General features: G+C 41.7%; 1 protein-coding gene across 5 annotated transcripts; it reads right to left on the bottom strand.

Annotated features, from left to right (window-relative positions):
- Positions 1 to 56,603: 56,603 nt before the first annotated feature.
- On the bottom strand, positions 56,604 to 121,483 carry LOC133040584 (Fc receptor-like protein 5). Of its 5 annotated transcripts, none has more exons than XM_061120453.1 (20): positions 121,330 to 121,483; positions 106,381 to 106,401; positions 104,102 to 104,356; positions 102,760 to 103,011; positions 102,190 to 102,474; positions 99,519 to 99,788; positions 94,750 to 95,013; positions 91,810 to 92,088; positions 90,263 to 90,541; positions 88,715 to 88,993; positions 87,162 to 87,440; positions 79,999 to 80,277; positions 75,191 to 75,469; positions 67,023 to 67,301; positions 66,464 to 66,580; positions 65,752 to 65,779; positions 64,316 to 64,398; positions 64,044 to 64,112; positions 58,123 to 58,154; positions 56,604 to 58,044 (listed from the first exon to the last, which is right to left on the bottom strand). In XM_061120453.1, the coding sequence occupies exons 1-20, from the start codon at positions 121,358 to 121,360 to the stop codon at positions 57,955 to 57,957; spliced, it is 3,750 nt and encodes a 1,249-aa protein (XP_060976436.1). In that variant the 5' UTR covers positions 121,361 to 121,483; the 3' UTR covers positions 56,604 to 57,954. The 5 variants fall into 5 exon arrangements, with proteins under 5 accessions (XP_060976436.1, XP_060976437.1, XP_060976438.1 ...); XM_061120454.1 differs by having other exon boundaries at positions 102,832 to 103,011; XM_061120455.1 differs by lacking the exon at positions 66,464 to 66,580.
- Positions 121,484 to 144,179: the final 22,696 nt, after the last annotated feature.

Raw genomic sequence — 144,179 nt, 5'->3', positions numbered from 1 at the left:
GGACACGACTTAGCGACTTCCCTTCACTTAGAGAAGGGAAGGGCTGGTAAGGGTCAGGGGAGGATCAAGACCGTGGTTTCCGAGAGGGCACCTGGTATCATGAAAAGGATGTGGGGCACCAGCAGGTTCAGGTAATAGTTCTGCCAGATATTAGCTGTTTGACCTTCAGTAAGTTATTTAAGTTCTTCAGCCTCAGATTCCTCGTCTGAAAATGGCCATGATTTCTGTATCAATAGATACACACTCAATAAGTGTTTGTTGCTCTCCTCATTGCTCTTGACCCCTATTCCTGCTCTCCTTTCTCAGATCCTAATACATATCATCTCACTGCCTCTTATAACTCCTCAGTGATTCCACCAAGTACATTTTATCAGCTCTGTTTTCAGGGGTGTTGGCTAATTTCTCTAAAGACACTCACTCCTCAATAAGAAAATCGCAAAGTCCACAGGCTTATCTTCAGCACTTCATGCCCCCAAACTCTAAATTTTTAGAACATTTCATTTGCATTTGTAAATGTATATATTATATATATATATAATTTTCATTGAAGTAGAAGAGGAACTAAAGAGCCTCTTGATAAAGGTGAAAGAGGAGAGTGAAAAAGCTGACTTAAAATTCAATATTCAAAAATCTAAGATCAAGGCATCTGGTCCCATCACTTCATGGCATATAGATGGGGAAACAATGGAAACAGTGAAAGATTTTTTATTTTCTTGAGCTCAAAAATCACTGCAGATGGTGATCACAGCCATGAAATTAAAGGATGCTTGCTTCTTGGAAGAAAAGATATGACCAACCTAGAAAGCATATTAAAAGCAAAGACATTACTTTGCCGACAAAGGTCCATCTTGTCAAAGCTATGGTTTTTCCAGTGGTCATCTGTGAGTGTGAGAGTTGGACCATAAAGAAAGCTGAGCACCAAAGAATTGATGCTTTTGAACTGTGGTGTTGGAGAAGACTCTTGAGAGTCCCTTGGACTGCAAAGAGATCCAACCAGTCCATCCTAAAGGAAATCAGTCCTGAATATTCATTGGAAGGACTGATGCTGAAATTCCAATACTTTGGCCACCTGATGTGAAGAGCCAACTTATTAGAAAAGAACATGATTCTGGGAAAGATAGAAGGCAAGAGAAGAAGGGGATGACAGAGGACAAGATGGTTGGATGATATCACCAACTCAATGGACTTGAGTTTGAGCAAACTCCTGGAGATGGTGAAGGACAAGGAAGCCTGGTGTGCTGCAGTCCATGGCATTGCAAAGAGTCAGACATGACTGAGCGACCTAACAACAACAGTAGTTGATTTATAATTTTGTGTTAGTTTCAAGTGTACAGAAAATAAATCAGTATATATACATATATACACACACACACACACACACACACACACACACATATATATATATAGGCTTCATGGGTGGCTCAGCTGGTAAAGAATCTGCTTGCAATGCAGGAGACCCCCGTTTGATCCCTGGGTTGGGAAGTTCCCCTGGAGAAGGGATAGGCTACCCACTCCAATATTCTTGGGCTTCCCTGGTGGCTCAGATTAAAGAATCCACCTGCAATGTGGGAGACCTGGGTTTGATCCCTGGGTTGGGAAGATGCCCTGGAGTGTGGCAACCCACTCCAGTATTCTTGCCTGGAGAATCCTTATGGACTGAGGAGCCTGACAGGCTATTGTCCATGAGGTTGCAAAGAGTCAGACATGACTGAGCGACTAAGCACAGTGCACCCGCACGCGTGCGCGCGTGCACACACACACACACACACACACACACACACACACACACTAAATGTATATATACATATACTGTAGTTCCCTGTGCTATACAGTAAGTTCTTATTATTGCTGAAACTCGGCCTCTGTTCATTGGTGCCAAATAGAAAAATGAAGACAGAGTTTTGGGTGAAGTGGAAAAGAATAGCTTTAATTACTTTTGCACGCCACAAGAGCTAATACCCCCAAAGACCATGTGACCCACCTTGGAAGGGGTAGTGAGGAGTTTTATAGTGTTCGAGGAGCAGGGAGTGATCAGCTCTGGAAAGTTCTTGGATTGGTTGGCATTAAGGCGAAGTTTCAAGCATCATCAACCTTCTGGTTTCAACTCTAAGGTCTATGTTCTTGGGGTCAGCAGTTTTCATCTGGAGGGAGTGTGCTCCCTGTGAAAAACAACTTAGAAATATGTGTCATGCCTTTACTTATATCTTTTGGGGAACTGGGATTTCGGTGATTCTGTTATGTGGAAGTTCAGTTCAGTTCAGTCGCTCAGTGTTGTCCAACTCTTTGCGACACCATGGACTGCAGCACGCTAGGCCTCCTTGTCCATCACCAACTCCTGGGCTTATTCAAACTCATGTCCATTGAGTGGGTGATGCCATCCAACCATCTCATCCTCTGTCATCCCCTTCTCCTTACGCCTTCAATCTTTCCCAGCATCAGGGTCTTTTCAAATGAATCACTTCTCTGCACCAGGTGGCCAAAGTATTGGAGTTTCAGCATCAGCATCAATCCTTCCAATGAATATTCAGGACTGATTTCCTTTAGGATGGACTTATTTGATCTGCTTGCAGTCCAAGGGACTCTCAAGAGTCTTCTCCAATACAACAGTTCAAAAGCATCAATTCTTCAGCGCTCAGCTTTCTTTATAGTCCAACTCTCACATCCATACATGACCACTGGAAAAACCATAGCTTTGATAAGATGGACCTTTGTTGGCAAAGTAATGTCTCTGGTTTTTAATATGCTTTCTAGGTTGGTCATAACTTTTCTTCCAAGGAGCAAGTGTCTTTTAATTTTATGGCTGCAGCCACCATCTGCAGTGATTTTGGAGTCCCCCAAAATAAATTCTCTCACTGTTTCCACTGTTTCCCTATCTATTTCCCATGAAGTGATGGGACCAGATGCCATGATCTTAGTTTTTTGAATGTTGAGTTTTAAGCAAGCTTTTTTGCTCACCTCTTTCACTTTCATCAAGAGGCTTTTTAGTTCTTCTTCACTTTCTGCCATATGGGTGGTGTCATCTGCATATATATTGTTGATATTTCTCTCAGCAATCTTGATTCTAGCTTGTGCTTCATCCAGCCCAATGTTTCTCATGATGTACTCTGCATATAAGTTAAATAAGCAGAAGAGTTGTAATCTAAATTGTCACCAGTTCATTAGCCCAACTATTCTTTGTTTTTGTGACTGGATGCCACGTCTTCACATTTCCCAATCATTAACTCTTGAGTCAACATTTTATTTTAAAGACAGGAACACAATGGCCTGTACACAGTTTCATTATTAATTATCTATTTCATATATAGTATTCTGTATATCTGGTGATGTCCATGTGTAGAGTCTTCTCTTGTGTTGTTGGAAGAGGGTGTTTGCTATGACCAGTGCATTCTCTTGGCAAAACTCTATTAGCCTTTGCCCTGCTTCATTCCATACTCCAAGGCCAAATTTGCCTGTTACTCCAGGTGTTTCTTGACTTCCTACTTTTGCATTCCAGTCCCCTATAATGAAAAGGACATTTTTTGGGGTGTTAGTTCTAAAAGGTCTTGTAGGTCTTCATAGAACCGTTCAACTTCAGCTTCTTCAGCATTACTGGTTGGGGCATAGGCTTGGATTACCATGATATTGAATGGTTTGCCTTGGAAACGAACAGAGATCATTCTGTCATTTTTGAGATTGCATTCAAGTACTGCATTTCGGACTCCTTTGTTGACTATGAGGGCTACTCCATTTCTTCTAAGGGATTCCTGCTCACAGTAATAGATATAATGGTCATCTGAGTTAAATTCACCCAGTCCAGTCCATTTTAGTTCGCTGATTCCTAGAACATCGACATTCACTTTTGCCATCTCGTGTTTGACCACTTCCAATGTGCCTTGATCATGGACCTAACATTCCAGGTTCCTATGCAATATTGCTCTTTACAGCATCGGACCTTGCTTCTATCACCAGTCCCATCCACAACTGAGTATTGTTTTTGCTTTAGCTCCATTCCTTCATTCTTTCTGGAGTTATTTCTCCAATGATCTCCAGTAGCATATTGGGCACCTACCGACCTGGGGAGCTCCTCTTTCAGTAGCCTATCATTTTGCCTTCTCATACTGTTCATGGCGTTCTCAAGGCAGGAATACTGCAGTGGTTTGCCATTCCCTTCTCCCGTGGACTACATTCTGTCAGAGCTCTCCACCATGACCTGACCATCTTGGGTGGCCCCACATGGCATGGCTTAGTTGCACTGAGTTAGACAAGACTGTGGTCCTGTGATCAGATTGGCTAGTTTTCTATGATTATGGTTTTAGTGTGTCTGCCCTCTGATGCCTTCTCGCAACACCTACCATCTTACTTGGGTTTCTCTTACCTCGGATGTGAGGTATCTCTTCACGGCTGCTCCAGCAAAGCACAGCCACTGCTCCTTACCTTGGACGAGGGGTATCTTCTCATGGCAGACTCTCCTGGCCTTGAACATGGAGTACCTCCTCTCAGCCCTCCTGCGTCCGGCAGCAGCTACTCCTTGGAGGTGGAGCCAAAGATGGAGAAGCTCTATACAGTCAACAAAAACAAGACCAGGAGCTGACTGTGGCTCAGATCATGAACTCCTTATTGCCAAATTCAGACTAAAACTGAAGAGAGTAGGGATAACCACTAGACCATTCAGGTATGACCTAAATCAAATCCCTTATGACTATACAGTGGAAGTGAGAAATAGATTTAAGGCACTAGATCTGATAGACAGAGAGCCTGATGAACTATGGACGGAGGTTTGTGACATTGTACAGGAGACAGGGATCAAGACCATCCCCATGGAAAAGAAATGCAAAAAGGCAAAATGGTTGTCTGAGGAGGCCTTACAAATAGCTGTGAAAAGAAGAGAAGCAAAAAGCAAAGGAGAAAAGGAAAGATATACCCATTTGAATGCAGAGTTCCAAAGAATAGCCAGGAGAGATAAGAAAGCCTTCCTCAGCGATCAATGCAAAGAAATAGAGGAAAACAACAGAATTGGAAAGACTAGAGATCTCTTCAGGAAAATTAGAGATATCAAGGCAACATTTCAGGCAAAGATGGGTTCGATAAAGGACAGAAATGGTATGGACTTAACAGAAGCAGAAGATATTAAGAAGAGGTGGCAAGAATACACAGAAGGACTGTACAAAAAAAATCTTCACAAGACAGATAATCACAATGGTGTGATCACTCACCTAGAGCCAGAAATCCTGGAATGTGAAGTCAAGTGGGCCTTAGAAAGCATCACTATGAACAAAGCTATTGAAAGTGATGGAATTCCAGTTGAGCTATTTCAAATCATGAAAGATGATTCTGTGAAAGTGCTGCACTCAATATGCCAGCATATTTGGAAAACTCAGCAGTGGCCACAGGACTGGAAAAGGTCAGTTTTCATTCCAATCCCTAAGAAAGGCAATCCCAAAGAATGCTCAAACTACTGCACAATTGCACTTATCTCACATGCTAGTAAAGTAATGCTCAAAATTCTCCAAGCCAGGCTTCAGCAATACGTAAACCGTGAACTTCCAGATAGTCAAGCTGGTTTTAGAAAAGGAAGAGGAACTAGAGATCAAATTGCCAATATCTGCTGGATCATCGAAAAAGCAAGAGAATTCCAGAAAAACATCTATTTCTTCTTTATTGACTATGCCAAAGCCTTTGACTGTGTGGATCACAATAAACTCTGGAAAATTCTGAAAGAGATGGGAATACCAGACCACCTGATCTGCCTCTTGAGAAACCTGTATGCAGGTCAGGAAGCAACAGTTATAACTGGACATGGACCAAAAGACTGATTCCAAAGGAAAAGGAGTACGTCAAGGCTGTATATTGTCACCCTGCTTATTTAACTTGTATACAGAGTACATCATGAGAAATGCTGGGCTGGAAGAAGCAAAAGCTGGAATCAAGATTGCTGGGAGAAATATCAATAACCTCAGATATGCAGATGACACCACCCTTATGGCAGAAAGTGAAGAGGAACTGACAAGCCTCTTGATGAAAGTGAAAGAGGAGAGTGAAAAAGTTGGCTTAAAGCTTAACATTCAGAAAAGTAAGATCATGGCATCTGGTCCCATCACCTCATGGGAAATAGATGGGGAGACAGTGGACACAGTGTCAGACTTTATATTTTGGGCTCCAAAATCACTGCAGATGGTGACTGCAACCATGAAATTAAAAGATGCTTACTCCTTGGAGGGAAAGTTATGACCAACCTAGATAGCATATTAAAAAGCAGAGACAATAAATAAATAAATAAATAAAAAGCAGAGACATTACTTTGCCAACAAAGGTCCGTCTGGTCAAGGCTATGGTTTTTCCAGTGGTCATGTATGGATGTGAGAGTTGGACTGTGAAGAAAGCTGAGCACCGAAAAATTGATGCTTTTGAACTGTGGTGTTGGAGAAGACTCTTGAGAGTCCTTTGGACTGCAAGGAGATCCAACCAGTCCATCCTGAAGGAGATCAGTCCTGGGTGTTCATCGGAAGGACTGATGCTGAAGCTGAAATTCCAATACTTTGGTCACTTCATGCGAAGAGTTGACTCATTGGAAAAGACCCTGATGCTGGGAGGGACTGGGGGCAGGAGGAGAAGGGGACGACAGAGGATGAGATGGCTGGATGGCATCACCGACTCAATGGGCATGAGTTTGAGTAAACTCCGGGAGTTTGTGATGGACAGGAAGGTCTGGCATGCTGCGATTCATGGGGTCGCAAAGAGTCGGACACGACTGAGCAACTGAACTGAACTGAATTGAACTGAATATGTATATATTAATCCCAACCTCCTGATTTATCCCCTCTGTTTCCCCTTTGGTAATCATAGTTGTTTTTTATATTTCTGTTTTGTAAATAGTACGTTCGTATTTTATTTTTTAGATTCCACTTACAAACAATATCATATAATATTTGTCTTTGGCTTACTTCACTTTGTATGATAATCTGTAAGTCCACTCATGTTGCTGCAAATGGCATCATTTCATACTTTTTTATGACTGAGTAGAATTCCATTGTATATACATATACCACACCTTCTTTATCCATTCCTCTGTTGATTGACATTTAGGTTGCTTTCTTGTCTTGATTGTTGCTACAGTGAAGATTGGAATGAATGTATTTTTTCAAATTATACTTTTTGCCAGATATATACTCAGGAGTGGGATTGCATATGATAGCTCTATTTTTAGTTTTTTAAGGACCCTCCATCCATACTGTTCTCTATAGTGGTAGTAGCAATTCACAATTCCCACCAACAAAGTAGGAGGGTTCCCTCTTCTCCACACCTTCTCCAGCATTTATTGTTTGTAGACTTTTAAATGATGGCCATTCTGACTGACCTGAGGTGATGCCTCATTGTAGTTTTGATTTGCATTTCTCTAATAATTAGCAATGTTGAGCACCTTTTCATGAGTATCTTGGCCATCTGTATGTCTTCTTTGGAGAAATATCTGTTTACATCTTCTGACCCTTTTTTGTTGCTGTTGCATAGTTTGTGTTTTTGATATTAGGCTGTATACACTGTTTGTATGTTTTGGAGATTAATCCTTTGTCAGTTGTGTCATTTGCAGCAATATTTCAATAATACTTGGATTTTTTTTGTGATACACTCATGCTGACAAAATTATGTGAAAGATGATATACAGAATAAAGTGAGAAGTTTTTTATTTGTTATAAAAGACTCCTCAGTCTGGGGGCAGATGTCAGACCAGGGACCTTAGACATCCCTGTCTCATTAACAAGGTCTTTCCCCAACAACAAGGAGGCTTGCTGGTCACTGACCCTGTGATGGTCGGTGTGGGGACTCTTTCTCCCACATTCAGAATCTTCCTGAAACTTCCTGACCCAACTAGAAGCATGTTGCTGGCGGGCAGATTGTTGTGATTATGAGGACACACAGCGACCAGCATTTTTTAAGTGCTGACCGGTGTCCTTGAGGTTATAAATCCTCCCTAAGTGCCTCCTCCCAGTGCCACATCTTATTTACTTATTATGTCTGAAAATCATCTTATTTACTTATTACCTGAGTGCTCTGGACAAATATCTGAACTTATATGAGCCTGTGAGCTGTCACAGAACTGGGGATGTGTTCCTGCTTCAGGAGTCTCTGGGTTTACTAAGTGAAACCCTTTGGATGTGTCCAGTGAGGCCACAAATTCTCAACAAACACACCTGTTCTTCAGAACCCATTCTCCAGGAGATGCTTCTCTTATGAATACTTGGCTCTACCACTGGACCAGGTTTCCAGGAGTGCCTCTTCATGGCACCACATTTTCCTAATTTTCTTTTTTAAAAGTAAGACTGTTCTTGGAGATAGAAAATAACTGAGGATAGATACTAAGTTTTTCACAAGCTAATTTCTACATTTTAAATTTGAGCCACAGAAACTTGTTTAAAATTAAAAAATAAAAATGCATCAGTAGATACACATCAGTAACTCACTTGCTCTCACAAACACTGGATTTTTCATTCACCCGAAAGAAAAGCCATTAAATCAAAGCAAATGGATAAGCAAAATAAATTATACAGACATACCTTGGAGATATTGTGGGCTGGGTACCAGACCACTGCAACAAAGCAAACATCACTATAAAGCAAGTCACACAGTATTTTTTTGTTTCCCAGTGCATATAAAAGTTATACTTACACTATACTATAGCTATTAAAGGTTCAATAGCATTATATCTTTAAAGACCATGTACATACATTAATTTAAAAATAATGCTATTGGGAAAACAACTCTGATAGGTTTTCTTAATGCAGGATTGCCACGAATCTTCAATTTGTAAAAAACACAGTATTTGTAAAATGCAATGAAGTGAAATGCAATAAATAAAAGGAGATGCATCTATATATTTGTGGTCATAAGACTGGAATAAGCAGGTAACAAAACAAGAAATGCAATTATTTCACACATGCATTAGAAAAAATGAGGTAACTGAATAAATGATCACCTCTAGTGTTGCAGTCTCTGGTATGGAGTTTTAAATGCATGCATACTTCCTGCTGGCCTCACCATCTGAAAGAACAATCAGAGAAAAAAGAGACTAATAATGAGGCAGAGGACCCTACATCCCACTCAGGGATTTGTTTAGAGAGAAAGGTCTTGTTCTTACCGCCACCATTATTTGAGATGTCAACCCCATTAAAAAGTGAATGCTTTCTTCCCCACTGGCCTTCAGAGTGCATGGGACCCCACAAATGATGTTGACATACACTGCCAGACTCCTCAAAGTCTGTCCACATGGATGAAGGAAGAGCCTTTCTTGCCAGGATGACTCTCCCATGGGCTAACTCCACCCATCTGCTTTTATCTTCCTCTGATTCTCATCAAGACCTGTATGGACAGCTAGCTTCTGCATATTTCATTAATGTAAAAATTCTGCTGTCCTATCCACTCTTTCATTCCCATGAGCCTTCTGCTTAGCAACATGTCGGGGAGAGGGGCAGCTCACTTACCTTCCTGCTCTACAGGGCTGGCAGATCTAAGAGGATCCTTTATCAGAATCTCAGCAATAGAGCAGCCGCTACCTGCTGCCTACCTGGGGAAAAATATTTACCTCTAATTTCTCTGCCTGAGTATCACTACATTTTGGGCCTTGAAATATTTTTGACTCATTTGCTATTGCTGTCCACACATAAAGGCTAAAATCTGCTGTTCTAACAAAGCTTCTTTTCAGGTGTCTAAAAAGGCTTTGATGCCTCAGATATTTGCTCTATGTGTTTTCCTTCCTAGGTACCCAGCTCTGAGCCTAAGCTCTTGATAGGCAATATTTTATTAATTCTCAAAGTCTGTGAGGAAAGTATGACCATTATATCCACTTTCCAGATGAAAAGTGAGGCTGAGAGGAGTAGAATGACAAACCAGATCAGCCTCTTTCCAAAGCACTTGTTCTTATTCTGCACTTCAAATACAATCACGTCTTGAAATCTGAGATGTACATTTTACACTTAAAAAGCACAATTCAATGACTTTTGAGTATATTTTTAGATAAATACAGCCATTGAGAGTCAATTATAGAATACTTTCATCACCTCAAAAAGAAACTTCATACTCTTTAGCTATCATTTGTTTTCCCTTCTTTTTCCCTGCACTCTCCAGACCCTAAGAAACTGCTCATCTACCTTCTGTCTCTGTAGAGTTCCCCACTCTGGACTTTCATATGACAGGAATCCTACAGTATATGGTCTTTTGTGATCTGGTTTCTTTCACGTAATGTAATGTTTCAAGTTCATCCATGTCATGTCACGTGTCAGTATTTCATTCTATTTATGACTTGATATTCCATTGTATGGATATACAACATTTTGGATTTGTTTCATTTTGTCTGAGCAAAAACTAAACTTTTATTATCTGTAAGCCACAATCATTGAGGTATTTCTGTTATACACAGCCAAAATAATTTTTAACAAATACATTCATACTATCTGCTGTTTCATTTGAGACCATGGTTAAGAACATAACAAGGCAATTAAAATTGGAAGATGTTTTATGGAACTCTATTGGTTGACAGCAGTAGATTAAACAAGACAGTGTGAAGGAAGATTGTTGTGGGTCTGAGAACCATGTTCAGTCACAAGGCTGCCCCAGGGCCCTTGGCAGAGGGCTGGGTAAGGTGGATCAGAGGTCGTGGCACTCAATCTTCAAGGCACCTTCTCTATGTTTCCTGTCTTCACAAAGGCACATAGGTGACCATAGGCAACTGGTCACCACCAAGAAGTAAGGGACACAGATTCTGGGGCCATGGGAAAGGGGGATAGAGGGCCAAGAAAAGCCCTTTCTTCCTGAGCACAAGCCTAAGGAGGATTTAAGGGAAAGTATAGCAAAAACCCCTTGTGGTGTCAAACCCACTTTCTGCACCTAAAGGAGGAGACTCTTACCTGCTATAGAAAGTGCAAACAATTCCTCTTTTAATAGAAGATGCACTAGTTGGATTGAACTTCCTTCACGTCCAATGCTGAAACCCATAATTTCTGAAATTGAATTTGCTGCTAGAATTTAAACCTGGTTTGTGTTGAATACTCAGTAGAAGTGAAGCAGATTTTTTTCTGTATATGTTTGTAACCTATAAAGCAAATTTAAAATGTACATTATAAATCATAACTTTCTTGAGACTTCACTTCACTTTCACTTCAAGATCCATCTTAAAATTTGTCATATCACTGCATTCTTCTTCAGTTTAGATTTTCTTTCCTTCATTTATGCTAATGTGAATCCCTGTCTTTTCTGCTTACCACTGTACCTCCAGCAACAATTAAGATAATATTTTACTGGGAAAGGGCTGGAAATGTCCTCTTGTAGTCAGTGTGACATCAGCAAAAGGAGTCCACATGCTTCCTCAAGAAATAAATTTTTTGAAGTCTTTTGATAAGACTAATGCTGCTGCTGCTAAGTCGCTTTAGTCGTGTCCAACTGTGTGCGACCACATAGATGTCAGCCCACCAGGCTCCCCCGTCCCTGGAATCCTTCAGGCAAGAACACTGGAGTGGGTTACCATTTCCTTCTCCAATGCATGAAAGTGAAAAGTGAAAGTGAAGTTTCTCAGTCGTGTCCGACTCTTCAAGACCCCATGGACTGCAGCCTACCAGGCTCCTGGGTCCATGGGATTTTCCAGGCAAGAGTACTTGAGTGAGTTGCCATTGCCTTCTCCAGATAAGACTAATGGCTACATGAAAATTATTTGGAAGAGATTATTTGAAGTGTATACTGGCAGGAATTACACATTCAAGAGTAGTAAGCTTAATTGATTAAGAAATTTCTTTTTCAGATGATGTGGTAACTTTAAGAAAATGTATTCAGTGAGAATGTACTTTTAAAAATATATTTGAATGATTGATTTCCTCTATAACTCCTCCATAAGGAAGCTGCTTTGTTCCAGCTGAAATGAAGCCATCACTCAAGGACTATGAAAGACATCATGGAAGTGTCTGTAAAGAACTCAGCCAGAGAGACCTGTCCTTATCCAAGCAGGATGCACCTCCCCTCCTGGATTATGTAGAGTCACAAACAGAGGGGTCCACCTTTCTCATTCTTCATTTGTTGTTGTTTAGTCGCTCAGTCATGTCTGACTCTTTGCAACCCTATGGATTGTAGCCCACCAGGCTCCTCTGTTCATGGTATTTCCCAGGCAAGAGTATTGGAGTGTCACTTCCTTCTCCAGGTGATTTTCCTGGTCTGAGGACTGAACTCATGTCTCCTGCTAGGCAGGCAGATTCTTTATTTCCGAGCCACCTGGGAAGCCCCATTCTTCACTTAGGGTGGTTATATTCGCTGTGTTGAATTGTTTAGGTTGCCTTGCCCTCCCCCACAAGTCCAGAGTTTCTAGGACTTAGAGATGGTGAGTAGCAGTGACAAGGTGTGTGTGTATGTGTCTGTGTGTGTGAGAGAGACAGAGTGTGTGTGTGTGTGTAACATTTTGTTTATCCATTTATCCACTGTTTGACATTTGAGTTGATTCTACCTTTTAGTTATTATGAATAATGTTGCTATAAACATTCCTATGGGCTTCTCTGGTGGCTCAGTCAGTAAAGAATCTGCCTGCAATGCAGGAGACCTGGGTTTGATCCCTGGATTGGGACGATCCCCTGGAGGAGGGCATGGCAACCCACTCCAGTATTCTTGCCTGGAGAATCCCCATGGGCAGAGGAGCCTGGCGGGCTGCAGTCCATGGGGTTGCAAAGAATAGGACACGACTGTGACTAAGCACAAACATTCGTGTACAAGTTTCTGAGAATATACCTTTTCAGTTCCCTTAGGCACATACCCAGAAGTAGAATCGCTGGGTTATAAGATAATTCTATTTTAATCATAGAAATCATTTAAGGATCAGCTAGACTGCATTTTGGTTTTCCCTTATAGCTCAGCAGGTAAAGAATCTGTCTGCAGTGCTGGAGACACAGGAGATGTGGGTTTGAAAAGATCCCCTGGAGTTAGAAAATGGCAACCCATTCCAGTATTCTTGCCTGAAAAATCCCATGGACAGAGGAGCCTGATGGGCTATTGCCCAAAGGGTTTCAAAGAGTCGGACAAGACTGAGCAACTAAGCACAGCTTGGTGTGAGGTAAGGGTCTAACATCATTCTTTTGCACAAAACTATCCAAGTTTTTGAGCACTATTTGTTGAAAAGGTTTTTCATTTTTCATTGAGCAGTTGTGGCACCCTTGTTAAAATTAGTTCATTGTATTGGTTTTATTCCTGGACTCTCAATTTATTCCATTGATCTATGTCTGTCCTTGTGCCAGTACCAGGTTATCTTTGTTATTGTTGTTTTTTAATAACTTTTGAAATCTGGAAGTGTGAGTTCTCCTACTCCTATTTTTCAGGATTATTTTGGCTATATTATGTTCCTTAGAAAAGTGTATTAAACTTGCATGCTCTGACCTTGCTGAACTCCATTTATTAGTTATAATAGCTTTTAAGTGAATTCTTTAAGATTTTCTATGTAGAAAATCATGTTATCAGCAGACTGTAATAGTTTTGCTTCTTTACTTATGATGGTTTATATTCCCATTTCTTGCTTAATTATCCTAACTAGAACCTCTAGGACAAGGTTGAATAGAAGTGGTGAGAGTAGATATCCTTGTCTTGTTTTTGACCTTAGGGGGAAATCATCCAGTCTTTCATCATTAAGTATGATGTTAGATGTAGATTTTTCATTGATGTGCTTCATCAGATCAAGGAATTTCTAACTATTCTTTGTTTTTTGGCTGTATTTACTATAAAAAGCTATTGGATTTTATAAAATGCTTTTCCTGAATTTATCGAAATAACTACTCTAGAGTCCAGTGATTTTTGTACTTCAGACTAATACTAGTTTCAGTCTGTTGTATTCATGTGTTCTATGGTATTATGATTTATAAGAAGAAGTACAAAAAAAAAAAAAAAAGAAGAAGTACATATTTAATCTTCATCTCCATTCCAGGCACAAAGCTCCTAAAACCCTTGGAATTTCCAAAGTTTGGAGAGCTTAGAAGGTGTCTTATGTTGACGGGATGACTTTTAGAAAGAACCTAAGTATGGGACTGGCTTCCAGGGGAACAAACCATGTGACTACAGCATTGAGACTTTTTCAGTCACACTTCCCAGCATTAGGGACTGGAGGTTGAATCAGTTGCCTACTACCAATTATTTAACCAATTATGACTATGTGATGAAGCTTCCAGTAAAAACAAAATGAAATAAAATGTGTTCAGAGAGTTTCTGGGTTGATGAACACAGAAATCAGGGTAAGTGACATGCCCAGCAAGATCATGGAAACTCCATGCATCTTTCCCACGTACTTTGTCCTATGCCTCTCTTCCATCTGGCTGATCCTGAATTATGGCTTTTTGTAGTGAACTGGTAACCTACTAAGTAAAATGTTCCTCTGCATTTTGTGAGATACTCTAGCAAATTAATTGAACCTAAGGAGGGGATCATGGGATCTTTTGATTTAAGCCAGTTGGTCAGAATCACAGTGACAACCTGAACTTGCAACTGGAGAGTCTGCATCCACAGTCAATGTCCCATGAGGTCCTGAGCTCTATCCATGGGACAGAGGGCTTACAAATGTCCCACGTCCCCCAAGACACTGGTGCTAGGCTGCTTGCAACCCCAGAAAACGCTTATAAATTTCTGGCACTTAATGCAGGCTCTTACTTTCTATCCCCTTACTGTCAAGCCCGCTTTCACCCCTTGCCTTGTAAGAAGTGGGAAAGACCTAAGATCTGAGTCCTTCCTCTGGAGCACAGCTCCCATCTGTGTGTCAAGCAAATTGTTGAGGTCTGGCCACTCCTTTCCAAGTGATGATTAGAGAGCCAGGGCCCCTTCCTCTTTTGTTCTTGGCCAACTTCTCTAAGTTTCCACGATAAAGCCTGCCCCCTTTCCTATAGGAATTTTCAAGGACTTTCTCCCTGAAACCTGATATACAATAGTGGCAATCACAAAAGAACCACTTTGCAAAAGGGCACAAGACCCTGGAAACTGAGCAGTGGGTTCACAACAGTGATTTTCTTAAAGGATAGAAAACCAAAGGCATCAGGGCTATTTCTTCAGGTTCCACTCTGCCCACCACTGCCCCTCTCCAGCAGGCAGCTTCCCTGCTTCCCCACCATCCCTATGCTTCAACCCTGAACATTCATCTGTTTCCATTTTCCAGATTTTTTTCTCTTGCCTCCACTTCTTTAAAAAAGATGTCCAAAAAGCCTGAGTATTTTCTTCCTTTTTCCTCTGCAATACAGATTAAACCATTACTACTTAATGATTTAATTAAATCATGTAAATTTAATTACTACATTAAATCACTACAACTATTGCTGAAATGAAGGATATAGTGAAGAATGAGGAGTGGGAGACAGAGGGGTCGGTTCTGCCTGGGTTGGCTTTGTCCTGTTCCTAGAACATCTTAAGGAATTCTCGGAGGATGGGAGCTGTGTGAACAGCAGAAGATAAAACGCTGAGACTGCTCTGTCACTGGTGACCAGGGCAACAGAACTCAGTTTCAAGATGCTGGTAAGAATTAGTGGGGAAAAAAAAAAAAAGAATTAGCAGTAACAGGAGAGGAAGCAGATCAGTACTGAGGGTGGGAGCAGACAGAATCCCGTTTCGATCTGCAGTTAGACCCAAGTCATAGCGGGAAGGTAAGAATAAAACTGTATTAAGTCCACACCACGTACAGGGCATTGTGCTAGGAGCTTATATACATTCTTCCATGCAATCCTATAACATGGAAGAATGTTGTAGTTTGGTAATGTAATGTTTGGTTCTGTTCATAACTACCTGGTCTGCACAGATACATTCACCTGGCTTCAAGGGACATGAGAAAAAGGGTCTTTTAATTTTGGGTGAAGCCAGAGAGGAGAGAACACAAACTCTGTGCATTCATTCTTGTGAACCCTCCAAACAGAGGAAGTAATTCACCATGTTCATGGATGCCTACCGAAGTAGGCAAACTCTGGAGTAAAGCAAGGAAGTGTTTATCTCTAGGGATGGGAACCTTGTGATTTGTAGGGGAAACAGGGATTCCTGGGGTGCAGGGGTGTTCTATCTAGTGACATGTGGTGCTTATGTAGATGTTTCTTTATAATTCATTAAGCTATACATTAATTGTTATGTTCTTCCAGCATTGTTTTTCACAACTATAAAGGTCTTTAACAAAGAATACTGTGAACAGCTTTAGAGCATAAAATGTTTCCAATGTTTGGGTTTTTCCCTTAGGATTTATTCCCAGATACAGGCAATAGAGCAGATGGCATGAACATTTTATAGTTCCTGATACACATTACATTTGCATTTCTACCACTACAAGTAAGTTTAAACATGTGCCCAAATGACCATTAAGTGCTTGTACTTTTCCTTTTTGAACTACTTATACATATCTTTGAAAATTATTCACTAGAGAAATCCAGTCATGTTAAGGATGCTGACTGCTGGCAGTTTGAAGGCAGAGGTATCCATGGAGATGAAGCTACTAAAGATACCAAGTGGGGAGGGTGTAGCTGGAGGGAGCAGCTGGTGTCCTGTCCCCAGGCTGCAGATGCAGAGCTGTCAGAATCCTTTGTTTGGCTCCATCTGTGGGAGGAATCTTGTTCATGCTTCAGAAGCAGGAGACCAGGCCTCTAACTTGTTCCTGACCTGCCTGGATACTGCCTGGATTCTGTGCCTGCCTGCAAGCACAGCAAGTCAGGGTGACACTTTAGATATCTTGGACTTCTTTAGACCCTGGAGGTCTGAGCAACCCCGTGGAGTCTAACAGAATCCTATGGTTCACAATGTGAAGCAAACAGCATTGTAAAGAGATTAAGGTAAAACCAGAGCTATATTTTTTGCTCTCAAACTGATAATGGTATCAGTTTGCAGCCTGGGATTATAAGCTGAGCAAACTCATAAACTGCAATTTGTAGTGTTGTCCATTGGATGGATGCATCACCTGGGACCTTTTCCCAACTGGGACTCCAGATTGTTGTTAACGAGGGACTTCCCAGAGCTAAGTCTGCATGTTGGTTGGCCCAATTTTGTGATGCATGTGCTGTTACTTTTTTCTATTGTTTCTATTTCTCTTCTTTCATTGACTGTATATTGAAATTAAGTTCATTAATCCTCTATTATATATTGAAATTGTTTATTGTGTGTGACAAGCAGTTTGTTTTGTTAATGAATACTTCAAACCTAAAACAAAAGTAAAACTTTTGATAAAGCACCAGTGAAGCAGCTCATGGGACAAGACTTGGGATGCAGAGTGAGCATACTTCCTATCTGCCTGAGAGGAGCAGGTCCAGAGGGGCCCAGACAAAACAAAACAAGGCAACTGAGACACAGTGCTGGATGGAACACACACAGTGGTGGAGGGTGGACAACACACACAGGCAGAATGTGGAGAGGAGCACTTAAGCTGGGCCAAAGATACTCCATATTGTCAAATTCAGACTTAAATTGAAGAAAGTAGGGAAAACCACCAGACCATTCAGGTATGGCCTAAATCAAATCCCTAACGATTATACAGCAAAAGTGAGAAACAGATTTAAGGGATTAGATCTGATAGACAGAGTGCCTGATGAACTATGGACAGAGGTTCCTGACATTGTACAGGAGACAGGGATCAAGACCATCCCCAAGAAAAAGAAATGCAAAAAGCAAAATGGCTGTCTGAAGAGGCTTTACAAATAGCTGTGAAAAGAAGAGAATCCAAAAGCAAAAGAGAAAAAGAAAGATATACCCATTTGAATGCAGAGTTCCAAAGAATAGCCAGGAGAGATAAGAAAGCCTTCCTCAGTGATCAGTGCAAAGAAATAGAGGAAAATAATAGAATGGGAAAGACTAGAGATCTCTTCAAGAAAATTAGACATACCAAAGGAACATTTCATGCAAAGATAGGCTCAATAAAGGGCAGAAATGGTATGCACATAACAGAAGCAGAAGATATTAAGAAGAGGTAGCAAGATTACATAGAAGAACTGTACAAAAAAGATCTTCATAACCCAGATAACAATGATGGTGTGATCACTCACCTAGAGCCAGAAATCCTGGAATGGGAAGTCAAGTGGGCCTTAGGAAGCATCACTATGAACAAAAGCTAGTGGATGTGATGGAATTCCAGTTGAGCTATTTCAAATCCTGAAAGATGATGCTATGAAAGTGCTGCACTCAATAAGCCAGCAAATTTGGAAAACTCAGCAGTGGCCACAGGACTGGAAAAGGTCAGTTTTCATTCCAATCCCTAAGAAAGGCAATCCCAAAGAATGCTCAAACTACTGAACAATTGCACTCATCTCACACGCTAGTAAAGTAATGCTCAAAATTCTCCAAGCCAGGCTTCAGCAATACGTGAACCATGAACTTCCAAATGTTTAAGCTGGTTTTAGAAAAGGCAGAGGAACCAGAGATCAAATTGCCAACATCTGCTGGATCATCAAAAAAGCAAGAGAGATCCAGAAAAACATCTATTTCTGCTTTATTGACTATGCCAAAGCCTTCGACTGTGTGGATCACAAGAAACTGTGGAAAATTCTGAAAGAGATGGGAATACCAGATGACCTGCCTCTTGAGAAATCTGTATGCAGGTCAGGAAGCAACAGTTAGAACTGGACATGGAGCAACAGACTGGTTCCAAATAGGAAAAGGAGTACGTCAAGGCTGCATATTGTTACCATGCTTACTTAACTTGTATGCAGAGTACATCATGAGAAACGCTGGGCTGGAAGAAGCACAAGCTGGAATCAAGACTGCTAGGAGAAACATCAATAACCTCAGATATGCAGATGACACCACCCTTATTGCAGAAAGTGAAGAACTAAAGAGCTTCTTGATGAAAGTGAAAGAGGAGAGTGAAAAAGTTGGCTTAAAGCTCAACATTCAGAAAACAAAGATCATGGCATCCAGTCCCATCACTTCATGCCAAATAGATGGAGAAACAGTGGAAACAGTGAGAAACTTTATTTATTTATTTATTTATTTGGTCTCCAAAATCACTGCAGATGGTCATTGCAGCCATGAAATTAAAAGATGCTTACTCCTTGGAAGGAAAGTTATGACCAACCTAGAAAACATATTAAAAGGCAGAGACATTACTTTGCCAACAAAGATCCATCTAGTCAAGGCTATGGTTTTTCCAGTGGTCATGTATGGATGCGAGAGTTGGACTGTGAAGAAAGCTGAGGACTGAAAAATTGATGCTTTTGAACTGTGGTGTTGGAGAAGACTCCTGAGAGTCCCTTGGACTGCAAGGAGATCCAACCAGTCCATCCTAAAGGAAATCAGTCTTGAATGTTCATTGGAAGGACTGATGTTGAAGCTGAAATTCCAATACTTTGGCCACCTGATATGAAGAGCTGATTCATTTGAAAAGACCCTGATGCTGAGAAAGGTTGAAGGCAGGAGGAGAAGGGGAAGACAGAGGATGAGATGGTTGGATGGCATCACCGACTCAATGGACATGAGTTTGATGGTCAGGGAGGCCTGGCGTGTTGCAGTCCATGGGGTCGCAAAGAGTAGGACATGACTGAGAGACTGAACTGAACTGAACTGAAAGATACTGGCTCCTTGGAAGAAAAGATATGACAAACCTAGACTGTGTATTAAAAAGCAGAGACATCACTTTGCAAACAAAGGTCTGTATAGATGAAGCTATGGTTTTTCCAGTAATCATGTATGGGTGTGAGAGTTGGATCATTAAGGAGACTGAGTGCTGAAGAACTGTGGTGGTGAAGAAGATTCTTGAGAGTTCCTTGGACAGCAAGGAAATCAAACTAGTCAATCCTAAGGAAATCAACTCTGAATATTGGTTGGAAGGACTGATGCTGAAGCTGAAGCTCCAATACTTTGGCCACCTGATGAGAAGAGCCGACTCACTAGAAAAGACCTTTATGCTGGGAAAGATGGAGAGCAGGAGGAAAAGGGTGCAACAGAGGATGAGATGGTTTGATGGCATCACTGATTCAGCGGACATGAGTTTGCGTAAACTCCAGAAGATAGTGAAGGACAGGTAAGCCTGGTGTGCTACAGTCCATGCGGTTGCAAAGAGTTGGCCATGACTGAGTGACTGATCCACAACAGCAACAAGAAGTTCAGACATGGGGAGCTGGGCGGGAAGAGAAGCTAAAAGAGCTGTGAGCAAATAGAGAACTGCATGGAATGGGTGAAATGCTGGGCATGTTTGAGATTAGACTTGGATGTCATGCTCAGAGTTAAACTTTACCTTGTAAGTTGGCATTTTCCAAAGCATGTTATAACTTGACTCAGACAATAATTTAGTAAAGCTCAGGAAGGCTTTTGCTTGAAAAAATAAGAAGGAACATGGAAACCCATGGTTATGTACGTTGTGATATAACAGATTAAAGAATTTAAGCTGATGTTCCCACAGGGATTGTTCCCACAAGGATTATTACCACAGGGATTGTGAATATCTCAGAAGGGACCAGTCTGTACATTTCCCAATTTTTTTGTGAATTTGTGCCCCATCTCCTTTCTTGGGAAGTATTTCTCAGAACTGATGGTCTGGAGCACACTGATGGAGCACACTGGGAATTGCTGATGTAGGTAAACTGAACGCCAGCTTGTGGTACAGTTTGTGCAGGAGAACAAGCTATTTTCTGTTCTTCCCATGAGCCCTCACCTTCCTCTCCACTTCCCACCTAAGGTAGCTCATGAGAAATGTAATCCTTTCAATGAAACCCCATTTTATTGTCAGTAGCACAACCACATTTCTGCATGAAACGTGAGCTGTTTGAGGTAGATCTGTCTGCCCCCACCACAAACCCCCTTCCATGGTCCACTGGTTCCTTCTACTTATATTAAAGAGCCCCTGTGTGCTGGACGCCGGCCTAGCGCGTCGCTTCTCCCCTCATCCCTGGAAACTCCCCGGTCTCGGCCCTCAGGACTGCCCCGCCTGACTCCGACCCCAGCGCCGGCCCCGCGGTGGTTCCTTCCCCCCAGGCTTGCCCGCTTGGTCTCCTCCTTCTCTCTCTCCGCCTTCCCCTCCCGCTCCTACCTCTGCCCGAGCTGCGGGCTGAGCCCGCCCGGCCTGAAGAAGAGCTCTGGAAAGGGCACGCCGCCCCCGCCCCCCGGGTTTGCGGGGCGGAGGAGCTGGGGACGCGGAGGGGCGGGCGGGGTGGAGTGTGCACAGTCGCCCGTGTCGTCCACCCTGCTCCCCCGGGGCTGGCTCTTGCTCTTTCCCTGTTGTGTTTGCTGCTGAGGGGTCCCCGGGGGCTCGTTTGGAGCCAGGGAACAGGGCAACCTGGGAGCAAGGGCTGAAGAGAGATTCCCAGAGGAGAGGGGGCCTCTGCCCGCCAGAGCCCCTGGGAAAGGAGGCCGCTCTCCCCCTAACCTCACTCGCAGGGTTTATCCCCTTCCATCAGCCACAGCCCCGGGAGGGAGACTGAGGCACCAGAGAAAGGCTTCCAGGCACCTCCTTTCCTGCCTCTGGTTCCTGGAAGTGTCAGGACCAGGACAAGCGGGGGGCGGACTCTGCGCGCACGCCGCTCTGCTCCGGGCCGCCAGGAGCCCACGGGCTGGGGCGGCGGGCTGCGGCCCCTTATCAGGGCTCTGTGCCCAGGCCGCACCCGCCTGGCACACACAGCCAGCCCGGAGAGGAGAGACGTCCAGGGAGCCCCCTCCCCACTGCTCCGCAGCCTGGGGGACCGAAGCCAGCGTGGGCTGATGCGGGGCTCCCCCCACCGCCCTCCAGTGCCTCCGTCCGGTCCCCACCCTGACCTGGGGCTGCTCTCTGGCCCTCTGAGGCCTGAACCCCAAGCTGAAGAAGAGAGATCAGCGGGAGTCCCCAGGCACCTCCCCTGAACTTTGGTCTGGCTGAGTAGCTGGCCAGAGGCCAAGAGCAAGGTTCCCTCTCCAAGGGCAGACTTCCCGCTGGCCAGAGGCCGGGGAACTCCCAGGAGCCGAGCTTCCCCTGCCCCACAGGGGCTCCCAGCGGCCAGGCCACGGCAGGGAGCTGCTGGGCCCTCCCACAGCAGGGGGAGTGCCAGGCAGGCGGAGAGCTGAGGGCACTCGGGGGGCAGGGCTGGGGCCTGCCAAGGACGGAGAGAGGAGCTGGGGAGACCGGGGAGCAGGGCCAGAAGCCCCGGAAGGAGGGAGAGGGGACACCCTTCACTTCTGGGTATCTGGCTGTATCACTGTCATCCTGCTCAGGAGAGAGGGTGAGGGCTGGGGGCACAGTGGAGGGGGGCGGCCAGGAGACACGGAGAGGTGGGTGCCTGGTTTGCCTGTCAGGCCTAGGAGGAGGGGATCTGATCGTGTTGTCTGAGGGCTGGGAAACAGCTGGCAAGACAGCCACTTTCCCCCATGGGCTGGAACGTGGTGGTCCCGCCGGCCCCCACCCCTACCCCCACCACACACGGTCTGCTGGGGTGAGGAGAACAGGAGAGGGAGGAAGGACAGTGTGAGCGTGAGGGTGTCCACGTGGCAGGAGGCGAAGTCCCACCCCAACCTCCCATCCCCCACCTAGGCACCCCCCCCCCCGCCCCCCAGCCCTCCCGTCCGCCCCCCCACCCCCGCCCCCACCCTCACCTTCGCACACACACAGGAGAGAAGGCAGCACACAGGGGCTGGTGCTGGGCATTTCAGCCGTTATTCTCGTCCTGTTTCCCTAGAGATCGTGCCCCCTCACAACAGCTGTGGTGGGTTCCTCCTCCAGCTCATCCCTGCGTTCCAGGGCTCCTCATCCCCACCACAATGGCCAGAAACCCTTTTCTGGGCTCTGAAAGGTGGCTGCATAACACTGGTTTCCTGGGTGTGCCTCGTGTCGCCCATTAGTAACGAGTCCAGGGCAAGGACCTTGGCATCAGGTCACAAGCCAATCCATGTGGAGAGCGGGTGGGAAGCCACCTGTGGATTTTTACAGTTCCAAATCCTAATTAAAGGGTCCCTATCTCTCCATCACTACCTGCCCAAACCTAACCTTATATCTCTCATTTCCCCACTTTCTTCTCAAATCCAAGCCATCAGCCTCTCCCAACTTCGGGTCTTGGCCAACTGGTCCACCCTTCTCCCACTCACTGAGGTTGGAAATCTGGAGTCATCTTCATTCCTTCCTCTAACAGCCCAGATGCAGGCTCACATCTAGCCCTGCCTTTTTCAGGGCTCCAACCCAGGTCACAAAAGATGAGTAAGGCAGCAGTCTTGCCCTCAAGGGCGTCACCGCGGTGTTAGTCGCACTGTAGTCAGTTCTATGCTGGAAGCCCTAAGACCTTTGGAGTCGGAGAGCTGCATTTCCACTGGGGACATGAGGAAGGCAGCCTGGAATGTTTCTGTGCTTCCTTCATGGAAAGGACGAAGTTCTGCTCACCAGTGACTGGCTGGGGGACTTGGACAAGTTACTTCACCTCTGAGCCTTTGTTTCCACAACAACAGTATGGGGATGATAAACTCTTGCAGGATTTGGGAGGATTAGCTGTAATGACAGCTAACATTCACTAACCCTTATTAGGTACCAAGCCCTCTCCTAAGAGTTCTATAGGGACTTTTCCCTTCTGTGTTGGCAGCTGCCTAACCTGGGGTCTGAATGCTTCGAACTCTTCAGAGCCTCAGACCAAGACTCTGGGGCTGGGCTGATAGAGAAACTGTGAAAGAGTTGTTAACCAAAACTTTAGAAATGGAGATCTGATTGAAATAAAAAGGTATTTATTGGGGACTTGTTAGGACTGCAGCCTAGGAAACACAGATTCAAGAAGTGCTTGAAACTGTTGTGCCTTTAACCTCTAGCCCAGAAAGGAGGACTTGGAGGAGTAAAGGGCCAGGAATGGATGAGGGCGAGAAAGAGGTGGAAAGATAGGGAACATAAGAAGAGGAAGTAGCAAGTGAAGCAGAAAAAGAAAATGGGTATTATAGCTACATACCTGCACACACCCTTATGCTCACAGCAGCACTGTCCACAAAAGCCAAAACACAGAAACAACCTAAATGTCTGTCAACAGATGAGTGGATAAAAAGATCTGGTATATATATATACTACTTAGCATAATAAAGGATGAAATAATGCTACTTACAGCAACATGGATGGACCTAGAGATTATCATTCTAAATGAAGTAAGTCAGAAAGATAAAGATAAATAGTATATGATATCCCTTACATATGGAATCTAAAATATGACACAAATAAACTTATCTACAAAACAGAAACAAACAAACTTAGAGAACAAATTTGCGGTTGCCAAAGGGGAGGGGCTGAGGGGAGGGATGGATTGGGAGTTTGGGACCAGCAGAAGCAAACTATTATATAGAGAATGGATAAACACCAAGATCCTATCACAGGGAACTATATTCAATATCTTGTAATAAACCGTAATGCAAAAGAAAAAAGTTATTTAAAGAAATATACACAAAAAAAGAAGTACTTGAATTTATGTTCCATGGAACAACTAATGGGGGAGGTTTATGAAGTCAAAACCTTCAAGGTTATAGTTAGTTACAAGAGTTCTCAAGAATTATAATTAAAGTTGGCAAGAAGTAAGTGTGCTCGTTAAGTAAGGACTGGTTGAGGTCTGAAAAGTTTGCATGGTTACTAGGAGAGATCTTAAGACCATAAGGTTGCATCTGGCAGATATTCTGAATTTCCTGGTGGTGTCCTTGGGTCTGGTACAGTTCGAAGAAAGTTCAGGTTCTTAGTAGTGCAGAAACATGTTTGACACCAGATCCTCAAACCTAACTCCATTTTTGTGTGAATTATGATTACTTCATTGTAATTTAAACTTGTCATCAGAGTCGGGAGAAGTGCCCCTGTTATAGCCACGCTTTCCGGGAAACAAACTCACTCAGAAGACAATGCAGATAGTGGAGTGCAGTTTATTACACCGGCGGGCCCAAGGCAGAGTGTCCTCTTAGCCAAGGACCCCAACCAGCATTTGTGAAAAGCTTTTATACCCCAAGTATACATGTCTGAACCCACCACCCCAAATTCCTTGAGACTTACAAAGGAAGGGTAAATACAATCACAATAACCCCATCATTCACGTGTTATGTGTTCAGACAGTTAATAATCAATAAGCCCGTGGTTACATTCCAATCAGTTAATAACCAATAAACCTGTGGTTACATTCCGATAGATACTGTCCGAGCAAGGCAGGGGTGATTAGTGTCTGTTTTCTCTTAGGCGATGAGTAACCTGGATACGATCTTCAAGGTTCCCCTGCCCGGAGGGGGTCTTATCCTTCCATTGTCATTCCCATAGGCACTAAGCAGAGAGTTCAGAGTCCACTGGAGAGGCAGCCGAGCACGATCAGCACGGACAGGCCTCAGATGGAGTTCAGGCCCTATGAATTCCTTCTTCACCCCCAAGGGCACTGCCTCATGACCCCGCAGCCCCAAGCCCCAGTTATGGTTATGGATCACAACATTGGGAAACCACAGTCCTTCCAGCTAAAGGTACCGGAGATCAGAGTTCAGGGCTGTCAGCACCTGGAAGTTTAAAGGGGAAAAAATCTGGAAGCGTGACAATCTAAAAGGCATGAGATCCAAGTTACAAAATAAATCGTCTAAATCCCTGGGTGGCAGCTAGACATATAAGAGGGAGACCATAGAAAAGTAGGTATATAACAGAGAAAAATCTGTTTCTGACAGATAAAGATACAAAAAAATCAGACCTGTGAATCTTTTTTAAAAAAACTGAATTCATACCCCAATTTTGTACAGCTTTTTGGTAAAAAGCTGAAGCCAGATAGGCTTAAAGAACAGAGTCCAGATCTGGCAGAATAACTGACAAAAATGAAAGATTAATGACAAACAAGGAAGCCATTGGTTAACAACTTCTGAAAATGAATGAATAATTTGAAAGACACTTCACTGAAGGAAAAATTGCAAAGAAGCACATGAAAGGTGGAAAAAGTGCTTACATCATTAATTATTAGAGAAATGCAAACTAAAATCACACATTACACAACCCTACCACGGCTAACACAAGAAGACCAAAAATGCCAATTGTTGGGAAGGATTTGGAGCAACCAGAATTTTTACACATTGCTGGAGGTACTGAAGATGGCACATCCACTCTGGGAATTTGGCAATTTCTTATCATTTTAAATGTACACTTATCATATAACTCACTGTTCTACTCAAATATTGACTCAACAGTCCTAAAAAAATGAAAAGCAAGGATGAGATTAGGTAACACAATATAGGTACCCAGAAAGCAAAATTTAATTCCCAGGGTTGACTTGGAGGACCTGAAAGTTGGTATCTCCTTAAATTTTGTAACTTAGGAGTCTTCCTAGTCTCACCCTAGTTCTAGTTTTGAGAAAACACGTCTACACCAAGACAGGCATCTTCTTACTGTCTTTGTTGTGTTAGTTTCCTTAGCTGCTCAGTCACGTCTGACTCTTTGTGACCCCATGGACTGCAGCCTGCTAGGCTCCTCTGCCCATGGAATTTCCCAATCAGGAATACTGGAGTGGGTTGCCATTTCCTCCTCCAGGGAATCTTCCTGACCTAAGGATCGAATCTGGGTCTTCTCCATTGCAGGCAGGCGCTTTGCCCTCTGAGCCACCAGGGAAGCCATAGTGTCTTTATTGCTAACAGTCAAAATCTGGAAGCAACCCACGTGTCTATCAGTTGGTAACTTGATAATCACATTGTGGTACATTCATACAATGGAATACTACACAGCAACAAAAAGAAATGAACAACCAATACACGCAAAAACATGGTGGACTCTTCAATGCTTAATGCTAAATGAAAGAAGTCAGACACAAAAGACTACATACTGTAAGATTCCATTTACATAAACTCTAAGAAAGGACAAAATTAGAGTGTCGGAAAGTAGATCAGCGTGGCCTGGATCAAACAGAATCCAGAGGAAGGGGATTGATCGCAAAGGGATACAGGAAGTTTTGAAGTGGTTGAAACAGCTTTATTGATTGTGGACCTCATTGTATACATTTGAGTAAATGTGTGAATGAATACATCCTTTGAAGGCAAACAGACTTTATTGAATTCCAAAAGCATGCTTAGAAGCCCTGAGTCTCAAGGACAAATACAGACTGCCCTGGAAACTGACCCAAATGCCAGACCAGTATTTATTCAGAGTCCTCTTCTTTTCACCTTCTAAGGACAGAGAGGTAGCGTCCTGGGCTCATCGGTGATGAACAAGCATCATCCATGGAGCATACAGCTGAAGGGAAAACCTCGTGGTAAAGACATACACCTGTCCTTAATTAAAAATAATACATGCTTCAAAGGCGAAGTAAAGGATGCCAGTGACCAGATCTAGTAGGATGAAGCTGGGATTTGGAAGAAACAGGAGGCTTAGGGGTAAGAGGGAGTAAGGTTCACTTTTCAGGGCTGACCCAGTCTTTATTGAGATGTAATTTACATAAAGTAAAAGTCACTGATTTTAAACATACAAGATTTTATTGTGTTTGGTAGAGAAAAGTATTAACTTTTCTGCAACTGTGTGTTAGATTCACTCAGGTTTTTACCTCTTGGGTTGGAGTGGGGACATTTGGGTCTGGTGTTTGCCTCCATATATTATGAGTAAGGCCGTGCCCCCTTTCTGTTTGGATCTTCCCCTTAGAACCTAAATGTTAGGGCCAGGTGGTGTTGTTTGCATAGCTACTCAGTTGCTGAAACAGGTGGGGTTATACATGGGAACCATTCTGAGAGCTTAGTCTCTGTGGTTTTTCTCTGAATTTGTTAGAAACACTTGCATTTCAGGCCAGTACCCTGGGCTTCTATGTGCTAAGTCACTTCAGCCGTGTCTGACTGTTTGTTACCCTGTGGACTGTAGCCCTCCAGGCTCCTCTGTCCATGGGATTCTCCAGGCAAGAATACTGGAGTGGGTTGCCATGCCCTCCTCCAGGGGACCTTCCTGACCCAGGGGTCGAACACGTGGGGTCGAACATGTCTCTTCTGTCTCCTGTATTGGCAGGTTCTTTACCACCAGTGCCACCTGGGTTTTTAAGCTGGTTCTATTTCCTGATGAGAGGAGTGACCCTTTGAGTTTGTGTGTGTGTGTGTGTCTTTCCATTTCCACATGACCCAACCACTCTGGTAGCCATCATTACTAATACCATTATCTCTAGGAGCCAAGCTTGGGGAAAACAGTATGCTGGCAAACATTGCTCATTGAAAACCCCCTTTGGGAAAAATTCTTGGGTGAGAATGAAGAGCTTTGCAGAAGTTACAAAGTTTTTTTTTTTTTTTTCTGTACGGGATACAGCAGGCTATTTTGTCTATTTCAGGGCTGATATTTGGGTTCACTTGGAATTAAGCAGTTTCTCACACTTGAAAAGTTCATCTGTGTTAGTGCAGATGCATTCCCAATGCAAAAGTTCAGCAAGAATGTTGAAACTACAATGGGAAGTTGGGAAACCTTTTTCAACAGACACTTGGACACATCCTCACATGTACAGTAGCACCATGGGAAAGAACTAATAGCTCAGGTGAGCTGATGGGACTACTCTCCTTATCCTTTAATTTTCAGAGACTGGGAGTGAGTGGACCCCTCTCGTGGATTCCTAACTTTTCAGTTATTTCCCAGCATTTGATGCAGTTCTGCCCAGTCCCCTTTCAGACCCTGCTTCTGAAGGTCCAGAACTAAGGCTGTTGAGCCAAGCTGAGTCAAGGTAGGAGAGGAACCCAGATACTTGGCCTCACAGATGAGACCAGCTGCAGAGGCTCGTAGCTCTGGGGTCAGTGGTGTTTGAAACAAAAGTTGGTGGAGGCAGCTATGGTGGGGACTTGGGGCTAGAAGGACCTCCAGAGCAGGGGTGAAGCAGCTATGCATCTGCACATCATGGGGCTATCAGGAAGGATGGAGGGGATCTGGTAGTTTTTGCTGCCCAGGGTCTGACCAGCTCTCATTGGCTGAGAAGCACAAGGAAAATGTTAATAGTAATTGTAACAGTTTATATTTATATATAACTCTTTTAGGAGGATATTTCAAAGATAATTAGCATTATAATGAATTAAAACTGCAAAAGATTGTGTAGAATGGGATATGAGTACATTCAATTAATGAGATTGCATTCTTCAAATTATTGGCTCATCAAAGAATGGGTTGACAGATCTGAAAGAGACACGTGCACCCCAATGTTCATCGCAGCACTGTTTATAATAGCCAGGACATGGAAGCAACCTAGATGCCCATCAGCAGACGAATGGATAAGGAAGCTGTGGTACATATACACCATAGAATATTACTCAGCCATTAAAAAGAATTCATTTGAATCAGTTCTAATGAGATGGATGAAACTGGAGCCCATTATACAGAGTGAAGTAAGCCAGAAAGATAAAGACCATTACAGTATACTAATACATATATATGGAATTTAGAAAGATGGTAACGATAACCCTATACGCAAAATAGAAAAAGAGACACAGATGTACAGAACAGACTTTTGGACTCTGTGGGAGAAGGCAAGGGTGGGATATTTCAAGAGAACAGCATCGAAACATGTATATTATCTAGGGTGAAACAGATCACCAGCCCAGGTTGGATGCATGAGACAAGTGTTCAGGCCTGGTGCACTGGGAAGACCCAGAGGGAGCGGGTAGAGAGGGAGGTGGGAGGGGGGATCGGGATGGGGAATACTTGTAAGTCCATGGCTGATTCATGTCAATGTATGACAAAAACCACTACAATATAAAGAAAAATAAAATAAAAATAAAAAAAGAATGGGTTGATAGTTTAAAATGAGTACACTTGTATATAAGAATTTTGAAAGTGATTTTAATGATGATCCGTCGTGTTTGTTCTCTAAAGTGTTAGTTTGCCTGGTGGCTCAGAGGGTAAAAGGTCTGCCTGCAATGCGTGAGACCTGGGTTGGATCCTTGGATAGCGAAGATCCCCTGGAGAAGGAAATGACAACCCACTCCAGTATTTTTGCCTAGAGAATCCCATGGACGGAGGAGCCTGGCAGGCTACAGTCAATGGGGTCACAAAGAATCGGGCACGACTGAGCAACTTCACTTTATTGTATTTGTAGACTCAAGTCCATAAACAGTAGACCCCCCCCCCCAAAGTGTGAATGCACATTAGTCCAATTAAATTAGAAATCACCAACTTAGTTCTGACAGGATGACACTATCCACCACGTTAAACTTATATTGAATTCTATTGCTCCATTTCTATTTTATACTTAAAATTTTTATTTTTATGAAGTAGCCATATGGTGTATAGATTTTTTTATTTGTATACCTGTGAGTAATGTAGTAATGAAATAAGTTTGTGAAAATTGCAGCTCAAAGTGTGCGTGGTGACTTTTATTTATTTATTTATTTATTTTTGTGCGTGGTGACTTTTAAAAGAGATCTGATTCTCAGCCTAAGTGCAAGTAATGTCTGTCATGTGTGATGTCAGAGACACCTAGTGGCCTGAGGCAGAACTGCACAATCACTGGTGATTTAAACAACCTCTTCTTGAATAAATGCAGTATTTATCTGGTCTTGAAATGAGATGACCACCAGTCCCTGTGGTTCTGCAGCTATTTGGAGCAACTATATGGAGCAGCGAATTATATTTCTGTGCTAGGAACAGGACGTGGAAACAAATGATGACTTTTAGAGTGAGGATGTCTTCAGGAAGGCATTTCTAACATTGCAGTGGGCTGACAATGCACACCGTTTGACTTGAAATTCTCCTGTTTTTTTTTTTTTTTTGTATGTGTGGTGGTTCTAACATTCCTTGAACTTGTGCCATCTGGGTAATAAGCTACCCACCACCAGAAGTGTTTAACCATCAGACAATGACTAGTTAGGGATTCTACTAGGTTGGCCAAAAAGTTCATTCAGACTTTTCCATAAGATGGTACAAAAACTCAGATGAACTTTTTGGCCAAAGTATTAAAGTGTCTTCTGCACTGGACGAGGAGATGGATCAGACAGCCTCTTGGTCCCCTTGTTGCCTTGAGGATCTTTGAACTCAGAACCGAATCTGATTCCAGTAAGTCTATGGCAGATAGAGAAGAGAAAGAAGGGACTGCTTCAGAGCAGGTGGGCAGGACCCCTGGATCCAGGTCGTGGGCTCAGGCCCATTCTGCTCGATCCCCTTCTGAAATGTGTTCATTGACACAGATGGTGGAGACCTTCACCATCTCCACATCACTGGAGCTTGTATCAGGGTCAGTTGAACAAAACGTTGCCACTGCCCTCTCCCCTGGGGTGTCCTAGAAGTCACTTTGCCTCCCAGAGGACAGTGGTGCTCAGCCCCTGGACTGTCCTCAGCCAGACCTGAGGGGGTACTGCTCTGTCTTATGGGATGGGAGTCTTGCCAAATGAATGAGGAGATAACCCAGTCAGCTCAGGGCAGGTTGGGCTCAGAATCCTTGTCCTGGTGGTTTGGGATGGTCTCGCCTTCACTCAGGCACAGTGCAGGAGCTCCATGGAGCTTGAGACAGGACATGGTCTATGGATGGAAGCCAAGGAGGCCTTTCCCTGACCCTGTCTTGAGCGGCCCCAAGAGAAAAAGGAGAAAAGTGCAGCATTTTACTTATAGTGAACTGCAGTTGAAAAATAAGACCTGTTGTTTACATGAGAAATCTTAATGATGTGAGGTTATAGAGCACAGATGTGTTAATGCGTTAGTGTTATACCTGGTATTTGTGTGATGATGACAGCCCCAAATAGGTACAAGATTAAGCAAAACACTGGGGACACTACCCAAATCAACTTAATGGGGGACAATACTCCAAAAGACAAAATATTATGTGGGAGACACATGTTGAAGACTGCCCACAGATGACTCTGACCCCCTGTTTGTCACCCCTGCCTCCCACATGGGTGTGACTCTTCTCAGCTCCTGAAGTTGAAGGTGCCCTGCCTGGATGAAGTAGGTTTCCTCCCCAGAAATAATGGAGCAGAGGCTGAGCTGAAGGAACTCTTGGCAAGGACCAGAGATTCTCAAATGTTTTTGCCCCTGACCCACGGTAAGAAATACATATTACATCACTGACCCTATGACATGTGATGAACTTTGACGGTGTCTATTGTTTTCTATTCTAGTTCACTTTACCATTTTATGGCCCACTAATTTGCTTTTAGAACATTGGGACTTTGAGATTTTACTTTTTTAATTAGTGCATCCTTAGCTACAGAAGATGGCTTGGAATACAGTAAATGCCTAATAAACACTGGTTAAATGATGGAGAATTAATATGGACTTTTGACTTGTGCCAGAATACTTGTGGTTTGTGATGCCTTCAACAGTTTGTGACTTGTTGGTGTGTGTTTTAAAGTTACCTGTTGCATCTGACTGTTTTGTGACTTATTAATTTTATTTGGAGGGTGTAACTTTTTAAAAGTTACTGTCTTTTTAAAAGTAGTTCCTTGTATGGAATTGCTTTGGAGTGGGTATGCGTCCCCAGTTATTTTTGGTTAATTGGGTGTATGTGAGTGTGAAAAAAAAGTGTGTGTGTGTGTTTGACTGTCGTAGTCACAGGAGTTCCAGCTATAAAACTAAAGCAATGACACACCCGTGCTTTGTACCTGATGTAATCAAAGTTTCACATGTAAAAACTGGGTCTTATTCTTTGGGCTGTTATTCACCACATACACATAAGGTTCCACTTAGAAGACTCTTCCTGCATCTCTGACTCACAGAGCCCAGGAAAGGTCATCTCCTCTGCATCAGGACATTTTGGTACCTTTGGGCATGTGATGCCCCTGACTCTGGAGGCCAATGGATAAAAGACTCTGTGACATTGTGACCGAGTGGGGAAGAGGCACATGTGCTACGAACCAAGTTTCTCTGCTCCAGAGACAACGGTATTGCTTCAACCACTGGTTCTGAGTGGGTCGCTGTTCCAGCAGCATGGCCATCACCCGGAACTTACCGGAAATGCAAGCTCATGGGCTCTATGTCAGAACATCATAAATTCTTTGAGTGGGGCCAGGCAATCCATGGTCCAATGGGCCCTCCAGGTGAGTCTGATGCAGCCTGGAGTTTGAGAACCCCTGGCTAGAGGAAGATGCCTGAACCCAGAGAAGGGTCTTTCTTTGTTGAGTATTAATTCTTGGTGTGTGTTTTTTTTTTTTTTTTTTTTAGTTTTATTGAAGTATATTTGATTTACAACATTGTGTTAATTTCTGCTGTAGAGCAAAGTGATTCAATTATTCACATATATTCTTTTTCATATTCTTTTCCTCTATGGTTTATCACAGGATATTGAATATAGTTCCCTGTGCTATACAGTAGGACCTGTTGTTTACTCATCCTATACACAGGAGGTTCTTAAAGCTCTTTTTGAAAAGAGGAGCTGTGCTCCAAATTGTGAACAGACCAAGGGAAAAAATGATGCCTTTGTCACTGTGAAGGGATCAAAGGTGGTCAAGGGCTTAATGTGTCCAATGGAGACCCAGGGGTCAGGGCAGTAGATTGACCGAGTAATCCCAATAAGAACAATAGGCAAGAACGCAAGCGTGAGGCCCATCCACTAACAGGCCTTAACAAAGGCTAGGAAGGAGAATGACAACAATGTAAGGTTGTTTAAAACAAATGTGATAAATTTAGAAAGGTCATGGACAGAGAGGTGTTAAAAGGATATGAGACATTCGTAACAAGTGCTGCTGTGACTGAGGTCTTATTTATACAGGAGAGAGTGACAGGGATCCTGAGATCCCTGTGATCTAAAGGGATCCCTGAGATCTAAACATCCCTGTTCTTTAGAACTTGTGTTCTAAAGAAATGTTAAAGACAAAAAAGAACAAAGGAACTACCAAGGTCCTTACAGACCCGGAGAGTGTGGGCAGCATGAGAGAATTCTCATTAAGTGAAAGAGGCTCTTATCAGTAAGAGAAGTGTGGCGGCCTCGTTGTTGCAGGCTCTCCAGAATTAGGAAGAGATCGGCTGCACAAAGTTTCTGCATAGCCCTTCTCAGCGATGCCTAGAGGACTTTCCTTGGAATTGGGTCCCTGGCCATTGAGCCCTGTGCTGTAAGCCCTGGGTCTGTGCTGTTGGAGGGAGATGCTATGCACTCTGGAAGATCTACCTAACCTAAGCTCTGAGATCCACGTGTTATGCATGATGACCTGACCATACCCTCCATGATTGATTTCCTGCCTACAAACAACCAACCGTAGATTGTGTGTGACTTGACTGAGCTTGACAAGAATTATATGGGGATCAAGTGACCTTGAGCCCTCGGAGACTTGGAGCCGAGCAGGACCCCTCCCCCATACTCTCTGCTTTACCTCTGTCTGAAGTACCTAGATAACAGTACCTGGTGCAAATTTCCTGAGTTGTTTTACAGATGCTAAACCCCCACCAAAATGGAAGATGTTAACTGCTTGATGACTATGAGCATATAGCGTCCAGACATACTGGAGCTTACTGATTGATACCGTTAACTAACCCCTGTGACACCATCCTGTTATCTCACCATCAATCAGTCAGACAATTGTGCTAAGCTGATCACATATCCTGCAACTCCTCTCCCTCGCCATGTCTTTAAAAAGGCCTCCCTGAAACCCACTGGGAAGTTCAGGCTTTTTGAGCATTAGCTGCTTGAACTACTTGTCTGGCTCAATAAACTCTTTGTCAGCCTACCATAAAGGCTGTATTTCCCTTCAGCACAACCCTGTGTCAGTAGATTGGCTTCACTCTGCCTGGGTGAGCAGACCCAAGCTGGGTTCCATAATACATCAGAATTCTTCAGGGAGTCTGACCTTTGGGCTCACTTGGGAGCCCCTGGCAACATGGCAGCTTGAGTACAATCCTGGGGTTTCCATGTGGGGGCAGAATGGTCCCTATGGAGACATGAGGGAGCGTGTCTGATGTCCCACAAGGATTGGAGGTGGTTGTTTAGCCTGGGGATGAAGCACAGTTTTGTGGGTCCCACATACTCTGGGCCAACTGGTGAGCAGGCAGGTGCTACAGAGGGCCAGCTAGGTCACATCCTAACTGGGTGAGCTCATGCAGGGTTCTGAACTTCACTGAGTCTCTGTTTCCCTTTTCTCTAAAATGAGAACATGAGTATATTAGTTGCACCTACCCCATCGTGCCGGGCTTCCCTGGTGGCTCAGTCGGTAAAGAACCTGCCTGCAATGCAGGAGACCTGGCTTCAGCCCCTGGGTAGGGAAGGTCTCCTGGAGAAGGGAATGGCAACCTACTCCAGTACTCTTGCCTGGAGAATCCCATGGACAGGTAAGCCTGGTGGGCTACAGTCCATGGGGTCGCAAAGAGTCGGACACGACTGAAGTGACTTAGTGTGCATGCACTGCTTTAAGGAAGCTCTAACCCTTTTGACCCTTTTCACCATCCTGGCTGACAAAGCAAGTGAACTAACAAATTCCCTCTTCTCACCTCTTGCCCCTGGCTGAGAGAAACACACATGCATGTCCCCTCTAGAAGGTACTGGGCACTGGTACACTTTCTTTCATCCGGTTGAATGTTTACCAGCTCCTTTCCATAGAGCACAAGGGCAAATTTTCTGGTATATCCACAAAGTGGATGTCAGTTCAAAGACCAGGGAGCAGTTTAGATGAGAAACTGAGCCACCTTACCTCCCCATTCTGCCATTGCCCTACTCAGAAGCTTGCTTTCTGGATGCGTCTGGCTTTGCTCTGGCTTTTTACCAGTCTTTTCTCTTAATACAGGCATGCTCCTTTGCTGAGTGTTCATGGGAACATTGGTAATAGCCCCACATGGTATAGCCTGTGTCTGTTTGGGTGATAAATTCTTCCATATGTGCTGGGGCAAGCTGGTGTTCTTACTGACATTGATCACTGGTATTTATGTCCTAGTCAGGCATCTTCCTGCAGTATTACCAAGGGCCCTTTTGCAATTGTATGTAGATGGGCAGACTGGAGTGATGGTCTGGTTGTGAGAGAGGGAAAGTATAAATTTCTCCATCGAGAAAGCCACTAGCCCTTTAGTGGCTCTGTTGGTGCCTGCTTGGTGGAAATGAGGCTGTCCTGAGTTCATCTGTCAGGCTGAGACTGCTTCCCATCATTTTTCTTGAGGGGTTTTGCTTTTTGTTTGTTTGTTTGTTTTTTTCTATTTGTTTGAAAGAACTCATTTTATTACTTGCATTGTCAGTCTTATAAAAATAGCTTTTCACAAAGAATAAAGTGTAGGTGTTTCACACACATACTGTGAAAGCCTTTTGCATCCAAGTGCGGAGTTTTTGAGGCTTCAGACAGTAAGTCATTAATTATCAAAAAGTTGACATTCCTCTTGAGAAAATGGTTACTATCTTCACATGACAGTAGCAAGCTCACCCCAAAGGGATGCATGAGAATTTGTGTTGTGTACCCTTACATAGCTGTGCCAAGGGCACCAAAATGTTTCTTCAAGTCCATGTGATAATATTTTAATGTCACATTTTTATTTTTTTAGTTTTGGTTTCTGGTTTTTCTTTTTTAAATAGCCCTCTTACCAGAATGGGCAGAGGCAGGTGGAGGTGAGAGGTGAGAGGGCCTGGGAAGTGGGAACCCATGAGAAGGGTGCTTCTAGCTTATGTCAGGGATTCAGAGACCTGAAGCCCAGTTTTTAAATGATTGTTTGGATATTTTATGTATTTTCTTGATGTGCTTTTTTCCTCCAGCTTCCTCTCTTTCATCGAGCACTTCCTGTTGTGGAACATCTCGCTCTGATACTCGAATGCTTGCTTATTATCACTGGCTTTTCTAGAAAATGGCGGACAATGAAGCTGTCTCTGGAGACCTGATACCTGCCTCACCCGCTGGGCACACAGCTGCCACATGCCCTGCTTTTGGTCACCTGAACCCTGCAGATGTTATGTTTCTATGCCCCCGTGCACCCACCACACAGGCTTAGGGGTTTTCAAGGGCTTTAGAAGAAGGATGGAAACTGACGATTCCCTCTGTTTTGAGGCCAGTGACCTAACAAATGTGGCTCCGGTCCTGCTGTGGGTTGAGAGCCTGAGCAGTGTCTGTGATCTCGCCAGCCTTCCTGTTGGAATCCTAGATCTGCCTACACCCCCATCCCTTCCCTTCCTCAGGGCCCAAGGCCTAAAGTTTTTCTTTCCCTTTAGAGCTTTCACCAGCCATTTCAACTGGACTTTTCTCTCCCCTTGACTCTGACTCTGGACTCAGCTCCCTTGTGCCTGCTTATTCCTGGACCTCTTTAATTTGGGGATTTTGTTAATACTTTGTTGTTGTTGTTCAGTCATTCAGTCATATCTGATTCTTTGCAACCCCATGGACTGCAGCATGCCAGGCTTCCCTCTCCTTCACCATCTCCTGGAGATTGCTCAAACTCATGTCCATTGAGTTGGTGATACCATTCAACCATCTCATCCTCTGTCATCCCCTTCTCCTTCTGCTTTCAATCTTTCCCAGCATCAGGGTCTTTTCTAAAGAGTTGGCTCTTCCCATCAGGTGGCCAAAGTATTGGGGCTTCAGCTTCAGCATCAGTCCTTCCAATGGATACTCAGGGTTGATTTCCTTTAGGATTGACTGGTTTGATCTCCTTTCAGTCCAAGGGACTCTCAGCAGTTCTCCAAAACCACAGTTCAAAAGCATCAATTCTTCTGTGCTCAGCCTTCTTTATGGTCCAATACCTTATTCAGGGAATATAAGCTAGGGATACAAAATTAGGCAAGGTATAAAGTTCAGTAACCTCTGATACTTAATAGTAGTGTAACCTGAGGCTTAATAGCTGCTGACAGCTTTTGTGAAAACATTGGTTGCAGGCCCTGGGGCAGCTGCCGACTTAAGGAAGGAGAGAGTGGTTGGGAGTCATGACCCCAGGTTTCAGGTGTATTTTTTTCATCCTTTGTGAGAGCTGGGAATAGGGCAGAGTTTGTTTGAGAAGTGGAAGATGGTAATTACCAAATCACTACAAAGTGATCACCAAATTACAAAATCATTACATTTGATTTAGGTTTTAATTTTTAAAAATTCAGAAATTGCTTAAAATTTTGTTGTTGGAAGAGAATAATGAAATCATTCCCTTGACACTACGACTATCTTCTCAGTATTCAAAATAAATCCTTGAAGACTGTGTATTTTGGAAGTTTGACAAGTTTATTGAATTGTTTGTACCAACCTATGAAAATTTTCAAATCACTTTTTATTCTTACCCCAGTTAATTTTTTATGACTTAACTTATCTAAAAGCATTTCCACACACTCATCTAAATGCGAGTAAAGCTCCTCCTGGTGGTGAGTCTGAGTATTGAAGTCCCACCATCCTTTTTTGTTCAAGGATTCCAGCAGTATACTACCCAAGCTGCCTGAAGTGCAGTCTGTGCCAACATTTTGATGCTAAAGCACTTATTTGCACTGACGTGTGTGTGTGTGTGTGTGTGTGTGTGTGTGTGTGTGTGTGTGTGTGTGTGTTAGGGGATGGGTGGGCAGAATGTGCACAGAGGCTGTGGAGATAGAAAGACCATGGGTTGTATTTAGGCAGGAGCTGAGAGCGAAGAATCAGGAGACCTACTTGTCTCTCTGCATCCCAGTCCCCCTATCAGCAAGGCTGAATTCCTTGCCCCCGAAAGGACCCTCCTTACACAGGGGAGTTGTGTGCTCCCCACTATCTAACCTGAGGCTGCCCATGTCTGAGGCACTGCTGGCTGTGCACAGAACGCCAGCTCATGCAGCTGGCAAAGCCACTGGCCGCCAGCTGCTGCCTCCCTCTGGCCTCCTTCCCAGTCCAAGCCCTGAGATTGTTACTGCGGACTCTCCTCCCAGACCTGGCACCAGCCCAGAGAGCAGTGACATCTGGTGGTCACTCGTTAGAACTACGGCTTTACTTTGAATTTTCAATTTGCTGGTAATAACTACTTGGATGCACCTCCATGCTAACTAAACATATTCGTGTGTAAAAAATATATGTTCGTGAACTTATAGTTTCCAGGGGGGAAAGAATGGGAGGAAGAGATAGGGAGTTTGGGGTGGACAGGTACACACTGCTATATTTAAAAGGCTAACCAACAAGGACCTATTATATAGCACAGGGAACTCTGCTCATTTATGGCGCAGCCTGGATAGGAGGGGAGTTTGGGAGAGTAGGGATACAGGTATATGTATAGCTCAGTTCCTTTGCTGTCCACCTGAAACTATCACAACATTGTTAATCGGCTACACTCTAATATAAAATAAAAAGCTAAAAAAAAAAAGTTCATGATTATAACTAGAACAATAGATGAAGATATTCAATTAAAAAAAGCTAAAATTTCTCTTCCTTGTTGCTCCATGTTTACTCCTGCAATGAGCAATTTCTGTTTTGAGTCATCTAGATATTAGCACACAAATGTAAATAATGTAATAATATGTAAATTATTGATTTATCAATTTTAAGTAATATCTGTTAACTACCTTGCAGGAAAGATAAGGAATTTAGGGCATTAGAAGGGCTTCCTTTCTCTCTGCCCTCTCTACTTGCTGGTTTTGATCTGTAAGGTTACTAGGTCTTCCAGTGGTTATATGTGTGTTAGTCGCTCTGTTGTGTCTGACTCTTTGCGACCCCATGAACTGGAGCCCGTCAGGCTCCTGTGTCCATGGAATTCTCCAGGCAAGAGTACTGGAGTGGGTTGCCATTTCCTTCTCTGGGGGATCTTCCCCACCCAGGGATCGAACCCAGGTCTTTCACACTGCAGGCAGATTCTTTGCCATCTGAGATACTTCTGTTTCTTGGTGTGCCATTGTTGGACAAAATCTACCAATTTTCCATTCCACAAAACAAGGAAATCAGTTCATGTATATGTCCCTCTGCTCTCCTCCTCCACATTCTGTCAACCATACTATCATTTTTATATTGAGCATGTTTATAGTAGCTAAATGCTGAAGTAACCATAATTAAATGTTCTATGTTTTAGGTTGATTCTGAAAACTGAAACCCCTTAAGTAGTATTTAAAGCATTATGATTTTGTAAACATTATTCATTGCAGAACCAAGTGCTGTGATTAGCCCACAAAAAAGAAAAGTAACATGTAATTAAAACTTGGGCACTCAAAGGAGAATGTTCTATAAATAAAATCCTCTTTTCTTCCACTCTGTCATTTTTTTCAATTATCCCATGCTTTAATTTGCACCAAATTTGAACCATGACTTTCTTTTTTAAAATTAATTAATTTATTTTAATTAGAGGCCAATTACTTTACAATATTGTGGTGGTTTTTGCCATACGTTGACATAAATCAGCCATGGGTATACATGTGCCCCCATCCTGAACCCCCCCTCCCACCTCCCTCCCCATCCCACACCTCAGGGTCATCCCAGTGCACTGGCTTTGAGTGCCCTGTTTCATGCAGCAAACTTGGACTGGTGATCTATTTCACATATGGTAATATACATGTTTCAATGCTAATCTTTCAAATCATCCCACCCTCGCCTTCTCACACAGAGTCCAAAAGTCTGTTCTTTATATCTGTGTCTCTTTTGCTGTCTCACATATAGGGTCATCGTTACCATCTTTCTAAATACCATATATATGTGTTAATATACTGTAATAGTGTTTTTCTTTCTGACTTGCTTCACTCTGTATAATAGGCTCCAGTTTCATCCACCTCATTAGAACTGATTCAAATGTGTTATTTTTAATAGCTGAGTAATATTCCATTGTGTGTATGTATCACAGCATTTTTATCCATTCGTCTGATGATGGACATCTAGGTTGATTCCATGTCCTAGTTATTGTAAGCAGTGCTGTGATGAACATTGGGGTACACGTGTCTCTTTCAATTCTGGTTTCCTCAGTGTGTACGCCCAGCAGTGGGATTGCTGGTTCATATAGCAGTTCTATTTCCAGTTGTTTAAGGATTCTCCACACTGTATTCTCCATAGTGGCTGTACTAGTTTGTATTCCCACCAACAGTGTAAGAGGGTTCCCTTTTCTCCACACCCTCTCCGGTGTTTATTGTTTGTAGACTTTTGGATAGCAGCTATTCTGACTGGTGTGAGGTGGTACCTCACTGTGGTTTTGATTTGCATTTTTCTGATAATGTGTGATGTTGAGCATCTTTTCATGTGTTTGTTAGCCACTGTATGTCTTCTTTGAAAAAAATCAAAGAGGACACAAATAGATGGAGAAATATAATATGTTCATGGATCAGAAGAATCAATGTAATGAAAATGAGTATACGACCCAAAGCAATGTATAGATTCAATGCAATCCCTATCAAGCTACCAACAGTATTTTTCACAGAACTAGAACAAATAATTTCAAAATTTGTATGGAAATATGTAAAAATTAGAATAGCAAAAGCAATCTTGAGAAAGAAGAATGGAACTGGAGGAATCAACCTGCCTGACTTTAGACTATACTACAAAGTTACAGTCATCAAGACAATATGGCACTGGCACAAAGACAGAAATATAGATCAGTGGAACAAAATAGAAAGCCCAAAGATAAATCCATGCACCTATGGACACCTTATCTTTGACAAAGGACTCAATACAATGGAGAAAAGACAATCTCTTTAATAAGTGGTGCTGGGAAAACTAGCCAACCACCTGTAAAAGAATGAAACTAGAATACTTTTGAACACTATACACAAATATAGACTCAAAATGGATTAAAGATATAAATTTAAGACCAGAAACTATAAAACTCCTAGAGGAAAACATAGGCAAAACACCCTCCAACATAAATCACAGTAGGATCCTCTATGACCCACCTCCCAGAGTAATGGAAATAAAAGCAAAAATAAACAAGTGGGACCTAATTAAATTTGAAAGCTTTTTCACAATGAAGGAAACTGTAAGAAAGGTGAAAAGACAGCCTTCAGAATGGGAGAAAATAATAACAAATGAATCAACTGACAAAGAATTAATATAAAAAATATACAAGCAGCTCATGCAGCTCAATACCAGAAAAATAAATGACCCAATCAAAAAATGGGCCAAAGAATTAAACTGTTTAATTTCTCCAAAGAACCATGACTTTCTTATACTGAGTTTTTTCCCAAGGTTCCTAATTGTCATTTTAGTTGTTGTTATTGGGGAATCATATATCTTCATCCTATCTTTTAGAATTAACTCAGACCTGCCTAGGATCTTTATTTTGAGTTCTTATTCATATAATTTGTACAGTAGAGGTGACTTGCTTTCTGAATACAATCTTCACAGAGCCCTCTGTCTTTGGACCAACTGCTTTCTACGGCTGCTATGCTATTGTCAGCTTCAGATTTTTCTCATTGTACACCCAAGTCCCATGTTTTCTTGGATCTTGGATCACTTTTCTTTGAATTTACTTTTATTGCCAAAATTTAGATTTGCTGAAGCACATACTCCCATAGCATACCAGTTAAGAGTTGGCTTCCTGAGTTTGAAACCTGGCTTCATCATTTATTTATTCTGTGGTCTTAGACAACTGTGTGTGCAGGGCTTTGGTATCATCATCTATAAAATGGGCATAATTCAGCTCCCTCACTCCTTATTTAAGGATGGGCTAAGAATACAAAGCTTTGGTTTTTCTAGTAGTCATACATGGATGTGAGAGTTGGACTATAAAGAAAGCTGAGCACTAAAGAATTGATGCTTTTGAACTGGGGTGTTGGAGAAGACTCTTGAGAGTCCCTTGGACTGCGAGGAGATCCAACCAGTTCATCCTAAAGGAGATCAGTCCTGGGTGTTCATTGGAAGGACTGATGCTGAAGCTGAAACTCCAGTACTTTTGCCACCTCATGCAAAGAGTTGACTCGTTGGAAAAGACCCTGATGCTGGGAGGGATTGGGGGCAGGAGGAGAAGGGGACGACAGAGGATGAGATGGTTGGATAGCATCACCGACTCAATGGACATGGGTTTGAGTGAACTCCTGGAGTTGGTGATGGACAGGGAAACCTGACATGCTGCAATTCATGGGGTCGCAAAGAGTTGGACACGACTGAATGAGTGAACTGAGCTGAACTGATATATATGTGTATACACACACACACACACACACACACATATTATATAACTTAATCACTTTGCTGTACACCTGAACCAAACACAACATTGTAAATGAATTATACTTCAATTACATTTTTAAAATAAATAAATAGATAAATACATTTTAGCCATGAAAAGAAAAGAGCACACACTAGTAAGTTGGAGGTAGCAGCTTCATACTCTTCAGTCCATACTCATTGCCTCTTCACCCAGGGTCCTTAGAGGGCTTCATGAATCAGTAGTAGAGGGCCTCATGAATCATGACACCTGGAGTCAGAGGCCTGGGTCCTGTGTGGTCTCCTATTGCTAACTATCCAGCCTCTCTAAGCTCCGTTTCCCTCATCTATAAAACAGAAAAAAAAAAAAAAAATAACAACAGCTGCTTGGCTGTGTTATTTATTGAAAGAGATAATGTTTGTATAAACACCGTGCAGGTGTTCTCAGAGCAGGTGGTGAGGTACCTGTGTTCATTACAAAGTTTGTATTGCTATCTGAATGCTGTTATTGGTCCCTACTCCATCATTACAGTGAAGCAGCTGCTGAACTGCCAAAAAGATACTCCAGAAGAAGAGAGTGGAAAATAATTTGTTAGCCCTTTTAATGTGAAAGGAATGGGATAATTAGATGGGAGGTGTGCGAATACGTACCTTTAGTATTTCAGGGACTGGCCTATGTAATTTGGGTTTTATCTGATCATCTAGCAGAGAAATAAAAGCAAAGGGGTGATTTTGCTAGATATACTCTCCCAGGTCTCTTATTGACAAAAGATCATGTGGTTTGCTTACAAAAGAGCTTTGAATAAATTCTAATTCCTTGGGCCAGGGCCCAGAATATCCCATAGCTCTAGGTTTGCTGGTACCAGGTAGCTGAAGAGATCAAAGGTTGGTATGAAAGAGAGAAAATGAGAGTGCTTGGGGTGATGGGTATTTCACGGCTATTTCTCCATGCTCCAACTCTCAGCTTCCCTTTCTGCCTGACCATTACCATTCTCACTCACATCTCTCCTGTGCTCATTCCATACTTCTGAACCTGCATGTCCACATAAGTCTTCAAGTGGAGAATCACAGTGCAAATCCAATGGATATGTCTGGTCCAGAGCTGGCCATGTGGCCATGTCAATGAAATTGGGTGAGAATTAGAAGAAGAGATGAAAGAATAAGGTTGAGAGGAAGATATCCCTTACTTAACGACCTTCTATTGGTCCGGGCTACCCTCTCTCCATCAAGGACACTTTACAAAAATACACCTTGGCAAAAATAGAATAAGTTATATGTATGGGGGAAAGAGGAGGAGAACTTATGTGCCCACAACCATGGAGTAACAGGGGTGTAGAAGGTCAGGGAATGGCTCGGGGGACCCAGTAGGACCAGGGATTCCAGGGCTGTGACTCGGGATTTGAGGGATGTGAGAGACCAGGGGGAGGTCAGTCTAATTAACAAATTTTAGAGGAGAACTTGAAGGCCATCCACTATTAGTACTTTTCTCATGCTTGATTCCCTCCACATTATCCTTCCTGAGGCACCATCCAGCCTATGATGGAATATATCAAGGTACAGGGAGCTCAGCACTTCACGTGGTCTGAAACTATAGAAGGTTGGAGGTGGAGGGAAGCCTTGAGGCCAACTGGACCAGTGAATGTTGTGGTGGAAAATCCTCATGCTGCCTGTTAACCTTGCACTCTGGAAGCCAACTCCCTACAACTGTCACCTTTAAGGAGATTCTGCTCCTTGGACTTATTAACTAGACTGCTTCTTCCAGGGGTCACCTTCAAACAGCTGGGCTGGTGGAGCACACCAGTGTGGGAGAATCCCAGTTCTCCTCACTGCCATTCTTTCACTAGTTCACCAAATTTTATTTTGTGCCTACAACTGAGTCTGGCGGCACACTAGACACTTGGAATACATCAGTGAACACAATAGATCAAGACTCAGCCTTCAAGAAGCTGACAACCTGGCTGAGGAAAAGACATGAAACAATAAACATGATAATAAGTAACAGATGTAGTATTTAGAGGGTGACATGTGCCATAGAGAAAGAAGATGTAGAGCAGAGTAAGGAGGATCAGGAGTGGCCAGCAGGCTGCAGTTTTAAGTAAGGTTGTCAAGGAAGTCCTCACTGAAAAGGTGACATCTGAACAAAGGCAGGATAGGTTCACTGGAGAGCCAATAGGCCTTCAAGGGAGGAGGATCCTGGGAAGAGAGCATAGGCTGCAAAGCAGTATTATATCTGACAAATTTGAGAATAGATGGCAGGGAACAATGGTGGAGGTGGGGAGACCAGTTAGGAGGCTACTGCCTGGTCCACGTGAAAGGTGATGATGGCATGATGACTCAGACAAGGGTGGTGATCAGAAGGGGTGGAATACTGGATATATTTTGAGCACAGAGTGCACAAGATTTACTGATAGTGTAGATGTAGAATATGAAAGAAAGGGAAAAAAAATCAACATGACTCTGAAATAGTTGACTTGAGCAACAAAAAGGATGACAACTTGGTCCTGAGCTGGAGAATGGTGGAAGTGAAACAAGTTTGGGGGAAAATATCAGGAGTTTAGTTTTGAACAAGTCTGTGTATTGGATGTGGAAGTGGATATGTTAAATAGACAGTCAGGGATGGAAGTCTGGGCTAGAAAGAGAGGTCTGGAGACATGCCTGTGGGAGTCATTGGCATAAAGACAGCACAAGACCATCAGGGGAGTGCCCGTGGCAGGGAGCTCCTTCTTGATCACTTCAGAAATTCACTTTGGTGGCCTGCCATGTTTTAGGATGGTCAAATGGTCAATGAACACAACAATTTACTCCTCTCTTTCTTTAAATTCACCAAAATACTAGTTTTTATCATTTATTGGTGACTGTCCTAACAGTTTGCATGTATTTCTTCTTAATATCTTCTGCTTCTGTTAGGTCCATACCATTTCTGACCTTTATCGAACCCATCTTTGCATGAAATGTTCCCTTGGTATCTCTAATTTTCTTGAAGAGATCTCTAGTCTTTCCCATTCTCTTGTTTTCCTCTACTTCAGCATTCTTGCCTTGAGAACCCCATTAATGATATTAAAAGGCAAAATGATAGGATATTGAAAGAGGAACTCCCCAAGTCGGTAGGTGCCCAGTATGCTACTGGAGATCAGTGGAGAAATAACTCCAGAAAGAATGAAGGGATGGAGCCAAAGCAAAAACAACACCCAGTTGTGGATGGGACTGGTTATAGAAGCAAGGTCCGATGCTGTAAAGAGCAATATTGCATAGGAACCTGGACTGTTAGGTCTATGAATCAAAGCAAATTGGAAGTGGTCAAACAGGAGATGGCAAGAGTGAATGCTGACATTCTAGGAATCAGCAAACTGGACTGGAATGGACTGGAATGGGTGAATTTAACTCAGATGACCACTATATCTACTACTGTGGGCAGGAATCCCTTAGAAGAAATGGAGTAGCCATCATGGTCAACAAAAGAGTCTGAAATGCAGTACTTGGATGCAATCTCAAAAGTGACAGAATGATCTCTGTTCGTTTCCAAGGCAATCCATTCAATATCACGGTAATCCAAGCCTACGCCCCAACCAATAATGCTGAAGAAGCTGAAGTTGAACAGTTCTATGAAGACATACAAGAACTTTTAGAACTAACACCAAAAAAAAGATGTCCTTTTCATTATAGGGGACTGGAATGCAAAAGTAGGAAGTCAAGAAACACCTGGAGTAACAGGCAAATTTGGCCTTGGAGTACATAATGAAGCAGAGCAAAGGCTAATAGAGTTCTGCCAAGAGAATGCACTGGTCATAACAAACACCCACTTCCAACAAAACAAGAGAAGACTCTACACATGGACACCACCAGATGGTCAACACCGAAATCAGATTGATTATATTCTTTGCAGGCAAAGAAGGAGAAGCTCTATACAGTCAGCAAAGATAAGACTGGGAGCTGACTGTGGCTCAGATCATGAACTCCTTATTGCCAAATTCAGACTAAAACTGAAGAAAGTAGGGAAAACCACTAGACCATTCAGGTATGACCTAAATCAAATCCCTTCCATACAGTGGAAGTGAGAAATAGATTTAAGGGACTAGATCTGATAGACAGAGCACCTGAGCAACTATGGACGGAGGTTCGTGACATTGTACAGGAGACAGGGATCAAGACCATCCCCATGGAAAAGAAATGCAAAAAGGCAAAATGGTTGTCTGAGGAGGCCTTACAATTAGCTGTGAAAAGGAGAGAAGCGAAAAGCAAAGGAGAAAAGGAAAGATATTCCCATTTGAATGCAGAGTTCCAAAGAATATATATATATTATATGTAAGGGGTTTCCCAGGTGGCACTAGTGGTAAAGAATCTGCCCGAAATGCCAGAGACATAAGCAATTCAGGTTCGATCCTTGGGTTGGGAAGATCCCCTGGAGGAGGGCATGGCAACTCATTCCAGTATTCATGCCTGGAGAACCCATTCAGTTATACATATATATTCTTTTTCAGATTGTTTTCCCTTACAGCTTAGTACAAAACATTGAATATATTTTCCTGTGCTGCATAGTAAATCCTTGTTGGTTATCTATTTTATATATAGCAGTATGTATATGTTTATTCCAATTTCCTAATTTATCCTTCCCCCATACCCTTTCCTCTTTGGTAACCATAAGTTTGTTTTCTATCTGTGCATCTATTTCTGTTTTGTACATAATTTCATTTGTGTCATTTTGTTTAGATTTCACATAAGCATAATATCATATATTTGTCTTTGTCTGACTTACTTCACTTAGTATGATAATCTCTAGGACCATCCATGTTACTGTAAATGGCATTATTTCATCCTTTTTATGTCTGACTAATATTCCATTGTATATATGTACCTCATCTTTATCCATAGACATCTAGGTTGCTTCCATATCTAGCATAATGCCTAGCATGCTGCCTTATATTTATTAACTCTTCAATAAATAGCAACTATTATTATGAGTTAGATCTCTGCTGAGTGGGTAGTATTGATCAGAGGAGATCAGAAGAGGGGAAAGACAGCAAGGTTGTTTGTTGACATAGAAGTTAAATCAGGAGATTTTGTGTGAGTCAGCCAGATATCAAAGAGAAAGATGGACCTTGAGAAGGGACAAAGGACAAAAACAGAAAGAGAAAGCCAGTGTATCTTTGAAATGCTTAGCATTCTTTTAATCACCAAAGTGAAGGGGGCCAGGCAGGTACCTCTCCTCTTTGAGGTTACCCCACCCCCACCCCCAAAGAAACACTACTCTTCCCTGTCAGAGTTCTGAACCAATTAAGAAGAAAACCAAAACATACATTGGTGCCTGTAGACTGCTTTTATGTTGATGATGATAAATTTTAAATACAATTTGATTGGGCCATGTGGTACCTAGACAGTTGTACAAGTATTATTCTAGGTATGTCTGTGAAGGTGTTTTTGAATGAAATTAGCATTTGAATTGGCCAGCTGAATAAAGCAGACTGTTCTTTTTAATATGGGTGGACCTCATCAATCAGTTGAAAGCTGGAGAAACCAAAAAGGCAGGCCCTCTTTCAAATGAGAGAGAATTTCTCCTGCCTAACTAGCAGGGACATCCACTTTTCTCCAATTTTGAACTCAAACTGAAATATTGGCTCTTCCTAGGTCTCTAACCTTTTGGCGTTGGGACTGGAATTATACCATCAGCTCTTCTGGTTCCCCAGATTTGCATTTGGCAAACTGGGGACTTGTCAGCCTCCATAATTGCATGAGCTAATTCCTTATAATAAATCAGTCCCTTTTCTAGATAGATAGATAGTAGATAGATCTACTACCAGCTCTGTTTCTCTGGAGAATCTTAATGCAATTATTAATAAAACTGAAGCATGAGAACCAAATGGGGTGGCTAACTACCTCTCCCCAGGCTGGAACTTGAGACAGGCCACCTGAAGGAAAGTTTCAGTCCTCAGAGAAGACACACTTATTTAGATTACAGGCTAACACTGGTCCTGGGTAGAGAAGAAGAAAACAGGGAACAAATCCCATGCCTAGAATTTGGATAGAATAGACTTGTCAGTGAAGACATGTGGACAAATGGCCATCATCCACTAACTGGGGAAGAATAGGGAGTGTTTAGGGAAAATCTTCACTTTCACTTTTCATTTTTATGCATTGGAGAAGGAAATGGCAACCCACTCCAGTGTTCTTGCCTGGAGAATCCCAGGGATGGGGTCGCACAGAGTTGGACACGACTGAAGTGACTTAGCAGCAGGGAAAATCTTAAAGCTCCCTAGATTTTTGTTCAGCTCACTGTTGTTATCTATTAAGCCTGTGGTCAGGTACAGGTGTGGGCAACAGAAAAAAAATCTACTGATCCTATCTATGTGAGACTGTATCCCCAAATCAAATATTCCATCTCTGTGTAGCCTCCTGGGAACAAAGCTGGGAAGTTTGGGTTTTATAGAGAGCTCAAAATGGGTCAGAACAGTGACTAATGAAAGTCCACTCCAGCTTATGGTCACCTGAAGCTGAGAGTTTCTTCTCTATTACCCATCACTAGCTATTTCATCTATGTTTCCTAACCATCTATCAGAGGTTCTGCAGTGGTGGTCTGATGATATTTACTTCTCCAGTCATAACATGCCAACACAAAGATACTCTGATGTTGAAAACAAACTCCATCCCATTAGGAAGTGCTCGGGAAAGAAAGGCAGTTCAAAAATTAAATTCTCAAGGATTCTAAAGTAAAATATTTTAAATGAAAGCCTCAGTCATCGTCCCTGATGTCCTATATGGCTTTATCCTTGGCCAAGGTGTCTTAGTGCCTGAAACAAACAGGATTCTCACGACCCCAATAGTGGGAAATGATGGCACTCAGGGCTGGGTGCAGTTTTTTCAGCACCTCAGGGCACCTATCAGTCTGATGCCCAGTGTCTGAGGTGTTTCTCCCCTACCTGTTTTATTTTAAAAGTTTTAAGTTTTCAAACCTCAGAAAAGATGGAAAAGAGAACAGTGCAATGAAAATCTGTGTGCTCTCCCTGCATTCACCAATTAAGGTTTTTTTTTTTTTTTTTTGCCACATTTATGCTCTTTCTTTCTTTCACATGAATCATTTAAAAGCATTCAAAATATTTTAAAAATATTTATACAATAATATTAGGTTATTGATTCAATATTATCAATAATGTATAGCCCGTATTCAATTTTCCATAATTTCTCCTATGGCTTTTTTGGGGGATCCAGAATCCAATCAAGGTTCCTATGAGGTTGTCATGTCTCTTCAGTCTCCCTTGGTCTCACTGCCCTTTTGTTTTATCATTTGTGACACTGGTAGTTTTGAGGAATCTCTCTCAAAATGGCCCACATTCTGAATTTGTCTCCTCACGTAGGTTCTTGGTCAGCTTCTTTGATAACGGCTCTGTGAAAGGGAGACTGGATTTCCCATTGCACCACATTAGAGATCACCCAGGGTCAGTGTCCCCCATTACTAGTGATGCCTCATTTGATCACTTAGTGAAGACTGGCTCTGCCAGATCTCTCCATTGCAAAGGTAAATTTCCCCTTTTGATCAGCAAATACTGTGGATAGAGATGAATTGAGACCATGTGGATCTCTTTTTTTCCTAGCAGCCTCTCATCCAATAATTTTAACATCCATGGGTGATCCTTGCCTTGTATTGTTACCATGGGATTGCTCTTGCCTGGAAAATCCCATGGACAGAGGAGCCCGGTAGGCTGCAGTCCATGGGGTCTCGAAGAGTCAGACACGACTGAGCGACTTCACTTTCACTTTTCACTTTCATGCATTGGAGAAGGAAACGGCAACCTACTCCAGTGTTCTTGCCTGGAGAATCCCAGGGACAGGGGAGCCTGGTGGGCTGCCTGCCGTCTATGGGGTCGCACAGAGTCGGACAGGACTGATGCGACTTCGCAGCAGCAGCCGCAGATTGCAAAGTGGTGATTTCCTAATGTCAGCATTCCTTCTACATTTATTATTTGTTGTCTTCTGTAAATAAGAGCTTTTGCCTGCTCTTTTTTTCCTTTGAGAATAATTATCTCATACATTCTTTTAAAGCTTAATGTGTTATCACTTATTACTACTAATATTATTTTTCATGCTCCAATTATCCAAAGGCAAACTCATAGATTACGTACCTTACAATTTGCTATATACTGAATGCTTGTGACTCCTCCAAGTTTGTATGTTGAAACCTAATCCTCAATATCATAGTATTAGGAGGTGAGGGCCTTTGGTAGGTGAGTAGGTCATGCAGGCAGAGACCCTCATGAAGGGGATTAATGCCCTTATGAAAAGACCCCAGGGAGCTCCTTTTACCCTTTCTGCCATGTGAAGACTCATTTAAGTACCAAAAAAGCAAATGCTCACCAGATACTAAATCTGCCAGCACCTTGATTGTGGATTTCACAGATTCTAGCACCCTAAGAAATAAATTTCTGCTATTCATAAGCTACTCTGTCTATGGTGTTTTTGTTACAGCAGCCAGAGTGGACAACTACATGATTTAAAAGAATCCAGAGAGTTAATAGGACATGTCAGACTATCATAGCACTAACCCTACACTTACTGACTTTAGAAAAGAAGCTAATATCAAGGTCCTAAAACATTTATCCCAACATAATTGGGTCCCAAGAGTCTAGCTTTTAGCATTGCCAAAGAGACTGGTGTCTGAGTCATGGAGGGTAGATGGAAAAGATTCACCAGAATTAAATCTTTATAAAGTTTAGAGTCTATAATTTGTGACCTACCACAAAACTAAAATAGAAGAAATCTTAAGGTTTGTTAGCAACTATGAATTCACCATCCTGGGAAAGGGGTAGAAATTCACCTAAGAGACATCTTTCTTTTCCACAGAAGAATTTTAAAATTTCCTTTTTCGAGCCTGGTAGCACCGCCTTCTCAGAGCTGCACTGAGCATGAACATTGTTGGGTCTGTGGCCCCAAAATCAGAGACAGCGAGCAGATCTTTTCCTTTAGTCCTGAGTTCTTCTTGTTGTTGTCATCTCTGAATTTGCAGCTGGGCCTAAAACCCTGGCTCCCAGGGACACGCTCCCCTTGTTCTGTCTTTGCATTAGTTGAAGTTCTGTAATGGAGACAAACGTCCTCCCTTGTACTCTGTAAGGCAGCACAGGGCTGTAGTTCAGGCTCATGTTTCCAGTGTTTGGTGTCCTTGTCAAAATGTTAATCTGCGGTTAGACCAGCAGACCCAGCCCTGCCTATCTTGGCAAGGCCCTAATGTTGAACAGCTTGCAAAGCTCTGTGACACACATGGAAATAAATAGCTGCCATTGCATTGAAAGCAGAAAAGACTGCCCTGGCTTTCAATACACCAAAGGCCTTGAATGAAAAATATTCTGTTTTATGACTGAATCTTGGCCACAGCCATAGCTGTTCAGAAAAACCATTCAATTGAAGGAAAAATGAGCCCCTTTTCCAGGCTGCTAGCTTTGCTGGGCCCTTGACTTTCATCTAGAAGGTAGCCTGAAGCAGAAGCTCATGAGCTAACACACTGTGGGTGAGTATAATCTCAGGGAAGCAGGAGAGAAAGGGGATAGGAGAGAGGCTGGGAAAGAACACATTTAAGACTGTGTAGCCCTAACTTGGGATTTCCAGGTGGTGCTAGTGGTTTAAAAAAAAAGAAAAAAACTAAAAAACAAAACCTGCTTGCCAATGCAGGAGACCTAAGAGACAGGTTTGGTCCTTAGGTTGGGAAGATCCCCTGGAGAAGGGCATGGCAACCCACTTTAGTATTCTTGCCTGGAGATTCCCATTGACAGAGGGGCCTGGCTGGCTATAGTCCATAGGATGGGAAATAATTGGACACAACTGAAGCAGCTTGGCATGCATGCACCCCAAACCTGTCACAGTTTTGCAACAAACCAATTGCTTGTTCACTCAGGGAGCAGTCAAAGAAGTTATGTAAATAAAGCTTTGCATCTCTGAATGGTGCATTTAGGCAGGGTACTGTGGAGAGGAGAAAAGGAGCAAAATCTTTCCATTGCTTCCAATATCCCATTATCAGAATCAACTTCTCTGCACATTTGCACTTCAGCCTGATTGGAAGCCCTAGACTATAGAGGGAAGGTTCATGGCATGTGTATGAGAAAGGTTGTGCCCCCAAATGCCAAAAGGAACTGGAACCTTTGACCAGCAGAAGCAGCTGCCTGAATTCACAACCACAGGAGTAGTGCAAGCTATGTGGGGCCACTGCAACCAGAAGAGCCTGTGCACTTGCTCACCATAGCTTAATGGTCAATGTGCACATTCCCAGCCCTACAGGCCTTGGTCAATACTTTGCCCAAGTTCTAGTAACCTGCCACCAAACAATGCAGTCTGAGGCTTAGAACTCCTCTCTCGAGTTCAGGCCCTGAAAGCCAACTCAGCTCCAAAAATTGTCATAAAAACAAAACCACAGTAAAAAACCCACATGGTCTGTATCTGGTAAACACCACAAAAGCAGAGAGCTGTCTTCCCTGACTGGAACAGAAGCCTCCTTCTCTTGCTGTGCATTTGGCTTCCCTGAATTCTCTATTTTGCTTCTTAAGGTTTGCAGCTTCCTGTGCCAAACACTGAGGTCAGGGTTATGCCTGTGAAACCGTCAGTATCCCATTGTAGAGGCAGACCCTTTAGAATTTAGAACAGAGGGGAACATGCAATCCTGTGGGTGGCTCTTGGCTGTGAAAAAAGAAGACAAAGGGGCTGGACTATGCTCTCCTTCTAAAACCACTGGAGGCCAGAAGTGTGATGCTAATAGAACTCTCTTCCATAAGAGGAAACTACAAGAGTGGGAAATAAAGTGTGCTCTCTAATATCCCCAAGCCCCAGGGCACTCATGTCAAGATCTCTTAAATGCTCTCTCTCTGGGCTCTGCTCTCTGCCTGAGGATCAACAGTTCTCCTTGAGTGGTGAGGTGAGGGGTAGTCTTCCCTTCCTTAAGCCATTATCTAGGAGTCCTACCATCTCCTGGCTAGAGGGGGGAGGGAAAGTAAAATGCCCATTGCTCCTCACCAACCACCATCTCCTCCCCCATCACCCATTTCAAAGAACTCTGACCAATAGCTGATAGAGGAGGTGTGAGAAGCCAGAGAGGTGCTCAAGAGTCATGCAGCCACTTCTGAGTCAATTCTGTGGGATTGTGTCAAAAGTTCCTCTGCAGCACATGTGAGTTGCTATCAACTTTTAAGCTCAGCTTTGAGGCTTTAGGTGTTATTCTGAAGAAAATAGGGAAAGTGCATTCAATACTGTTGCACATTCATTTATTCACTGTAAATTGAGTCTCTATGATTCACCAGGCCCTGTGTTGTGTGCTGGGGCTGATGTGAGGATGATGGGAGGGTTATAAACTAGAACTAGCTGTAATATTCAACTCTAGACAGGCTTTAAGTAGTCTGGGGAGAGGAGTACACACACATACACACACACTTTTGTAAGAAGTATAAGAAACATAGATGCCAAAGGTCATGGAAGCCCACTGAGAGAAATGAGGCCTCACTGAGAGGTGACATTTGATGAGTGAGTCTGATAGAACAAAAAAGGGGAGAAAGTCATGGCTACTTTAAAGAAGGTGGTGTGTGTAGGAAATGGAAAGAAGTTTTTGTGGCAGGAATACATGGTATGTGTTCTTGTCTGCTAAAGGAGATATTGGGAGATAGAGCTGTAAAAGTAAGTTGGATCTAGGTCAGGAAGAGCCTTATGCCACATGATGGAGCCTGAATTCTGAATAACTGAAGGAGTTCAAGCAGAGTAATAACTAGAGCTGGATTTTAGAAAGATCATACTAACAGTTCTGTTGGGAAGGCATCCTGGCACATCTGTTGGGAGTGGTTGTGCAAGGAGGGAATCTGGAAGTGGAGAAAGCGCTTGTGAGACTACTATGCAGTCCTGGTTGTAGGTGACAAGGGCATGTACTAAGGCAGTGGGGGTGGACACGAAAAGGAGGATGTGATTTGGGAGATATTTCAAAAATAAAATTGACTAGTAATTCCATGGTGGTCCAGTGATTAAGACTCCGTGCTTCTATTTCAGGGCCCCCCGGATTTGATTCCTCATTGGGGGCCTAGGATCCTGCATGCTATGTGGTGTGTCCAAGGAAAGAAAGTTGACTGAACTGGCTTGGGTGACCAATTCATTGTAGAGACTCAGGGATGGCTATGCATCTTCTGTCTTGGGTGACTAGAGTGCTATCTACAACTAGGAAAAGAAGATGGAAAACACAGAGAGAGGGGGGCAGAGAGGAGACAAAGAAAAAGCAAAAGAAGAAGGGGAAGGGAGGAGGAGAAGGGAAAGGAGGAGCGGGGAGGAAGAGACAGGGAAGGAGAGAAGGAAGAAAAGGAAGAGAGGAGGGGAGGAAGGAAGAAAGAGAACACAGGAAGGAGAGCAGATTTCCTGGCGACAACAGACTGGGTTTTATGTCATGTTTGAGATACCTGCAGGTCACCTAGGTTTTGAACAAAACACAGCATTCATCTCAAACTGATAGATGGATATCATAACAGTGATTTTTACTGAGATTATATATATATGTATTATATTTATATTATATATATGTTATATTTATATTATATATACATATATATATTTTATATATAAAAGCTCTGAGATTGAAGGACATGTATGCACTTCTCTAGGTTATAGATGAATTTGTGGAGGTGATGTTTATTTGTCAGGGGATTTGATAGACATCCAATTTGACAACCATTCATTGAGCATCAGTTGAATACCAGGCACCATGCTGGCCGCCTGGGCTTAGCTTTTAAGGAACTCAGTCTTGATGACTCAAAAATGCACATGTCTTTGTAGCAGAGGAACCATGTAGAGGAAAGAGCACTCTCCTGGGTTTAGTTTAGTTTAGTGTGCGCTTTGCCACTAACTGGTTGCTTAATTTTCAGCTAGTTACACTTCCTCTCTGGTTCTCAGCTTCCAACCACAAAGTTAGAGAAGTGGTTTAGATTAAACTAAGTTCCCTCCAAACATCAACCATTAGTGATTCCAAGCCTCACTGTATAAAAGTGCTATGGGTTCTCTAAGTTGTATGGCAAATCCCTATTGGCTGTCTCACATATGGTATTATAAATTTCCATGTTACCCCCTCCATACATCTCACCCTCTCCCTCCTCCCCTCCCACTGTGTCCTGAGGTCTGTTTTCTATGTCTGTTTCTCCACTGCTGCCCTGAAAATAAATTCATCAGTACCATTTTTCTAGATTCCATGTATGTGCATCAGTATATGATATTTATATTTCTCTTTCTGACTTACCTCACTCCATATAATAGGCTCTATGTATGACTCAGGGGACTCAAACAGGGGCTCTGTGACAATCCATAAGGATGGGATGAGGAGGGAGATAGGAGGGAGGTTCAGGAAGGAGGGAAGATGGGTGTACCTATGACTGATTCTTGTTGATGTATGACAGAAAACCACAAAATTCTGTGAAGCAAATATCATTCAGTTAAAAAAAAAACAATGTGGCCCCCCTTGCCCCCCCAAAAGTGCTATAAGATCCCAAAGACAGATCACTCCTAGGAAGGGCTGACACTTGACTTGGGGCTTGTGAATGAACAGGATTCCAGGATATGCAAATGACAGGAAAGCCCTTCTATGGAGGAAGTACAAAGAATCTATATTAGAAAATGGGGAAGATCACCCTGTGACTGAGAATAGGGTGTGGAGAACAACAATTGTGGGAAGCCTGGAGGGAAGTGGGCAGCACTGGGCAGAGAAAGATCATAAACTCCCTGAGAAGGGTTTTATTTTAGGCAATGGGACTTGGAAATGATTCCCTCTGTACAATCCACTGGAGGGAGGAGGTCAAGATAAGGTGTGATGGGCATCATAAAAATGGAACAAAACATCCCATGGCTCAGAGATGAGACAGATCAACTTTGAATGGAGAAAACTAAGGGGTGTATTTATTCACAGTGTATTCAATCCCTTTATGGGAAAAATATGAGGCCCAAGGTGAGGAAACAAAGATAGTGACAGTTACTTTTTCCTGGACCCAGGGTGACTGATGCATCCCAGCATGTAGAAGAGAAGTTCTTTTAGTAATAGCAGCTGATGGTGTTCTGGTGGAAGAACAGTGCAGGAATCATGTGAGCTGTATCAGTGGACCCCATGGAGTTGGGCAATAGACAGACAGAGCCCTCACTGCTTCTCCATGAACCTCTGCCAAAACCTACAGGGTCTGGGTACTTGGTAGACTCCCAGGATTAGTAGACTCTTAGGATCAGTAGCATCAACATTACATGGGAGCTTGTTATAGATACAGGGTCTTAGCCTCCACCCAGGCCCACTGAATAAGAATCTGTGAATATGAATAAGAATCTGTAAATGTGAATAAGAATCTGTGAAAAAAAAAAAAAAAGAATCTGTGAATATGCGATCCCCAGATGACCCATAAGCACTTTGAAGTTTGAGAAGCCTTCTTGCTTTCTGAACAGATTTCTCCTCACTCAAACTCCTTCTCTGAATTTATTTCCTATTTCTTGGATTTCCCAGGAAGCACACTGTATCAGATGCCAGTTTGAGGGTAAGAATACATCATAATGATCCATAATATCTTCCTCATTTGTTCATTCATTCATTCAAATATTTCTATGAATATTCATTCATTCCTATATTTCAATGTGTATCCTATCTGCATCTCTGGTCCTCCTGGCCATGACTGTGCCGGGTTCCTTCTGGCAGGATGGGAAGGATCGAGGTCCTAGTGTGCGAAATCCACTTACTTGGACAGGCAGATATTGTTACATGTGCAGGAGAGAAGTTATCCTGGTGCCGGATGCTGAGCTTAGAGTTTCAGACAGACAGGTGAGTATGGAATGCAGTCCCACCATGGAGAGGTCTATAACAAACCCAGTGTACACATCTCCATGGGTGTGTGCTATCCCATTCGGCAGAGTCCACCATAACCATACCAGACTGATGGCAAGTGAGAAAAGCATTGACTGAGAGCAGGTTGTATTTGTGGCAGAGCTCAGGTGTCGTCCTCATGGAGGAGTAGTGGGGATATGTGTGAAGCTCAAGCACAATAAGGAAGCCAGGCAACATCATGGGCCCTGGGTTGGGAACAATATGCTGCTTGGGATGTGTGGCAAGGCTGTCAATTTGGAAGTAGACAGGAGTCCCTTGGGGCCCTGTGTTTTGTTCAGACAAAGGTGTGGGCACTTGGGGCCCTGGCTGCTGGGTGTGGCCTGGGGTGGCTTAAATCTTCCCACACAATCTGGAGTTGTGTGGACTCATCTGTGAGGAGTGAATGGATCCAAGAACTGGGGTTTAGAGGCTGCGGTGGAAGCGCCCTTCACCTGGGAGTAGATGACACAGGAATCCTGGGGGAAAGAGCACACAGGTGAGGGCCGGAGACCAGCGGGCCTGAGATGGGAGGGTGCACAGGTCCTGGGACTCACCGTGTTCTTGAAAAGCTCTGGTTCAGAGGCCGCTGTGGAAAGAAGGGAAGCATTCAACTGTGAACTCAATTCTCCACTTGTACCCAAGCCATCAGCCCAGCCACAGCCTTCTCCATGGGGCCTGCACAGCCACTGAACCTTTACTAAGACTCTCAGCCTCACAGCTTCCACCAACTCTCTCTACAGCATCGCTACACTCTTTGTTCCCCATGAGGAGCTCCCCCAGGGGCTCTCAAAAGGAAGAAATCTACTTTTATCTTGCTTATGCTTTGATCATAGATTAATAATAGATGTTATGGAGAGGGTCTGCCCATGTGGTTCAGTGGTAAAGAAGCCACCTGCAAATGTAGATTTGGGTTCTATCCCTGGGTCAGGAAGATCCCCTGGAGGAGGAAATGGCAACCCACTCCAGTATTCTTGCCATGAGAACCCCATGGACAGAGAAGCCAGGTGGGTTACAGACCATGGAATCACTAAGAGTCAGACATGACTGAGCATGCACGCATGTTATGGAGAAGCAGCTGGCTTGGAGCAGATTCCAGATCCAGACCACCTAAACTGACCTCCAGTACCACCTCTGCAGCCTGGACAAGTCACTCAGTATCTCCCACTTTAGTTGTCTCATCTGCATGATGGGAATAATAATATCTATCTATAGGGTTGTGTGTGTGTGTGATTTCTAATATCTGTTATACATTGAGCAATCCAGTGTGACAGTCCAATTCTGAAGGCTATTAACAAACAAACTATAAATATGTATGTATATATTTAGGGCATATACATTTTAACATTTATTTATAGTACTCAGAACTGTACCAGGCACAGAAGAACTGCTCAACACATGTTGATATAATACTAGAAGCTGCTATTATTATTACTATATTTTCTTAAAGGTGGAAAGAAATATGGCATTCATCAAGCAGGACTTTGTCTTTTAGCTTGGAGTCTATTCTAAGGCTCCCTGGAACTGTCCTGAGAAGCAGAGCTTGGCCCAACACTTGAATTCTGGAGACAAACTGTTCTGTGACTTCAGGCTGGTCATTTAAGGTCTCTACCTCCATTCCCTCATCTGCGAAGTGGGGATAATAGAAATACTCTCATCAAAGGGGATTATAAGTGTGAATGAATTCATTCATGTTAGAGGTCAAGAGGCCACTGAACCAAGAAAAGAACAAAATACAGTTCATTTGTCATTTGATTTTATATAACAGGGATTGAAAAAAAGGGGTGGGGGGGAAGCAGCATAGCTAAAATCATGTGGCAGATTTTTTCAGAATAGAATTAGAACAGCCCCAAAGGTTGTTCTTTCTTTTGCCTGCAGGAAGAAGCCAGGCTGGGATTGTTCACTGTAGACCATCTACCAGGAGGGAGAAATAATGACGCAGCCAGACAACCATCATAGACTCATCATAAAAGGTGCTCAGATTCTGTTGCTGCTATAGCATCTCTACATCTGCTTCCTCATCTGGTCCTCAAAATAACCCTCTGAGAGAGTGTGGTTAGCTGAATAATGTTTCCCACAAAGATGTCCAAGTCCTGACCCCTAGAACCTATGAATATATGACCCTAGATGGAGAAAGGGATTTTTGAAGATGTGATTAAGATTAAGGACCTTGAAATGGAGGGATTTTCCTAGATTATCCAGGTGGGATTTTAAGGAGAACTTTAAAATCTGAGAACCTTTCCTAGCTGTGATCAGAGGGAGCACTGACTGTGGAAGGAATGGTTAGAGAGATGCCACATTGCTAGCTTTAAAGACAGAGGGATGGAACCATGAGCCATGGAAAGGGGTATCCTTTAGAAGCTGGAAAAGGCAAGGAAATATATTCTTCTCTGGAGGTTCCCGGAAGGAACTCTTTGGACACTTATTTTAGCCCAGTGAGACATGAGTTAGGTGTCTGATTTACAGCACATTAAGATAATTAACTAGTATTGTTTAAGCCATCCAAAGAGTGGTGGCTTCGTGGTTGCAGAAGGGCCTAGAGGAGCTACTCCATGTTCAAGGTCAGGAGGAATAGCGGTGAGGAGATACCCCTCATCCAAGATAAGGAGCAGCAGCTGTGCTTCTCTGGGGCAGCCGTGAAGAGATACCCCATGTCCAAGGTAAGAGAAACCCAAGTGAAAGGGTAGGTGTTGTGAGAGGGCATCAGAGGGCAGACACACTAAAACCATAATCACAGAAAACTAGCCAATCTGATCACATGGACCACAGCCTTGTCTAACTAAATGAAACTAAGCCATGCCATGTGGGGCCACCCAAGACAGACGGGTCATGGTGGAGAGGTGTGACAGAATGTGGTCCACTGGAAAAGGGAATGGCAAACAACTTCTGAATTCTTGCCTTGAGAACCCCATGAACAGTATGAAAAGGCAAAATGATAGAATACTGAAAGGGGAACTCCCCAAGTCTGTAGGTGCCCAATATGTTACTGGAGATCAGTAGAGAAATAACTCCAGAAAGAATGAAGGGATGGAGCCAAAGCAAAAACAATACCCAGTTGTGGATGGGACTGGTGATAGAAGCAAGGTCCGATGCTGTAAATGGCAATATTGCATAGGAACCTAGAATGTTAGGTCTATGAATCAAAGCAAATCGGAAGTGGTCAAACAGGAGATGGCAAGAGTGAATGTCAACATTCTAGGAATCAGGGAACTAAAACAGACTGGAATGGGAGAATTTAACTCAGATGACCATTGTATCTCCTACTGTGGGCAGGAATCCCTTAGAAGAAATGGAGTAGTCATCATGGTCAACAAAAGAGTCCAAAATGCAGTACTTGGATACAATCTCAAAAATGACAGAATGATCTCTGTTCCTTTCCAAGGCAAACCATTCAATATCATGGTAATCTAAGCGTATGCCCCAGCCAGTAATGCTGAAGAAGCTGAAGTTGAATGGTTCTATGAAGACCTACAAGAGCTTTTAGAACTAACACCCAAAAATGATGTCCTTTTCATTATAGGGGACTGGAATGCAAAAGTTCAGTACAGTTCAGTTGCTCAGTCGTGTCCTACTCTGCGATCCCATGAGTCGCAGCATGCCAGGCCTCCCTGTCCATCACAAACTCACGGAGTTTACTCAAACACATGTCCATCAAGTCGGTGATGCCATCCAGCCATCTCTGTCGTCCCCTTCTCCTCCTGCCAAATAGGAAGTCAAGAAACACCTGGAGTAACAGGCAAATTTGGCCTTGAATTACGGAATGAAGCAGGGCAAAGGCTAATAGAGTTCTGCCAAGAGAATGCACTGGTCATAACAAACACCCTCTTCCAACAACACAGGAGAAGACTCTACACATGGACATCACCAGATGGTTAACACCGAAATCAGATTGATTATATTCTTTGCAGCCAAAGATGGAGAAGCTGCATACACTCAGCAAAAACAAGACCAGGAGCTGACTGTGGCTCAGATCATGAACTCCTTATTGCCAAATTCAGACTTAAACTGAAGAAAGTAGGGAAAACCACTAGACCATTCAGATATAGCCTAAATCAAATCCCTTATGACTATACAGTGGAAGTGAGAAATAGATTTAAGGGACTAGATCTGATAGAGTGCCTGATGAACTATGGACAGAGGTTCATGACATTGTACAGGAGACAGGGCTCAAGACCATCCCCATGGAAAAGAAATGCAAAAAAGCAAAACGGCTATCTGAGGAGGGCTTACAAATAGCTGTGAAAAGAAGAGAAGCGAAAAGCAAAGGAGAAAAGGAAAGATATTCCCATTTGAATGCAGAGTTCCAAAGAATAGCAAGGACAGGGAAAAAAAAAAAAAAAAAAGCCTTCCTCAGTGATAAATGCAAAGAAATAGAGGAAAACAACAGAATGGGAAAGACTAGAGATCTCTTCAAGAAAATTAGAGATACCAAGGGCACATTTCATGCAAAGATGGGTTCGATAAAGGACAGAAATGGTATGGACCTAATAGAAGCAGAAGATATTAAGAAGAGGTGGCAAGAATACACAGAAGGACTGTACAAAAAAGATCTTCATGATCCAGATAATCACAATGGTGTGATCACTCACCTAGAGCCAGACATCCTGGAATGTGAAGTCAAGTGGGCCTTGGAAAGCATCACCACGAACAAATCTAGTGGAGGTGATGAAATTCCAGTTGAGCTATTTCAAATCCTGAAAGATGATGCTGTGAAAGTGCTACACTCAATATGCCAGCAAATTTGGAAAATTCAGCAGTGGCCACGGGACTGGAAAATGTCACCTTTCATTCCAATCCCAGAGAAAGGCAATCCCAAAGAATGCTCAAACTACCGCACAATTGTACTCACATCACATGCTAGTAAAGTAATGCTCAAAATTCTCCAAGCCAGGCTTCAACAATACGTGAACCATGAACTTCCAGATGTTCAAGCTGGTTTTAGAAAAGGCAGAGGAACCAGAGATCAAATTGCCAACATCTGCTGGATCATCGAAAAAGCAAGAGAGTTCCAGAAAAACATCTATTTCTGCTTTATGGACTATGCCAAAGCCTTTGACTGTGTGGATCACAATAAACTGTGGAAAATTCTTCAAGAGATGGGAGTACCAGACCACCTGACCTGCCTCTTGAGAAACCTGTATGCAGCTCAGGGAGCAACAGTTAGAACTGGACATGGAACAACAGACCGGTTCCAAATAAGAAAAGGAGTACGTCAAGGCTATATATTGTCACCTTGCTTATTTAACTTCTATGCAGAGTACATCATGAGAAATGCTGGGCTGGAAGCAGCACAAGCTGGAATCAAGATTGCTGGGAGAAATATCAGTAACCTCAGATATGCAGATGACACCACCATTATGGCAGAAAGTGAAGAGGAACTAAAAAGCCTCTTGATAAAAGCAAAAGAGGAGAGTGAAAAAGTTGGCTTAAAGCTCAACATTCAGAAAACTAAGATCATGGCATCCAGTCCTATCACTTCATGGCAAATAGATGAGGAAACAGTGGAAACAGTGGCTGACTTTATTTTCGGGGACTCCAAAATCACTGCAGATGGTAATTGCAGCCATGAAATTAAAAGACGTTTACTCCTTGGAAGAGAAGTTATGACCCACCTAGATAGCATATTAAAATGCGGAGACATTATTTTGCCAACAAAGGTCTGTCTATTCAAGGCTATGGTTTTTTCAATGGTCATGTATGGATGTGAGAGTTGGACTGTGAAGAAAGTGAGCACTGAAGAATTGATGCTTTTGAACTGTGGCATTGGAGAAGACTCTTGAGAGTCCTTTGGACTGCAATGAGATCTAACCAGCCCATCCTAAAGGAGATCAGTCCTGGGTGTTCATTGGAAGGACTGATGCTGAAGCTGAAATTCCAATACTTTGGCCACCTGATGCGAAGAGTTGACCATTGGAAAAGACCCTGATGTTGGGAGGGATTGGGGGCAGGAGGAGAAGGGGACGACAGAGGATGAGATGGTTGGATGGCATCACTGACTCAATGGACATGAGTTTGAGTAATCTCCAGGAGTTGGTGATGGACAGGGAGGCCTGGCATGCTGCAATTCATGCGGTTGCAAAGAGTCAGACACGACTGAGCGATTGAACGGAACTGAACTGATTGTTTAAGCCCTTGTGGTTGTTGGCCACAGCAGCAGTAAAAAATAGATACAGGCATTGAAGACAGTCCTGTCTCATTTCACAGACAAGACATGGAAACTCTGAGGAATTAAGTGACTGCCCAGGGCAGTGGCTTCATTACTCAGATGATGCTGAGGCCATCCATAGAGAATGGAGAGAGCAGTTCTGCACAATAAGCTTGAGTTAATCACAATAATATAGCTGGGCATAACTCAAGAAGTCCAGTGACCCAGCGCAAGGGGCATCTCTATGTCTGGTTAGCCCAGACCTACTGAAGGGGTGGAGACTGAGTCACACAGAGCAATCAATCACCAAAATCAAGGGTCCTTGGGTCTTACCTGTGACTTTGTTCTCCTTTTTCACACTCCAGACTTCCGAGTACACCACTTCTCCTCTGTTAGGATTTACTTGGAGAGAAGTTGACACTTGAGAGGACTCTAAGATTCATGCCCCCTTGTCTTGCTACTTCTCTGTCCCCCAGTCATAGCTTATTCTCTAGAGGGAGCAGAGCCCTCTGAGCATCTGCACTGCCCCTTCCTCATTTCCTGTCCCACCCCTTCCCAGACCAACCCTGGAGTCCCTGCCCAAATGGAGGGTCCTCAGTCCTCACCATTGCTGTATACTGGTTGCAGTTCTATCCAGCCTGGTACATTGTGGTAGGTGGACTCTTGGGGATCTGGGGCTGAAGGATTCCTATGAGACAGAAACACTGATGTTTCCCAGAAATCCTGAAAAAAGTAGTTCTAAGGATCATTTCCTGTTAGCAAGTCTTTATCACAGGATAGTTGCCAAGCCTGAAAACATAGATGAGTGTATAACAAACAGTCTATTGTTAGGGACTATTAAATTATAAATCATAATATTAATCCAGACTTTATGGTATGTATCTGGTATGTACCAAGCACTGTGCTAGTACCTATAGCAATATTAAATTGATTCTGTTTTTTTCACTATTTTATAGATGGGAAAAATTGAGGTTCTAACAGATGACTTGCTGAAGACTATGTAACTAGAAAAGGAAAGAACCAAGATTCAAACCTGGCTCCAAAGTCTATACTTTCAGAAAGATTGGTATCTCAGAGAAACCCATAATTAGAAAGGCTCAGAGGAACTCGGGGTGGTTTGGATGTTGCTACCATGAGCTTGCCCAGGAATAGTTGTGGTATGGCTCCTAAAGTCAACCTTGGGAATTCAAGGTGGCAGCCCCTTCACAGGCCCCACCCCCTGTTAGCAGAGAGGTGTCTCTGGATGGCCAAGTTGTGTGACTTCATCTTCTTGGCTGTCATCACAACGGATATTGGTTAGGCTGGGCTGGCCATGACCTAATCAGAGCTTTCCAGGCTTACTAACCTTAGAGCATGTTAGGAAATGGATGGATTCTGTGGTCATGGTGATCACTCATACAAACTAGGCAACAGTGGGCCAAGGATGTAAGTTTATAAATAAAAAGCAATTACTTGCTGAAAGAAAAAAAAATATGGAGAAGGAAATGACAGTATTCTTGCCTGGAGAAGTCCATGGACAGAGGAGCCTGGAGGGTTACAGTCCATGGGGTTGCAAAGAGTCAGACGCGACTGAGCATGCAGGCATGAAAGAAAAAAAAAAAAAAAAAAAAAGGTCTGTTTAGCTAAATTGGTGGGTGAGAAAGTCCGGGGAATTGCCTTGAGATAACCCAAGGGAGGTGGCAACATGGAATTGGCATAACCCATCTCAGTGACATAAAGCAGTGACTGTGCTCTCAGCAGTGAAAGTAAAAGTGTTAGTCCCTCAGTCGTGTCCCACTCTTTAAGACCCCATGGACTCTAGCATGTCAGGCTCCTCTGTCCTTGAAATTCTCCAGGCAAGAATACTGGAGTGGGTAGCTATTTCCTTCTCCAGGGGTTCTTCCCAATCCAGAGATAAAATCCAGGTCTCCCACATTGAGAGCAGATTCTTTACCATCTGAGCCACCAGGGAATCCCTGTTCTTAGCAGTAGCCAGATTCATTTTCATTTTTATACCCAGTGGGCATTTCATTAACCATATGGGAATACAGTCAGGCCTTACCTGGAGGAATCAAATGTAGGCTTCCTTCCTGAAAGAAAAGCAGAGAAGCATTGAGTCCAGGAAAAGGAAGACTTCACAAGTCTTCCTATCAGCAGAGCTCATAGGAGGCTCATCTAGAACCTGCCAGGAGTCACTGTCACTAAAATGTGAACCCTGCTTTGTTATTTGCAATGGAGGTGGCAGATTGGGCAAAAACTACTGATCCTGGCTTCCAGAAATTTATAGTTATAATGCAAAAGGGTAGCCCACAATCCATAATTGTTTAACCTGGAGTTTGTGAAGAAAAACGGTCAATAACTGGATGTGGGAAAAGAGACTTATCTACTATGAAAGAACCATACATTTATAAAATTAATAAATTATCAAAATTTCATTTGATTTCTGTTCTTGCTCCTACTTCTCAGAGTTTTTCTTCTTCTATCCCTGTCCCCTGGGAGCCTTTCAAGGGTAGAGAGGGAGATACACTGCAATTTGTCACGTTGGATAAACTACATCTTGTAAAAGTAACTTCCACCCAAAAGGGCTGTTCTGGCAACTTGGCATTTGAAGAAGACAAATTCTGGAGGATCTAGAGGGGAAGGTAGGAGCTGCTGAATTGTGCAGAAAGGAGCTGTTGAGAGCTTGGGGGTGGTTCCAAAGGTAGCATGAGCCTAAAGTAGCAGAGATGGGAAGGACAGGGACTCAAGCGAAGGTTAGCCAGGGAGTCACCCACCTGCTTTTCTCAGGAGCCAGCAGTAGAACAGCACTGCCACGGCAGCAATGGCCATCATGCTGAGCAGCCCCCCGGTGACACTGGTGGCAATAAGGCTGCTTTTGCTCCCTGTCAGCCCTGAGGGGGAGACCCCAGGCATGAGCCAAAGGGATAGGCTTGTGGTCTTGAACTGCCTGACCCCTGAAGCTGATGCCTGGGAGAGAGGATGAACCAAGGGGAGCAGGACTTTTGAGATTAAGTAAGTATAGCTGTGGCACAGGAAATGGCTCTTCTCTTTGTGGGGAAGATTATATCTGTGGCTGATGCGAGGGTTGAGGGTCAGGATGGATGATACTAACTGATGAACATTAAATTCAATGGTCCTCTTTGGCTCTCCTTTCCCATCCAAATTACATGCTCTCAGAAACAATTCTGAAAATAACAACTTGGAATGCTTCCAGCTTTGTGTACCTGTTCTTGAGAGGCACCACCCTGGTCAAGTATTGAGCGGGCACACAGAGCCTCCTTGGAGAACATTTTTTGTCCTCCATGCCCTGTGGCCTGGGCATGGAAAACTTACCCATGACAGAAAGTGTCACTGCCTCACTGTGCTGGGGACTCAGGCCATTGTCGGCCTTACAGGAGTAGGTCCCAGAATGATCTGCAGTCAGCAACAGGTTTAAGGACACTCCTTGTCCAGAGTGAGACGTGCTGTTCTCCAGGGTGACATTATTGTGATAAAACCAGTACAGGATCGGGGAAGAGCCTCTCTGGGCCTCACAGTGAAGTTCTAATACATCCCCCACCACAACCTGGGTCCTGGCGGTCCTGAGGGTGAGGACAGGGCGAGACACTGGAACTGGGGGAAAACAAAAAGTCAATAGAAGGCCCTATCGCCAACATATTTATAAATTAACAAAAACTAATGTAAACAAATAATAAAAGTCAGTTCTCAATCTAGAAAAATGGGTTGAAAACATGTTTGACAGAAAAAGCTAGTGACCTGAATCCACAAACAGCTTTCAATGCACAAAAATATCCAACAGGAAAGTGTGAAAAAGCTATGAGCCATTAGAAACTTCAAATAGCCAATAAATATATAAAAATATTATCTTCCTCATTACTGATTAACTGTTTACAAACAAAATACCCATCAGATTGGAAAAGATTAATACAAGCACAGATAGTTATGATGGAGTTGTGGATTAACAGGCACCTTGATAGGCTTTTGGTGGGAACGCATATTTGAGACACTTTCTTGAATGGAGATTTGGCAGTATTGACCAAATTGAAAATGCACTTAAATTTTGACCCAGCAAATCTATTTATAAGACTATTTTCTTTAGGGCTACTAACATGACTAATATGGGAGAACAAGATGGCGGACGTGGAGTACATCTCTCTCCACGGATACATCAGAAATACACCTTCAGACACAGAAGTACACGGAGAACACCAGCTGAGAGAGGATAGGAATACCTGACCAGCAGAAACGAATATATAGAACCACACAAAACTCGGTAGGATGAAGGAACTGGGGCGGGGGGGGGGGGGGGGGGGGCGGCGGAACAGGAGTGTTAGTAGGGCTGGACCTGCCCTCCTAGATGGGAGAACTGAAATAGGGGTCCAATCCCCACACTTGGGCAATGTCTTAGTCAGAGGAGAAACATTTAAGACTGAGAAAGAAACAGCTGATCTGTGGCAGCCTAAATGGAATGAGAATCAGACAGTCCTTGCTGCAGCCATATATACCCTGAACAGGGACACAGGTCCCCTGGAAGGCACAGTAGCTGGGAGCTGAAGTGTAGGGATTGTGGAGCAATCCCAGGGCAAGGGCTGCTGTTGACTGTGCAGAAACGGATCAAGGGGATATGAGGGAGGAGACTGTGGTGGGAAATGCCTGTGGAGGAAAGCCAGGCAGCCATGGAATCAAGGCGATACTGCTGAGTCACACTTAGGGGGTGGCGTCATCACCATACCCTTTCTCTTCCTACATGCCAGCATAAACAATAGAGAGGCTGGCCCATCAAATGCCTGAGGAACTGAACTACAGAGTAGGGCCCCAACCAGGGTGCGCCTTTAAGTGCCTGATGCACTGATCTACAGAGTAAGAACCCAGTCAAGGGGGGCCCTCTATATGTCAGACACACCAAACAACAGAGAAGGACCCCAGGCAAGGGAGCCCTCTAAGTGCCTGAACAGGCAGAGCTATGGAGAAAGACTAGTCAAAGAGGCCTTCTGATAGCCAGCTACTATAAGCCTGAAAACAGACTCTGATAGGGCCATAACTCCTGTGGTGGAGGCAGTCCATGTCCTCTATACACTTGGTGCTGCCAGGGTCCCCACAAGTCAAGCAGCTGAGCCAACCTCCCTGTACACCTTCTTCTCAAGTGCACATGGAACATTCTCCAGAGCTGCCATAGGCAAAAAAAAAAAAAAAAAAAAAGAAAAGAAAAATCTTGCATCTATGCACACAGGGTTGCTTCAGTCGTGTCCAACTCTTCTCTGTCAGGGGGTTCTCCGGCAAGAATAATGGAACGTATTGGCCAATACTTGTTGCCATACCCTTCTAGAGCACTGTATTTCCTGATGCCCTAGCTGCCAACTCCCCTGAGTACCTGGTGCTGCCAGAACCCCTGCAACCCAAGCAGCTGCACCACCTCCACCCCTAGCCCACACTGGGGAAGGCCCAAGTCCTCCAGAGCAACCTCAGGAACAAACCCCAGTGGACGACCCACATCAGAAGTAGAAATAAAGCCACAATTGAAACCCAGGGGCAGTGTGGCTAAGGAAGAAGACCCAAAACCTTCCCACCAGCTGTACAAGCTGCAGATTACATCCACATGATCAACTAGGCAGACTCTGTGTCTATGGAATATATAAAAGGACATTGAGAGGTCCCGTAAAAGAAAATGCACTAGTTCTGATAGATGTGGACATTGGAGGCAAGAACACACAGGAGTAGGACCAGATTACAATCCAAGCTGCCCCAAGAGCAGGTCCAGAGACCAGCACAGTGTTGGAGGGCATCCTAGGGAGGTGAGAAGAGAAAGTTCTACAAAACCAACCCCAAACAATTAAGAAAATGGCAATAGGAACATATATATCAATAATTACTTTAAATGTAAATGGATTAAATGCTCCAACCAAAAGGCACAGACTGGCTGAATGGATACAAAAACAAGACCCATATATATATATACTGTCTACAAGAAACCCACTTCAGACCTAAAGACACTTACACACTGAAAGTGAGAAGATGGAGAAATATATTCCATGCAAATGGGAAGCAAAAGAAAGCTGGAGTAGCAATCCTCATATCAGACAACATAGACCTTAAGTCAAAGCAGATTACAAGAGATAAGGAAGGGCACTACTTAATGATCAAGGGATCAATCCAAGAGGAAGAGATAACAATTGTAAACATATGTGCATCCAATATAGGAGCACCTTGATACATAAGACAAACACTAATATATATATAAGGAGAAACTGACAGTAACACAATAATACTAGGAGACTTAAACACACCACTCACACCAATGGACAGGTCATCCAAACAGAAAATTAATAAGGAAACACAAGTCTTAAATGATACATTAGATGATATTGGTCTCATTGATATCTTCAACACATTCTGTCCAAATGCAGAAGAGTACACCTTCTTCTCAAGTGCACATGGAACATTCTCCAGAATAGACCACATCTTGGGTCACAAATCAAACTTCAGTAAATTTAAGAAAATTGAAATCATATCAAGTATCTTCTCTGACCATAACACTGTGAGACTAGATCTCAATTACAAGAAAAAAAAAAAAAAAAAACTGTGAAAAACACAAACACATGGAGATTAAACAATACATTTCTAAATAACCAACAAGTCATTGAAGAAATCAAAAGGGAAGTCAAAAAATTTCTAGAAATAAATAACAATGAAAACATGAAAACTCAAAACCTATGGGGTACAGCAAAAGCTGTTCTGAGAGGGAAGTTTATAGCAATACAATCCTACCTCAAGAAACAAGAAAAACATCTAATAGACAACCTAACTTAACACCTAAAACAGCTGGAAAATGAAGAACAAAGAAACCCCAAAATTAGTAGAAGGAAAGAAATCATAAATATCTGAGCAGAAATAAATGAAAAATAAATGAAAGAAACAGTAATAAAGATTAATAAAACTAAAAGGTGGTTCTTTGAGAAGATAAACAAAATTGACAAATCTTTAGCCAGACTCATCAAGAAAAAAGAGAGAAGAATCAAATCAACAAAATTAGAAATGAAAAAGTAGAGGTTACAACAGAGAATGCAGAGGATTATAATACATTATAATATAATTATAATATAATATATTATACTGTTATACTATAATATGATAATTATAATAGTTTAATATTATTAAATACAAAGGATTATAAGAGACAATTACAAACAACCATATGGCAATACAATGTATAACTTGGAAAAAATGGACAGATTCTTAGAAAAGTTCAATCTTCCAAGACTGAACCAGGAAAAAAATAGAAATTATGAACAACCCAATTACAAGTACTGAAATTAAAGCTGCGATCAAAAATCTCCCAAAAGCCCAGGACCAGATGGCTTCACAGGAGAATTCTATCAAACATTTAGAGAAGAGCTAATGCCTATCCTTCTAAAATTCTTTCAAAATCTTGCAGAGGAAGTAACACTTCCAAGCTCATTCTATGAGGCCACCATCACCCTGATACCAAAACCAGAAAAAGACAACACAAAAAAAGAAAAGTACAGGCCAATATCACTGATGAACATAGATTCCAAACTCCTCAACAAAATTTTAGCAAACAGAACTCAGGAACACATCAAAAAGCTCATACACCATGATTAAGTTGGGTTTATTCCAGGGATGCAAGGATTCTTCAATATATGGAAATCAATCAAGGTGATACACCATATTAACAAATTGAAAAAAACCATATGATAATCTCAGTAGATGCAGAAAAAGTCTTTGACAAAATTCAGCACCCATTTATGATTAAAATTCTTCAAAAAATGGGCATAGCAAAAACCTACCTCAGTAAGAGACGTATATGATAAGCCTACAGCAAACATTACTCTCAATGGTGAAAAACTGAAAACATTTGCCCTGTATCAGGAACAAGACAAGTATATCAGGAACAAGACAAGAGTGTTCACTTTCACCACTATTATTCAACATAGTTCTGGAAGTCCTAGCTACAGCAATCAGAGAAGAAAAAGAAATGAAAGGAATCTAGATCAGAAAAGAAGAAGTAAAGCTCTCACTGTTTGCAGATGACATGATATCATACATAGAAAACCCTAAAGATAATATCAGAAAATTACTAGAGCTAATCAGTAAATTTAGCAAAGTTTCAAGATACAAAATCAATACATAGAAATCACTTATGTTTCTATACACTAACAATGAAAAATCAGAAACAGAAATTAAGGAATCAATGCCATTCAGCACTGCAACAAAAAGAATTAAATATCTAGGGATAAACTTACCTAAGGAGACAAAAGAACTGTACACAGAAAATTATAAGACATTAATGAAGGAAATCAAATATGGATAAATAGATGGAGAGATAGTCCATGTACCTGGGTAGGAAGAATCAATATTGTGAAAATGACTATTCTACCAAATGCAACCTACAGATTCAATGAGATCCTTATTAAATTACCAATGGCATTTTTCACAGAACTAGAACAAAAAATTTCACACTTCATATGGAAACACAAAAGACCCCGAATAGTCAAAGCAGTCTTGAGAAATAAGAATGGAGCTGGTGGAATCAAGCTTCCTGAGTTCAGATTATACTACAAAGCTACAGTCATCAAGATAATATGATACTGGCACACAAAAAATATATAGGCCAATGGAACAAGATAGAAAGCCTAGAAATAAACTCATGCACCTATGGGTACCTTTTTGACAAAGGAGGCAAGAATATACAATGGGGCGATGACAGCCTCTTCAATAAATGGTGCTGGGAAAACTGGACAGCTACATGTAAAAGAATGAAATGAGAACACTTCCTAACACCATACACAAAGATAAACTCAAAATGGGTTACAGACATAATGTAAGACCAGAAACTACAAAACTCTTAGAGAAAAACATAGGCAGAGGACTCGGTGACATAAATCAAAGCAAGATCCCACCTCCTAGAGTAATGGAAATAAAAATACAAGTAAACAAGTGGGACCTGATTAAACTTAAAAGCTTTTGCACAGCAATGGAAACTCTAAGCAAGGTGAAAAGACAACCTTCAGAATAGGAGAAAATAATGGCAAATGAAACAACTGACAAAGGATTAATTTCCAAAATATACAAGCAGCTCATACAACTCAATACCAGAAGAACAACTAACCCAATTAAAAAGTGGGGAAAAGACCTAAACAGACATTTCTCCAAAGACATATAGATGGCTAACAAACACATGAAAAGATGTTCAGCATCACTCACTATTAGAGAATTGCAAATCAAAACTACAATGAGATATCATCTCACACCAGTCAGGATGACCGTCCTTCAAAAGTCTACAAACAATAAATGCTGGAGAGGCTGTGGAGAAAAGGGAATGCTCTTGCACTGTTGGTGGGAATGTAAATTGATACAGACACTATGGAAAGCAGTATAGAGATTCCCTAAAAAAACTAGGAATAAAACCACCATATGACCCAGCAATCCCACTCCTAGGCATATATTCTGAGGAAATCAAAATTGAAAAAGACATATGTATCCCATTGTTCACTGCAGCACTATTTACAATAGCTAGAACATGGAAGCAATCTAGATGTCCATCGACAGATGAATGGATAAAGAAGTTGTTATACATATACACAATGGAATATTACTCAGTATAAAAAGGAAAGCATTTGAGTCATTTCTAATGAGGTGGATGAACCTAAAACCTATTACACAGAGAGAATTAAGTCAGACAGAGAAAGATAAATATCGTATTCTAATGCATATATCCATAATCTATAAAAATGGTACTGAAGAATTTATTTACAGGGCAGCAATGGAGAAACAGACATAGAGAATAGACTTATGGACATAGGGAGAGGGGAGGAGAGGGTGAAATGAATGGAAAGAGTAACATGGAAACTTACATTACCATACATAAAATAAATAGCCAACAGGAATTTGATCTATGGTTCAGGAAACTCAAACAGGGGCTCTACATCAACCTAGAGGGGTGGGGTGGGGAGGGAGCTGGGAGGGAGGTTCAAAAGGGAGGGGATATATGTATACCTATGGCTGATTCAAATTGAGGTTTGACAGAAAATAACAAAATTCTATAAAGAAATTATCCTTCAATCAAAAAATAAATAAATTTTAAAAATGACTAACACATCATTGTAAAATAATTATACTTCAGTTTAGAAAAGGAGAGATTCCCTGGTGATGACAGTGGCTGAGAATCTGTCTGCTAGCACAGAGGATGTGGGTTTGATCCCTGGTTGGGAAAGGTTCCACATGCCATGGGGTGAGTAAGCCCGTGCACCACAACTACTGAAGCCTGTGTGCCCTAGAGCCTTTGCTCTGCAACAGGGCAGGCCACCACAATGAGAGCCCCCACACCGCAACTAGAGAGTAGGCCGTGCTTGCTGCAACTAGAGCCCACTTACAGCAACAAAGACCCAGCACAGCCAAATACACATAAATAAACAAGTAATTTTACAAAAGGATTTGCAAATATATTTGCACAAATATTTCTGTTGTAGATTTTTTGCAGTTGCTAAAAACTAGAGAAAATCTAATCAACTCACTTATAAAACATGAAATATACCCCCAAAAATTTTTTAAGTAAAAAATGCAAGCTGCGTAGCTATACATGTAGTATGATTCTACTTGTAAAATTTCTATGCCTTTATAATATATTTTAATATTTCCAGAAAAATACACCTGCAAGTACTGACAGCGGTTATGTCTTGGAAGCATGTAGGTATGAAAGTGTGTGCATGCAGGTAGAAAGAGAACCTTACTTTTCATGTTCTCCCTTTTGTACAATTTGATTTCTTTTTATAATAAAAGTTTATGTATTCTTTCAAATAATAAATTATTTAAAAGTTGTGTTAAAGCATGAGATCTCATCAAAAGATAAGAGATGTCATAATGTAGATTTACATTAAGAGTTGGATAGGCTTGTTTTTCAACCTGGCTTTACCATTGTTAACTGTCTGTAAGCTAATTACTTCCACTCTCTAAGCTTCAGTTTCCTCTCCTGCAAACTGAAGATAAAAAATGATCTCATTTATAACTCAGTGCTTCATCTTAAGGATTAAAGGAGATATGTGAGGCCATTTACCCCTGGTAGTAAAAGAAGTTCAAGAGTAGAGGTTCATCGGGAGTCAATGAAAGAAAAACCTGGCCCAACATTTTTGGAGCAGAGAAACCTATAATTAGAATTCTTTAGTTTACCTTTTGTATCATATTCATAGATCAAAATGCAGCCTATGTTCTTAAAAACCTTCTTTGCATTTTTACTGAGGTTTTTTTTTTTGTTGTTGTTGTTGTTTGATCACACTCAAGAAGACTTATTTAACTGCTGTTGGGAAAGTCAAGGCTCCTAAACAGTAACCACAGCAAGGACCCCAGACTTCAGTTAGAGGTTCTGTGGGCAGGAAGTACGCTGGGCTGTTACCCAGCAAGCAGTAGTCCTGGAGCTCCATTTCGGAGGCCAGGGAGAGAAGACAGACAGTCCCTGGTTGTGATGCTTGTGGGCAGGACCAACTCACCTCTGACATTGAGTGACACTGCCTCACTACGCTGGACCCCCAAGCCATTGTCAGCTTCACAGGAGTAGTTTCCAGAATGTTCTGTGGTCAGGGAGAGGTAGAAGGATGTTCCTCCTCCAGAGAGGCTTGAGCTATTCCCCAGGGCGACATCTTCATGATAAAACTGGTACTGGATGGGGGAAGAACCTCTCTGGGATTCACAGTGAATTTCCAGTACATCCCCCACCACAGCCTGGACCCTGGGAGTCCTGAGGGTGAGGACAGGATGAGACACTGGAACTGAGGGAAGAAAAAGGGTTAACCATCATTTCCTATTGTTTAAATGTGTTCCACCATAGAAAAGACATTTCAAACAGAAAAATATCTTTCTCAGTTTTTAACGACCTTGTGATAGCACTAAGAACTGAATTATAATTTCTTCAAATCTGAAGAAATAGTATCATATATATCATTATATATCATATATACCACTATATATATATATATAGTGTTATATAGTGTGGAATATTTAATAAGTTCAGTTCAGTCACTCAGTTGTGTCCAACTCTGTGACCCTGTGGAATGGGGCACGCAAAGCTTCCCTGTCCATCACCAACTTCTGGAGCTTACTCAAACTCACATCGAGTCAGTGAGGCCATCCAACCATCTCATCCTCTGTCATCCCCCTTCTCCTCCTGCCTTCAATCTTGCCCAGCATCAAGGTCTTTTCCAACGAGTCAGTTATTCATATCAGGTGGCCAAGGTATTGGAGTTTCAGCCTCAGCATCAGCCCTTCCAATGAGTATTTAGGACTGATTTCCTTTAGAGTGGACTGGTTGGATCTCCGGAAGTCCAAGGGATTCTCAAGAATCTTCTCCATCTCAAAAGCATCAATTTTTCAGTGCTCAGCTTTCTTTATAGTCCAACTCTCACATCCATACATGAATACTGGAAACAGTGTAACTTTGACTAGACAGACCTTTGTTGGCAAAGTAATGTGTCTGCTTTTTCATATGCTGTCTAGGTTTGTCATAGTTTTTCTTCCAAGGAGCAAGTGTCTTTTAATTTCATGGCTGCAGTCACCATCTGCAGTAATCTTTGAGATGAAAAAATAAAGTCTCTCACTGTTTCCATTGTTTCCCCATCTATTTGCCATGAAGTGATGGGACCAGATGCCATGATCTTGGTTTTTTGAATGTTGAGTTTTAAGCCAGGTTTTTCACTCTCCTCTTTCACTTTCATCAAGAGGCTCTTTAGTTCCTCTTCACTTTTTGCCATAAGGGTGGGGTCATCTGCATATCTAAGGTTATTGATATTTCACACTTATCATAGCAAACACCCTCTTCCAACAATACAAGAGACAACTCTATACATGGACATCACCAGATGGTCAATACTGAAATCAGATTGATTATATTCTTTGCAACCAAAGATGAAAAAACTCTATACAGTCAGCAGAAAAAACACTGGGAGTGGACTGTGCCTCAGATCATGAACTCCTTATTGCAAAATTCAAATTTAAATTGAAGAAAGTAAAGGAAAACCATTAGACCATTCATGTATGATCTAAATCAAATCCCTTACTCTTACACAGTGGAAGTGACAAATAGATTCAAGGGATTAGATCTGATAGACAGAGTGCCTGAAGAACTATGGATGGACGTCCATAACATTGTACAGGAGATGGTGATCAAAACCATCCCCAAGAAAAAGAAATGATAAAGGCAAAATGATTGTCTGAGGAGGCCTTACAAATAACTGAGAAAAGAAGAGAAGTGAAAGGCAAAGGAGAAAAGGAAAGATATATCCAGCTGAATGCAGACTTCCAAAGAATAGCAGGGAGTACTTAATACACAATCTCAAAAATGTTTGAGGAATCTGAAAATAAAGATTAAATTGAAACTCAAGTATCAGAGTAGTCAAAAGAAGTGATTGGTTCAATAGAAAATGAGGACAAGGAAGACTGTTGCTTACATAGCCAGAGATGTAATTGAGCTTTGGCTGCATCAAAAATAAGACCCAAAAGAGAATAGATATTGATCAGATTATTGGCTCATTTTTATGTTTACTCATCTATCAGAAATTAATTAAGCAATTGATAAGTCTTAGGAACAGGACGGTATACTGGGGATTCAACAGTAAGAAAGATATAGCTCCTCCTGTCATGAAGACTACAATCTAGATGAGCTGTTAAGGAGCAGTTAAATAAAAATACAAATATAGAACATTGATATAAAGGATAGGATGCTATGAAATGTATAGTCCTGGGGCTTGATCTAGTATGGGTTAGTCAGGGAATGCTTCCTCACAAAGTGACATTTGGATTAATGAGGTGAAGAAGGGAATGAAGACTGCACAGGTGGGGAAACTGTATGTGCAAAGGCCCTGAGGTGGTAAGAACTTTGGAGCTTTTGTGTTATTGAAACAAGGTAACAGGAGCACTGTGGGAAGCATTTGAAGAGTGCCAAGAAATAGGAGGCTGAAGAGCTAGGCAGAGCTTCACAAGCCATGGTATGGCTTTTGATCCTTCTTCACAGAGCAATGGGAAATCTGTAAGTGTCTCTCTACAGAGTCATGAGATGATCAAATCTGTCTTAAAAAAAAAAAAAAAAGACAATTCTGATCTCAGTGTGTAAAATAGATCATAATGGCACAAAATTGAAGTGGAAAGGTTATTAGAAGTGGAATAGAGTAGTGGCATTGCAGTAATTGCAATGATGGTACATATAACTATGATAGTTGCAGTAAAGATAGAAAAAGAAATCTGAGAAATATTTAGAAAAAATAAAAGCAACAAGACTTAATGATTAATTGGCTATGGAGAGCAAAGGATAGAAATGTCAAGGAAGACTCCTGGATTTTTGCCTTGTGTATCTGAATGAATGGAGGTATCTTTCACAGAAGTGGGGATACTTGAAGGACTGGGTCTGGGGGGAATTCCATGCATTTTAGAGGTGTTACAGGTCATGAATTTTTAAGAGATATGGCATAAGCATGTACTTATTTCGGAGGTTTTGTAGTTAAAAGTTTAAGAATCATTTATATAGATGACATTCCAGGATCATCCAGAGAAAGAACATATTAATATATAAGACAAGAGGATACATGCCAGACAAAGTTCTGGAACACACCAATGCTTAGTTCATCTATAAGGTGAGGAGCTAACAAAGGAGACTGAGAAGGAGTGGCAGAGAGAGGAGATCTAGGAGACAGTGAAGTCATTGAAGACAAGGAAGGGATGGTTTCCAGAAGAATAAAAAGATAAACAGCATGGACTGTTTCTGAGAGATCAAGTAAGGTGAGGAATGGAAAATGGCCATTGAATTTAAAGCCATGGAGGTCATTGGTGACCTTTGTAAGAATAATTTTGGTATAAAGGTCAGAAGAAACCAAGGTTTAATCCTAGTGGATAATAAGGAAATGGAGGCAACCTGTGCAACTGACTCTTCTTTTGGAAATTTAGTCATAAGAGAACAGTGACTGCAGTGATGTGTACTCGGTTGCTCAGTCATGTCCTACTCTGTGGTCTCACGGACTGTAGCCTGCCAAGCTCCTCTGCACACAGAATTTCCCAGGCAAGAATGCTGGAATGGGTTGCCATTTCCTACTCTAGAGGATCTTCCTGACCCAGGGACCAAACTCACATCTCTTGTGTCTCTTGCATCAGCAGGAAGATTCTTTACCACCTGGGAAGCCCAACTGGAGGCATAAATGAGGTCAAATGGGTTTTTCCCCCCTTAGACATGGGAGGGAAACTCAGTAGGAAGGATCCTATAGAGCAGGTGTTAAGGGACATAGACAGAAGGTTGTTCAAATTATCTGAGAATGCAAGCAAGGATGGAATCTATTATAGAAATGAGATGGTGATTTTCACCTTTTATAGGAAGCAGTCTTCTATTCTGTACCTTAGGAAGAGGAAGGATAAGTTACTGGATGGATACAAACACTCAATAGGGTGGTTGGGAGCCACAAGTGAAATTGTCTGGGAGGAAGTAAAGGTGTTAATGAACTGGGAGTTCTGTTGAGGTCTGAGGACAAAAGTGATTAGAGAAGTTGAAGAAACAAGCAGAAGGATAGAAGGCTGTGGTCAGGTAATTGGAGTAGTTTGTGTACAGGGGAGTGGATGAGAGTTGTGGAAAGGATGACAAGCCATGGTGTTGAGTGGGTCCCCCATGTGGACATTAGAGTCATAGAATGATGACAGAGTATAGAGTGGAAGACTATGAGAGTGATGTCAAGCTTGCACTGACAGTGGGATGACTAGGAGGTCAGCCCATGATGGCCAGGTGGGAGAGAGTGCTACTGCTGGAGGACAGGTAAGAGAGCATGCAGGAGAATGAGGTTGAGAAGCCTTTTAGCAGGAGTTCAGGGTGGGCATCGGAGCTGCCCTGTGATAGTGGCAGGAGAGGCTAGAGCAAAATTCACGAGCCCATGAAAGAATGAGTTGGCCTTTTTATTGACTGACAGATAGAGGAAACCCCAACTAAACCTCTTCTGAGACAGGTTGAACTTTATAATTTCTTTTAAACTTTTTTGCTGATCATTGTTGGCCAGGATGCAACTTGCATTTGAAAAGCCTTTAATCCCACATGAGGATACTTTGAGTCACAATGGCTGCAGTGTTGCTGCCAGGAGAGGCAAAGCAAGCAAAGGGAAGGCTCAAGTTCCTGAAAATGTAGAATACAGAGCCCTCAGATGGAGGCTGTGTAGGCAGCAGGCTAGCAATGATGTCTCACAGCAAGTGGCCCTGGGGTGCCTCCAATCTCGGCTACTGGGAAAGGTGGGGGAGATGGTCCATCTCTGGTTGTGCTGTGGTTGGGTCCACTTACCTCTGACACTGAGTGGCACCATGTGACTGCGCTGGACCCCCTGGCCATTGTTGGCCTCACAGAAGTAGTTCCCAGAATGCTCTGCCTTCAGAATGAGGTTGAAGGAAGCACCCCCTCCAAAGGGACTTGAGCTGCTCCCGAGGGTGACATCCTCATGATAAAACTGGTACAGGATCGGGGGAGAGCCTCTCTGGGCCTCACAGTGAAGCTCCACCACGTCCCCCACCACAGCCTGGACCCTGGGAGCCCTGAGCGTGAGAACAGGGCGAGATACTGGAACTGAAAGCAAAAACGAGTTAGTTGATATCAGTATCTTTTCCAGAGCTTATCTCTATTGATAATTTGGTGACACTTTCTAGATCTTTTCTATGTGTAAGAACACTCAGCCTTATCAACACAAATAAACGCATAAAAAACCCACATATATGCATGGGAGCACAAGATACGTACTGGTCTACAAGCTGATTTTTCCAATTAGCAAAATATCATGACCATCATTCTATGTTATTACTTAAAGATCTATCTCACTCACTTAAAAAATCAGTTTTATTGAAGTATAATTTACATGCATAAAAAGCTACTCTTTTTTTTTTTTTAAAGCAACTCTTTTAAAATTTGATATTTTAGGGTAAATATTGCTTGGTTATTTTTAACAACCACAAAGCATTCCACAGTATGAATTTACTGTAATACACTTAAGCAATTCCCCATTATGGAACTTTAGGTTGTTATCATTTTCTAATTTTGAATAAGGCTCCATACACAATTCTGTATATATATATATCATTGTGCTTTGTCAATACATGTCTTAGGATAAATTCTTACAAGTGGGATTTCTGGAATTGAGACATAAGCATTCAAATAACGATATATAATGCTACATTGTTCTTCAAAAAGTTTCAACCAATTTGCTCTTACACTCACAGTTTATAAGAGTCTCCTTCCCCCACTCTCTGATCAATTACAGTCACATAAACACACAGACTTATTTTCCTTATGAGTTCTCTTTTTCTAGTCTTAAACTTTACAGTTGTTTGTCTGAAGAATTTACTTATTCTATCCTATGGGAACCTTACACTTTACTGATTTTTTATGGACTGCTAGTGAATTATAATCCATTAATGATGAGTTGCAGTCTATAAAAGTATTCAGAAATTATTTGCAAAGTGAAAACTTTGAATATGTCATTAATTTTTCTAAATTACCAAATGAATGTTTGTCCTCCATTGTGAAATAAGAAGAAAATTGTTTTTTTTTATTCCCTCTATTCCCTCTGACTGATTTTTCTTTGTTACATGTATTTTTAACTGTTTTCAGTTCAGTTAAGTTCAGTTGCTCAATTGTGTCCAATTCTTCATGACCCCATGGACAGCAGCACACCAGGCTTCCCTGTCCATCACCAACTCCTGGAACTTGCTCAAACTCATGTCCATCGAGTCAGTGATGCCATCCAACCATCCCATCCTCTGTTGTCCCCTTCTCCTCCTGCCTTCAATCTTTCCCAGCATCAGGGTCTTTAAATGAGTCAGTTCTTCTCATCAGGTGGCCAAAGTTCCAGAGTTTCAGCTTCAGCGTCAGTCCTTCCAATGAATATTCAGGACTGATTTCCTTTAGGATTGACTGGTAGGATCTCCTTGCAGTCCAAGGGATTCTCAAGAGTTTTCTCCAACATCACAGTTCAAAAGCATCAATCCTTTGGTGCTGAGCTTTCGTTATGGTCCAACTCTCACATTCATACACAACTACTGGAAAAACAGCTTTGACTACATGGACCTTTGTTGCCTTTTACTGTTTTATCATTTATAATAGTTGCTTTCTATTCTGTAGCCATAACTCTTATATTGCCTAGCCTTTGTTTTTATGTCTGAATCACTGATTTTCAACCCTATTTGTACAATATTTTCAACTGAGGATGTGTTTAAAAAAGTGGGGTGGGGGGGATTATGAGGCCTCATCTGAAAGACTTTGAACTAAATTGGTCTGGAGAGAGCTTAGTAAAATACCTTTTTCAATATTGCTAGGTGACTCATTTTTAATTTAATTTTTAATTGGAGGATAATTACTTTATAATATTGTGATGATTCTTCCATACATCAGCATCAATCTAATATGCAGCCAAGGCTGAGACCTACTGATGTGAATAGATTCAGTATTCACTTTTCATATCACAGTTTCTTCATTTTGAGTCTTTTATATTGATTCTTATCTCAGCTGGGCTAGAGTTTGTCATCAAATAATTTTTCAAGAGGGGTTAATGGGTACCAAGTTCTTTGAATCCTTGCACCTTTGAAAATGTCTTTTTGATTTGATATCAGTTCAATTCAGTTCAGTTCAGTTCAGTCGCTCAGTTGTGTCCGACTCTGCGACCCCATGAACAGCAGTACACCAGGCCTCCCTGTCCATCACCAACTCCCGGAGTCCACCCAAACCCATGTCCATTGAGTTGGTGATGCCATCCAACCATCTCATCCTCTGTCATCCGCTTCTCCTCCTGCCCTCAATCTTTCCCAGCATCAGGGTCTTTTCAAATGAGTCAGCTCTTCTCATGAGGTGGCCAAAGCATTAGAGTTTCAGCTTCAACATCAGTCCTTCCAATGAACACCCAGGACTGATCTCCTTCAGGATGGACTGGTTGGATCTCCTTGCAGTCCAAGGGACTCTCAAAAGTCTTCTCCAACACCACAGTTCAAAAGCATCAATTCTTCTGAGCTCAGCTTTCTTCACAGTCCAACTCTCACATCCATACATGACCACTGGTAAAACCATAGCCTTGACCAGACAGACCTTTGTTGACAAAATAATGCCTCTACTTTTTAATATGCTGTCTAGGTTGGTCATAACTTTCCTTCCAAGGAGTAAGCATCTTTTAATTTCATGGCTGCAGTCACCATCTGCAGTGATTTTGGAGCCCAGAAAAATAAAGTCACTGTTTCCATTGTTTATACATCTATTTGCCATGAAGTGATGAGACCAGACGCCATGATCTTTGTTTTCTGAATGTTGAGCTTTAAGCCAACATTTTCTCTCTCCTCTTTCACTTTCATCAAGAGTCTCTTTAGTTCTCCTTCAGTTTCTGCCATAAGGGTGGTGTCATCTGCATGTCTGAGGTTATTGATAAAATTCTCAATTCTCATTTCTCCTCTGAAAGTGCGAGTCTGAACATTGTTTCTCTCTTTTAGTATTGACTTCTATGTAAAGTCTAAGACCACTTAATATTTTTATTTCTGAGATGACTGGGTTTTTTTTTTTTTTGCCTGACCATACACACACCCACACATACTCGTGCATGTGCACGTGTATATTTTTAGCCTTGAAAATCAATAACCTCATCAAGATATGTCTTTTAATCTATACAGTCAAGTTTTCTTCAACTCAAGATGTTTTTTAATTAAATCTTTGAGTTTTGTTTCTCTCTTTAGACACTTAATTATCAACACTTGTGGTCTTCATTGTCTGATCTCCATTTTTTAATTTCTTTTTCCTTTTTCTGTGTGTTTGTACCTTGGGTTCCATATTATTTTCTCATACCAACTCCATTCTGTTAACAGATTTCAGAAGTATGCATTCTATTCTTACTCCTTCAAATTTGGATTTTATTTCTAAAATAGCTTTATTGTTTTCTTTGGTTTTTCTTCTGAGCTCTGAGATATATATACATATATATTCACATTCTTGTTTTTCTTTCCTGTTATCCTATCATCTCTTCTTTAACCTCATTAAGTTCCCCATTGTACTTTTCTCCCCGCCAGAGTCCATATTTTCTTTAATTGTATTAAGAATATCCAGAAAACCTTTTTGTTTCCTGAAGCAATCCTTCTCCTTAAAAGTATTGGGTACTTTGTGCCTTTTCTCTCCCTTTTATAGTTTTAAATGCATCGATGCAAAAGTTTCCATATTAGACTTCTTTTGTTTATGGCTTATACTTCAATGAATAAAGTTATATTTGGACTCTTGTATTTGCTTGAGAATGCTCTGTGTATGTGTGTGTGAGTATGTGTGTGCATGTGTGTGTGTTGATAGATTCAAAATGGGCGTATCTTATCAGTTTATATTCCCACGAAATTTCCATGTCTTTTCTTTGGGGTATATTCCCTCAAAAAGAAAAAAAAAAAAAAAAAAAACACGCAGGACAGATTATTTTGCCAGAAGGTCTGCATGGCTCACAGTGAAGCTTCTCAATTTATGCGTTAATTTAAGGCTCACTTATTTATGTTCAGCTGGTATAAGCAGATGTGAAGACCAGTGTTCTTTCCCTAATCTTTTCTTCCTCATCTCACCTGAAAGACTTTTTGTTCATGGAATTACAAATGCTCACTGAAGACCTACTTTGTGCCAGACACCGAGTAGGCACAGGGATGCAGAGAAGACCAAAACTAAAAAGGTTCCATTCTCATGAAGCTTAAAATAAGAGGGTTTTAGATAACATTAAATTTGAGAAGAAAATAAAACATGCTCATGAGAAACAGGATGTCTTAGGACTTGGGACTTTCCTAGATAACTCAGCTTTAGGCTTTAGAGTTTGAATCTCAGAGCATTTACATTTCACAAATAATCTCTTTACTTAACAATTTATATAGGGGCAGTGTCTTCCTTTGGTCATGTTTTACTATGATCTGAAACAAGAACTGTCAAGGAACAAGAGATCTTTCAGACTGATTAGTTTCAAGATAGAACCAAAGTAATAAGGACTCCAGATGGACCCATGGGTTCCTAAGACCACAGACCATAACAGGAACTTGCCTAATTTAAAGTTCTGACCAGACCACACTTGTAGTTACCATCATACTCTGACTAATTCCTGTTTCTCAAACCCTAAAAGTGACTCCCCTAACTCCTCCCCACCACCTTGAGGGATGATGAGACTCTGTCAAAGTGATGCTCTTCTTTGCTTTTCCAGGTAAAAAAAGGGACACTCATGGACCCTCACCTCATTTCTTCCAGAGAATCATGAATTCATTACCTTTGGGTTCTTATTCCAACTCAAATCACAGAATTCTGGGGCTCTAAGGGACACTAATTACTGTCTTATCTAAATTTCAAGAGAAAGTGAAAACAGTAAGACAAAGAAAATTTTTAAATTTTGCCTAAATTATGAACTAAATTTGCCTAAATTATGAATTATTTTCACAACTAGAGCTAGAATTCGGATATTCTTACCCACACTGATATCGCACAACTCAAGAAAGATGTTTTGCATGTACACTGGCTCTTTCTAGGAAACCTCAGAGGTCTTGCTGTGTATATCATTCCTAGAAAAAAGTATTTTCTTCAATGTAGTTCATTATATGTCGTGTTGTCCCAATTGAGCCTGCTCCCTCTGCCATCACTTGTTGAACTGGAGGTGGGCAGCTGGTTTAAGAACATTTCATGTATAAACTTGCCTGTGGCTTCTGAGGTGTCTTAGAGTTAGGCTGCTTGGCTAATTAGACTTGTTGGAAGCACTGCTTTGGTAGCAAGCCATACAGCACTGGCAGCTGGGGTAGACATTGAAATATAGAGTAGGATGTCCTATTCCAAAGTCTAAGGCAGTCAGTGATGAAATTTGCAGGAGGTTTGAGGCAAGATAAGTCATAAGATAAAAGTCTTAAGAATGAGAGTGGAAAGCACTTAGGAGCAATACGAAAAATGGGGCAGAAGGACAGAGAAAGGAAACAGATGGCAGGGCTAGGAGTAGATAATAATGAAAGCCTCTAGCTCATCAAGCATCAATATAACCTGTTTTTGAGAAATAAGTTGAATTCTGAGAAATCTCTCAGTTCCGTTTCCATGAATCTGGATATGTTGTCTTCCTTTTTTTTTTTTTTTTTTGTAACTCCCTGGATTTACTTAGCAAACCCAGAGACATCAAGGTCACCCCCCCAAGAGACATCAAGGTCTTTTTATTTCTTATCTAAAATGATCTGATACATCTGACTCAAGATTTCTCTTTCTTTCTGCTTCTTTGAAAAGAAATCTTCTACACGAAGATTCCAAGAGTAAACAGAAGCAATTTTGCTCCTAAAATGACACTTTTTCATGGTTCTATGGGTAACCATGAACTATACTCTGATGATTCATATACATTTACAAATATATGTCATACTGCAACAAAACTGTAAAAAACATAATACAAAGAAATGACACTTGTGCTATTACTGGGTTAAGTCAAAAGATCTCAGAAACCCCAGAAAAACCAGTGAGTTGGCTTCCAGGAAGCCATTTCCTCCCTTCCTTTCACTTTCAGCCCTCTTTAAACCTACTGCAAGAGTCTGAACTGGAGAAGGCAATGGCACCCCACTCTAGCACTCTTGCCTGGAAAATCCCATGGATGGAGGAGCCCGGTAGGCTACAGTCCATGGGGTTGCTAAGAGTCAGACACGACTGAGCGACTGCACTGTCTCTTTTCACATTCATGCATTGGAGAAGGAAATGGCAACACACTCCAGTGTTCTTGCCTAGAGAATCCCAGGGACAGCGGAGCCTGGTGGGCTGCAGTCTATGGCGTCGCACAGAGTCGGACATGACTGAAGCGACTTAGCGGCAGTAGCAGCAGCAAGAGTCTGAACTGTTTCAGAACCCTTTGGAGAAAGTAAGCTCTTGCCCACTATATGTCCATATGCTTGAGCTTGTAGCTAAATTAATATGTAGGTATTAGTGGGGAGATATGAGATGCTTCTGTGCATTCAGTTAAGAGAAATTGGCTTGGAGACTGAACATGCAGGGCCTGAAAAAATAATTTGAGAACATAAAAGTGTTAGTCTCAATTCTTTGTGATCCCATGGTCTGTAACCAGCCAGTCTCCTCTGTCCATGGAATTTTCCAGGCAAGAATGCTGGAGTGGGTTGCTATTTCCTACTCTAGGGCATCTTCCTGACCCAGGGCTAGAAACTGGGTCTTCTGCATTGCAGGCATATTCTTTACCATCTGAGGCACCAGGGGCTTTTGAGAAAATGAATTCATTTGGTAAAAGTGGGGGAAGGTGTTGAGCTATTTTAGGGGCCTGGTTGAGTGAGGGCTGAATGAGGACTGAAGCCCACAGATGGATGGTTCTTTGAGAAGGGAAACAAGATGGGCATTAGGTTGATGGAGTAGGAAACTGGAAGATCCGTGAAAATCACTGAAAGGAGTTGGCATGACAAGGATCTGGGTCAGGGATGGGTCACTAGCAAGAATCCAGAGCTTACCAATGACAGAGAGGTTGATGCTCTCACTTCTCTGAGGGCCAAAGCCATTGTCAGCTGTGCAGTAGTAGTTTCCAGAATTCTCTCCAGTCACAGAGAAACTATAGGACACTGTTCTCCATGAAGTAGTTTCTGTCCTTGTGAGCAACACATCTTCCCAAAAAAACTGGAACCAGATGGGCAAAGACCCTCTCTGAACTTCACACTGAAGTCTCACCTCATTTCCCACAAGAGTCCGGGTTCCACGAGGGCTGAGGCTGAAGACAGGTTGAGACACGGGCACTGAGGGAGAGAAAGACTTAGTCAACAGTTGCTTCTGCCACTGCCTGGAGCTGTTAATCAGTGACTAGTGAAATATCCAGTCTTATGTCCCCTGGCCCTCAGGACAGCATGAATCACACTGCCCCCTAAAATTGGGCTTGGAGTTTGGGCACACATAGATGGGAAAAAAACAAAACAAAACAAAACCTAAGATTCAAGGCTCAACAGAAACCATTTTAACTTCATACTGAGCTGACAGTCACCTTGATGGAGTTTGGGACCTTAAGCAAAGCAAGCAGAGGTGAATTCCTCTTGGCTCAGAATGGATGTCCCCTGCCCTGCTTCCATCCCCTCCCCTCTGGGTCCTCTCACACTGCTGCATAACCAGCTCTAAAAGTGCTGACTCAAGAAGGACAACTTTGGTATAACCATGATCCTGCTCCCGGTCTTTGTACCTTTCATGGTTTTGTATCTGTAAATGATCAGTGCTTGCGTGCTCAGTTGCTCAGTCATGTCCAACTCTTTGTGACCACATGGACTACAGCCTACCAGGCTCCTCTGTCCATGAAATATTTTCAGGCAATAATACTGGAGAGGGTTACCATTTCCTACTCCAGACTATCTTCCCAACCCAGGAATCGAAACAGCATCTCCTGTATCTCCTGCTTTGGTGGGCGAATTCTTTACCACTGAACCATCTAGGAGTATCTGATAGGAAAGGGACAAGTGACAACTCAGTGACCCTGGGAACTGATTGTGTAGCTATGGGAAACAATGCAATTAATGAACATCAGAAATCTGTGGATTGGTAGGGCAAGAGGACAGAAAGAGAGAAGCATATGGTTCCTCAGAGTTGGGGTCCAGGAGAACTGACCTGCAGGAGGCCAGGGGTGTGATAACATCTGAGTTACTCACAGTACAGGGCTCAAAAGCAGCAGACAGCTGTCTCAAGAGAACCTGGGTGTTGAGAAGGACATAGGTTTGGCCAGAGGCAGAAGCAGGGGAAACTTGAAGGTGGGAACACATTTCTGGAGAGGTCAAGGATACAGGCCAGCCTTCCCTTGTGGCTCGGCTGGTAAAGAATCTGCCTGCAATGTGGAAGACCTGGGTTTGATCCCTGGGTTAAGAAGATACCCTGGAGAACGGAAAGGCTACCCACTCCAGTATTCTGGCCTAGAAAATTCCATGGACTGTATAGTCCATGGGGTCACAAAGAGTTGGACATGACTGAGCAACTTTCACTTTCACAAGGATAGAGGCCAGGGATGGGTCACTAGCAGGAATCCAGAGCTTACCAATGACAGAGAGGTTGATGCTCTCACTTCTCTGAGGGCCAAAGCCATTGTCAGCTGTGCAGTAGTAGTTTCCAGAATTCTCTCCAGTCACAGAGAAACTATAGGACACTGTTCTCCATGAAGTAGTTTCTGTCCTTGTGAGCAACACATCTTCCCAAAAAAACTGGAACCAGATGGGCAAAGACCCTCTCTGAACTTCACACTGAAGTCTCACCTCATTTCCCACAAGAGTCCGGGTTCCACGAGGGCTGAGGCTGAGGACAGGTTGAGACACGGGCACTGAGGGAGAGAAAGACTTAGTCAACAGTTGCTTCTGCCACTGCCTGGAGCTGTTAATCAGTGACTAGTGAAATGTCCAGTCTTATGTCCCCTGGCCCTCAGGACAGCATGAATCACACTGCCCCCTAAAATTGGGCTTGGAGTTTGGGCACACATAGATGGGGGAAAAAAAAACCTGAGATTCAAGGCTCAACAGAAACCATTTTAACTTCATACTGAGCTGACAGTCACCTTGATGGAGTTTGGGACCTCAAGCAAAGCAAGCAGAGGTGAATTCCTCTTGGCTCAGAATGGATGTCCCCTGCCCTGCTTCCATCCCCTCCCCTCTGGGTCCTCTCACACGGCTGCATAACCAGCTCTAAAAGTGCTGACTCAAGAAGGACAACTTTGGTATAACCATGATCCTGCTCCCGGTCTTTGTACCTTTCATGGTTTTGTATCTGTAAATGATCAGTGCTTGCGTGCTCAGTTGCTCAGTCATGTCCAACTCTTTGTGACCACATGGACTACAGCCTACCAGGCTCCTCTGTCCATGAAATATTTTCAGGCAATAATACTGGAGAGGGTTACCATTTCCTACTCCAGACTATCTTCCCAACCCAGGAATCGAAACAGCATCTCCTGTATCTCCTGCTTTGGTGGGCGAATTCTTTACCACTGAACCATCTAGGAGTATCTGATAGGAAAGGGACAAGTGACAACTCAGTGACCCTGGGAACTGATTGTGTAGCTATGGGAAACAATGCAATTAATGAACATCAGAAATCTGTGGATTGGTAGGGCAAGAGGACAGAAAGAGAGAAGCATATGGTTCCTCAGAGTTGGGGCCCAGGAGAGAAAGAACTGACCTGCAGGAGGCCAGGGGTGTGATAACATCTGAGTTACTCACAGTACAGGGCTCAAAAGCAGCAGACAGCTGTCTCAAGAGAACCTGGGTGTTGAGAAGGACATAGGTTTGGCCAGAGGCAGAAGCAGGGGAAACTTGAAGGTGGGAACACATTTCTGGAGAGGTCAAGGATACAGGCCAGCCTTCCCTTGTGGCTCGGCTGGTAAAGAATCTGCCTGCAATGTGGAAGACCTGGGTTTGATCCCTGGGTTAAGAAGATACCCTGGAGAACGGAAAGGCTACCCACTCCAGTATTCTGGCCTAGAAAATTCCATGGACTGTATAGTCCATGGGGTCACAAAGAGTTGGACATGACTGAGCAACTTTCACTTTCACAAGGATAGAGGCCAGGGATGGGTCACTAGCAGGAATCCAGAGCTTACCAATGACAGAGAGGTTGATGCTCTCACTTCTCTGAGGGCCAAAGCCATTGTCAGCTGTGCAGTAGTAGTTTCCAGAATTCTCTCCAGTCACAGAGAAACTATAGGACACTGTTCTCCATGAAGTAGTTTCTGTCCTTGTGAGCAACACATCTTCCCAAAAAAACTGGAACCAGATGGGCAAAGACCCTCTCTGAACTTCACACTGAAGTCTCACCTCATTTCCCACAAGAGTCCGGGTTCCACGAGGGCTGAGGCTGAGGACAGGTTGAGACACGGGCACTGAGGGAGAGAAAGACTTAGTCAACAGTTGCTTCTGCCACTGCCTGGAGCTGTTAATCAGTGACTAGTGAAATGTCCAGTCTTATGTCCCCTGGCCCTCAGGACAGCATGAATCACACTGCCCCCTAAAATTGGGCTTGGAGTTTGGGCACACATAGATGGGGGAAAAAAAAACCTGAGATTCAAGGCTCAACAGAAACCATTTTAACTTCATACTGAGCTGACAGTCACCTTGATGGAGTTTGGGACCTCAAGCAAAGCAAGCAGAGGTGAATTCCTCTTGGCTCAGAATGGATGTCCCCTGCCCTGCTTCCATCCCCTCCCCTCTGGGTCCTCTCACACGGCTGCATAACCAGCTCTAAAAGTGCTGACTCAAGAAGGACAACTTTGGTATAACCATGATCCTGCTCCCGGTCTTTGTACCTTTCATGGTTTTGTATCTGTAAATGATCAGTGCTTGCGTGCTCAGTTGCTCAGTCATGTCCAACTCTTTGTGACCACATGGACTACAGCCTACCAGGCTCCTCTGTCCATGAAATATTTTCAGGCAATAATACTGGAGAGGGTTACCATTTCCTACTCCAGACTATCTTCCCAACCCAGGAATCGAAACAGCATCTCCTGTATCTCCTGCTTTGGTGGGCGAATTCTTTACCACTGAACCATCTAGGAGTATCTGATAGGAAAGGGACAAGTGACAACTCAGTGACCCTGGGAACTGATTGTGTAGCTATGGGAAACAATGCAATTAATGAACATCAGAAATCTGTGGATTGGTAGGGCAAGAGGACAGAAAGAGAGAAGCATATGGTTCCTCAGAGTTGGGGCCCAGGAGAGAAAGAACTGACCTGCAGGAGGCCAGGGGTGTGATAACATCTGAGTTACTCACAGTACAGGGCTCAAAAGCAGCAGACAGCTGTCTCAAGAGAACCTGGGTGTTGAGAAGGACATAGGTTTGGCCAGAGGCAGAAGCAGGGGAAACTTGAAGGTGGGAACACATTTCTGGAGAGGTCAAGGATACAGGCCAGCCTTCCCTTGTGGCTCGGCTGGTAAAGAATCTGCCTGCAATGTGGAAGACCTGGGTTTGATCCCTGGGTTGAGAAGATACCCTGGAGAAGGGAAAGGCTACCCATTCTAGTATTCTGGCCTGGAGAATTCCATGGACTGTATAGTCCATGGGGTCACAAAGAGTTGGACACGACCGGGCGACTTTCACTTTCACAAGGATAGAGGCCAGGGGTGGGTCACTAACAGAACCTAGGGCTTACCGGTGACAGAGAGTCTCATGGCCTCACTCCTCTGAGGGCCAAAGCCATTGTCAGCTGTGCAGTAGTAGTTTCCAGAATTCTCTCCAGTCACAGAGAAGCTATAGGACACTGTTCTCCATGAAATGGCTTCTCTCTTTTTGAGCAAAACACCTTCACGAAAAAACTGGTACCAGATGGGCAGAGACCCTCTCTGAACTTCACACTGAAGGCTCATCTGAATTCCCCCCAAAGTCCTGGTCCCAGGAGAGCTGAAGGTGAGGACAGGTTTAGACACAGGGACTGAGGGAGAGAAAAACTTTAGTCAGCAGTTGCTTCTGCCATGTACTGAAGCTGTCAATCAGTGGCTAGTGAAATGTTCAGTCTCATGGCCACTAGCCCTCGGGGCAGCCCAGAGCCTACCTAGCTTTTCTCCCTAGCTCTCTCCTGTTCTCCTTGTTGGTCTTCTTTCCCATTAGACCTGGCCCTTCTCCTTTCCTTTTTCCCCTTGTTAGGTCACCTCACTCCCATTTTCCAGAGGAATTGATGTTATTGAGGAAGAAGTCCCTTATTTTGCTGCCACCAGACTCACACTGTTTACCTGCATCAGCCTCTTGCTTCTCCCCTGTCTGGTGACTTTGGAAAAGCTGCCCCTCCACCAACTCAAGGAGGATCCTGCTCTTTCTTGACCCTGAGCTCACCTCCATGTGTCCCAGATATAAATTCTCTGCATCTATTCACTTCTTCCAAACACCACTTAGATGTGTTTAATCCTCTCCCCTTTAGTAAAACAACAAAACAAAACCCTATCTACATTTAATGTTCCCAATGTCTGTTTCTTTTCTGTGGAAAGACTCATAGAAGAAGCATTGTCTCTACTTTTCTCTCTCACTCTGATCTTTTGGTCAACACAACCTTGTTTTTCCCCACCAACATACTAAATTTGATTTTTCATGTTTGTGATTATAATGATAATGATGATAATAGTAGATACTTATGATATAAAATGGGAGAAGGAAATGGCAACCCACTCCAGTACTCTTGCCTAGAAAATTCCATGAACGGAGGAGCCTGGTAGGCTACAGTCCATGGGGTTGCAAAGAGTTGGACACAACTGAGCGACTTCACTCACTCACTCACATGATATAATATAATGTTTTTAATTATGTGTCTGGTGTGTATTTGTCATATATCATTTGTACACATATGTAGGGAAACACTAATTTAATGATCAAAACAATCCTGAGAAGCTATTATCACTGCCTTTATTTCACAAATGAGGAAAAGGCCCACTGGGGTTAAATCGCATAGCTAGTACGTGGTGAGGCAGCCATCAAACCCAGCTGTCAAACCAGGTTATCACCTGTATTCTTCCACTTTTCTTTTCAGTGTTTTGTGGCTAAACTCAGGGGATGTGACTCAATTCTTATCTTTCATCATATATCAGCTCTGCCTTCTCTGACTTGGCCTTTACTGTCTTTTCCTTAAAACTCTCCCTCACTTGGTTTCACTTTGTTAAATACTCCTACAGTGTTGGTCTAGTCTATGTATCCTTAGATGTCAGTATAGTCTGGCATACAGATATATGCAGTAATTACTTAGGAGGTGGATAAAGGATCCATTCTATAGAACTTTATTCATCTCTGAGAGCATCTGATGATGACATCCTGCCTCCAAATTCCTTGGGTCTGTGGATGTCAGGAGCACAGCTTCTCTGTCTCTTTCACTTGATGTCTCCTTCCAGGGTTCCCTGATCCTTTCCTGTTAAAATCTTTTGTATATCTATTGTGGGAGGGGCTGCATTCTGGCTTATCTCCAGCCTGGCTCTGCTTTTTTTTTTTTTTTTTTCCAAATAGAAAACAGGTTGCTTCCAGGACCAGCCAGGACTGGACTCTACCATCAGTACAAACCCAAATCACACTGCTCCCTAAAATTGGGCTTGGACTTTGGCCACACATAGATGACACAAAACTGAGATTCAAAGCTCAACTGAAACCTATCTAACTTGAGCTGACATTCACCTCCAGGACCTTAACTCAAGCAAGCAGAGGTGAGTTCCTCTTGGCTCACAGTGGTCATCCCTTGATCTGCTGCCAGCCCTTCCCCATTTGGGCCCCTCTCACATTGCTACCTAACCAACTCTAAAAGAGCTTACTCAATGTAGTTATGTTGAATTAAACTTATGGTTTACTTATGGTAAACTTGTGGTTACCAGGGGGTAAAGGAGTGAGGGAGGGAATAAACTGGGAGATCGGGACTGACATATACATTACTACTATATATAGAAGAGATAACTAATAAAGACTACTGTGAAGCACAGGGAACTTAACTCAATATTCTGTAATGACCTATATGGGAAAAGAATCTAAAAAAGAATGTGTATATATTTATGTATGACTGATTCACTTTGTATTCACTTGAAATAACATAACACTGTAATTCAACTACACTCCAATAAATGTTTTCTTAAAAAGAGGGTCATATTTGGAGTGACTATGATCATGCTCCCTGTCTTTACATATTACTTGGTTTTGTACACTGTAAGTGATCAGTATCTGATATGAAAGGGACAAGAGACAAATCTGTGCCTCAGGGAGAGATGATTTTGTGGCTACAGGGGACAGTGTAATGGATGAAAATTAGGAATCTGAGGGGGTTCGCAAGACAAGAGGACAAAAAGAGAGAAGCACGTGACTCCTCAGAGGTTGGGGTCCAGGAAAGATAGAGCTGCTGGGCAGGCAGCCAGGGGCACAACGGCACACGGGCTGCTGAAGGAACCAGGCTAAACGCATCAGATAGCTGTCTCAGTGAGCTGGGGTATTGAGAAGGACATTGGTTTGACCAGATGAAAAAGTAGGCAAAACTTGAAGGTGGGAACACATTTCTGGAGCAGTCAGGGATAGAGGTCAAGTATAGGTCTCCAACAGAACCTAGGGCTTACTAATGATAGAGAGGCTTACTTACTCATAACCTTACTCCACTGAGGGCCAAGGCCATTGTTAGCTGTGCAGTAGTAGTTTCCAGAGTGCTTTTCAGTCGGAGACAATCTATGGAACATTTTTCTCTCTGAAGTGGATTTTATCTCCTCAAGCAGCACACCTTCATGAAAAAACTGGTACCAGATGGGCAGAGAACCTCTCTGAACTTCACACTGAAGGCTCATCTTATCTGTCATAAGATTCCAGGTCCCAGGACGTCTGAGCGTGAGGACAGGTTGAGACACAGGGACTGAGGGACAGAAAAAACTTAGTCAGCAGTTGCTCCTGACACTTCCTGAAGCTGTCAATCAGCGGCTAATGAAATGTCCAGTCTCATGTCTGCTGGCTTTCAGGATAGCCCACTGTCTCCTGACTTTTCTCCCCAGCTCTTTCCTATTCTCCATGTAGGTTTTCTCCTTCTCCATCAGACCTGGCCCTTCTCCTCTCCTATCTCCCCTTGTTAGGTGACCTTACTCCCATTTTCCAGGGGAAATGATGTTCTTGGGGAAGAAATCCCTGATTTTGCTACCACCAGACCGACACATTTACCTTGCTCCTTCCCTCTGCCATACGACTTGGAAGATTTCTCCCCTCACCTGCCCAAGCCACTCTTAGTCTTCCTGTCAGCCCCTGCTCTCCTTTTTTCCTTTGCTGAGCTTGGCCTCAGGCCTCTGCCCCTTTCTCTTTTCTGCCCCACATTCACATACTCTTCTAGAATCTCTGTTCCTACACTCTCCCTGTATCCAGCCTGACCCTCTTTATTTACAGGTGAGAAAACTGAGTCAGGAAGAGGTTAGGAGATCTGTCTGTGGTAACTCAGCAGGATGTTTTCAGGGCCAGACAGGACCTAAGTCTGTCTCCTGACTCCTGTTCCAAAGTTAAACAACATCAACTCCTTAAAAGTGGAAGTGGAGCTTGCCACCAATGAAGGGAACAGCACAGGACTCTATCAAAGCTATTTTCCTGTCACTACCACAACTACCTTAACAGTACTGAGGGTAAGGTACTGGTAAAGGAGGTAGTCTAGTTTATGGTGGTGTAGTACCGTACTCTTGCCGAAAGTCCCATGGACGGAGGAGCCTGGTAGGCTGCTGTCCATGGGGTTGCTAAGAGTCGGACACGACTGAGTGACTTCACTTTCACTTTCAAGCATTGGAGAAGGAAATGGCAACCCACTCCAGTGTTCTTGCCTGGAGAATCCCAGGGATGGGGGAGCCTGGTGGGCTGCCGTCTATGGGGTCTCACAGAGTCGGACACGACTGAAGCGACTTAGCAGCTGCAGCAGCAGCAGTAACCATAGTTACATGGTTGGAGTGACCGATGTTACTACCTGTTGCTGTATCCTACATGGATTTGCACATTGGTTATTGAAAATAATTAACTGTTGATTGGAACAACCGATATCTCCATAACCCTGGGATAGAGAAATTATTTGAGAACTGCTATGATTGATTGGAAACTCAAGCATATGGGGATTCAAAAGATAAAGAAAGAAAAGAGAAAAACGGTGAGTTCTGCAGATGCTGGGGATCAAGAATGGGAAGAGAGAGAAGTTGCAGACATATTAAGGGGTATGATAGTATCTGAACTGGTTGAAGGATGAAGCCCACAAGATAGAGACACTTATTCAAAGTCAATGGAGATGGTGTTATGGAGTGAACTGTGTCCCTCTTTAATACATATATTGAAGTCATAACCTCCAATATGACTGTATTTGTGGATAGAGCCTTCAAGGAAATAATTAAGGTTAAATGATTGACTATATTCTTGGCAGCTGAAGATGGAAAAGCTCTATACAGTGAGCAAAAACAAGACCTTGAGCTGACCATGGTTCAGATCATGAGCTCCTTATTGCCAAATTCAGACTTAAATTGAAGAAAGTAGGGGAAACCACTAGATCATTCAGGTATGACCTAAATCAAATCCCTCATGGTTATATAGTGAAGGTGATGAATAGATCTGGTAGACAGAGTGCCTGAAGAATGATGGATGGAAGTTCACACCACTGTAGAGGAGGCAGTGACCAAAACCACCCCCCAAAAAAAGGAATGCAAGAAGGCAAAGTGGCTGTCAAATATTTGAGGAAAGAAGAGAAGCAAAAGGTAAGTGAGAAAGGGAAAGATATACCCAACTGAATGCAAAGTTACAGAGAACAGCAAGGAGAGATAAGGCCATCTTAAATGAACAATGCAAAGAAATAGAGGAAAACAATAGAATGGGAAAGACTAGAGATCTCTTCAAGAAAGTTGGAGATACCAAGGGAGCATGTCATGCAAGGATAGGCACAATAAAGGACAGAAACAATATGGATCTAACAGAAGCAGATGAGATTAAGAAGAGGTTGCAAGAATATACAGAAGAACTATACAAAATAGGTCTTAATGACTGGGATAACCACAATGGTGTGGTCGCTCACCTAAAGCCAGAAATCCTGAAGTGTGAAGTCAAGTGGGCCTTAGGAAGCAATACTATGAACAAAGTTAGTGGAGAGGATGGAATTCCAGCTGACCTATTTCAAATCCTAAACGATGGTGCTATCAAAGTGTTGCACTCAACATTTCAGCAAATTTAGAAAACAGCAGTGGCCACAGGACTGGAAAAAGTCAGTTTTCATTCCAATCCCAAAGAAGGGCAATGCCAAAGAATGTTCCAACTACCATTCAGTTGCGCTAATTTCACTCACTAGCAAGGTTATGTTCAAAATCCTTCAATCTAGTCTTCAGCAGTATGTGAACTGAGAACTTCCAGATGTACAAGATGGATTTAGAAAAGGCAGAGGAATCAGAGATCAAATTGCCAACATTCATTAGATCATAGAGAAAGCAAGGGAATTCCAGTAAAACATCTGCTTCTGACAATGCTAAAGACTTTGACTGTGTGGATCACAACAAAATGTGGAAAATTCTTAAAGAGATGGGAAAACCAGATTTCACTGGTGGTTCAGTGGTTAAGAATCTGCCTTGCAATGCAGGGGATACAGATTTGAGCCCTGGTCCAGGAAGATTCCCACAGGCCATGGGGCAACTAGGCCTGTTTGCCACAACTACTGAGCCTGAGTACCTAGATCCCATGTTCCATAACAAAAGAAGCCACTGCAATGAGAAGTCTGCTCACTGCAACAAAGAGTAGCCCTCACTTCAATGAAGAGTAGCCCCTACTGCAACTAGAGAAAGCCCAGGTGCAGCAATAAAGACCCATTGCAGCCATAAATAAATAAAACTTTTTTTTTTTTTTTAAAGAAAGAGACAGGAATACCAGACCACCTTACCTGTCTCCTGAGGGACCTATATGCAGGTCAAGAAGAAACAGTTAGAACCAGACATGGAACAATGGACTGGTTCAAAATTGGGGAGAGTATAACAAGATTGTATATTGTCACCCTGCTTATTTAACTTATATGCAGTGCACATCATGTGAAATGCGAGACTGGATGAATTACAAGTGGAAATCAAGATTGCCAGGAGAAGTATCAACAACCTCAGATATGCAGATGACACCACTCTAATGGCAGAAGGTAAAGAGGAACTAAAGAGCCTCTTGATGAGGGTGAAAGAGGAGAGTGAAAAAGCTAGCTTTTTCAATGAAGCGAAGATCATGACATCTGATCCCATCACTTCATGGCAAATAGAAGGGGGAAAAAGTGGAAGCAGTGACAGATTTTCTTTTCTTGGGCTCCAAAATCACTGCAGATGGTAACTACAGCCACGAAATTAAAACATGCTTATTCCTTGGAAGGAAAGCTATGACAAACCTAAAACACAGCATATTAAACAGCAGAAATATCACTTTACTGACAAAGGTCTGTATAGTCATCAATGACACAGCTGTTCCAGTAGTCAGTCAGGTATGAATATGAGAACTGGACCATAAAGAAGACTGAGTGCTAAAGAATTGATGCTTTCAAATTGTTGTGCTAGAGAAGACTCTTGAGAGGCCTTTGGACTCTAAGGAGATCAAACCAGTCAATCCTAAAGGAAATCAACCCTGAATATTCATTAGAAGGACTGATGCTGAAGCTAAAGCTCCAATACTTTGGCCACCTGTTGCGAAGATCCAACTCATTGGAAAAGACCCTGATGCTGGGAAAGATTGAGGGTAAGAGGAGAAGGGGGTGACAGGGTATGAGATGGTTAGATAGAATCACTGACTCTATGGACATGAATTTGAGCAAACTCTGGAAGATAGTGAAGTATAGGGGAACCTGGCATGCTGCAGTCCATGGGGTTGCGAAGAGTGGCACACAACTTAGAGACTGAACAACAACAAAGGTTAAGTGAGGTCATAAGAGAAGATTGATCCCCTAATCAGATAGGACTGGCGTCCTTACAGGAGAGGAAGATACCAGAGACCTTTCTCTCTTCAAGGACAGAGAGGAAAGATTATATGAAGACACAGAGAGAAGGTGATCTACTACAAGAGAAAGAGGGCCCTCCTATCAAGAGACACGGCCCCAGATCATTCCAGCTCTAAAATTCTATTTATTCAGGAACCATTGCATTTAAAAAGAAATTTTTAAATATGAAGACCCCACACATATGCCAATCATTGAATACTTTTTCTGTCCTCCATTTATAGGAGTTTCCAAAAGCTCCCACCCATTCTACCCCTAAATCCCCCTGCTGCTAGTCTAACTTCTGGTAGATTATTCATAGCAGTAAATTATTGGCAACAATCAACACCCACTCCCACTCAACCACCTCATGATCTTTACAAAGTTTGAAAAGCCATTCTGCAAATGATACTTGGCAGACACACCTTTCACACTGATGATCACTGAGTTGCTCTGTTTGGAAAAGCGACTGTTTCTGGCAATACAGTAATATTCTCCAGCATCGCTGTTTTGCACCACAGGGATTGTGAATTCTGTTTTTGAGGAAGTTTGAAGCTCTATGTCCTTCTGCAGTCTGTCTTGTTTTTTGTACCAGGAGACTGTGATGGGCTTTGTAGCTCCATTCACTGAGCAGATGAGAACCAGCTCCTGACCTTCAAACACGAACTCTGGGTAGTAGTGTACTTGGACAATTTCTAAATGAATAAAAATGACACGTGAGATTCTTGGCATTGGGGTGTCACAGAATGAGACACAGAAGAAGGAGTCACAGAAAGAGAAGGGCTAAGTCTGCTGACCTGATGTGAAGTTGACCTGGGGGGGAACTGAGATTTCTGCTTGGGAAGAGGGAGAAAGTGTTGGAGAGACAATGGTTTGGGAGAACTTCAATTCCTAACGAACTGGTGGAGCATCCACCAGTTCCTGAAAGTGTTATTTGCTCAGTCCTGTCCAACTCTTTGTGACCCCATGGACTAGAGCCCAGCAGGCTCCTCTGTCCATGGGATTTTCCAGGCAAGAATACTGGAGTGAGTAGTCATTCCCTTCTCCAAGGGGGGTCTTCCCAACCCAGGGATCAAACCCAGGTCTCCCACATTTCAGGCAGATTCTCTACTACCTGAGCCACCAGGAAGCATTTATTCCACAAGGAATAAAATGCCCACCTTCTCCTCATGCCCTTCCTGACAAAGCATGGGCCAGTCATCCTGGAAATTACTCCCAGTGCCCAACACTGAAGTGGTGGGGATGGCAAAGGACAGGAAGACTTGGCCCTGGAGGTACTTGTTCTGAAGCTGTGACAACTTCGGTGCTTTGTTGAAAATCAGTCATTGGCATATACAGCAAGCTTGCCCTGGAGTAAGCACTTCTTAACACCTCTGCCTGTCAGTTAGATTGTCAGAGGAGGTGGACCTGTGACAGTCCTCCTAAAATAGGAAAATCTGGGATGAAAGTGTTCTACACTCCAGGCGGTTATGGTTTTACACTAGGATATTGGCTAAGGGCAATGCCTTTTTGAGTCATCCTGGAGGCTTGAAGAACAAAGGAAGATACCTGGGAACAGATAAGGAGTAGGATTTGGGGTCTGAGTTCCATTAGTAACACGAAGGGAGATCCTGTGCTAGAAATCACTGTGTTGCAACTATTGAGCAACACCCTCTCCACTTCCGCTGAATTGCCCAGTCCAAATCATATACCTAAGAAAAAAATGTTGCCTATGACTGGAGAACAAAGATTAATAATATCTAGACTAATATCAAGGGCTTCCCTGGTGGCTCAGATGGTAAAGAATCTGCCTGCAATGTGGGAGACCTGGGTTTGATCCCTGGGTTGAGAAGATCCCTTGGAGAAGGGAATGACTACCCACTCCAGTATTCTTGCCTGGGGAATTCCATGGACAGAGGAGCCTGGTGGGCTCTAGCCCATGGGGTCACAAAGAGCTGGACAGGACTGAGCAAGTAACACTTTCAATTTCAGACAGTTTGGAAGAAACATGGAATCATCTCTTTTGCTTGGGAATGGGAGCAAACTGATGGAGAATGCTAACCATTTTCACTCCTTCCTCACCCAGGAGAGCCTGCACCCCAGATCTGCATCCTTCCTAATGCTCCTTTGAAATATCAATAGGTCAAAATAAATCAGAAGAGGCATTTAACCATTGGTTAGCATTCATGCTTGATGATCTATACAGTTTCAGAGACTTAGGAAAAAGCAATAGTGGGTACAAAGTGAAAGTGAAAGTCGCTCAGCTGTTTCCGACTCTTTGTGACCCCCTGGACTGTCCATGGACTTCTCCAGACCAGAATACTGAAGTGGACAGCTTTTCCCTTCTCCAGGGGATCTTCCCAACCCAGGGACTGAACCCAGGTCTCCCACATTGCAGGCAGATTCTTTACCATCTGAGCCACCAGGGAAGCCCTTGATATTAGTCTAGATATTATTAATCTTTGTTCTCCGGTCTTTGGCATTGCAGGTAAATTCTTTACCATCTGATCCACAAGGGAAGCCCAGTGGGAAAAACATCATCCCTAAATACATCCAGTTAGAAATATTTGCTCCCCAAGCTCTTGTCCTTTAGTTTTCTTATTCTCAAGTGCTCAGCTCCAGGCAACTAGCATTCTAAGAATCTGTCCATCTGGCTGAGTAGAGTCCATCTAGCTCAGTCAAAGTGCTCTGTGGTAGCATCTGGTTTATGCCTATAGAGTATGTGTGTGTGCTCAGTCTCTACAGTTGTGTCCAACTCTTTGTGACCCTGTGGACTGTAGCCTGCCAGGCTCCTCTGTCCATGGAACTCTCCAGGCAAGAATACTGGAGTGGGTTGCCATGACCTGCTCTAAGGGATCTTCCCCACCCCGGGATCGAACCCAGGGCTCTTATGTCTCCTGCATTGGTAGGCGGGTTCTTTACCACTAGCACCACCTGGGAAGCCCATGCCTATAGGCCCACCAGGAAAAAAAAAAAAAGATATCAAGGAAGCCAAACCTCAGAGGGAAAAGAACAAGTTGTGTCTCACAGTACTGAAAGAAAAACAAACTGTTGTGTCATTCTGCCTGGCCCTTCTCAGCCCCATTCTGGCAAATCTCAGAACCCACTAACACTTACCTCGTACCTGTATCTGTAATTCCTGGCTCCGTTTCTGGACATGGGAATTCACTCTCCATGCCTCACACCAATAAGACCCTGAGTTTTCTTTCCGTATGGGAGAGAACTGGAATTCTGGGGAGTTTTTCCAGTCTGACCCCACGTTGTTTGATTGTTTCACGAAGCGGAACAGGAGCTGGCCTTCTGGCCTCTGTTGAGAGATCTGGGTCTCACAGGTCAAGGTCACTGCGTCCCTCTCAGTGGGCTGGGTGGAGCTGGCTCTCAGCACGGGACTTGGAAACAGCTCTAGAGAGAAGGATCACAATATTTCTCAGGGAACTGAGGCTTGGAACTGCTTTGGAGAAAAACACAGTTCATCCTCAGCACAAGCAGAACATACAAAAGCAGGCAGAAAAGATGCAGCCTTTGATTACTAATATCCTTCAGCCCAAAGCATAGTAGTACTTTCTCTATTCCTTGTAGGAATGCTCTCTGAGATTCAGTAGCATTTCAGTCCGCCCTTTTTATCCTGTACAATCTCAGGAGTCCTCATTTTGACTAACCTATTTCACAAAATAAAGAACACTTTACCTTGGACTATGATTTTAATTTTGTTTGAAGAAACCAAGTGATTATCTTTAACTCCACTACAGTGATATTCACCATTGTCCTTCATACTTGCTTGATGAATATGGAAGTCAGAAGTTTTGTTAAGGGTTTCCAGGATTTTCCCATTCTTGTACAATGTCATGTTAGTTAGTACTATGTTTGCCTTTGCTTGGCATCTCAGAACCACGGAGTCTTCTTCAAACACATCAAATGGAGCCTGCAGGATCAGGTTGGCTGTAGGAAACACAAGGGCAGCTGTTTGTTTCTTCTGACTGTTTCTCCCTTCTTTTCACTATTATTCTAAAAGACTTTAAAAGACTGGGGACTAGGAAAAAGTATTCTTATAGTAATCATCATTTCTTTTTTCTGATTTTATCTATTTAATTAATTTATTTATTTTTGGCCATGCCACATGTCTTGTGGGATCTTAGTTCCTCAACCAGGGATCAAATCCATGCTCCCTGAAATGAAAGCACAGAGTCCTAACCACTGGACCACCAGGGAAATCCCTTTTTCCCCTGGCTTTAAAAGGAACACATATGCTTGAGAAAATGCTTAAAACAGAAATGCAAATTAATCTTATCAACTCACCACCCAGATTTTAGCATATATTTTTCTAGTTCTTTTATCTATGTGCATGTACATAAAAGCCTGTATGTATTTCTTTTTATGAAATTAAAATATTTATCCACTTGATAATTTGCTTTTCACTTACTTTACTATGAATACTTTCCTATGTCATCAATATCATTCCTTAACCTGGTTTTCAATGACCACAACGTTTTCCTTCAATGGCAGTAAGATAATTTGTTTAATGAATTTTCTCTTCTTGACCATTTAAGATTCTTCAATTTTGGTTGTATATCTATGACTATTTCAGTAGGTAAATTCTTAAGAGAAGAATTGTCAGGTCAAAGAGGCTAAGCATTTTCTTAGCTCTTTGCTACTATACTGTTCCTTTTTCACTAAATTAAAGAGCATTATATTATAACTAGAAAGATACTGCCTCAAATTCATTCAAAATAGGTGGTTTTAAGACAGAAATGGAAATTACTTCCTCTCTATCTTCTATTTACCTATCTATAAAATATTAACAAATCCTCACATAGATTTTTATTCCAAATAAATTTTATAAGCCTCAAACTAAACATAGATTCAGAAACCATTCAAATAAATTGCTTCTCAAATTTTCTTTTACCTGAGCAGCTTGTAAAATATATAAATTCTTGGGCCCTAGTTCTATAGCTTTTGAATTAGTACATGCAGCTGGGTTTTGAGTCACGTTATTATTCCTAAACTTTTTTTCCTTTCATTTCTTTCCCACCTGCAGAAAAGATCAAGTCCACACGATCACTTGAGTGTGCGTCCTGGGCCTGGCATTTGTACCCTCCAGATTCACGGACCTCATAGGTGTTCTGTGCTGTCTCAGTCTGTATTTCTCCAGGAAGATACCAACGGTACCATTTTATTTTCTGTGCTGCATTGAACTGAAGTGCTTTGCAAATCAGTGTTGCAGTCTCTCCTTGGAAGAGAGTGGTCCATGGAGGATGGAGGGAAATAACAGATTTTACTTCAGTTGCTGTGGAGGAAAAAGAAAGAATCTGAGGTGGAGTGGCCTACAGTCCCATCGCAGTGGTTTGTGAGGCACAGACCAGAGGCCTTGACTTTGGAGGATCCCCAAGAAATCCCCTGGGAAAGGTCACTGTTCATGGCTTTGTTTCAACCAGAGCTCTCACCCAGAAGAAAGTGTCTGCTGAGGAGACGGCAGTGAGCAAAGTGGTTTCAAGATTGCAATACCAGCAAGATTCACTGCCAAATGTCAATAGGAAAAATGGTTGGTTAGTCTGTTATGGAATTGGATCCCGGAAAAAGTCATCCTCTGCCACTTTATCATTTTCATAAACTCATAAGAACTTCCCAAGGAGTTGTTAAAATCACAGTTTTGCACTTTGCACAAAAAAAGGGATAAATCATATTAAGATTTTGGCACTGACGAAAGCTTGAGAGATTAACTTGCTTAACACTTTCATTTTATAGATGATATATGGAAAAAGATAAAGATAAGACCACGTATTTCTCATTCTCAAAGTCAAGAAAGCCTTCCCGACTAGAAAGCTCCTTGACAAAAGAGAGTGATGATCTTAGTAGGGGACTATAGATAGGGAAGGAAACTTAGGAAAATTTGGGAGGCCATTGCAAGTTAATGATAGCCCAAGAAAGTTATTGGAACATTGGTCAATGAAGCAAGCTTGCTTAATTATAAAACCATAAACAAAACCACAAGATATGCCCCAGGTCACTAGACGGAAGAACTGTCACCACCCTTCCACTAATATGATAATCCTAGTTTGACTTCATAGGGTCAGACAATTTTCTGCCTAATATGAAGGAGGAGCTAATGATGTATGCCTTATGTCTGCATCTACAAGTACTTGAAGAAAGAGGTCTTCTCCCCTCCTCTTTTTTTTCATTATAAAACTATAGCCCACTCAATCCTGGGGACAGAGCTTCCTCGCCTGCCCATTTGCATCTCTTACAAGCATCCTATATTAATAAATTTACTTCTTGCCTATCAAAAAAAAAAAAAATAGCGATGCTCAATCTATACACAAGTCTCTTCACCTGAATCCATCTTGGCTAAGAGATGCGTACACACACGTGGGAGGATCCTTAGATATACCAAATACAGACTCAGAACCAGGCAAATCAAAATGATTGGCCAAAGGGAACAAGGAAGAAATGCCCCATGTGAGTGATTTAAATGACCATGATGAAGCAATTCTCTCTCTGAGTCTGCCCGTGTATTTATCCACATGCACTGTACCCTTTTTCCTCCTAATAAACACTTAACTGTTTCACTATCAAAAAAAATAAATAAAAAGTCCATCATAGCTAATTATGGTAAAGCAAGGAATGGACAAGGTGTTAGCTAGAATCCAGAGATGGTCTAGATAAGGATGAAACACTGATGCATCTGATTTTGGACAGGAGAGAGGTTGTAGACAATTCTTGCTATTCATGGGTCTTTAAATATCCAAGATGCCCTCTGATCCAAACGAATGTCAATGAAGAGTCAGAACTCTAAAAAATGTAGGATACAGACAATTTATCTTTTCCCCCAATCTCCTCTTATTGTGCATTTCTTCCTTTTAAGGGCCCATTTGTTGGATGCTCTATCCTCCACACATTTCCTGGAGAGAAAATTGTAGAGAATGAAACATTTCCACTGTGATGTTTTCAGAGCAGTTTTTTGGGTTTGATGACTGGAGAACATTTTATCCCAAGTCCTAAAAATTTGACATGGAGTTAAGGTGTCCTGCCTTGTGATCTGAGGTTCATTTACAACAGGAGTAAGTGCAGGGCCCAGGGAAGGCCAGTAGCTGCTTGAGCATTTGCTACTCCTTCCAGGGAGGGAAGCTATGTAGCTATCCAGGCCATAGGGCAATGCAAGTAAACCGGGTAACACTTTCACATCCTTGTCAATGTCAGCAAGAGAAACAGGAGATATTAGAGATCCTCAGACAATTGTCACAAATATTTCATATTTATTAGAGAGACACTCTTATCCAGTGACACTGAAGAACGTAAGAAAGGAGAACTCACCAAACTGTCCACCGACAGGAGCTGTAAAAATATAAAGAGCCAGAGATGAGTACAGAGCAGAGATTCTTTGGCTTTTCAAAAGTAATACTTGTTTTTTCCCATTCACTTACTATTTTTCATTAAAATTTATTTTTAAAATATAGCAGTCATCTCTCAAATGTCTATATATACTGGTCATTGTGCTTGGACTATTAACATGAATTAAAAAAATAGTATCTGATAGCATGAAGTTAATTTGGAGGGGGTTGGTGAACAGAAATCTGAAGAAAGTATTATAATACAGGGTGTAAATGCTAAAAATACACATGGGGGCATCATAAAGGCAGAAGGGTCACCCATCCCGATATGTAGGGTCTGTGTGTGGGAGTGAGTGTGTAGCAAAGGAAGTGATGCTTGAGAAAACTGAATGAGAACATAGGAATCAGCCAGGGAAAGGTGTTTCTGTGTGGCAAGAGATGATGGAAAGGGTAGTCGAGACAGAAAGGCCCCAGATGTGAAGAAACAGCACTGGTGTTCAGCTGGGTAGGAGAGTGGTTCTGGAAGGTAGAGAATTTAAGGGAAATCAGATTGGACAAGCAGACAGGGTCTAAATTATGAGTGGTAAGAAGCTATGGTTTCATCATAAGAGTAACAGGGAACCATGGAAATGTTTCAAGTGGAGGAGTGACAAAATTAAAAGTTGTAACTTAGTTGGAGCACTCTGGAAGAGGTAAATCAGAAAGACTGGAGAGAAGGCAGAGAAAGGTATACTGATACTTGATTTTCTTCAGACTATTTATTTGAAATTATCTTACTTGTTTGTTTGTTCACTTTCCCTTCTCTACAATAGAATCTGTATGACAGCGGGGACTCCTTATTTTCACCACACATCACACAGAATTTATAACAGTGCCTAACTCATCAGACATGTTTCACGAATGATTATTGAACAGTGAATTAATTAGAAGTACTAGATCAGTAAGTACCTCTACTTGAGAGGATACGGGGTTTTTTAATTATTTATTTTAATTGAAGGGTAACTACTTTACAATATTGTGACGGTTTTTGCCATACATCAACATGAATTGGCCACAGGTACACGTGGTCCCTGCATCCTGAACCCCCCTCCTACCTCCCTCCCTTCCCTATCCCTCTGTGTTTGCCCAGAGTACTGCCGCTGGGTGCCCTGCTTCATGCATCGAACTTGCACTGGTCATCTATTTTACATATGGTAATGTAGATTTTTCAGTGTTATTCTCTCAAATCATCCCACCCTCCCCTTATCCCAGGGAATCCAAAAATCTGTTCTCCTTTGTTCTCCATCTGTGCCTCCTCTGTTGCCCTACATGTTGTATTGTCGGTACTGTCTTTCTAAATTCCATACGTATGCATTAAAATACAGTATTTGTCTTTCTCTTTCTGACTTACTTCATTCTGTATAATAAGCCCCAATTTCATCCACTTCATTAGAACTGACTCAAATTTGTTCCTTTTTATAGCTGAGTAATATTCCATTGTGTATATGTACCACAACTTCCTTATCCATCCATCTGCTGATGGACATCTAGGTTGCCTCCATGTCCGAGCTACTGTAAACAGTGCTGTAATTAACACTGCAGTACATGTGTCTCTTTCAACTCCAGTTTGAGAGGATACAGGTTTGAGAAAGGGGTCATCAAGAGGCAGAGAAGGCAAAATTGACAAGTTTGTACATTGATTACACATTCCAATGAGGAACAGACTTGAGTCATTCATTCAACAGGAATTTGTGGAATTTGTCTAATCATATCTAGAAACTGGACAAGGCAATGGAAATCCAGCAGTGAGCAAAAGGGATATTATCTCTGTCCGCATGGGGCTGATGGAGAAGTAATCCAAACCTAAGTGTTATATTCAGAACAATGGATTATTTGCCATTTTCTGAAAACCTCGACACCATGGATTTTGTATTGTTCTATAAGTAGCAATAATTTTTCTGAGTGTATTCTACATGATAGATATTCAACCTATATCATTCCATGTAATCTATTCACTATCCTTATGAGGAGAGTTTGATAGTTGTCCTCCTTTTACAGACAAGAAACTGTTTAGGCTAGCAGTGACATCACTATGCCAACAAAGGTCAATATAGTCAAAGCGTGAACAAACTATGGGAGACAGTGGAGGACAAAGGAGCCTGGTGTGCTACTGTCCATGGGGTCACAAGAGTTGAATGCAACTTGGCAACTGAATGATGAACAACAACAACAAATACTTTTTTGAGTATATTCTATATGGTAGATATTCACCTATGTTATTTCATGTAATCTTATCACTATCCCTATGAGGAAAATTCTACAATTATCCCAATTTTACAGATGAGAAACTGTTTGGTAGCTGGTAGAGGCAGAAGACTCTACACATGGACATGACCAAATGGTCAATACCAAAATCAGATGGATTATATTCTTTGCAGCTAAAGATGGAGAAGCTCCATACAGCCAGAAAAATAAGACTGGGAGCTGACTGTGGTGCAAATCATGAACTCCTTATTGCCAAATTCAAACTTAAATTAAAAAAAGTAGGGGAAACCACTAGACCATTCAGATATGACCTAAATCAAATCACTTACAGTTATACAGTGGAAATGACAAATAGATTCAAGGGATTAGATCTGATAGACAGAGTGCCTGAAGAATTAAGGATGGATATTTGTGATATTGTACAGGAGGCAGTGATCAAGACTATCCCAAAGAAAAAGAAACGCAAAAAGGCAAAATGGTTGTCTGAGGAGGCCTTACAAATAGCTGTGAAAAGAAGAGAAGTGAAAGGCAAAGGAGAAAAGGAAACATATACCCATCTGAATGCAAAGTTCCAAAGAAGAGCAAGGAGAGATAAGAAAGCCTTACTCAGTGATCAACGCAAAGAAATAGAGGAAAACAATAGAATGGGAAAGACTAGATATTTCTTCAAGAAAATTAGAGATACCAAGGGAACATTTCACACAAAGATGGGCACAATAAAGGACAGAAACGGTTATGGACCTAACAGAAGCAGAAGATATTAAGAACAGGTGGCAAGCATACACAGAAGAACTATACAAAAAAATCATCACAACCCAGATAATCATGATGGTGTGATCACTCACCTAGAGCCAGACATCCTGGAATGTGAAGTCAAGTGGGCCTTAGGAAGCATCACTATGAACAAAGCTAGTGGAGGTGATGGAATTCTAGTTGAGCTATTTCAAATTCTAAAAGATGCTGCTGCTGACGTGCTGCATTCAATATGCCAGCACATTTGGAAAACTCAGCAGTGGCCACAGGACTGGAAAACGTCAGTTTTCATTCCAATCCCAAAGAAAGTCAATGCCAAAGAATGTTCAAACTACTGCACAATTGCACTCATCTCACATGCTAGCAAAATGATGCTCAAAATTCACCAGGCCAGGCTTCAACAGTATGTGAACTGGGAACTTCCAGATGTTTAAACTGGATTTAGAAAAGGCAAAGGAACCAGAGATCAAATTGCCAAAATCCATTATATCATCAAAAAAGCAAGAGTTCCAGGAAAAAAAAAAATCTATTTCTGCTTTATTGACTACACCAGAGCCTTTGACTGTGTGGATCACAGCAAACTGTGGAAAATTCTGGAAGAGACGGGAATACCAGACCACCTGACCTGCCTCTTGAGAAATCTGTATGCAGGTCAGGAAGCAACAGTTAGAACAAGACATGGAACAACAGACTGGTTCCCAATAGGAAAAGGAGTACATCAAGGCTGTATATTGTCACTTTGCTTATTTAACTACTATGTAGAGTACATCATGAGAAATGCTGGACTCGATGAAGCACTAGCTGGAATCAAGATTGCTGGGAGAAATATCAGTAACCTCAGATATGGAGATGACACCACCCTTATGGCAGAAAGTGAAGAAGAACTAAAGAGCCTCTTGATGAAAGTGAAAGAAGAGAGTGAAAAAGTTGTCTTAAAACTCAACATTCAGAAAACTAAGATCACGGCATCTGGTCCTATCACTTCATGGCAAATAAATGGGGAAACAGTGAGAGACTTTATTTTTTGGGCTCCAAAATCACTGCAGACGGTGAGTGCAGCCATGAAATTAAAAGACATTTGCTCCTTGAAAGAAAAGTTATGACCAACCTCGACAGCATATTAAAAAGCAGAGATATTACTCTGCCAACAAAGGTCCATCTAGTCAAAGCTATAGTTTTTCCAGTAGTCATGTATGGATGTGAAAGTTGGACATATAGAAAGCTGAGCAGTGAAGAATTGGTGCTTTTGAACTGTGGTATTGGAGATGACTCTTGAGAGTCCTTTGGACTGCAAGGAGATCCAATTAGTCCATCCTAAAGGAAATCCATCCTGAATATTCATTGGAAGGACTGATGCTGAAGTGAAACTCCAATAGTTTGGTCACCTGATGAGAAGAACTGACTTATTTGAAAAGACCCTGATGCTGAGAAAGATTGAAGCCAGGAAGAGAAGGGGACAACAGACGATGAGATGGCATCACCGACTCAATGGACATGAGTTTGAGCAAACTCTGGGAACTGGTAATGGACAGGGACGCCTGGCATGCTGCAGTCCATGGGATCACAAAGAGTCAGACACGACTGAACTGAACTGAACTGAACTGAGGGGCAGAATATAGTTTTTAACCCATTTATTTGAACCCATTTTGTTTGATCCCAAATCATATGCTCCTGGCCATTACCCTGTCCTGCTCCTCTGTTTTGGTGCCACACCAGGACGTCTTCCCATTTCTGGAGTATTCCATGCAGCTTCCAACTCTGAGGTCCTTTTTAATTACATTTTCCTGCACTCCATCCCTGCCCCCTCTAGCTCTTACTGTCCCTCTGTTTCATGAAGTCGTTACCAATGACTCGGCATATAGCTTACTATCCTCTTTTACCATTATTGGTAACTTTTGCTTGAATAATTGTTTAAATGAGCTCTTGTTGCATAGATATATCTTGTACATTGTCCTCGTTGAATGAAGACCCTTCTATATCGTGAGCTTCCTAAGTACAAACATGCTGTTTCCCATGTCTTCTCAATGTAAACACTGTGAGAAAGCATACAGATACCACAGTTCTCTTCGATTCCATGAAAGGAGTCACACTGGAGAGAAATCCTATGTAAACAATGTGAAAAAGCTTTTCGCAGTCATAAAAGCTTTCAATCACATGAAAGATTTCACACCAGAGAGAAACCCTATCAATGTAAACACTGTGAGAAAGCATTCAGAAACCGCAAGTCTCTTTGAATCCATGAAAGGACTCCTATTGGAGAGAAGACTTATCAGTGTTAAAAAGAGGGTCAAAGTTCATGAAGAAGACATATTTGAGAAGAACCCGCAATTGCAGCTTGTGAACTCTTAGTTATGGCATGTGGGATCTCATTCCCTGACCAGGTATTGAACCCGGGCCCCCTGAGTTGGGAGTTCGGAGTCTTAGCCAGGGGACCCCCAGGAAAGTCTCAGGTGTACAGTTTTTGTTTTTTTGAGGGTTGAGTACTTGTTTGTTTGTTTTGGTAGTTAACTTTTCACTTTTCATATTACAGTAGTAACAGTCTCACAAAATAAGTGTGAAGTATCGTCTCCTTTGAGAAGACTTTGTGAACAACAGTAATATATATTTTTGAAAACTTTTGGATAATTTTGTATAGAAGTCATCTACTCAGAGGTATAGTCTAGGTTTATTTTATGGGTGTTTTCTGGTTTACTAATTTAGACACTTCACCTTTTTAAAGTATATTTATATATTTATTTGGCTTCATCAGGTATCAGTTGTGGTGCACAGGCTTGGTTGCCCTGAGGCATTGGCATCACAGTTCCCCAAATAGGGATCCAAGCCCTATCCCCTGCATTGGAATAAGGATTCTTAACCACTGGGCCACAGGGGAAGTCCCTCAAGCACTTCACTTTTTGTAGTTGTTTTGATTTTGGGGTTTTTGGTTTATTTATTTTTGTTTTATTTTCATAGTTTCAATAATTTGTTTCCTTTGGGGAAATCATGCGTCTCATGTAAATCATCTTAGATGTTGGCATACATTTGTTCATTGAATTCTTTTTTTTTTTTTTCTATTTTTTTCCATTTATTTTTATTAGTTGGAGGCTAATTACTTTACAGTATTGTAGTGGTTTTTGCCATGCATTGACGTGAATCAGCCATGGATTTACATGTATTCCCCATCCTGATCCCCCCTCCCATCTCCCTCTCCACCCGATCCCTCTGGGTCTTCCCAGTGCACCAGCCCTGAACACTTGTCTCATACCTCCAACCTGGGCTGGTGATCTGTTTCACCCTTGATAATATACATGTTTCGATGTTTTTCTCTCAAAACATCCCACCCTCGCCTTCTCCCACAGAGTCCAAAAGTCTGTTCTGTACATCTGTGTCTCTTTTTCTGTTTTACATATAGGGTTATCGTTACCATCTTTCTAAATTCCATATATATGCATTAGTATACTGTATTGGTGTTTATCTTTCTGGCTTACTTCACTCTGTATAATGTGCTCCAGTTTCATCCATCTCATTAGAACTGATTCAAGTGAATTCTTTTTAATGGCTGAGTAATATTCCATGGTGTATATGTACCACAGCTTCCTTATCCATTTGTCTGCTGGTGGGCATCTAGGTTGCTTCCATGTCCTGGCTATTATAAACAGGGCTGTGATGAACACTGGGGTGCACGTGTCTCTTTCAGATCTGGTTTCCTCGGTGTGTATGCCCAGGAGTGGGATTGCTGGGTCATTTGGCAGTTCTATTTCCAGTTTTTTAAGAAATCTCCACACTGTTCTCCATAGCGGCTGTCCTAGTTTGCATTCCCACCAACAGTGGAAGAGGGTTCCCTTTTCTCCACACCCTCTCCAGCATTTATTGCTTGTAGACTTTTGGATAGCAGCCATCCTGACTGGCGTGTAATGGCACCTCATTGTGGTTTTGATTTGCGTTTCTCTGATAATGAGTGATGTTGAGCATCTTTTCATGTGTTTGTTAGCCATCTGTATATATTTTTTGGAGAAATGTCTGTTTAGAATTCTTTCATAGTTCTTTTTACTTCTGCAATGTCCATAGTAATATCCCTCATTCTTCCTGACTGTACAAATTTGAATATTCCCTCTTTTTCCTAGATCAGCCTTGCTTAAGATTTGTCAATTTTGTTAAGTTTTATATAGAACTCACTTTTGGTTTCACTGGTTTTTTTCTATGATTTTTCCACTCCCCATTTCATTCATCTCTACTTTAAATTTTATTCTTTCTTTTTCTCTTCGAATCAGGTTTGGTGAGTCATCTTTAAAGTCTGTTAAGGTCAATAGACATGTTACTGATTTTCGGTCTCCCTCATTTGCTAGCAGAGGCATTAAAGGCTACACCTTTTTTTTCTAGGTTTCACTTCAGATGCAAGCCATAACATTTGAGACTTTGGGAATGATATAATATCCCTCAATATCTCTATTAATATTTTTTGTTCTCAAGTCCATTTTGCACAATATTTATACAGCCTCTTTTCAAGTTGGTGTTATTCACAGGTATATCTATCACACACTTGGATTTTCACTCTTAGTATCTTTCATCTAAAGTGTGCTTTCTAGACTTCCCTGGTGGCCTAGTGGTTAAGAATCTCCTTGCCAGAGCTCAGGACACAGATTCAATCCCTGGTCCAGGAAGATTCCACATGCCTCAGGGCAACTGAGGACATGCTACGCAAATAACGAGCCAGCACTCTAGAGCCTGTGCTCCACAATAGGAGAAGCCACTACAAATGAGAAGGCCGAGCATCACAGCTAGAAAAAAACCCATGCTCAGCAATAGAAAGTCATCACAGCTGAAAATAAATGAATAAATAAATAAAATTAAACAAAAAAGATAATTAAAAAAATATAGTCTGCTTCTTCTACATAGTACATACTTGGATAAGGGTTTGTATTTCATATGAGGTGAAACTCTCTTCCTCCTGTTTGGACCATATCATTCATTCACTGTTAGTATTATTGACGTAGAGGCAATACACCTGGCCTTTACCTTTTGTGTTTTACAGTTCTTAAGTTTTTAATTCTTCCAGAAGGTAAACAATCTGCCTGCAATACAGTAAACCCAGGTTCAATCCCTGAGTTGGGAAGATCCCCTGGAGAAAGGGATGGCTACCCACCCCAGTATTCTTGCCTGGAGAAACCCATAGACAGAGGAGCCTGGTGGGCTATTGTCCATGGGGTTGCAAAGAGTTGGACATGACTGAGCAACTAACACTTTTAATTCTTAGTCCTTTGTAAATTTATTTTTCGTTAAATGAATATATTCTAGTACTTTGATTTCTAAATGGCTTCTCCATTAGATATCTAAAAAAAATTTTAGAGGTTCCTCTTTAAAAATACATGTATTGATTACATACTATCATAGCGTAATCCCAGTGATACAAGAAATCATTCATATAAAGCTTTACTCTTTTCACTTTTTTTATTATTGTCATGCAGATTATATTAATGATATAACCCCCTCAAATATTTTGGTACACTTACGTACCATCTGTGGTCATTTCCTTTGCTCAGTACAGTTTACTCCACACTTGTGCTTTTGAATGGCAAATATGCTAATGTGGGTATCACATTGCTATATATTGTAGTGTACTAACACATGACATACATAGGATTTTACATAGTTCCTTTGACATCAATTAAAAGAAAATTGTATTACTTCTGCCTTTTATTTTTATGGCATTAGATATACAAATGTTTCTCTTTGTTAATGTTAATATGAACTACTTTCTGGAATCCCTAGTATTCAAGCTGAAGAACTCCTCCTGTAATTCCTGTGAGGCAACTGTCTATTAATATATTTTTTTCAGTTATTGATTTGAGAGCATCTTGTTTTGTCTCTATCTTTCAGAAGGTAGTTTTGGTCAAGATGGAATTCTTGGTTGATAGGTTTTTTTCTTAGCATAGCTTGAATGTTTCCCTCTGCCTTTTGGCCTCCCTGCTTTTTTGCTGAGATATCACCTAATTTCACTAGGGTCATTTTACTGGTCATTTTTCAAATGCCCTTTATTCCCACTATACAGTTCCAACTCCTATTTCTATGCATGTCTCATATTTCCGTTATAAACTCGACACTTTAGGCAATATAATGCAGGTACTCTGGGTTCTGGACACATTTCTTCTGGACTTTGTTATCATGATACAACCATTATCAGTTTTTTGTTTGTTTTTTGGTGGAGAATATGAGTAATGATCCAGTATTATTGTAATGAAGCTTGATCCCCACGTTTTGAGAAGACAGAGTTAGTGTATTGAATTATGGATATGCAGATTATGATCTGCTTCCCTGGTGGCTCAGCTGGTAAAGAAACCACCTGCAGTGCAGGAGACCTAGGTTCTATCCCTGGTGGGGAAGACCCCTGGAGAAGGGAAAGGCTACCCACTCCAGTATTCTGGCCTGGAGAATTCCATGGACTGTATTGTACATGGGGTCACAAAGAGTCGGACATGACTGAGTGACCTTCACTTCCATGTCTTCTCATCATTCTTAGCACCTAACATAATGCTGTGTATTAATGTTACTGAATAATTTGTTGAACAAATGAATAAATATATTTTATTCTAATATTTTCAACTTTGGTTAAAAAAACAACCAGCTGATACGTGTGAATTGATAGACTTAACACATGCCCACAGACACAATGAGAATGTCATTTGTTGGGAGTGACATAAACAAGATGGTAGAATAGGAGGTCTCTAGTCTTTCCCTTACAGAAGCAAATTTTTGGCAGCCTACTTTAAACAAAAGCTGATAGCTTTGATATCTAGATGGGACATTGTGAAACCCCACTGGAGCCCAATACCAAAGAAAGGCCACTTGAGAAGGTAGGCACATGCCCTAGGAGGTGACTCACTTACTATCATCCCAGCTACAGACTGTAAGCTGCCCCATTCTCCTGTGGACTCAACTCTAGCCCCACTTGTCCATGCTCCTACCACCTGCCTCTTCTGCCAAAGAATCCATGCTCATCCATTCCCCTGGTAGCAGGCCCATCAACCTCAGACTGAGTTCTATTGCTGAAGCAGTTCTGTGACCCAGATACAAAGGCAAGTCACAGCCTAAGAGAAAATATTATATGTATTCTTACATATGGGGCTTCCCTGGTAGCACAGACAGTAAAGAATCTGCCTGAATGCAGGGTAACTGGGTTTGATCTCTGGGTTGGAAAGTTTCCCCAGAGAAAGTGAATGGCTACCCACTCCAGTATTGTTGCCTGGAGAATTTCACGGGCAGAGGACCCTGCCACAAGGAGTCAGACATGACTAAATGACTTTCATACACACACATATACACACATACATACACATATGAGAAGTTCTACAAGTTGAAATTAAAGGCCACTGGCAACTTGAAAACACATGAAATTGTAAAACTCACTAGTAAAGGTGAATATGCAGATGGTTTGACCTATGATTTTTCAACTTTGTGATGGTGCAAAAGCAATATGCATTTAGTAGAAGTCAGACTTTGAATTTTGATCTTTTCCTGGGCCAGCAACACACAGCATGATACTCTCTTGTGATGATGGGCAGCAGCAGTGTGCCAGTGCTCCCAGTCAGCCACATAATCACAGGGGTAAACAACAGACACACTTACAACAATTCTGTATCTATGCAGTCATCGTAGTTTTCACTTTCAGTGCAGTATTCAGTAAATTACATGAACTATTCAACACTCTATTATAAAATAGGCTTTCTGTTAGCTGATTTTACCCAACTATAGGCTAAGGTAGTGTTCTGAGCATGTTTAAAGCAGTCTAGGTTAAGCTATAATATTTGATAGGCTGGGTGTATTAAATGCATTTTAGACTTATGATATTTTCTGCTTATAATGAGTTTATTAGGACATAATTCCATCATGAATTGAGGAAGATTAATATAATCAAATTCAGAATATGCTAAATACTGTGTCTTAGTCTATACAATTTGTTATGATGAAAGTGCTGTACTGGGTAACCTATAAACAACAGAAATTTATTTCTCAAACTTCTGAAGGCTAGTAACACTGGCTGACTGTCTCTGGCACAGTCCACTTCATCATAGACAGCCACCTTCTCCCTATAATCTCACATGGAAGAAGCATAAGAGGACTCTATTTGACCTCTTTTATAAGGGGACTAATCTCTTTTATGATGGTTGTGACCTCATGACATAATCATTTCCCAAAGGCCCCTCCATCTCCTAATACTATCACCTTCAGGGTCAAAATTTTAATATACAAAGTTTGAGGGGAAATAAACATTCATAAAATCCTATATAGTGGTATGTAAAACACTTAACTCTAGCAAAAAAGTTTTAAAAGACAAAAGTACTAAAAATTAACTATAGCTACAATAATTTGTTAATGTATACACAATGTAAAAGTATGTAAATTGTGATATCTATAATAAAATGGAGGATAATTAAAGGGTAGAGTTTTAATACTTGATTTAAATAAATTTCTTAATTTAAATTATATTTTATATAGGTCCCATAGCAGTCACAAAGAAAAAATCTGAATAGATACAAAGGACTCCCCAAAAGTCAAAACTATCTTGAGCCAGAAGAACAAAACTGGAAAAAACATAATTTCTGACTTCTAACTATTACAAAGCTGTTGTAATAATAAAAACTATTCATATTGATATATGGCAGAGGCTAACACAATATTGTAGAACAATTATTTTCCAATAAAAAACAATCAAAACTAGCATAAAAATAGATATATAGATCAATGGATCAGAACAGAGAGCCTAGAAATGAAACCACACTTTTATAGTCAACTGATCTTCAAAATAAACTGGGGAAAATTCTGAAAGAGATGGGAATACCAGACCACCTGACCTGTCTCTTGAGAAATCTGTATGCAGGTCAGGAAGCAACAGTTCAAACTGGACATGGAACAACAGACTGGTTCCAAATAGGGAAAGGAGTACTTCAAGCCTGTATATTGTCACCCGCTGATTTAACTTGTATGCAGAGTACATCATGAGAAATGCTGGGCTGGATGAAGCACACGCTGGAATCAAGATTGCCAGGAGAAATACCAGTAACCTCAGATATGCAGATGACACCACCCTTATGGCAGAAAGTGGAGAAAAACTATAAAGAGCCTCTTGAAGAAAGTGAAAGAAGAGAGTGAAAAAGTTGGCGTAAAGCTCAACCTTCAGAAAACTAAGATCATGGCATCCGGTCCCATCACCTCATGGCAAATAGATGAGAGAAACAGTGGAAACAGTGTCAGATTTTATTTTGGGGGGCTCCAAAATCACTGCAGATGGTGATTGCAGCCATGAAATTAAAAGACGCCTACTCCTTGGAGGAAAGTTATAACCAACCTAGACAGCATATTAAAAAGCAGAGACATGACTTTGCCAACAAAGGTCTGTCTGGTCGAGGCTATGGTTTTTCCAGTGGTCATGTATGGATGTGAGAGTTGGACTAGGAAGAAAGCTGAGCACTGAAGAACTGATGCTTTTGAACTATGGTGTTGGAGAAGACTCTTGAGAGTCCCTTGGACTGCAAGGAGATCCAATCAGTCCATCCTAAAGCAAATCAGTCCTTGGTGTTCATTGGAAGGACTGATGTTGAAGCTGAATCTCCAATATTTTGCCCACCTGGTTGGAAGAGCTGACTCATTTGAAAAGACCCTGATGTTGGGAAAGATTGAAGGCGGGAGGAGAAGGGGACTACAGAGGATGAGATGGTTGGATGGCATCACCGACTTAATGGACATGAATTTTGGTAAACTCCTGGAGTTGGTGATGGACTGGGAGCCTGGCGTGCTGCAGTTCATTGGGTCACAAAGAGTTGGACAAACTGAGCGACTGAACTGAACTGATCTTCAAAATCCGTACCAAAAACAGACAAAGGGTAAAGAACATTTCCTTCCATAAATCACTCTGTGAAAACTGAATTTCCACATGAAAACAAATAAAATTGGATTTTTGTATCTCATCATATACAAAAATCAACTTGAAATAGATGACTTAAATGTATGACCTGAAACTGTAAAACTGCTAAAAGGGAACTGCTAAAAGAGAGAAAGCTTCTTGGCATTGACCTGGAACATGAGTTTTGGCTGTGACCCCAAAAGCATAGGCAACAAAAATAAGAACTAAAACAAATGGGATTGCATCAAAAATAAAAACTTTTGCAAACAAAGGAAATAATCAACAATATAAAGAGTAACCTATGAAATGGGAGAAAATAAAAGAAAACCATCTATCCAATAAGGGGTTAAAATGTCTGAGGAACTTTAACAAATAAACAGCAAAATACAAATAACCTGATTAAAAAACAGCTAAGAATATGAATAGATATTCTCAATAGAAGACGAAATCTCCAAAAGTTTATAAAAAAATGCTCAAACATTAGTAAGAATCAGGGAAACAAATCGAAACCAGGAGATAACACCTCACACTAATTAGATTGGCTATTATCAAATACACAAAAGATAACAAGTGTTGATAAAACTTGTACATTGTTGGCAAGAATATAATTCACACAGTCATAATGCATAAACAGTCTGGAAGTTCCTAAAAAATTAAAAGTAAAACTATCATATAATTCAGTAATCCCACTTCTGGGTGTATATCTGAAGAAAATGAAATTAGTATCGCAATGAGATTCCTGCACTCCCATATTCATTACAACATTATTCACAGTAGCTAGAATATTGAAACAATTTAAGTGTCTGTCTTCTGTTTAATGGATAAATAAAAGGTAGTATGTGTATATACACACACACATATATGCAATGGAATATTATTCAACTTTTAAAGAAAGAAAGACATCTTGACATTGTGACAACATGAATAAACCTGGAGGACATTATGCTAAGCCACAAAGAAAGACAAATACTACATGATCTCACATGTGCAATCTGAAAAAGTTGAACTCACAAAAGCAGAGACTAAAATGGTGTTTGCTACAGTGAGTATGCTGTAGAACTGAGGACATGTTGGCCAAAGGAACAAACTTTCAGTTGTAAGATGAAGCAGTCCTGGAGATCTAATGTAGAGTACGGTTACTAGTTAATAATAATGTTAAGTTGAAATTTGCTAAGAGAGTTGATCCTGAGTATTCTTACCACACACACAAGGTGACTAATTATGTGAAGTGAGAGGAATGCTAACTAGCTGACTGTGGTCATTATTGCACAATATATGTGTATCAAGACATCTTATACACCTTGTTGCTGCTGCTGCTGCTAAGTCGCTCCAGTCGTGTCCGACTCTGGGCGACCCCATAGACGGCAGCCCCCCAGGCTCCTCTGTCCCTGGGATTCTCCAGATGAGAATACTGGAGTGGGTTGCCATTATACATCTTAAATACATATAATTTTAATTTGTCAATTATGCTTCAATAAACCCAAAGGGGAAAAAAAAAATATCAAGCATCTTAGGATTTTCCCCTGCCTTGCCCACTTCCCCCGTGAGTCCTTGTCTTCATTTCCCCTTCTTTGTGCTCTTTAACTGCCAATCACTGATATCATTTGCATCTGTGTGCCAAAGAAGGAGACATCTTTTGTCTTAGAAAACTTGCACTCCCATGTCCAGCACCACAGTCTGGGATTGTCACATAAGGAATAAACACACCTCCTTTGCAGACAGAAAGTTAAGGTCTTCTCTGAATGAGACCATATGAACAAGCAAACAGAATACACTTGCTGCACTTCATGATGTAGTAATTTTTTGTAGAAAAAAAATGAATAATCCCTTAAGTGCTGTGGTCACTGTGGTTTTCTTCTCTGTAAAGTTGAAGCTCTGATCACTCTTGCAACCTCAAAAGAAGAATCTCTGAGCTATATAGTGAAGTCAGAGAACATAATCTCTTGAGGCAGGAAAGAATCTTTGAGCAGGGGCTGAGACCCCCAAAAAAGCCAGGTCCATGGTAGAGAGATGCTGTCCTAACCCCACCCAGGGCCCATGTTTAGCTGTTCTACTTACCCAGGATCAGCAGTGATACCCACAGCAGCATGAAGACTTGGTCTGCCCAGGGCTGAGGCCAAAAGAGAAGCTTTCTCAGGAATAGCGTGTTTGTCGTTGATCTCACAGCTGTACACTATCACCCTAGCACTAAGAAAGGCATCTGTGAAGTAGCTTTTTCAAAGAGCAGGATGCGTTAGTAAACTAGAAAAAAGGAAGTGGGAGTTCCCATCTTTAACTACTAATCAAAGTTTCCTGCTCTGTGATCAAAGTGATAAAAATAAATGTTAGGGGTTTTGACACCACATTTCTATTGCTGGAAAAATGCGTTAAGGAAAGCATGGAAGATAGATCTAAAATAATGTTTATTATGACATCATTCATAATAGCTAAACACTGGAAGAAACATTATAGGACTGAATAAACATGGTGTTGGTTTAGTCACTAAGTTGTGTCCGACTCTTGTGACCCCATGGATTGTAGCCTACCAGGCTCCTCTGTCCCTGGGATTCTCCAGGCAAGAATACTGGAGTGGGTTGCCATTTCCGTCTCCAGAATTACCATTGGACTACTTAAGAATATTCTGACACATCTAAATAATAACACACCATGAAGACATTAAGAATGAGATAAGCTTGCGCATATAAGAAAGCAAGACAGCTTTGATCAATGTGAAGAGAAAAAAGTGGGGAGTAGATTGGTATTTATACTAATATTACATTGGGGTAAATGTAAAAAATAGAGTACATGTATAAATAAATTGGTATAAGAATCCTTTCTTACTTCCTGGGAAATAAACCTAAAATAGTGGTTATATTTGCAGAACTATGGAATGGAAGGAGATATTTTATTTTATGTCTTTCTATACATGCTATATGCTTAGTCAGTCAGTCGTGTCCGACTCTTTGTGACCCCATGGACAGTAGTTCACCAGGCTCCTCTGTCCATGGGATTTTCAAGGCAAGAATACTGGAGTGGGTTTCCATTTCCTTCTCCAATGTCTTTCTATACAGTTTGGCTTATTTTAAAATTTCTGTATATGTGAATTGCTTCGATAACTTTTTAAAAGTCAGGATTTCATGCTGGTATACTGACATAACCTGCCATGAGGAATGCCAGTTTCTTATTTTCAAGCAGTTTTCCCCACCTTTTCTTTCTGCGTCTGTATCCTGGTCTTCGTAAAGTGAAAGTGAAAGTGCCGCACTGGTGTCTAACTCTTTGCAATCCCACTGACTGTAGCCCGCCAGGCTCCTCTGTCCATGGGATTCTCCAGACAAGAATACTATGAGTGAGTGAGTGTGAAGTCGCTCAGTCGTGTCCGACTCTCTGCGACCCCATGGACTGTAGCCCACCAGGTTCCTCTGTCCATGGACTTTTTCAGGCAAGAGTACTGGAGTGGGTTGCCATTTCCTTCTCCAAAGAATACTGTAGTGGATGGCTGTTCCCTTCTCCAGGGGATCTTCCCAACCCAGGGATGGAACCCATGTCTCCCTTATTGCAGGTGGATTCTTTACCATCTGAGCCACCAAGGAATCCCTTAAGGGACCATTTAATTTCATATCTACAAATGCCTATCACATACATATATTATGTTACATCCTACCTACTTCACTCTGAGACAAGGAAAGCATATAATGATAAATAGAGATTATTCCATCTCAGTCCATCAGGAAGACCTCAAGGCAACAAAGAGCTTTAACTTGCTTTTGAAGCTAATACAAATAACTCTACTACATATATTCTTGTACAGGTCTCCTGGTACATGTGGGCTTGAATTTCTGTTGCTTATATACCTGGGAATAGAATTCCTGGCTTATAACACTATTTTAGAAAGCTCAGTTTAGAAGGTACTGCTAAATTATTTTTGAAAGTGATTGTGCTAGTTCCAACTTTATCAACTGGTGTTTGAGAGTTTTCGTTACTGTAAAATACCTGCTGATATTAGTATTATAATCTTGTACATTTTAGCCAGTATGCTAGGATTACCTTAATGCAGTTTTAATTTTCATGTCCTTGGTGAATTATGCAATTGAGCATCTCTTCATGTTCAAGTTTTTGCTCATTGTGTTGCACACTAGAAACCACTGTAATATTGTAAGTCAAATATATTTTAATAAAATAGAGCCTATACCATTGTCTGAAGCCCCAGCTTTTGCCACTGCAACCTGGAGTACATCATCAGATCGCCTGGCTAGTGGGACTTATGTTTAAGTTCCCACAAAGCTGTATATATTTGCATACTTTTAAAAGATGCTGCCTGAGTTCTGGCTTCCAAACAGCCTGAAGCAAGATACTGAGATACTCCTCTTAGGAACACTGAGAGATCTAGGCACATTCTCAAATACCAGGAGCATTTAAAAATGTAATATGCTATTTGAAGAAGCACAAAGATTAGAGAGATGACAAAGAGTTGGAGCAGAGTTGAATAATAAGTTTTGTCTTCTACCGAGGCCACTCTTCAATGTTGGGGGAGGCTGCTGAAACATCTACAGTATACAAATCAAAACAAAGTCAAGCAAAATAAAGAAAGCTGAGAAATATATTCCAAATAAAAGAATCAGATAAAACCTTGAAAGAAAAAAGCTTCATGAAACAGAGGTAAGTAATTTACTTGACAAAATGTTCAAAGTTATGGTCATAAGAATTCTCACTGACCTGGGGAGAAGAATAAATAGATACAGAAAATGTCAACAAAAAGTTGGAAAATATGACAAAGTGACAAATAGGAACAAATAGGAATACTGCTGATTTCAGTTTTCTATCTGCTGCACATAGCAAAAGAAACCCAAGGATATTTACATTTGAAAACTGGGAACTCTTTACATATCACTACTTTCCTGGTGCCAGTGAGATTTGCCAGGTAATGCCAGCTGAGAGATGTGAGCTAGAGAAGACAATGACCAAATGTATTCAACTGTGGACTCAGAGGATCAGTATAAACTGAAAATAATTGTGAAGACATTGTAAAGGCCATAGATTCATGGACAGTAACTGTAACAGTCTTAGTGAAAGCTTATGCCCAGGGTATCATTAAGACTATATTACAGGTCATTTTTAAGTAAAGATATTGCGTTGAAAGAATGAATACAGTAACAAATAAAGGAAATGTTATTTTTGCCTTTATCATTTCATGTCTTACTCCCATAGAGTAAAGATTATTATATTACATACCTTAAGGTATTTCTTAGACCATTGTGACATATATAACGTGTGACATTATGACATAGGGTTGGATGCAATCTGAATAAAATTTCAATTGAGGTGCCTCTTCAATTTCATAGAAAACAAGAAAAAAAAATTACTGCTAAAGAATACAAAAACTGAACTGAAAAATACACTAGGCATATTCAACAACAGACTGAATGAAACATAAGAAAGCAGCAGTCCACTTTAAAACAAGGCAGTAGAACTCACCCAATTAGAGCAATAAAAAAATAAACAAATAAAGTTAAGAGAGCTTAAGGAGCTGATAAGACAAAACTCAGTGTACACACATTCAACTTATGGGGGTCCCAGAAGGAAAGGAGAGAGAGAAAATGGCCAAAGTCTTGAAAAAATATTGGATGACAACTTCCCTAACTTGGGTAAAAGAAATAGATATCCAGATCCAGGAAGTTCAGGGTTTAATTAAGATGAACCCAAGGAGACCTACACCAAGACACATTATAACTAAAATGGTAGAAGCTAACGATGAAGAGAAAATATTAAAAGCATCTAGAGTAAACATTTTGTTACATACAAGGGAACATTCATAATATTATCAGTAGATTATATAGCAGAAACTGCAGGCCAGAAGGGAGTGAAGTGATATATTCAAAGTGCTGAAACAAAAGAATTAAAAAAAAAAATCCAACCACTAATACTCTACCCAGAAAAGTTATCATCTGGAATAGAAGGAGAGAGAAGCACAGACTAAAGGACTTTTCACCACTAAACTGGCTTTACAAGCAGTGTAAAAAGGGGCTTATTTAAACAGAAAAGAAAGTCTAGTTTCTAACAAAAAAAAAAAAAAAAAAGGAAATATTTCAGTAAAAAAGATAAATATCTAGTAAGCCAAATCAATCAGTTAAGTTGCTCAGTCATATCTCACTCTTTGTGATCCCATGGACTGCAGCACACGAGGTTTCCCTGTGCACCACCAACTCCTGGAGCTTGCTCAGTCACGTCCACTGAGTTGGTGATACCATCCAACTATCTGACCCTCTGTCGTCCCCTTCTCCTCCTGCCTTCAATCTTGCCCAGCATCAGGATCTTTTCCAATGAATCAGCTCTTCCCACCAGGTGGCCAAAGTATTGGAGTTTCAGCTCCAGCATCAGTCCTTCCAATGAATATTCAGGACTTATTTCCTTTAGGATTGACTCGTTCAATCTCCTTGCAGTCCAAGGGACTCTCAAGAGTCTTCTCCAACACCACAGTTCAAAAGCATCAATTCTTCAGCGTTCAGTTTTCTTCCTGGTCCAACACTATCATCCATACATGACTATTGGAAAAGTCATAGCTTTGAATAGACAGGCCTTTTCAGCAAAGTAATGTCACTGCTTTTTAGTATGCTGTCTAGGTTGGTCATAGCTTTTCTTCCAAGGAGCAAGTGTCTTTTAATTTCATGGCTGCAATCACCATCTGAAGTGATTTTGGAGCCCAAGAAAATGAAGTCTGTCACTGTTTCCATTGCTTCCCCATCCATCTATTTGCCATGAAGTGTGGGGACCAGATGCCATGATCTTAGTTTTTTGAATGTTGAGTTTTAAGCCAGCTTTTTCACTTTCATCAAAAGGCTCTTCAGTTTCTCTTCACTTTTTGCCATAAGGGTGGTGTCAACTACCTATCTGAAGTTATTGATATTTCTCCTGGCAATCTTGTTTCCAGCTTGTGCTTCATCCAGTCCAGCATTTCACATGATGTAGTCTGCATATAAGTTAAATATGAATATAAGCAGGGTGACAACATACAGCCTTGACGTACTCCTTTCCCAATTTGGAAGCAGTCTGTTGTTCCATGTCTGGTTCTAACTGTTGCTTCTTGACCTGCATACAGATTTCTCAGGAGGCAGGTCAGGAGGTCTGATAGTCCCATCTCTTTCAGAATTTTCCAATTTGTTGTAATCCACACAGTCAAAGGCTTTGATGTAGTCAATAAAGCAGAAGCAGATATTTTTCTGGAACTCTCTTGCTTTTTGTATGATCCAACGGATGCTGGCTCTTTTGATCTCTGGTTCCTCTGCCTTTTCTAAAACCAGCTTGAACATCTGGAAGTTGATGGTTCACGTACTGTTGAAGCCTGGCTTGGAGAATTTTGAGCATTACTTTGTTAGCCTGAGATGAGTGTAACTGTGCGGTAGTTCTAACATTTTTTGTTTTTGCCTTTTCTTAGGATTGGAATGAAAACACCTTTTCCTGTCCTGTGGCCACTGCTGAGTTTTCCATATTTGCTGGCATATTGAGTGCAACACTTTAACAGCAACATTTTTAAGGATTTGAAATAGCTCAACTGATGAAATTCCACTAGCTTTGTTCTCCACTAGCTCCACTCCACTAGCTTTGTTCTCAGTGATGTTTCCTAAAGTGAAGGGCAAAGTAAGTGAAAGGGAAACTCTGGTGGTCCCGCCATGGGGATGCAGGGTGGGAAGGGGTTGGGGGTGAAGGGGTGGAAGTGGAAGTGATAAGGTTCATCTTAGGTTTCCAGGCTCATCTTAGGAGATTGAAAAGGACCAAAAAAAGGGGCGGGGGGACAGGAATGGGAAGTAGGGGAAGAACATCTTAGCTTTCTTACTCTGATGCCTTAAATTTGTTGTGTAAGATAACAGGAGCCTATTATGAGCTTTGTCCCAACCGTGCTTCATGGGAGATTTAAAGAATCCCCAGTCACTAGGAAAAATGGTGTTCAGGCTTAGGCTCCAAATAGGTTTGATTCAAGAGTAGTTATGTGTCCAATCTCTGGAACTGTGCTGTAAGGTCTGAAATAAGCAAGACCCTAGGGAAGGTAAAGATAGCAGAATAGAAAGATGTGTGCTCACCTTCTGCTGCAAGAACTCCAAAATTGCAACTCACTGCTGAACAACCATCAACAGGAGAATGTTGGATTCCATTATAAAAAGATACCCCACATCCAAGGGCAAAGGAGAAACCCCAACAAGACAGTAGGAGGGGCAAAATCGTGTTTATAATCAAACCCCATATCCACCAGAGATGCTCGGAAGGCTCAAACAAAATCTTGTGTGCACCAGGACCTGGAGACCCTGCAGAGATTGAGCCAGACCTGCCTTTGAGTGTTTGAGCGTCCTCTGCAGAGCCATGGGTCAGCAGTGGCTTGCCATGGGGACAGACCCGGTCATGCAGTGTGTGGCATAAGTCCTCTTGGAGGAGGTTACCATTAGCCCCACCATAGAGCCCCTGAGCAGATGACCCACAAACTGTAGAACCATTATACCAAGAAATCCTCATACTGTTAAGAAAGTTCTAGGACCCACAACAGATTTCCCAACCTGGAGATCTAGCAAACGGACAAAGAATCCCCAGGGAATTTGACTTTGGAGGCCAATGGGATTTCCACAGGACTTGGGAAACAGACTCTTGGAGGGCAGAAACAAAACCTTGTGCAAGCGAGCCAGGAGCCAGGAGAAAGGAACAGTGTCCCAACAAGAGACTAAACCAGACTTGCCTGTGAATGTCCAGGAGTCTCTGTGGGAGGTGTGGATTGACAGTGGCCTGCTGCAGAGTCATGGCACTAGATACAGAACACAAATATATAGTAAAGTAGTGGTTCAATCACTTATAAAGCTAGTATAAAAATTAAAATACAAAAGTAATTAAAATAACTATTACAATCACTACTTAAGGGATACACAAGATATAAAGATATAAACTGTGATGAGGAAAATAAACATGTTGAGTTTTAGGGATCAAACATATGTTCTTACCAACTTAAAATAGAGTGCTATGTTATTATATGAAAGCCTCCTGGTAACCACGAAGCTATCCTATAGTAAATACTAAAGAAACAAACAAATCAGAATGAGAGAAAGAGAAAGTAACATAAATATAACAGCTAAAAAAAAAAAAAGAAATAAAGAAAAACTCATTAAACCACAAGGAAGAGAGCAAATTCAGTAAGTGGTGCTGGGAAACCAGACAGTTACAAATAAAAGGATGAAATTAGTATAATTTCTCAAATCATATACCAAAAGAAACTTAAAATGGATTCAGATTTGAAAAAATTCTTAGGAGAGAACATAGGCAGAACACTCCTTGACATCAACTATAGTAATATTTTTACGGATCAATTGCCTAAGGGAAAAGAAACAAAGGCAAAAATAAACAAAGTGAAAGTGAAGTCGTTCAGTTGTATCCGACTCTTTGCAACCCTGTGAACTGTAGCCCACCAGGCTCCTCCGTCCGTGGGATTCTCCAGAAAAGAATACTGGAGTGGGTTGCCATTTCCTTCTCCAGGGGATCTTCCTTACCCAGGGATTGAACCCAGGTCTCCCGCATTGCAGGCAGATGTTTTAACCTCTGAGCCACCAGAGAAGCCTAGAGAAAAACATAAATAAATACATACATGGGACCTAATGAAAAACTTTTGCATGTCAAAGGAGAAAATATTTGCAAATAATATAACCAATAAGGGGTTAATATCCAACAAGCTCATACAACTCAACATCAAAAAAAAAAAAAGCAGATTTTAAAATGCGCAGAAGAATTCAATAGATATTTTTCCAAAGAGGAAATGCAGACGGTCAATGGGTACATCACTAATTATCAGGAAAATACAAAAATCAAAGCTAAAATGAGATATCACCTCACACATACCTGAATGGCTATCATCAAAAAAAAAAAAAAAAAAAAAAACACCCACGAATAACAAATGTTGGCAAGGATATGGAGGGAAAGGAACCCTTGTTGGTTCGGTTCAGTTCGGTTCAGTTCAGTTCACTCCCTCAGTAAAGTCCGGCTCTTTGCAACCCCATGAACCCCAGCACACCAGGCCTCCCTGTCCATCACCAACTCCCGGAGTCTACCCAACCCATGTTCATCAAGTCGGTGATGCCATCCAACTGTCTCATCCTCTGTCATCCCCTTCTCCTCCTGCCCTCAATCTTTCCCAGCATCAGGGTCTTTTCAAATGAGTCAGCTCTTCACATCAGGTGGCCGAAGTATTGGAGTTTCAGCTTCAACATCAGTCCTTCCAATGAACACCCAGGATTGAACTCTTTTAGGATGCACTGGTTGGATCTCCTTGCAGTCCAAGGGACTCTCAAGAGTCCTCTCCAACACCATAGTTCAAAAGCATCAATTCTTCAGCACTCAGCTTTCTTTATTGTCCAACTCTCACATCCGTACATGACCGTTGGAAAAACCATAGCCATGACTAGACGGACCTTTGTTGGCAAAGGTACATGAACATGTTGGCATGAAAGGTACATTGACAACATCCACTGGATCACAGAGAAAGCAAGAGAGTTCCAGAAAAACATCTGCTTCTGCTTTATACTATACAAAAGCTTTTGACTGTGTGGATCACAACAAACTGTGGAAAATTCTGAAAGAGATGGGAATACCAGACCACCTGACCTGCCTCCTGAGAAATCTGTATGCAGGTCAAGAAGCAACAGTTAGAACCAGACATGGAACAACAGACTGCTTCCAAATTGGGAAAGAAGTACATCAAGGCTGTATGTTGTCACCCTGCTTATTTAACTTGTATGCAGAGTACATCATGAGAAATGCTGGGCTGGAAGAAGTGCAAGCTGGAATCAAGATTGCCAGGGGAAATATCAATAACCTCAGATATGCAGATGACACTACCCTTATGGCAAAAAGTGAAGAGAAACTGAAGAGCCTTTTGATGAAAGTGAAAAAGCTGGCTTAAAACTCAACATTCAAAAAACTAAGATCATGGCATCTGGTCCCCACACTTCATGGCAAATAGATGGATGGGGAAGCAATGGAAACAGTGACAGACTTTATTTTCTTGGGCTCCAAAATCACTTCAGATGGTGACTACAGCCATGAAATTAAGACACTTGCTCCTTGGAAGAAAAGCTATGACCAACCTAGACAGCATACTAAAAAGCAGTGACATTACTTTGCCAAAAATGCCTGTCTGGTCAAAGCTATGACTTTTCCAATAGTCATGTATGGATGAGAATGTTGGACCGTAAAGAAAGCTGAGCCCTGAAGAACTGATGCTTTTGAACTGTGGTGTTGGAGAAGACTCTTGAGAGTCCCTTGGACTGCAATGAGATTGAACGAGTCAATCCTAAAGGAAATAAGTCCTGAATATTCATTGGAAGGACTGATGCTGGAGCTGAAACTCCAATACTTTGGCCACCTGATGGGAAGAACTGACTCATTGGAAAAGACCCTGATGCTGGAAATGAGACAAGGCAGGGAGAGAAGGGGATGACAGAGAATGAGATAGTTGGATGGCATCATTGACTCATTGGACATGACTTTGAGCAAACTCCAGGAGATAGTAAAGGACAAGGAAACCTAGCATGCTGTTGTCCACAGGGGTCACAAACAGTCATGACTGAGTGACTGAAACACAACAAGACCTTGCTGCATTATTAACAATATCTAAGATATTAAAACAATTCAAATGTCCATTGATGGATGAATAGATAAAGAAGCTGTGGTACATACACACAGTGGAGCATTATCCATGCAGTCCATGGGGTTGCAAAGAGTCAGACATGACTGAGCAACTGAACTGAACTGAATTCAGCCCTTAAAAAGATGAAATCTTGTCATTTGTGGCAACATGTGTAGACCTCAAGGACATTATACTCAGTGACAGGGAAAGACAAATACCGCATGATCTCTCTTGCATGGGGTTCTGAAAGCAGCAGGGGGTCTAGGGCAGGAGAAACCTATGAAGGCAATGAAAAGAAAAAAAGGAAAATAATGTACAAATCCTTTTGTAAGTAGCCTTTGGCAGGAAAGAGTTTTATGCAGGATGCCCCTTTCGTCCGTCTTGTCACAAACCTTAAACCAGGTACCTCCATGCTCTTCTCATCTCTTTCAAATTTTTGATCAAATAATACCTTGTTCACCTATTGATTCTTTCTGTAGATAAAAGAAGTAGAAATGAAAAATAAATAAAGCAGATGACCAGATCTCCTCCCTAACTTCCCCTTCAGTAACCTCACAAACAAATTTTGTAAACATGATGGCATCAAAAGAAATATCACAAGAAGTTGACAAGCCTATACAATAAGTCTGTATGTAGTAGGAGATGGCAATGACTCTGACCTCACAGCTCAATGATTAACTGAGATTACTTCTCCTTTTCCCTTTAAAGCTTTCATGACTGAGCAGAATCTTAGGAGGTGGTTTTTGTGGGACACTGAGTCTACCATCATAAACTACTTATTGCAAAATTCAGACTGAAATTGAAGAAAGTAGGAAAAACAATGAGACCATTCAGGTATGACCTAAATCAAATCCCTTATGATTATACAGTGGAAGTGACAAATAGATTCAAGGGATTAGATCTGATAGACAGAGTGCCAGAAGAACTATGGATGCAGGCTCGTGATACTGTACAGGAGGCAGTGGTCAAGACCATCCCCAAGGGGGGAAAAAATGCAAAAAGGCAAAATGGTTTTCTGACAAAGGCTTACAAATAGTTGAGAAAAGAAGAGAAGCAAAAGGCAAAGGAGAAAAGAAAACATATACCCATTTGAATGCAGAGTTCCAAAGAATAGCAAGGACAGATGAGAAACGCTTCCTCACTTGTCAACGCAAAGAAATAGAGGAAGACAATAGAATGGGAAACACTAGAGATCTCTTCAAGAAAATTAAAGATACCAAGGGAATACTTCATGCAAAAATGGGCACAATAAAGGACAGAAATGGTATGGACCTAACAGAAGCAGAATTAAGAAAAGCTGGCACCAATACACAGAAGAACTATACAAAACAGATCTCCATGAGCCAGATAAACATGATGGAGTGATCACTCACCTAGAGCCAGACATCCTGGAATGTGAAGCCAAGTGGACCTTAGGAAGTATCACTATGAACAAAGCTAGTGGAGGTGATGGAATTCCAATTGAGCTATTTCAAATCCTAAAAAATGATGCTGCACTCAATATGCCAGCAAATTTGGAAAACTCAGCAGTGGCCACAGGACAGGAAAAGGTCAGTTTTCATTTCAGTCCCAAAGAAAGGCAATGCCAAAGAATGCTCAAACTACCACACAATTGCACTCATCTCACATGCTAGCAAAGTAATGCTCAAAATTCTCCAAGCCAGGCTTCAACAGTACGTGAACCGTGAACTTCCAGATGTTCAAGTTGGATTTAGAAAAGGCAGAGGAACCAAAGACTAAATCGCCAACATCTGTTGGATTATCAAAAAGTAAGAAAGTTTCAGAAAAACATCTGCTTCTGCTTTATTGACTACACCAAAGCCTTTGACTGTGTGGATCACAACAAACTGTGGAAAATTCTGAAAGAGATGGGAATACCAGACCACCTGACCTGCCTCCTGAGAAATCTGTATGCAGGTCAAGAAGCAACAGCTAGAACTAGACATGGAACAACAGACTGCTTCCAAATTGGGAAAGGAGTACATCAAGGCTGTATATTGTAACCTTGCCTATTTAACTAACATGCAGAGTATGTCATGAGAAATGCTGGACTGGATGAAGCACAAGCTGGAATCAAGATTGCCAGGAGAAATACCAATAACCTCAGATATGCAGATGACATGACCCTTATGGCAGAAAGTGAAGAAGAACTAAAGAGACTCTTGATGGAAGTGAAAGAAGAGAGTGAAAAAGCTGGCTTAAAACACAATATTTAGGAAACTAAGATCATGGCATGTGGTCCCATCACTTCATGGCAAATAGATGGATGGGGAAGCAATGGAAACAGTGACAGATTTTTTTGGGAGGTAGGGGAGCTCCAAAATCACTTCAGATGGTGACTGCAGCCATGAAATTAAAAGACACTTGCTCCTTGGAAGAAAAGCTACGACCAACCTAGACAGCATACTAAAAAGCAGACACATTACTTTGCCAACAAAGGTCTATATAGTCAAAGCTATGGTTTTTCCAGTAGTCATGTATGGATGTGAGAGTTAGACTGTAAAGAAAGCTGAGAACTGAAGAATTGATGCTTTTTAACTGTGGTGTTGAAAAAGTCTCTTGAGAGTCCCTTGGACTGCAAGGAGATTCAACCAGTCCATCCTAAAGGAAATCAGTCCTGAATATTCATTGGAAGGACTGATGCTGAAGTGAAACTCCAAAACTTTGGCCACCTGATGAGAAGAACTGACTCCTTGGAAAAGACCCTGATGCTGGGAAAGATTGAAGGTGCGAAGAGAAGGGGACGACAGAGGATGAAATGATTGGAAGGCATCACCAACTTGATGAACATGAATTTGAGTAAGCTCCAGGAGTTGGTGACGGACAGGGAAACCTGGCATGCTGCATTCCATGGGGTCACAGAGAGTTGGACATGACTGAGTGACTGAACTGAACTGAACTGAGTCTACCATCTCCCAGATGCTGACATTCCGATTAAAAGCAACTGAACCCACATTTGCTTCTCTTGAGTAAAGATTTTTGAGCAGTTGGACCCAATTTGGTAGTACTTTAAGAAAATTATAAAATTTATTGACTTAAAAAAGCTGATAAATGGAGAGTTGCATCATTTTTGTGGAGAGCAACACGATGACCTTAAATATTACCAAATTAATCTACACATTTAAGATGAAAAAAGAAGTGATAGAAGTTTAAGGAGGATGACAGGGAGTGACCTGGATACTCAATAACTCTTCTTCAGAAACATCCTGCTAAGTTAAGCATAATGAATCAGAAAAAGATGGATTTTTTTTTCTCCTTGAAATACACATGAGTTAATTTTACATGAGTTTAAATACCAAGACAAAATATGCTTGGAAAAATTGTTTTGCTAAAGCCTTTCCTCCCCCCAAAAAAAGGTTCACTCAAGGTAGAGTTGTTTTTTTTTTTTTTAACTCTTTTTATCTTTTGTGATTTGTCTCAGAAAGTAAAATGTGGTAGATATGCTCAAAGTGATGGTTTTCCTAATAGTTACCATATTTTGGATGCTTACAATAATATAACATCACACCAGGTACTATGTATACATTATGTTATTTAATGTTTGCATCAACACTAAAACAGTTAAACAGTGAAATAACAGAGGCAATCTTCTGTCAGGTTGGTATTCTCATCTTCATTTTATATGAGGAAAACTGAAGCTCAAAGAAACTAAGTACCTTAATTTCAAGTACCTTGTAAGCCTGAAGACTCTTAAGCAGTAGTGAAGCAGGCTTTCATCCCAGATCTATCTGAGACTAACCTAACCAATTCAATAAAGAAATTCAACAGGTACTAACATTTGAATAGGAATCCAGATACAAGCTTGCCCTTGTTGGAGAAGACTCTTGAGAGTCCCTTGGACTGCAAGGAGATCCAACCAGTCCATCCTAAAGGAGATCAGTCCTGGGTGTTCAGTGGAACACTGATGCTGAAGCTGAAACTCCAATACTTTGGCCACCTGATGTGAAGAGCTGATTCCTTGGGAAAGACCCTGATGCTGGGAAAGATTGAGGGCAGGAGGAGAAGGGGATGATGGGGTATGAGATGGTTGGATGCATCACCAACTTAATGGACATGGGTTTGGGTGGACTTCAGGAGTTGGTGATGGACGGGGAGGCCTGGCGTGCTGCGGTTCATGGGGTCGCAAAGAGCTGGACACGACTGAGCAACTGAACTGAACTGAACTGAACTGAAAGCCGTCTGTAGCAGCAACACTTTCCATGGTCAAATGATTATATCTCAAAGGCAATTACTAAGGACCTATTCTGGGTCCCTGGTGGCAGGAAATGGAAACTTGGTTTTATGAAGTCTATAAATAAATGTTGTACTCTCTATAACAGTACAGGATAAAGCTAGAGGTTTTTGGAGGACAAAGGAAGAGACATATTTAAAGTAGGATGTGAGGAATTAGCCACAGTAATCTCATGATCATTGGATAAACCATGTAGCTCAAGGGCTCTGTCAATCATTGTGGAAAAGGGTTGGAACCTCTCTATTCTCTGGCTATCAACAGCTGGAGGGAAAATCTCAGATGCAGTGATGAGAGAGGATTGATAGAGATGAAGAAGGAGTGCTGGCAGCATAAACAAATCTAGAAAAAGGTAGAATTTACTTTAAATGTTACCATCAGGTCATATTCCAGAGGGAAAGTCTAACAGGCAATGGTTCTGCAGTGACAGAGAAGTAAAGAAGCACAGGCTCTGTTACCAGAAAAATTCATAGTGTTTCCGCTTACAAGAGGGATGACCTCAAGCACGTTTTCAAACTTGACCTCAGGCTCCTTCATCTTTATAAAGGAGACAACACCACCCTTCTAGGTAGGTTGGTGCCAACCTATTCAAAACTCAGATCTGCATGAAACCAAAATGTGTCGTTGTTTTAAATATGCACTTTCTACTCTACAATCTTTTTACCAGATTGCCTTTATTTGCGGTGATGAACACTTATTGAAAATCACTGGAAAAATCTATATATATTTAACAAATCTATTGAAGTATAATTTTCAATGATATAATCCACTTTTTTTATCACCACAATCTAATTTTTAAAAAAATTTCCACCACCCCAAATAGAAACTTGGCACCCATTTGTACTCTCCATTCTCACCCACAGCCCAGGCAACAAATTACTAATTTACTTTCTTTCTCTGTAGATTTACCTATTCTGAGCATAGAAATTGATTCTAAAATACGTGGTTTTTTGTGTCTGGTTTCTTTCACTCAGTATGTTTCCAAGTCTCATTCATGTTTTAGCATTCATGAGTATTTCTGTGAATGTATGTTTTGTTGTTTGAATCTTATTGGCTAGGACAACAAGAGTTATTAACAATACATTTGAATATTTCACAGTTTCCATGAAGGTACCGTCTACATCAACCTGAATCTGATAAGAGCAACAGTCATAGATAACAGAAGAAATGGAGAAGGAAATGGCAACCCACTCCAGTATTCTTGCCTTGAGAATCCCATGGACAGAGGAGCCTGGCAGGCTACAGTCCATTGGGTCGCAAGAGTCGGATATGACTTAGCAACTAGATCATCATTATCATAGATAACAAAGAAAGAACATGTCTAATAGCTACCACTGAACTTTGTAGGGTTCTGAGGGGAGCTACCCACCCCTAGGGGTCAATTTACATACTTGCTACCATTTTCCTGACCATGTCCAGAAAAGATATAAGGTCAGATTAGGCTGCCCTTAACCTCTGTCTTGGAATGCTGGACATTCTTTTCATGTGCCTGTGGCTTTGCTATCTTAAATAGGTAGCAAAGAACAAAAGCTCCCCAGCCTTCCAACTTTTTATTAGTTCTCTAATTTTTGTCCTTTTCCTCCACCTAGTTCAACCTCTGAATATGTGCTAGTCATCATTTTCTATTGATTTTTATTTCTTATTAATTTATCTACCTGATTACATTTTAAAAGGTAATCCAAAGAGGCACCCTTCACTGGGATGGCCAAGCAAATCTCTCCCCATCTGAAAATACTTTCTGGACCTGCCAAGGTGAACCTCACATACAATCTCTGAGCAAAGACTTTTCTCTCTGTGTTTTTCTTTTTTTCCAACTTGTCCTTCTCAGTACACCATCTGCCTTGTATAAACTGATAACTGGTCAGAGAGGAAGCTTGGTGTATGGGAAGAACATTGGTATTCAAATTAGATGGACATGAAACTGAATCTTTGGCTGTCAGTTCCCCTCTGGGTGACTTTTGGCAAACTAGGCAGGATTTTGAGCCCCAGTTTTCTCATTTGTAGGGCTTCCCACGTAGCTCAGTTGGTAAAGCATCTGCCTGCAATGCAGGAGACCTGGGTTCAACTCCTGGGTCGGGAAGATCCCCTGGAAAAGAAACTGGCAACCCACTCCAGTATCCTTGCCTGGAGAATCTCATGGACAGAGGAGATTTTGAGACCCAGTTTTCTCATTTATAAATCTGGTATTAATTATACTTGCCTTCTAGTTATTGTTGACATTAAATGAGATGTTTGCAAAGTATATATCACAAGCATATAATAGATGCTTGTGGCAGTTATGAAGTTTATTAACCTGTCACACTGAACTCAGCTCTTTTTTTTCATTCATGTAACCAACCAGCAGCCTCTGGAGCTTACCCAGAACAGACCCCTCCCCCATATCCTCAGCTTTGGCTTCTCTCTGAAGTACCCAGATATTAGTATCTCATGCGTATTTCCTGAGTTTTTCAGATGCTAAAAACCACCACCAAATATAAGAAATTAGCTTCTTGGTGATCATGAGAACATAGCACCCAGATCTACTGACACACAAGGACTGATAAAATTAACAACCCCGTTACTTCAACATCAACCAGTGGGAGAATTGTGCACAAGCTGATCACGTAACCTGTCACCCCCCCTCCCTCACCTGGCCTTTAAAATGCTTTGCTGAAACCCTTTGAGGAGTTCGAGTTTGGGAGGAGGGGGCATGAGCCACCCATCTCCTTGCATGGTCCTGCAAGTAGATCTTTCTCTGCTCCCAACTCTAATGTTTCAGTTTTTTTGGCCTCACTGCTCGTGGAGCACATGAACTTGTGTTCGGTAATGTTCACACAGTGACTCTTTCACCAAGGCTGCCCTCAGCCCAAGGTTTTCAGATCCAATCACCTTCTAATACCAGCACTAGCATGATCACAAATTCCAATGATGGGCTCAAATAGTTAGAAAGAATTTAGAAAAAGAGAATTAGAACTTGTGTTGGGCCTGTTTGATTCTGGAAGGTCCACTGGAGAAGACTTCTGACTAGCCACTTATGACTTGCTGGACACATCAAAACTATATCCGGTTTCATGAGCTTATGACCTGTGCAGTTACACAGGGTCCTGCACTATAAAGGCCCTGAGCTTGGTTTAATGCTCTGCTGATGCCATCTTGAAATTTCTAATACCTTTATGTTTAAATTTGTGCTTTGTAAATGAAGCCTGATGGGACACTGGAGTGAGCACATGAGCAGAGAAGATACTTACAAGAGGTGTATCCACTTTCCTTGCTGCCTAAATGCAAACAGCATTCAAATACTCTATGAACACAGAATTCCAGTTGGATCCACCATGCTCAGGGGGACTCAAAGGAAGTAAAACTAAACATGACATCAATAACTAACAGCCCCCGAAAGCCACACTTTCAATTTGAACCAGACCTTGATTCAAACACAGTAAGAAGGAAGTTGTGTTCTAAGAAACTGAACAACCAAGAAACCCGAACAACAAAGAAACCCTATTGTATCCTTCCTTATGGTACTTCCCTATATCAGTTAATCTTGTATGTGGAAAATAACATAGAAGGAAAAGGAAAGATAAGGCAATCTCAATATTTCAGTCTTTCCTTACTTGTCAGTAATCCACAAGTAGGAAGTATTGGCATAATGTGCTTATATTAAGAGACGAAATTTTAAGTGAGAACTTGTTTTTTTTTTCCCCCAGAATTTCCACTCTTCTTGTAAGAACAAAATGCATACGCATGAATGAACTATGAAATACAAATTGCCTAATTTCTGTGGTTCTACATATGAGTGAAATACTCTCATATTTCCAGTTAAAGCTGGCATTGCAAAATATAAAGGTGATCCATAAAATTCATGCTAATAATTTAAAATTTTGTTTTTTCTTTTCTTATGATGACCTTAAATAGCAAATAAAAAACATCATGACAAGAAGAGGGAGAGACCATGGAAGAAAAAAAAAAAAGTTTTATATACTAGTACTTTTAGCATCACTTTTTTTCTCTTGGTTTTTGAACAAGGGGTCTTCCATTTTCACTTTTCACTGGGTCATAAAAGTTCTATAATATCCTGAACCTAACTCTGCCCTTCTCTTCATGACCCTGAATAGCTTCTTGGGGAGAACTTGGACTTCCTGTGTTCTCAGGGAAGGAGGCCCTGTGCAAATGAGCTGATTTCCTTTCATAATGAAAATTCTATTTTTCTTTTTTTAGGTAGAAAATAATAGAAGCCAACTGGTTTGAGGCTTTCCCCTTGCCCCTCCAGCTTATGTAAATTTTTGAGGTGTTATTTTTCCATGCCTCTGGCAAGTCTGAAGACATAACACAATTTTGCATAAACATAAATGATATATTTATCTTGGGGTTCCTCTTTCTGAGACTCTTGAGCTGACATTTGGGTAGGGTCTGTTTTTACATCTTATCTCAAGGCCATGCTTAGCTTTAGAGATTTTATTAAATATAATAAGCAAGAAGCTGGTATGGTGCTAATGAGAACCAAAGGCTGGTGGCAAGCACAGCAGAATCATGGAATATACAAGGTGGAAGTATCATAGTGATTATCTAGGTAAACTTTCTAACAACTCAAGAGTGAAGGCAACGAATCAAATTCTTAAAGAAAAAGAAAAAGACTAGGCCACAGAGTGATTGGCCAGGAGGAGAGAAACATGATGTGAATCTCAAATTTTCCACATGGCTTTTGGTAAATAAAGTTCTGGCACATAAAATGCAACACTGAACACAACTGAGTGAGGCTGCAGTTTTACCGAGAAAATTTTGAATTATGCTCCAGTTTATCTCCATTTATGGCATCATAGTTCCCCTGAGCCTGAGCCAAATTCCTGGGAGCTGTCCTCTATGCCTTCCTCCACTTCCAATCAATCAATTACTTTTACTGAGTTTCTCACAAAATAAGTTTTGTGCCCCTCCCCTGTACTGCATCTGTGGCTCTACCCTGTTCATCTAACCTAGACTTCAGTGACAGGACCTAAGCACTCTCCCTGCCACCGGGCTCACCCACCCGGGTTGCGTCTACGACACAACCACCAGAAAGATCTCTCTGAAGGACACAAATCTGAGACACGCTGTTAGACTAAATCATCTGTGGTTCTTGATGGTTACAAGATAAATGTTCTTATGATGCCAAGGTTACTCAGATAGCTACCTTTCCAGACTGACACAATTTTCCAGTAAGCAGAATTTTACTCTGCACATAAACTAATCTGTTTATACGTTCCTGAACACATTTTTCTGTTTTATACCTGAGCACAGTTATCCATGTCTGTCTAAAGCCCTTTGCTTCATTTCCTAGCCCATTCTTTCTGTGTCTAGTTTTCTAATTCAGTTTCCTTTTCCTCTGCTTACTGTTCCTTCCTTTCTCCTCCTCCTGACAGCTAACTTTTCTTATTAATAAATGTTTACTGCATCTTAAGCTTTATGCTTAAGACTCCACACATTTAATCCTCACAGCAAGTTTGTGAATTAGGTTCTACCGATACTCTCATTTTTAATCTCTAAGGAGATATTTAAGTAACTTAACAGTCAATCCTACAGGAAATCAACACTGAATATTTATTGTAAGGACTGATGCTGAAGCTGAAGCTCCAATACTTTGGTCACCTGATTCAAAGAGCCAACTCATTGGAATAGATCCTGATTCTGGGAAAGATAGAAGGCAGGAGGAGAAGGGGACGACAGAGGATGAGATGGTTGGATGGCATCACTGAGTCAATGGACATGAGTTTGAGCAGACTCTGGGAGCTGGTGATGGATAAGTCCATGGGTCATAAAGAGTTGGTCGCAACTTTGCAATTGAACAACAACAACTAAAGCTACATAGATATGAACTGTGACCTGGATCGGAACTCAGGTCTGGTTGGTTCCTACATGTTACTCACTGTATGCTATCTCTTCCAGAAAAAATTTCCCTGAAAATTTCCCTTGGTTGAGTTTGGCAGTGACTAGTTGGGGTGTCCACAAGATCTGTGTCCTCTGATTTCCAGGCCTCAGTTGGATTCCTATTCCCACCCCTGAGTTAGGTAGGGAAACTGTGGCTAAGTTCTGGTCAGTGGCCTGTGGAAGCAATGAAATGCATTCCACTTTCAGAACTGGGCCCTAAAGTCTCTTGGCTGACCTTCCGTACTCTCCCCTTTTGCAGAGGAACTGGAAACGCTGAAGATGGCAGTACCACGAGATGTAAGCAACCTACGTTACTGAATGACTGGGTGGAGTGCCGCATTGCCCTTCATCCTGAGAGCAACTGATGATTTGTTTGGAAAGTTCCTGAGTCTTCTGGGTTCACCTGTTATAACTGTTAATGTTACTTTCCCTAACACATGGGCTAAGTGCTCCATCTAATCATACTTTCCCATTTTATGGGAATTATCTCTTTATGTAGCTATCTCTTCCAGTATATTACTTTGGAAACTTCTTTTTAATTTTATTTTTAATTGAAGAATAATTGCTTTACAATGTTGTGTTGGTTTCTGCCACACATCAATATGAATCAGCCATGGGCATACATATATCCCCTCCCTCATGAACCTTCCTCCCACCCCCCACCCCTTTCCGCTCCTCTAGGTGATCACAGAGCCCTGGTTTGAGTTCCCTGAGTCATATGGCAACTTCCCACTGGCTATCTATTTTACGTTTGGTGGTGTAAATGTTTCCATGCTGCTCTCCCCATTCGTCCCACCCTCCCATTCCCCTCCCCTTGTGTCCACAAGTCTGTTCTCTACTGGAAACTTCTTAAGGAGAAACATTTTTTCCTGATCTATCTTTATGCTTCGTATACTAAGTGCACATTAAATATTTTTTGACCTAGAAAATAAGTCAGTGGCTTACTAAATACTGACAATTAATATGTATTGAATGCTTATATGCAAAAGGCACATTATCAGACACTTACATTGAAGTGAAGCGAAGTGAAGTTACTCAGTCGTGTCCAACTTTTTGCGACCCCATGGACTGTAGCCTACCAGGCTCCTCAGTCCATGGAATTTTCCAGGCAAGAGTACTGGAGTGGGTTGCCATTTCCTTCTCCAGGGGATATTCCCAACCCAGAGATTGAACTTGGGTCTCCCGCACTGCAGGCAAACACTTCACCGTCTGAGCCACCAGGGTTGCTTTATATAATTCTCATAATCCATAAATGCTAACTAAGTGCTTACCATGTGTTGGGCTCTGAAAGAGGCACTAAGGATACATTATTAAACAAAATAAATAAAATTCTTGTTTACATAGAGCATAAATTATGCTTTGGGTAATCAGATAATAAACAAATTTTTAACAAAAATTTAGAATGTCAGATGAAAAAAGTGCTTTGGATAAATATGAAGTAGCATAAGAAGAGGAGTTAATGATTAGGTGATGTGTCTACCATAAACAGGTAATACGGGAAAGCTTTATGGAGATTACAACATTTGAGTAAGCTCTAAAGGATGAGAGGAAACAAGTAGAGATTATCAGGAGGAAAGGCATTACAGACAGAGGGAAGAGCAAGGACAAAAGCCTTGATTAGGAATGTATTCACAATGGTCATTCAAGGTATGTGCATGTGTGCTAAGTCGCTTCAGTTGTGTCAGAGTCTGCTATCCTTTGGACTGTGGCCCACTACACTCCTCTGTCCATGGGATTCTCCTGGCAAGAATACTGAAGTGGATTGTCAAGCCCACCTCCAGGAGATCTTTCTGACCCAGGGATCAAACCTGCGTCTCATGTCTCCTGCATTGGTAGGTGGGTTCTGAGATAGTCAATCCCTAGGCAGATTGATAAGAAGTCCAGGGTCTCCAAGGAGGAGAAAGGAGTCTGGGGCTCTCAAGGAGGAGATAGGGGTCTGGAATTCTCAAGGAGGAGGAAAGGACAAAGGTTTTTTTCTACATTCCTTAGTAAGGATTATATAACTATAATGTATCCAGCTTGAAGACATGTTTCTCTTTCTTGAAAACCTTCTGACTAATCCTGTTATCTTAAAATGTATATTATGGGAGTGGATCTAGTAAGATCTTTACAACCTTGAGACATCCTTTTGATTTATTTTAATAACCAATTAAAAAGTATATAATTCCCTTGCTAAGACTAGGGATGGGGGCACTCTCTGCCCCTCTCCTGATGTCTATGTCAGAAGCTTCCTCTGTTCCCTTTTCACTTTAATAAAACTCTGCTACACAAAAGCTCTTGAGTGATCAAGCCTGATACCTGGTCCAAAAGCTAAATCTTCTTCGGAGATCACAAATCCAACATTGTTCACCGTAAGCTATCAGTTCTTACCACCTGGGAAGTCCATGAGGTATCTTCATTTTGCATAGAGGGAAATTAGACACAAAAAAATTTTATGCAACTTATCTAAGAAATTATAAGTGGCAAATTCAAGTCTTGAACTAAAATCTTTTGGATTTAAAGCCCATATTCATCCTGATACACTGCTTTTACTAGCTACACTAAAAGTACACACACAGACAGACACACACACACACCCCCCATTCTAAAAGAACAGTCATGGCAGATCTTTTAGAATGAAATAGGTAATTCAGGTATTCAGAAGTATTTATTAAGCACCTACAATGTATCAAGCATAGTTCTAGGTGCTTGGGATATATCAGTGAACGATAAAGACAAAGGTTGTTGCCCTTAATTTACTTTCTAGAGGACCGACATACAATAAGCGTAGTACATAAGCAAATTGTATAGTACATTTTAAAGTGGTAAGTGCTATGGGGGATAAAAGTAAAGCAGAGTAAGAGAGATTGGGAGTGCTTAACGTTTTTTTAAGCTTTTTATTTTGTATTGGAGTATAGCCAATATTAATGCATATTATAGCTTCAGCTAGACAGCAAAGGGACTCAGCAACACATATACATGTATCTGTTCTCCCCCTCAAACTCCCCTTCTATCCAGACTGCCACATAACATTGAGCAGAGTTTCCCGTGCTATATACAGTAGGACATTGTCGGCTATGCATTTTAAATATAGCAGTGTGTACATGCCCATCTCAAACTCCCTAACTATCCCTTCCACCCTAGATCTTATTATCTTTTAAAAGATTATTTATTTTTAATTGGAGGATAATTGCT

This window comes from Dama dama, chromosome 20 (assembly GCF_033118175.1).
Source record: "Dama dama isolate Ldn47 chromosome 20, ASM3311817v1, whole genome shotgun sequence".
NCBI lineage: Eukaryota > Metazoa > Chordata > Mammalia > Artiodactyla > Cervidae > Dama > Dama dama.
Note: the sequence above shows the minus strand (reverse complement) of the source record. Positions and strands in the feature narration are given on the sequence as shown.

What these genes read in the sequence shown, in the direction of transcription:
- LOC133040584 (XM_061120453.1), bottom strand. Translation starts at nt 121,360, where the DNA reads ATGCTGCTGTGGGTATCACTGCTGATCCTGG. An exon ending in AGTGACACTTTCTGTCATGG is followed by an intron (nt 66,581 to 67,022) that starts GTAAGTTTTCCA and finishes TCTCCCCCTCAG; the next exon opens with GGCTGACAGGGAGCAAAAGC. An exon ending in CAGAGCTTTTCAAGAACACG is followed by an intron (nt 58,045 to 58,122) that starts GTGAGTCCCAGG and finishes TCTTTCCCCCAG; the next exon opens with GATTCCTGTGTCATCTACTC.